Source organism: Pinus tabuliformis, chromosome 9 (genome assembly GCF_031772625.1).
Source record: "Pinus tabuliformis cultivar Carrire ecotype Pingquan chromosome 9, CPIR1, whole genome shotgun sequence".
NCBI lineage: Eukaryota > Viridiplantae > Streptophyta > Pinopsida > Pinales > Pinaceae > Pinus > Pinus tabuliformis.
The window spans coordinates 297,093,573-297,237,751 of NC_142307.1; the positions used below are offsets into that span (position 1 = coordinate 297,093,573).

General features: G+C 39.5%; 1 protein-coding gene across 1 annotated transcript; it reads left to right on the forward strand.

Annotated features, from left to right (window-relative positions):
* The first annotated feature begins 12,174 nt into the window (after window positions 1-12,174).
* LOC149148380 (calmodulin-binding receptor-like cytoplasmic kinase 2) lies at window positions 12,175-80,427 on the forward strand. The gene is made up of 3 exons (XM_089441072.1): window positions 12,175-12,278; window positions 78,754-79,052; window positions 80,117-80,427. The coding sequence occupies exons 2-3, from the start codon at window positions 78,987-78,989 to the stop codon at window positions 80,216-80,218; spliced, it is 168 nt and encodes a 55-aa protein (XP_089297198.1). The 5' UTR covers window positions 12,175-12,278; window positions 78,754-78,986; the 3' UTR covers window positions 80,219-80,427.
* Window positions 80,428-144,179: the final 63,752 nt, after the last annotated feature.

The following is a 144,179-nucleotide window of genomic DNA, read 5'->3' on the forward strand; positions in this document are numbered from 1 at the left end:
ACCTTCTCTTTACACCTACTTTACTGCAACTTGCAGATCGATCAATCATTAAACCTGATGGTGTATTGGAAGACATTCCAGTCTCCCTAGACTCTTGGGAATATCCAGTTGATTTTATGATTTTAACTCCCAAGAACAATCTAGGAGGACATCCTCTTATCTTAGGAAGACCTTGGCTAGCAACAGCTGATGCTTTTATCAGTTGTAGGTCTGGAGACATGTATATATCAGATGGTAATTCCACCAAGAAATTCAACTTGTATCCTCCAGCAAAGGCAATAACAGAAATAGGAGAAGATGAGTGGGTCGATGATGAGGATACTATACAACCTGTTCTAACCATCTCTGAGATCAGTGAAGACAGTCAAATTCTAAATACATTAGAAAATTTTGAAATACCTTTAGAATATGACTCTACACAGTTTCAGTTAGATGCGGACATTGAATATCTCTCCTCTAGATAGATGTCTCTCTTCTCAATGGAAGAGTTTGGTAGTTCTACAGTTGAAATCCTTCCAGGAAAAACACTAAACATTAACAGAAACTTGGAAAGACCACAACAAGAAGAATTAACCAAACTTTTGCAAAAACATTCCACTGCATTTGCATGGGAATACACTGACATGAAAGGAATCGATCCTAAGACTTGTATTCATCACATCTATATTGAAGAAAACAGCAGACCTATTAGGCAACCACAAAGAAGGATGAATCCAAACCTTAGGGAAATCGTGAAAGAAGAACTCCAGAAATTACTCAAGGTAAACTTCATTTACCCCATTTCAGATAGCCAATGGGTTTCTCCCTTGGTTATACTACCCAAAAAGAATGGTAAATGGAGAGTTTGCATTGATTATCGAGAATTGAACAAGGCAACCTTAAAGGATCATTTCCCTCTACCTTTTATTGATCAGGTACTAGACACTTTAGCAGGTAAAAAGTATTTCTCATTCTTGGATGGTTTTAGTGGGTATAATCAAATTCAGGTAGCACCTGAATATCAAGACAAAACCACATTTACTTGTCCATGGGGAACTTTTGCCTACCGAGTACTCCCTTTTGGATTATGCAATGCACCTGCTACTTTTCAAAGGGCTGTATTAGGTATCTTTTCATATCTAATCCATGATTGTGTAGAGGTCTATATGGATGATTTTACAGTTTACGGTAATACATTTGAAGAAGCTTTGGAAAATTTGGAAAAAGTACTGATAAGATGTAAGGAAACAAATCTTTCTTTAAGTCATGAAAAGTGTTTTATGATATTTACTGAAGGGATTGTTTTAGGACATCTTATTTCAGGAGATGGGATTAAGGTTGATAGATCCAAAGTTGAAGGCATCTCTAAGTTACCTGTTCCAAATTGCCAGAAAGATGTTAGAAGTTTTCTTGGGTTTACTGGATATTACAGAAGGTTTATTGAAAACTTCACTAAGATAGCATCTCCTCTTTTCAAATTGCTTACCAAAGACTGTGAGTTCAAATGGGATCCTGAGTGTCAGTCTGCCTTTGAAGCTTTAAAGACTAGAATATCTGAAGCACCCATCTTAAGGGGGCCAAATTGGAAACTCCCTTTCCACATTTCTACTGATGTTTCGGATACAGCTCTAGGAGCTGTTTTGGGACAAAAGGATTTGATCCCTTATGCCATTTATTACACCAGTAAAAATTTGACTCCCACATAGTTAAATTATACTGTTACAGAAAAAGAGTTCTTAGTTGTGGTACATGCGATCAATAATTTTAGACACTACATAACCGGCTATGAAACCTTTGTCCATACTGATCACTCTGCCATAAGATATTTAATGAACAAACCTGTTACTAATGGCAGAGTTACAAGATGGCTTTTACTTTTACAAGAATTCAACATTACTGTGTTAGATAGACCTGGAAAACAAAACACAGTAGCTGATTTCTTGTCTAGAATCCAAAACACTAATGAAGATTCTCCAGTAGAAGATAAGTTTCCAGATGAATACTTGTTTGCAGTAACTACCAAGACTCCTTGGTATGCAGATATTGCTAATTATCTAGTTACAGGGAAGCTACCTCTACACTTATTTCCTAATGAGAAAAGGAAAATTATTCAGGAGAGTTCACATTATTCTTGGATTTCTAATGAATTGTTCAAAACAGGGCCAAATTGTATAATCAGAAGATGTGTTCGGGAAGATGAAATGCCTGACATTCTTAAGGCATGTCATGATGAACCATGCGGCGGGCACTTTGCTGACAAGAGGACAACCTATAAAATCCTTTCCCTAGGATATTATTGGCCTTCTCTCTTTAAAGATGCAAAGCAGTATGTTATAAGGTGTGACAGCTGCCAAAGGGTTGGGAGACCAACTCCTTCAAATGAAATGCCACTACAGCCACAGGTATGCATCGAACCCTTTGAGAAATGGGCTCTAGATTTCATTGGACCTATTAATCCACCATCAAAGCAAAAGAAGTATATATTGGTTTGTACTGACTATGTTACTAAGTGGGTAGAAGCAAAAGCTTTGCCTTCTGCCACTGAAAATTCAGTTGTTCAATTTCTTTTTGAGGATATTTTCACTCGTTTTGGTGTCCCAAGGGAAATTGTGACAGATCAGGGAAGCCAATTTACATCTAAATTGATGGAGAAGCCGATGGAGGAATATAAGATCAAGCACAGAACATCTACTCCATACCATCCGCAATCAAATGGCCAAGTGGAATCTACCAATAAAGTTCTTGAAGGCATTATCACCAAAAGTGTTCATCTTCATAGAAGAGATTGGGCGGAAAGGCTTCCTGAAGCCTTATGGGCCTATAGAACTACATGGAGGAACACAACAGGACATTCTCCCTATGAACTTGTTTATGGGAAGGAAGTCCTGCTCCCCATTGAGTTCCAAATCAAGACCTTCAAGATGGCAGTCCAATTGGGGATGAGCCTCTCGGAAGCCCAAAAACACAGAATGGACCAGCTAAATGAGCTAGATGAAATAAGACAAGATGCAATTCTAAGGACCGATCTAGTTCAGCACCAAAGATCTAAATGGCATGATCGTCATATCAAAGAAAGAAAGTTTCAGAAAGGAGATTGGGCTCTATTGTTTGATTCAAAGTTTAAATACTTCAAAGGAAAATTTCAAACTCATTGGCTTGGGCCATATGAGATTGATGAAGTCTTTAGTAATGGAGCAGTTCGAGTGAAAACTATTGATGAATTTCATACTCCTCTTATTGTGAATGGCCATCGCTTGAAGATCTACCAGAAGCCACTCTCAAAAGAGGAATTTGTCAAGTTGTTTAAAGAAGATTCTGCAATCAGGTTGGTGGAGAAGGATTCTTCTCCTCCATCAGCCTAATCTTTGGTTTTTGAAAAAAAAAAAAAAAAGAATAAAAGTATAGGTATGAAAACCAGTCTCTGATTGGCAGTCCTATGCAGAAAATCTGAGGTGAAAATCAAGGTCACCTGACACCTCACATTTTCCAAAAAAAAAAAAAAATCTCTCTCTCCTCCTTGTTCCATCTTATTTCGCCATTTCATCCACTTCATTCACCATCTCATTCATCCAATCATTCTCACTCCACCTCATTTCTTTCCATCCATCCATCCATTACATTCCATCTCACCAATAAAGTCATTGTTAGATTTATTTCACACAGCTAAAGTTGTTTTGTGCAGACAGAAGGGTATCACTGCAGTTTCCGCAGCTGAGGAGAAAATTCCACAGCCAACATCCCAATTCCGCAGCCGATACACTTTCTGCGCCTGCATAAAAGAACACAGTCTGTTTAAGAAGGAATCTGCAGTCCAAAAGTCATCAGCAAAAATTGAAAAAGGTCATGTAGCAGCAATAAACAATGAAAGGTTAGCACAGATGAGCAAAAGGAATCAAAGTGCGGATACATGAGGTATGAGCTAATTTCTAAACTTACGGTTATAACATTTGCATGGTTTACGGATTGTGTTTTCAGCCATTTAATGTAATGATTACCAGTCCTTTCCATTACCCGACCGAAAATCCACGTATCCCTCAACCTTGACAGTCCCTATTCATCACGATTTTTAAAACTCAAGCACGGCTGCTCTTCCATTTAAATTCCTGTACCTGAGTGACGTAGACAATTGTACTACGGCTCTCTGTGTTATGATTTCGCAGCCAAATGTACACTCATGACCGATGTCTAAGGGACTTAACCGTTTCTTCCCATTATTAATAACCCTCCTACGCATAATCTCATTCACGCTGTTGATTCACTTCCGCATTTCCCTTGTTTTCCCACTGTTCTGCCTTATTCACTACTCTGCCACTGTAACCATACTCTGTTTTCTCCTCTGCTAAACTTCGACCACTGTTGTGAGTGTATTACGGCTATTGTGTTGAAGCCGTAAATCTATTGTGTTGAAGCCGTATAACCCTTTCTCTAAAGTATTAAAACAGAGCCGTAAGACAAGCAGAGAGCTGATGGGTAAACTTTTGAGGGCAGAGCCAGAGGGCTCTAAATTTCTGGAAGGATATCCCCAAGTTAAAGACGCTTTGCAGAAGGCAAATTGGCTCCAGTGCATCCAAAAATTCAAGGGTTATCATAGAGAGGTCACGAAGGCTTTTGCACGTTCTTTCAGAGACAAAGACAACCAAGTGGAGATAGGAGATCTGAAATTTACAGTCACCGAAAGCAGTTTGGCACAGGCCACTTCACTACCACAAACTGGGGAGAGATGGTTCAAAAACCGATCAGTACAAGACCAGCAATGGAAACAAATTCTGAAAAATCCAGGTATGGACACTAGCATTTTTACAAAGGGAATCCCTGTTAGTCTTGTCAAAGAAGAATGTACAACTTTGCTTCTGTTAATACAGAAATTCTTTACATGTGAAGAAAGATTTGGAGTTTTGTATGTATATCATGCCAAAGTTATGATGCATTTCTTAGGAGAGCATGACATTAACCTTCCATACTTTTTACTCTCAAGCCTTAGAAAAATGTGCTCAATAGTCCAAAGAAACCCAAGAAACATTGAGCCACATTTGTACCATCATGGGCTTGTCAAGATACTAGTTGAAGAACAATTGAAAGCAAAAAGAGACACATGGGAAAGATTTCTTGTAAGGAATCATTTCCAAGAGATAGGGGAAGCCTCTGGTGGTTCACCTCAAGTGCCTAAAAAGAGTAGAAGGAAAAGAACAGAAGAAATTACCCCAGAAACTGTTGTCCATGAAGAAACTGTCCAAGACCTTGTTGAAGAAGAAATTGTTGCACATCATTCTGAAGAAGAAAATGACCCTGAGCCTGCTGTAGACATTGACCAAACAACCCAAGAAATCATTACAGAAACCCTGCAAGAAATTGTCCAAGAGGCTGCTCAAAAGAAAAAGGAGACTAGGAAGAGACAAAAGAAAGATAAAGGAAAAGCTATAGCCCAAGAAACCTACCTTACTCCTGAAAATTCCAGTGAAGAGGACACTCAGCCATTAGCACATAGATTGGCCCAACTTCATGAGGCTTCCCTTTCCAAGAAGATGCAAAAACAAAAGCAAAAGCAACAAAAGGAAAAACAGAGCATCACCACCGTGAGAAGGAGCAGCAGGCTACAAGGCAAAATGGGGGCCACAAAGGATAAAAAGTCACTCATTATTGACTTGAGCACACCTGAAAAGGTTGCTACAAGACTTGACTTTGAGAAAAGTCCTCCACATATTGAGCATGATGAGACTAGTCCTCCACGTGAGGAAAGTCCTTTTGAGCATGAACCCGAATTTGAGCATGAGCCTAGTCCAAAGAGGTCACCAGAGATTGACCCAGATCAGCAGAAGGTTTATAATTACCTGGAGACATTAGAACAAGCTGCTGCTGGTCCAAGCACTGTTCTACCTCTTGAGCAGCAAATTCACTCACTCAAACAGGAAAATTTTGAGCTTGAAGTTTTAAATCGCCACATCATACAAGAGAATGAAAAATTGAAGGAACAAGCTAAGGTGGACAAGATGATCCACGAAAATACCATGCTTCATCTGGGCCTTTGGCAAAGGAAAAACAGAAAGCTAAAGAGGAAATGCAGGAAGCTAAGCGGAGCTTTGGTCAATCTAAAATTCAGATGCTTGGTGAGGAAACCAAGAGTCAATGTGGCTACGCAGAGGAAGAGGAGAAGACTAGATGTCCTAGCAGAGGCATCTCAGCAGGGAGATTAAACAATGTTTTCATTGCATGAGGACATGCAACACCCTCGTAGTGGGGGTATGTAGAGCCTCTAACTTGCAGCTAATTATCTATCATTACCTATAGCTTTTCCTCACTTATCCCTCTCTTTTGCCCTATTTTCCTCATAAACCTACCCAGATCATTACATTTGATGTCTTTAAGCATGATTGGTTAACTTTGCTAATGTTTGACTGTTTGTCTAGATTTTTGACATATGCACAGAGATTCCGCAGCTGTCTGGCGATTCCGCAGCCATTCAACAATTCCGCAGCTATCTATTCATTCCGCAGCCTTTTCATTGATCTCTAGGTTCCACGTGTCATTTTGAAAAACGAATCACATGGGCATGTGGGAATGAAGGTGTTAAAGGTTCCTATGCTATTGGTTCGGCCAGCAATGCCACACACACCTCCGGTCAACGTGGAACAAACTTCGGTCAACAAAGCCAGCTCAAATGGTGCTGCGTAAGTTGAAAGGTCACGTCACTCCAGATGGCGATTCCTCCACACTATGCAGGTTATGGGAGACAGGATCCAACCTTGGATTCAACCTCCATGACGACCGTACCCTCCAGAAAAGCACACGGACCTGTTTACGTGTTGCTGAACCATTCAATTAGCATGACTATTAGTTAATTTCTCGTTTCATGTTTTACGCAGTAGGCAGTTGTTCATACGCCTATAAATCCAGCGTCTGCGTACGCTTAAGGATTAGTCTTTAGTTGTTGTGTTTATGTAATTGCTGCAATTTTAGTGTATACAGAAACTCTGTTTTAGAGCTGCTGTTTCAGCACTTTTTACTGTAATTTCTGCATATGAGTTAATAGAAGATTGTGCTGTTTTGACTTCAAGTAGCTGATCTTTCCTTAGGTTTTGTGGATGGAGGGCCCCCATTCATAACAACCTTTGTACAGTAAATTTACCTTTATGTTCTTTCCATTCCCTTCTTTCGAATTCAGCAATTTTCCTTTTCTTTAGCACATGTACAGTTTTGATTTACTTTCATTTTCAGCATTTACTTTAAACTGATCAGGATTGTTTTCTGCAGGTTTTAGCCCGGGATTGTGTGTCTTTGTTGTATTTGCTTTATCTCTGATGGTATTTTCAGTTGTCATATTCATAGTTGCTACCTTTACTATGTTTTTCTAGCTTAATTTCTAGTCTAGTTTCTCAAGTTGTATGCTAACATATTGATGGTCTCCTTATCATAAGTTGTTCATCTTTAAGAGATCAGAATACTAATGAATTACAGCTTGCTTTGAGTAGTTTTTGGCTTATATCACTAACTCTTTCTTCACTTGTTACACATAACAATGTATGTTGGAAGCAGAATGTTGAAGAGAGGCACAGTGGTGTTATAATTTGTCATCTTAGAGCTTGATTACTTTTTAGACTTATCTCTAACTACTTCTTAATCATGTTTCACATAGTACTATATGTTGGAAGCAGAGTGTTAGGAAGAGATGAACATTATAATTGGTCTTTAAAGTGGTTTTTCTTACCTTTTTATTTGCAGCAGCATGAGTAGTGACTAGTGCCATTAGAAAGTGGTTCTTTGCTTTCAGTTTCATTTCAAGTTATTCCTTTCAAGCTCTTTCTTTGCAAATTTAGAAGGTAGTTAGAAACCACCAGTAACACACACTCACTCATTTAGAAATCACCTTACACACACTATCACTCATCTGTTTATAAAACCTCCATTCCATCTTAGGAAGATAAATTGACCACAAACAACACCCCCAAACGACAAAAAGATCTAAGAGGTTGCTTAAGTACATATAGTACACCTTCACTTCATCAGCTTACGAGCCCCGGGTTGACATTTTATGATAGCAATTTAGACAACACTAAATTGACTAAACAGCTACTACACCACATACTCCTGAGTAGAATGGTGTGGTGGAAAGGAAGAACCGTACGACTATGGAAGATGTCTCTATGGGTAGATGATGTAACAATGCATGATGTGGGGGAACCCATGGATCTTATTTATCCACCTAAGCCTTCCTCTTCTAGGAAGAGGCCTTCATGGCTTAGGGGGATACTTGATGATGCTGAAGGACATGCTGCACCTCAAGGAACCTTCCGTGAAAGTAAGAAACTTAACAGGTACCAAGGATACCTGACCATCATAAGCATGATCATACAAAATGAGCCTTCATCATTCTCAGATGTCGTTAAGCATCAAGTATGGAAGGATGCTATGACCAAAGACTATGAGTCTAGTATGGAGAATGATGTCTAGGAAGTAGTTCCTATACCCCAGGACAAGACAACTGTCACTTCTAAATGGCTTTACAAGATAAAGCATGAAGCAGATGGAAGTATGGAAAAGTATAAGGCTCATTTTGTTGCTCGTGGTTTCTCCCAGAAGGAAGGTATAGACTATGATGTGATATTTGCACATGTTGGTAGATATATGACCATCCGCTCAATCATAGCCCTTGCGGCTTCACACGGATGGAACCTACATCAGATGGATGTCAAGACTGCGTTCTTGCATGGTTCAATCAAAGAAGAGGTCTATGTGAGCAACCTGAAGGATTTGAGATTTATGATCGAAAATCTCATGTATGCAGGTTGAAGAAGGCTCTCTATGGGCTGAAGCAAGCACCTCGAGCATGGTATGAGAGGATCAATAGCTCCCTGATAAAGTTGGGATTCACTAGGAGTGAATCTGATCCTAACCTTTACTTTAAGGTTGAACATGACAAGCCTCTCATACCAGTGTTGTATGTGGATGACCTCTTTCTAACAGGTGCATACCTTCTCATTCACAAATGTAAGAGGGAGTTGGCTTCTAAATTTGAAATGAAGGACCAAGGACTTGAAGTGTGGTAGAAGCCAAGGGAAATTTTCCTATCTCAAGGAAAATATGTGGTAAAGATATTGGAAATATTCGGTATGATGGACTGCAAGCCTGTGACTACCTCGAGGATCTTAACTTTTAGAAGTTATATGGTAGTGATGTCGAACCAGATTTGGGAAATGCCGCTAAGTTTCATAAACTCATTCGCATTGATGTTCTTGGTGAACCTCCATCCGAACATATGTTTTGCATTTAGCATTGTGAGCTCATATTTGGTTGAGCCTCGCTGGATTGATGCCAAGAATCTTCTGAGATATCCTCGTGCCACAATTACTAATGGGTTAACATACACTACCGGAGATGTGAGACTACTTGGATATACTGATGTTGATAGGGCAGGCAGTGTGGTGGACCGTAAGAGCACTTCCGGGTGCTGTTTCACCTTGGGATATGCTTCGATATCTTGGATGAGCAGGAAGCAGAAGTCGGTGGCTTTGAGCACCGCTGAAGCAGAATATATTGTTGCTAGCATGGCCTCCTGTGAGACAGTCTGGTTGCGAAAGCCCTTCAGTGAGCTGTTTGGATTTATATTGGATACCACTGTGATTCTCTATAACAAACAGAGGTGGGATTCGATTATTGAGGAATCCCATATTCGTCGATTGCTCCAGTAGATAGACATCATCTAGGATATGGTAAGTCGATGAGCAAGGAGGCTCCATCGCATTAAGATGATGTACAGGTCGATACACCTTGTCAAAGCCTTGAGGAAAGATCTAATCTGTGATTTTCCCAAACGACTTGGAATCATCAAGAAACCCTTGTACAAGGGTCCTGCATGTTGCATACATTGAGCTCTAGGAGCTCTGAGGGCTTGTGGCTCTTACTGGAGAAACATACGACAACAGGGTGACTCACCCTCCCCTGGTGGTGCGCACTGGAATAAGATGATTCACTCTCTTGTGGGACAAGATGATTCGCTCTCTTGTGGAATGGGATGATTCACTCTCCTATGTAGCATGATTGATGTGTTCTCCTGTGAGGCCTGGATTGATGTGTTCTCCATGGCGATTATAGCAGGATTGATGTGTTCTCCTGTGAGGCCTGGATTGATTTGTTCTCCATGGCAATTGTAGCAGGATTGATGTGTTCTCCTGTGAGGCTTGGATTGATGTGTTATCCATGGCAATTATAGCAGGATTGATGTGTTCTCCTGTGAGGCCTGTATTGATGTGTTCTCCATGGCGATTGTAGCAAGATTGATGTGTTCTCCTGTGAGGACAGGATTGATTAGTTCTCCTATTGAGGCATCCTACTCATGCGAAGTACCTCTCATCCGATCAATGAGCAGGGAAATGAAGTTAGGGACTATAGTAGTAACAATGGATGCATCGTTGTATCTACCATACTCCCTACGCTAGGATGACCTCCATTGATCTGGGATCAATGATACTGGTATGGGACCAGTGGTAGGAGTTGTACCATACTATGACACTGACTTCGGGTCGGTTGAGATTGGTCTGGGACGAGTGGTACATACTCTGAGACTGACTTCGTGTCAGTGTAGTACTGGTCTGGGACTAGTGAGAGTGGTACATACTATGACGCTGACTTTGGGTTGGTTGAGACTAGTCTGGGACTAGTGGTACACTCTCTAAGACTGCGATACTGGTCTGGGACCAGTGGTAGGAGTGGTACTCACTATGAAGCTGACTTCGGGTCGGTTGAGACTGGTCTGGGACCAGTGGAGTTGTACTCACTATGACGCTGACTTCAGGTTGGTTGAGACTGGTCTGGGACTAGTGGTACATACTCTGAGATTGACTTTGAGTCAATATGATACATCCTCGATCATTTCTTCTTCTTCATAATTTGGACAAAAGCATATCAGAATAGAACAAAGCAGAGCAGCGCATAATAGAGCAGAGCCATACAGATCAGTACAGGGCAAAACAAGACAAAGCAGAACAGGCAGAATAGAGTAGAGCAGGGCAAGGGTCAGGCTATACAGGGCAGTGCATTTGATGGATGAATAGTAATGACCGATAGACAGATTGCAGATGAAGTTCTCCCTAGTTGAGAGGGAGTGTTAAAATTGGCAACTAGGGAAAAAAATTCATGTGGATCATCTTATTCATGGCTGATAATATCTTTATTAGATTCCTCTCATCGAGAGGTGTAGGATTGATATAAAGATCATCCGATTCCGATAAGTATTCATGGAGATATGAATTTATTTTGATTATGGAATTATTATCAAGCCGACCTACAACTCATGTAGGCTCAGAAGCCCAATAGTCACATCTATTCAAACACCAACATTGTGTATAAATACAGGAGGACTTTTCCTCATTTAGACTCACTCATCTCATCACATATCTCTCTCTACTGCGTAGAAAAGAGCCTCTTCTCTACTACGCAGAAAAGGGTCTCTCCCTCACACATGTGAAGCCGAAAGCTACTGAAACTGAAGCTGCAACTACAGAAGTAAAGATTGACCTGCGTGGACTAGAATATCTCCTCATCTGAATTGTGTTGTAGGTTCATCTGAACCTCCTTTGAAAGCCACAACTTTTGGTGGTGGAATCAAGTCAATCCGACGAATGGTTTTTAAGATATCGACTGCCCTAGTTTGAAGTTGGAAGTTGCCGAAACTAAAGCTGCAACTGCAGAAGTAAAGATTGACCTACGTGGACTAGAAGATCTCCTCATCTGAACTACGTTGTAGGTTCATCTGAACCTCCTCTGGAAACCGCAACTTTTGGTGGTGGAATCAAGCTGATCCGACGGTCGGTTTGTGAGATATCGTCTGCCCTAGTTTTGATGATGAAGCCGCTAATGTTGATGCTGCTGATCTAGGGTTTTCTACTGCGGATATAAATCAAATTTATTGTACTATTTCTCTCTGCTGAATTATTGAAGATAAAAGAATATTTGATCAAAGGGTTTCCCCACACATTGTGGGGTTTGTCCCTGGCTAGCCGCCACATCTTGTGTCTCTTGTCTTGGCTTGTTTTTTGTCGATCGTTTAATGTTCTATCTGCACTTTACTTTATGTACATGTGATTGTTGATCTATGGAATATAATAAGGAAAAGAAGTAAACTGTTATAAGCATAGAACATACCATAACTTAACAAGGTTCCTTTATGTATCTAGTAAAGATAAGACTTGATATTTATTTTGTAGTTAATACTTTGAGCCAACTATGATGGAGCCCATACAAGTTCATTGTGTTACTACAACAAATGTGCTCTAGTACTTGAAGGGCATAATGCATTTTGGTTTGAGGTATGTTGGTGATGGAGAGTTGGTATTAAATGGCTTACAAATTTGGATTGTGTAATTAGTGCTAGTGACAGGAGGAGCACTTCAAGGTGTTGATTTAATATAGGTTCTTGTATACTTTCCTAGTTCAATAGGAAGTAAGCTTCAATGATACTTAGCTTAGTACAAGAAAAATACATGGTAGGCAATGCTACTAGTTGTGAAATAGTCTTACTTCACAAGTTATTAATAAAGTTGATAGATAAGACTTTGGACAAGACCATGATTTTACTATGACAATCAAACTTGTGACAAACTCTTTGAGAATATAGTATTACATGATCAATCCAAGCATATGGAGATCACACACTACTTCATTAGAGATAGGATACAAAAGGGTGTGGTTTTTCTTCAATACTTTCGTACATATCAACAATTTTCATATATCCTAACCAAGCCCTTGGCAAAGGGGGATTTTGAGATGTTTAGGGAGAGGCTTGTTGTGGTGGAGAGCACTTTCCTAACTAAGAGGGAGAGAGTTAGCATTACTTGTATGTAGCTCAAGTTGTGTTCTAGCTATATCACTTTCCTTCTTCGAGCATAGTAGAGAACAACAATGTAATGAGAACGCTCAAGGAATTTATGGAGGAGAAAAAGATAGGGAGCGCATGCATGTCAAAATCATGCATGCACCATCCTCTATTCATTTATAGTTTATATGCTTTTCTTTATTTACTAGTTTAGTCCCCATTCTCAATTTTATTTTATTTAGTTTTTGCATGCACAAATAAAGGGCGTGATTAGACGGCATATCTCCATGGTTAGACTACACGTCCATGCATGCTGACTCCCACCGTTAGTTAAGGGTGTAAATTTGTAGGAGAATGCATCATTTCATCCCGTAGAACATCTCAAGAAGATGTGCACTTTATGTGGCTCAACTATCCATGCAAGGAAGGCACACTAGATTAGTTGAGGTGGTGTTGTGCATGTGTCTAGATTAATCATGACCATATCTTCTTCCTATTCTATGAAGGAGAAGCAGGGTGCACTATTGTGATGGTTTGAAAGTTTGAGTTTTGGGCTATAGCATTTACTTTATTAATTTTAGAATTAATACATAAAAGTGATGTTATTTTTAGGGTTCACATTTGCACGCTTCTTGTTTTAATTATTAACGATACTTTGTAGTAGTAATATTGATTATTGTTTTTAGTTTTAGTTATATAAGTTTTTAGGTTAAATTTTGTAGTGTATAATCTACTTACAATGATTCAATTTTTGACATCCACAAACTATGCATTCCCCTTGTTAGTATGAAGACAAAAACAATGTTTTTTTTAGAAAAAATATTGATTGGGAAATTCATGGGGGCATGGATGAATAAAAAAGTCTTAAAAGCATGGATAAAAAATAAACGCATCCCTTATGTGAGGGTTGGGGTTCAATTCTACCTCAATGACAAGGGTTACATTTCTTTTCATTTTCAATTTAAAGAATACCATGATACCATTTTTTAATGGTCCCTAGTCCCTTAGAGCTAATGCACTATATTTGAAATATGGTCTTCGAAATTTGGTCTAGAGGAGGAGCTACCCTTAATTATTTCATTTTCATTCATAGTACTCCCCCCTCCCCAGACCTCTAAGAGAATGAAACCCTTGGGAAATCAACAATAAATCATGGGTATTTTTGTAAACAACTAAACAAAGATGAGGCACATACTCATGCACTTGAATTTATACTAAATTTAATCTTGAAGAAGTCTTTTCTAATGAGATAAAGCTTCAAATCGAAAACAAGATCCATGTGCAACAATTGGCTTGTCAACAAATTCCATTTAAGTGTAATGGTTGTCCTAAGAATGGGAACTTTGAGAAAATCGCTTCAGAAATATACTCACCCTAATTGAATGAGGGATAATTTTAGTAAGCATCCAAAACTTAGAACAAAAAGAGAAGATAACCTCAAGATACTCCTCACTCCAATAATAATAGAAAAACAAATTTAACCCCAAACAAATTTTGAATGTTGAATCTCCCACGAAACAAAGTATTTCCTAGATTAGAAACATAAATCATCCCCCCTTCCTCCCCTAAGCAAGATAGAGAAATCCTAATATAGGAAAATAAGGGACTTCCTATAGTGACTCTAGAGAGTGAAGGACCTCAACAACATGGGAATCCACCCCCATTTCAAGTCAAGAGGAGGAAGAATATCCTCTAAAAGATCAAAATATCTTGAAAAGAAGTTTGATCCTTTAGAATATCTGGTGCTCCCCCCATCATTCTATTAAAATTCAAATATGGGACCTTCTAGAGGCATCCCAAAACGGATAAGGAGGCTATGAAATGAAAATCCTTGGGATCCCTCCTTTGATTAAGGTGTTTATGGTAACATTGACCTAAGATGGACCTAACAATTGACTTAATTCAAATAATAACAAATTGGGAGCAAAGTTGAAAAGTGGATGCTTGGCACTGGAATGCATTTTCTAACTAATATAGGGGCCCCGCCTAGGTTTGAAATTTGATTTACCTATCTAGCAAGGCTTGTGTGCAATTGTGCTAGGATTAAGAGTATAATGGCAGTCTCATTGACTCTATCCCAGTTCTCCTCGATGATAGGAAACAAGTCTATAGATTCTCTAGATTAAAAAAAAATGGAGAAGGAGCATAGAAAGTGAAAAGTGTTTGAGTTGAAGACTTTGGACAACATCCTAATAAATCTCCATTAGAATTCAAAGAAGTTCTCAATAAATATCCCTTCATTTTGATGATGGCAACCAATAAAAATCTCAACTCTTCCCTAGATTTTACAACTCTCACTTGAGAAAGGAAATCCAAAATGTAGCTTAGAGAACAAGAAGTAAAAATAAATTAGGGGTCCCACTACACTCTACACAGCTCCACATAACCCAATTTTTGATATTGATCTCATAGTGAATGTTCATTTACTATGTTTTCTTATGCAATTAGATTTAAGGTAGCATTCTCTTGCCTTTGGAAAAAAGAAAACTAATTTGTAAAAAAATCTATAGGATTCAAGCCTCTCCCCATATTTTTATGGGTGTGAGCACAAATGAATAAAGAACTCATGAATCTCACTATAAATTGTACTCATACTATAGAATTATATTCATAAGTTCTTAAGAACTAGGCTAGATCCATCTTAAATCCAAATTTATCAAGCACCATGAGGGATCAAATTTCTTCAAATATGTAATTTTTTTATCATTTAATTCTATGTTACATATTAATTCCTTTATACTAAAAAATAATACATGTTTACAAATGTGATCCCTGTGGATACTTCATAAATCCAGGCTTAAGATGTACCTTATCTTATTTAATTAATGTTAAGGTTTTAGGGTGTTAGGGAAGGTCATTCAATTAAAAGAAAAATTCTAGTTTTCAATTGTTGTGGTTAAGGTTACAGAGATCCCAAGCTTTTCAATATTTTTCTTTTCTTTGTGCTCTATCTTTATTCAAAGTGTGTAATATAATATGGAAGTTTACACATAGAGCTATTCAAATTGTGTAAATTGTGTAATATGATATGAAAATTTACATATAGAGCTAACTAAACATCCATGAGAGAGTTCCACAAACAATGTGAGAAAAACTTCCCTAAATTGGTTGTTGTGTTGTTTGTTTTCAAGTTAATATTTGTTGTTAGCTTTCATAATTTCCTCAATCTATATTGTGATCTTCTTCAATTCCATCAATTATATGTCTATATATTGTGTAATGTGTAAGGGTGTGTATAATTTACTTACTTCTTCTTCTTCTTCTTCTTATTTAATATTTTTAATTGAATTGATTTTAATTTTATTATTTTTTTTAACATTATTGAGTTGAGAGGTACATTCTATAGAACAATATGAGAGTGATGTGTAATTTTGTTTGTGCTCAAAGTGGAGTTGACACTTGTCCCTTTTAAAATAAAAATAAAATATTCTTTAAATTAAAAATAATGTTAGCTATAATCAAAATAAAAAACAAATATACATTTTTTGTTGTTATTTTAAAGTAGTCTCGCTCTAACTATGCTCGCTTTATTGGTTGGTGATATTACAACCCAATAAAAATGAGATATGGTAAAAATATTTCACCATCTCTTAGTTATAAATAAAATATTTCCATGTTTTATATCAACTTTTAAAATCCCTTTGAAGTAATTAAAATAAAAAACAAATAAAATTGATATTATTTATATTTTCATATTTCAACTAGATACATAAATAAACCATTTAATATTTATTTTAATATCTAATTTAGAAATGTTGAGAAATCAAGGCTTGTAGCAATTAGGGTTTAATTCCTCTTTCTTGATAATTACTTTTGAATTATGTTGGCTTCTTTTACTTCTTTATTAGTTAATCTTTCATCAAGAAATTACCAAATTATGTATGTATGAAGATCACAAGAACATAAGGCACAATATGTAGGCACTCAGCTAAGGCAAAAACCCTATCTAGGGGAAAACCCAGTCAAACTCTTCCATTAATATCTTCAGATCAAGATGAGACTCCAAGACCTCTTAGAACTAGACAAAGACCTCCTCCAACGACCAAGTCAACCCTTCCTCCTTGTAGACATCCTTTGCTCAACCTTCCAAGTTTCAACTCTTCAAGGTGCAACTTCATATCAAAATTTCACCCCCCAACAACAGATTTTCGGTAGAAACAAAATTTCAGCCCCAACTTTAGCCCAATATCTTCACACGTGTGAGAGAAAGGTAGCCCAAAAACTTGATTTTCTTCTTCCTAGTTTCTCTCCTTATTCTCCAAGAACTTCACACTCTTTTCCAACTACTTCTTCTTAGAGATCAAACTTATTGATGATTCTCTCCAAATGAAGTCAAGTTTCTTGATAAATAACCTTCTTGCGAGGTCGAATTTCCCTAATCTAGGCCGACTTGCTGAAGACAGGGCCGACTTTGTGTGGAGGTGACAAATGACAATTTCAACTCAAAAATAAATCTTTTTACATGGAACGAAATCCCAAGAAGGCTCTAATAAATATGACGATGACTTTACGAATCATGACAAACCCTAGAAGTATTCAATGGAGACTTTCATCTATAAAAACATTGACCAATGCATGAAACCCATGCTTTAATAAGTCAATTACATCAATAATAAAATTTCTTTTGATAAATACAATTATGAAGACCGAAACTAGTTACATTCTTCAACACTCCCTCTTAACTAGGGAGGTATTCATAATTACATACATATGAAGGTAAATGGATGGTATCAAAATGAAATGAACTATGAAGAGCTTAGCACATGCAATTCTATAGACTAGATTCCTAACCAGGGTAACCTATCCAGGTGGGACTAAGATGGACTCAAGCTTACTTGTTAACCATCAACACAGGGATCTAGGTGTGTATCCAAGGTCAGGGCTCCATGACCAACGCCACTGTCCCTCTTTGGGAACTAGACATCAACACATATGCCAACCAAATTTCCTCCCAAGCGTCTTGCCATAAGATGCTTCAACTCTCCCTCCCAACCAGATTTGTAACATCAACCAATCCAAGCATGCTGTTGAAATATTCAAACTTCTTATTCGGGAGAGATTTTGTCAGCACATCCACAACCTTTTCATCTATTAGAATATATTGCAAATTTACGACTCTATCTTGAACCAAACTTCTAATGTAATGGTACTTGTTGTTCATATGCTTCGTCCTTGCATGGAATACGAGGTCTTGAGACATATTGATGCTACTTTGATTATCACAATTTATCACTATAGGATCCAGAGGCTTTCCAAACAAATCTGACAAGAGTTTCCTTAACCGAACAACTTCCTTTCCTACTTCACATGCAACAACATATTCGACTTCAACACTACTTAACGCAACATGATCTTATTTTCTACTCATCCATGAAATCATTGCAGATCCCAAATTGAAACATCCACCAATAGCGCTCCTTCCATTAGTCTCACTGCCACCCAAATCAGAATCTATAAAAATTGTTAACTTGACTTCCTTACTATCATATTTTAGGCAGTGATGTATTGTGCCACATAGATATCTCAAAATATGCTTGACAACTATCCAATGGTCATGACGAGGCTCCAACTAAAATTGACTAAGAACATTCACAACGAAACTTATATCGGGTCGTGTATTCACTAAGTACATTAGAGAGCTCACCAACTTACGATAACTAGTAGTATCAACAAGACTAGATTCATAGATTCTCAACTTCTTGAGGTTAGTGATCATGAGAGTAGTCATAGGCTTGGAATCCATCATACCAAACTTCTGCAACATATTGATTATGTATTTTGCTTGACCAAGATATACCTCACCAGGTTTCTGCAAGACTTCCAAACCTAATTAATACTGCATGAGTCCCATATCTTTCATTTCGGATTCCACTGCCAACGTTTTCTTGCATTCTGGATTTTTTCTCTCCACACCTGTAATAAACAAATTGTCCACATATAGTAGTATAATGACCCGTTCATCCTTCACTATTTTGATGTAGAGATTTGCATCAACAAAACTTTTGATGAACCCAATCCTTAATAGACATGCATCGATTCTTGCATACCATGCCCTTGGAGCTTGCTTCAAGCCATATAGGGCTTTCTTGAGTCCGCAATGTTGAAGAAAGTGTAACTAGGTTCAGTCTTCATAATGACATGTGATTATTACTGATGTAAATGATGTAATAAAGAGAACAAAATTAGTTTTTATATGCCTTGTTGTGTGGGTTTCATGAGCAAGAGAATTGGTGATGAAGATATTGGTGCAAGGAACTCCCAGTCATGCACGCTCCACATTTCTCTCTAGACATAGGTACAATATCGGCATGATTGTGACCTAATTGTTATACACTCTTGGCATATCAATTACAGTCATGATCTCAGTAAAATAGCAATCATGATCTCGATCATAATGAAGACAAGGTCATGATCCATATCTCGGTGCAACTCTCATGTAGTATAGAGACCTCGTTGACATAATGATGATCTCAGTAAGAGTGCAACAATTATCTAAGTGAAGATGGAGCTATGGTGCAACAGTAATGATCTCATCGTTATGATGAATATCTCAATGAAGGTGCAGAATGATGAACTCAGTGAAGCAATGGTAATGATGATGATCTCAGCATTGACGAAGAAGAGGATTAATGTCTTGGTCTTGGAGTGGCCTAATAAGTCAAGGGTCATGGTCTTGGTATTCATCAGTTGGAATCTCTATAAGAAGAATTTTGTGCAGGTTTTCCTCTCAAAGAGTGAGAGGTTTTGGCCCTGGCATAAAGCCAACATCTTGTGTTCTTGTCTCTTTTGTTTTTGGTAGCTATTTTATGAACTAAAATGACACACTCTAATAATATCAAGAGAAGATCATGCTAATAAGAAAAAGATAAAAATGCCTCACAAATAGTTATCATGCAAAAAGAATCTCATTAATCTTGATTACCCTAAATTTTTCAACATGGTATCAAAGCTAAGGTTCTGAAGTCAAAGGAAGGGCAAAAAAAAGACACATTCAAGGATCAACTTCAAGAAGGGCATCAAAGCAAGTTGAAGGTCTTTGTCAAAAATTGAAGGATCAATCTACAAAAACAAGGGTTTTTGTTAAGGAGACAATTTATAACAACAAGACAATTCAAGATAATTTATGTGCCAATATCAAGTAATCTCAGTCAAAGTAGAGTCTCAATGCTAGTGCTCAGAACTCAGATCACAGTCAAAAGAAGAAAAAATAGAACCTCCCTCAGTTTCGGTGCTAGCCACAAATTGGGTGTCATTACAATATCTGTCATACCACAGAGATCTTAATAACTTATAGTCTGGAGTAGTTTCGGTGTTTGGTGCTAGACAGTGCTAGAAGGTCTCAAAGGAGATCTTTGAAAAAGGGATTCCAGTTTCTCATGCTAGTCAACTCAAGCAAGGATCAACAAGATTCTACACCAGCAAGGAGCATCACAAAACAACCCCAAGGATATACAATAAAATCACATCAACTCAAAGATCACATGGAGTAAGCATCAGTGCATACTCAACATGATCAAGGTGAAGATTTTATCTTCACTTGTCAAGTAAGTATTTTCATTAATCAATTTGGTAAAATGAATTCATAATTGCAAGGAGATATATAGGTTGGATGGGTCATCAAAAATCCTTGCATGGAATAAGGAGGATTGTGATTGTCATAATGCTCATAGACAAAAGAAGTCAGTGAACATATCAAGGAAATGGGTCTCCTTTGAATTCATGGGAGGGAACTCTTAAGGTCCTCTCATCCCTTTGTAGCAAGAAAGGAGACATAAAAGAGATATATGAAATTTTAGAAGATATACTCTCTGAAATGCAGTGAAGAAGGTCATATCACTTAAACCTGATTGAAGGTATCAAAGAAAGAAAGAATATCTTCATGAGATCTCAATTGGGAAGATCTAGGAGAGATGATAAGAAGACAATCATCATTTTTCTATATGATGGGCAAGGTAACAGTATCCATGAACAAGAAGGTTACCTCATTCAACAATTTATGGTCTCTATGCTAGATATAGAAATACAAGTTGATGGCAAAAGCATTGAAGGACTCAAACATGTGCAGGAATGAAAGGGAAGTTTGGTCCCCAAACAAGACATAATAGTATAACTAAGATTCAATGCTATGGAAATATTGAGGAAATAAACTCATATCATCAGAAAGATGGAGGAAGCTAAAGAAAAGGGTCAAGGAAAGAGGGAGTAACAAATCTCTACTATGATGGTATCCCTCACAAAAGGGTCCTATCATAAGCTCCTAAATTTTATAGATATGACCATGATAATAAGATGCATGTGGCATCATGGAAGAATTAGAAACAAGAGCTCATGACATCACCATGATAATCATGAAGGACATAATCTATGGCAGTCAAACATGAAGGATATAGCTCTTAGGAACCTCAATGGACATTGCAGGAAAAGAAGAAGTCATCTAGGACAAGGCTCATCATACATCAAGTCAAATAGGAAACATTTTTTAGATGAGGATATGCAAGATCCTCAAAGTTCTCTAATGGAATCCTCATCGAAGGGTTCACTAATCTAGAGAGGAAGTGTTTCATCAAGAACTTCAATTTATGGAATTCATGGGATGATGGTGTTATGACATGAAGTAGATCAAGGGATTGAAGATCTTTTCAGTCGAGGAAGCTGCTGGAAGAAGCCTCGATGACCTAAAGGTAAAATAAGGTATGTATGCTTGTGTTTAATATTATAATGTCATGTCTTATTATTGTAGGTAACATGGATCATTACTTCTATCTTAAGAAGCATGATCAAGAGAAAAAGGATCTCCTCCTCTGAAAAGATGCAGGAAGGCATAGGTCAAACTAGATGAAATCAACATAATATGTCCTCATATGAAGTGTGAGGTGGTTGACTACAACTAAGAAACTTTGATTGAAAACTCCTGGGAATGGAATACATGAGGAAGGAAGAGACCACAAGATATGCAACCCTGATGAATGCAATAAACATCCAAAAGACCAAGAAGACTTGACTAGGATATCTCCCAGAAGGATATGAAGACTATGGTGAAAAAGATGAATACCATTGACAATGGATATCTTTGGGAGATGTGTTAACAAGTATGTAGGATGTTGATACCTATAGGAAGATGTCATGATGAAGGGCCATCTCAAAAGGTACAATTTGATTTAACGTTATGATTTGATTTCTTGAATAATATCTGGATGAGTTCATGCAAGGCTACTGGAACAAGAATTGTAACTACAAGTACAACTATCATTCATGAGGTGAAAGGAAACTCCTAAAAGAAACACGATGAGGAAGAAGTAGCCATATGACGAAGGTTCCAGATATGTATCAAGAAGGCCACTTTCCATGAAGAAAGGAATGACATGAAAAACTAAGAAGGAAAGTGATTGATGGTTGATGCCTTATGTTAGTGTCAGTCTTTCCAGCCATCCTCCAATGATCAAATATGCTCTTACAAAGTGGTTTCAGAGTGTTAAGGTCAAATTTTGTCATTTCAAAGAGTTTTCAAGCAAAATTTGGTCACTAGGCATTAGGTCTAGGGTTTGCTTTAACTCCTTCTAAAGTGGCCCAAATGCCAATCTATGTCACTATTCATCTGAGTCTATCATCATTCATAGGGTTGTCATTATCATGTCAGTGTCTAATGAGTCATTTTACATCTTGTTCATGCTTCAGTTGTGCCTTGGCAAGTTCATTTCCCTCTCCTAGGGTTTTGAAGCCAATTTATCTTGGACGGTCAAATCATTAGCAAAACTTGTATCTAGATGTTCATACACCTTCCCCTATCCTTAAATTACCTTATCAAACACTTCCCATCCCTTAGATCCGCCAAATTCCTCATTTTTCCACAAACCCTAGTTTCTAGCTACAACCTGGCAATTTTCTAGGTTCGGCCTGTGTTTTGCCCTTTTGGACCCTTTCCCCTCACTCAATCTCTAAGATTCCACTTTTCCCTACTCCCTAACATCCCTCCCCACTCCCAAAAATTTCCCCAAGAATTTAGAAGCCCCCTATCCCCTTCATTTCGCTCCATTTCGACAAAATTCCTTGTTTCACACATCGGGACAAGTCGCACTCAAATGATGTTCCAGAGCAATAAAGGATGAATTTGTTAAAAATGAGAGATTTTTTTGTCCAAAACATGCCAAAGAAGAAAAACCTCCTTCACTTTTTTCACAGGTGTCATGGTTTGAGAGAAATGTCAAAGAATATCGTTGCCTCAGGAGAATCAAAGGCACCTCTGAAGTGACCTTGGGAAAATCAAGTTTTCTCCTAGCTTGGTTGGCCAAATGATTTTCTTGATGGGTAAAATGATAACTAAACACAAATATCTTTCCAATGAGCTATCATGAGCTCAATTTGGGGTTGAGGAAGGCATTCAAAAGTTGACTGCAACAGCACTCTTCCTTGAGGCAGCCTCATTTGGCACTTTTTGACCAGTCTTGGGAGATTTGATTTTTTACAGGGCAAATAAACTCCAAATTTAAAAATTCCAGTTGGGTTGGAAAGTAGACTCAAAGAAATTTCCAACGAGCTATTCTGTACCTAATTTTGACACCGGGAAGGCCTCCAAAATCCTCCTGCAAAAGGGCACGACCCGTCAGAGGCGCGCGACCCGTCAGGGCACCTCCAGCAGTGTAAAAATTACACAGGCGCGACCCGTCAGAGGCGCGCGACCCGTTGGGAATTCCTCCACCAAATTTCGCCAGTAAGCTGCCAAACAACCCCGGATTGCTTCAAGGTTGCAAGTAGGCCTCTCCTCATGAAAATACATTGTTTTCCAAAGTGTGAAAAGCATGTGAATGTGGTTTAAAGCCAATCATTTTGAACTAATGAATCCAATGCATATTTGCTCAAAAATGTCAAAGTGTTGGTTGAACTAGGGTTTGTCTTGTTGTTTTCAAGGTTATCCTTTATACCCCCACTTTTTCCCTACATCCTATTTCCACCTCCCTCATCATTTTATTCATTCTCCCTACCAAAAAAATATCAAAAGCCCTAAACCCTACCCCTATCCCTAAAAATCAAGAAACTAAACCTAAACCCTACCTCTCATAAAGCCTTTGCAAATCATATATATGTGATGGGGTATATATCATGATTCCTTCCCTTAACTCCCTATTTCATATGTTTTTCCCAATTTCCCTTCAAAGTCTCCCTTCCCTAACATTTCCCTTGTGCTATTTGTCCCCTTGAAACAGCATTCAAACAGTCAAAACAGCAGGGTATCCCATGGGAGGATTTTATCTCTTGAGAGGCTATGCTTATCCGGCTCAATGCTCATTTAGAGAGGTTGTTGGCTAAGGCCAACCAAGATAAGAAATTGCTAAGAAACATGAAGAATCATTATTGGGCACAGATGCACGTGTGCAAGGCAAAGATGAAGGTGCTCCAAAGGCGGTTGGTCAAAGCACAAAAACGGAGAAAAAGGCCCGATCCTCTCCATATCTTGGCCGAGGCTTCATTGAAGGACCAAGGCACTAAATAGCCCAACCACAGCACAAATTCCAAAAAAGTTTGAGCATTTTGGGTAAATTTTGGTTTTTCAGGCAATTTGCAGGTTTTTCCCATTAACGGGTCTCACCCCCCGCGCGACCCTTCATTTTGGCAACTCCTTTTTGCAAAAACTCAGCATTTCTAGATTTTTCATGCAAAGTTACATATGCTCATCAATGGAATAAGGATTTTATGAAGTTTTGGGCCTCCAGAAAGTCAAAAAACAAGCAAAAAATGACTTTCTGCCACATTTTTGAGACACAGAAAGCAGCCTTGGGATATTGCAATTTTGGAGGGGAAAATGACCACAAAATTCAGAAATTCCAGTTGGGTTGGAAAGTAGACTCACAGACCTTTCCAAAAAGCCTACTCTTGCTCAATTTGGACACATGGAAGTGCCCCAAAAGTGGTCCCAAAAGTGCGCGACCCGTAAGGCAGAGGCGCGCGACCCGTCAGGCAAATTTCTCCAAATTTCAGTGTACAGCTCATAAAAACGCAGTTTGACCCTGTTTGACTTTTTGGGGTGGATTATTATCCTCTTTGATGTAATTAATGTACTTTTATGACACTTTTACACTTATGTACCTCTTCTAGAAGATTCATTCATGAAAAAGGTGAAAATTTAATGAATGAATTGGTTTCCTAGCTTATAGAGGCAAGTTGTTTTCACTGCCTAGATTTTAGTGTTTAGTTTAGAATTGGTTGAAACAGCTCCTAGGATGATGAGCTCGACCCCTAGAGGCAAGGGAAGAGGTTGGCTTGCCTATATCATGTATTTTCTCAATCATTTTCGGAGGTTGGAAGGTTGGACTCTTGAGGGATAAGCTATCATTGTATTATTCACTGTATCTCAGCAATTTTTGGCTAAGGAAGACCAGGGTTTTGCAGTCCTTTTTGGGATTCTTGTGGTTACATGTATTGATGGTGTGTTTCTCTATGTACCTGTAAGTGTGTCATGTGAATCATTTCCTTTCTTTTCCTTCTGCATATTAAACAAATGAAGTGTTAAAGTAGAATTCATGACTGTCATGCTCTGCTTTTAAGTTTGTTTAATTTCAATGTTTTCTACTGTTTAAGGAGGATTCAAAGTTATTGTTTGCCCTCCTTAGCTCCTCACCTATCTTTCTCATCCATTCACCTCAGTTTAAGGCATCAATACTGTCTCCTATCTCGCCCCAAAGAACCCCCTGCAGAAACTGTGTCAAATCCCCGCACCCAAAATTTCCATTTCCTCAATTTGCCACCCAAAACCCTAAAAACCCAAAATCAATCCTTTTGATCAGTTTACTAGCCTAAAATCAGTGTTACCCTATTGTTCATCTCCCCATTGAAGATCTATACCGAGATAGACCGGAGAGAGCCCTCTCCTGCCTCGTAGGGCTAGCTACGAGGCTAAGTGGTTTGATGTAGCCTTGAGGTTTACCTTTCTCAGCCTGAGGTGAAATTTCAAGCGCTAACACCTTACAAGGAATAAGCTCAATTGAATTTCATGACATCAAGGAAAGAAGTTGATCAAGAAAATGAAGGGCCCATGAAGAAGTAGCTGTTGATGAAAAAGGAGAGTCCCTTGTTAAGAGGAAGCTTGGATTGGATCACCCCTAATTAAAAGGGAGTGAAAATTGTGTTTTTCTATTTCATGTGTCATGCACTAGACCAGGACTAATAGCCGTAAGTCTTAGTGAAGGCCATGAAGAGAAATGTAGACACATGATGGATATATCCTCCCTAATTGAGAGGGAGAGATAGAAACAACATTCTTGTCTTCACTTTGGAAGAAATAATGGAGTATTGGGTAATCATCTGGCATCTGATGCTCTTTGAGGATGTGTAGGGCATCCAAGACAAGAGTAGGCAAGAAGACAGATACTCTTTGAGGGTTGGGAACCCAAGATAAGAATATTCCTAGAAGGTCATACTCAGTGAACACTTGGGTGGGTATGTACCTTGAGAGACAATGATGAAAGTGTCTATAGTCATTGGTCTCGCCAGCATTGTAGCTCATGGTCTCGTGGAGAGATGGATATGTTAGTCAAGACCTTGCATTGTGACAACTCTAGTTGATATGATGCTATATATATGGGATTATCAATTTGATTTTTCTTATGAGAAATTATTCAGATTGAGAATGACCAAGTACTATTATGAATACCTCCCTAGTTAAGAGGGAGTGTTGAAGAAAGTGTAACTAGGTTCGGACTTCATAATGACATGTAATTATGGCATATGTAAATGATATAATAAAGAGAAAAAAAAATATTTTTTATATGCCTTGTTGCATGGGTTTCATGAGAAAGAGGTTTATTTATTAGTGGCTCCCATTGAGAGCCTTAGGATTTATTATTAAGTCAAATAATCAAAGTAATGTATGAAGAGCTCTTATTGAGCATATATAAAATGTATATGAGTCAACCTAATGTCTAGATCAACCCTCCAAGACAAGCACAATCCTCTTGGAGAAGTCGGCCAACAAAACGATGTAAAAAGTAGTCATGAAGGCCTTAGAATGTATATAAATATCAAGTCGGCTCACATATGGAGACACATCCTTTCAATGGACATGTTGGCTCAAATATAGGGACAAACAACTATATAAAGGAGCTAGTACCCTCACATTTTCACAGTGACATCTTCGCATACATATCTAAAATCTAGGACAAGAAAAGTGGTACAAGAATCCCATATGAAGACAATAGTTCAGTGTTTCAGATGGAGAAGGATACCTATAATTTTTGGATGGTACAGGAGGTGAAAAATCTTAGATGAAGTACAATGGATCTGTGTTTCTTGGATGGTCATCATGATCACTGTCTTGGTATAAACAATCTCGACATAATTGGTGATGAAGATATTGGTGCAAGGAACTCTTAGTCATAGACACTCGACATTTCTCTCTAGACTTAGGTACAATATCGACATGATTGTGACCCCACTATTATACACTCTCAGCATACCAATTACAACCATAATCTCAGTAAAATAACAGTCATAATGAAGGCAAGGTCATGATCCATATCTGAGTGCAGCTCTCATGCAGTATATAGACCTCGTTGACATAGTGATGATCTTAGTAAGAGTGCAACAACTATCTAAGTGAAGATGGAGCTATGGTGCAATAGTAATGATCTCATCGTTATGATCAATACAATGAAGGTGCAGTAATGATGACCTCAATGAAGTAACAGTAATGATGATGATCTCAGCAGTGACGAAGAAGAGGATTAGTGTCTTGGTCTTGGAGTGGCCTAATAAGTCAAGGGTCATGGTCCTGGTATTTATTAATTGGAATCTCTATAAGAAGAATTTTGTGTTGGTTTTCCTCTCAAAGAGTGAGAGGTTTTGGCCCTAGCAGAAAGCCAACATCTTGTGTTCTTGTCTCTTTTGTTTTTGGTAGCTATTTGATGAACTAAAATGATACACTCTAATAATATCAAGAGAAGATCATGCTAATAAGAAAAAGATAAAAATGCCTCACAAATAGTTATCATGCAAGAAGAATCTCATTAATCTTGATTGCTCTAGATTCTTCAACACCTAAACATGTGTGTCCCTACTATTTATTTCAAAGCCTTCCGATTGTTCAATATAGCTCCTTCATCAATGGTTCCATTCAGAAATGTTGTTTTGACATCCATTTGATGGATTTTCCATCCCATAGTAACAACTAGTGAAACCAAAGATATTATAGTAGTATACCTGGAAGTAGGTGCAAAGGTTTCTTCATTGTTTATTCCTTCCTTTTGAGAGAAACCCCTTGCAACAAATCTTGCTTTGTATTTTTCTATGCTTCCATCAATGACATGTTTGATCTTATAATTCCATTTGGAGGTGAAAACTATTTTTTCACTTAGTCTAGGAACAATTTCCCAAACTCCATTCTTCATGATGGATTGGTGTTCTTCTTGCATTGCCTTCTTCCATACTTCTTGATGAGAAACTTCTTCAAATATAGTAGGTTCAACTTCTATCAATTTTGTCATGTATGCTGCATACCCTAGATATATCTTTGGTCTTTTACTTTCTCTAAAGGTTCCTTTTGTTGATCCATGTCCTTCGACATCTTTGAGTGTAGCTTCTAACCAAATTGGCCTCTTCCTTGTTTCAGGAATGATTATAGGTTGAACAAGCTCGCTTGGTCCTTCATCTTCTTCTTCTATATTTGTAGTGGCCTTCTCATGAAGTTCTTCTTCTTAAAATAATGGCACATCTTCTTCGTCATAAAAAATTAGTATATCCTTAGACCTCAGATCTTTTGTAGGCATGATTTTTATCAAATATAACATCCCTGCTAACTTCAATTTGTCTATTTTCCTTGATGTATATTCTATAAGCTTTTGATGAGAGACTATATCCAACGAAATATTCAAAATATGCTTGTAGAGTCCAACTTCTTTCACTTGTCTTTTGGGACATGGGTATGTTAGCTACCTATACCAATAGGTTTCATTTTTCATGATTGGTAGGGGAAGCGCCAATATGATCTACTTTGGTGATACAAAGATCTCATATTCTTGTGGAAGACACATATTTACATTTGGTTGATGATGCCTTACTTCTGAATGGGTGATGCAACAGCCTAAGCTGGGTCATGCCATGTTTCAATTTTTGTTGTAGATTAGAGAAAGAAGTCTGTCCAAACAATTCAATCTTGGCAGATAAAGTAGTTAGGTAGAGAATGAAGGTTCCCAACTGTTTAATCTGGGGCCTTGGAAGCAATAAGGCTAGCCTTAGATAGAAAATCAAAAGAAAAAGCCAAAGGAAAATAAATTGCACATGAGGGTTTGCAAGTCTAAGTGCACCCTCCTAGAAGTAACAAAAAATGCTAGGCAATAGAGTGGGTAGGTAGATGGGGTTGCAGAAGCATGATCTCCTTTATGTCACTGGCCCAAGCAAAGGCAAAACATGGTGCCAGTGCAGGTCTCCTATTCAGCAGTTTTGCAGCAACTAAATGAAGCATGTCTAACCTCCAGATTATCCCCCATCACATTCATTGCTAACATCCCAATACTACCTATGTTCATGAAAGAAGTCAAAGTCTTTTGTTGGTTCTTGTTTCTTTAAGAGCCACATTTCTTGTGTAAAATTCTTTTCATTTTGATCTACTTCCTAAACTAAGTTGATTTCATATAAAAATTAGTGTTTTACCCCCTCATCCCCTTCCTCCACTCATATTAACTCCTAATTTCTTATTATCTAAATCCCATATGTTCCCCTTTTCCCTACTATTATAAACACTATGGTGTATAAACCCCAAGCAATGTATAAATATTCCCTCCCCCTGGCATTATAGCCATATGTCCAAAGTCAGGGATTAAATTGACCTCTGGTCAGTCTAATAACCTAAGCCCTACCCCTTTTTTTTTTCCTTTCACAAATCTTTGAAATCATTTACCCACTTCAATTGCAAAAGGCCTTGTAAAAACCCACTATTACCCCTAACCTGCGCTATTTGCAAAATACACCAAAAAAACCATTGTTCCGCTTTATCCAAAGTTTTGGTGTGATGCGCATCTTCATAGAAAATACATTGAAAAACCCATAGAATCCACCAAAGTCCAAAGGTCCGCCTGGGCGCGCATTTCCAGAAAAACAATTAAATATTTGCCCCGCCTGACCGTATCGTCCGGCCAACTCTGCCTCCCGCCAGCCGTCGGATCTGGGCTTTCCCATCCGACGGCCCTTATCAATTTTGGAGCGGCCCCGATGTACTGCAGTTAGCTTCCAAAAAATGTCAGAGGGTGACGTCAGGCCTCTGCCACGCGTCGCCCCCAAATCTTATCGGGCCGCCTTCTTACAATCCCGCTTCCATATGAAGAGCGGTGTGATATCAAACCACTTACCACTTCCAGTTTACCGCTGACCGGTCATGCCAACGTCACGCCACCTCACCGCCGCATCAGCACCCCCGCCCGCCATCGCTCCGACATGTCCTCCACCTATGCAGTCCTCGTGGACCACTCACAGGCCGCCACGTCACCCGATGACGTCATACTGACGTCACCCCACCCTGACCCCACCTAATGACGTCATGCTGATGTCATCCAAATTTTCGCGCCAACGCCAAAAAGTCCATATTTGGCCGAATTTTTCCATTTTTGCGCATTTTTCTGTGTTTTTATGCTCTGCCTCTTGCATGCATTTTTACGTCCTTTGCTGCCGCACCTTACCAAGACCATCTGGAGCTGCTGTCGCCCAGAATTCGACTACAATCAAACTCAAATACCGCCATTTAACCAGGTATTTGTCAATTCCCCAACTGCGCCCTCTGTTTCGTCCTGCATTGTTAAAAAACCATTAGAATTGACCATTTTCCCTGAAGAAACAGGCCTACTACACCTTAAAACCAATTCCATCAGTTTTTAACCGGCCAATTGTGCCCAATTACACCCCTGTTGCTCTGAAACAGACTGTAATTCAACAAATCACCTAACCTACCGCGCAGGACGGTATTTCTCCCAGAATAGTCGAAATTCAACCCAAATTCACTTATAAAACATGGATACACCAGTAGCACCTGTTACCCTGAATGTTGCTCCATTAAATGCCCCTCAGAGAGAGTTGGAGTGGAAACCGTTAGCAAATCAAGATTACCAAATATCATAGGAGATGCTAATGCATAGCAAGTATCACATTCACTTGCTAAATGAATTGAAACTCAAGCATGATAGTGGAATGGATATATTGGGCATTTGGGACTCTTTCCTCCCCATCTTCAAGCTCCCTCAGGTCAACCAGTTTCCTGACCTAATCCACCGATGTGCTGACTGCTATGACCCTACTCAGAGGACTGTGCTTGACCCTTCAGGCTCAGTTATTTTTTATGTCACCCCTGAAGCCATTAGAGAAATGCTAAACTTCAATATTGATAAGAAATTTGTTCCTTTATCATTGATGGATCTGATAAAACAAGGAGCTAAGCTGACAGATGCTCAAATCACCAAGATAAATCAATTGTTCATTGACTCAACCTCTGAAACCATGAAGTACCCTCCCATTCATCATGTATACCTGAATCAATTAGGCAGAGACCTTGCAGACATGATTAGTCCCATATTGGGCTATAATTCAATAGAATTTGTTGATGAAACTGTGCTGGTGATGATGGCCATGTTTTCCCCTGGCAAGTCCCCAATCTGTTATGACTATGCCACTTACATCTCCAATAAAATACATGAGCAATTGATAGACTTGGCAAGAGAAAGGGTGTTTAGATACACCTCCTATATCTACCATTTAATCCTATACTATCAGCATGAGAAATTTCCTTTTCCTATGAAAAGAGTGGATGCACAAGGCAATCCAAGGTCAGTGGTCTATTGGTCCTCTGCTTTCCACTGTAGATCTTATTCCCCATACACTTATTGTGAGTTTATAGACCTCTTCATCCACCCAGCCATGTCTCTGCTTCTGAGCTCACCTCCTCCAAGACTAACTGATGAGATGCAGAGGATTCTTCAGTTTTCCAAGGTATACAGCATTGGGGATTGGTATTTTTACCAAAACCACACAGTTATCAGAATATATGGGTGTGAGCTGTCCCCATACAGATTGCCCAGATATGTGCCCATGAGATTGTTTGCCCTCGAGTATTTCAGGCAATTTGGGAATGTTGATGTACTCCATTTTTTTAAGCAAGGGCAAGAAAGCACAGCTTAAAGTTAGGAACCAATTAGGCCACTTCATCTACAATAAAAGGGAGGAAGGTTGGCAAGAGGTAGATAGAATGTTAGAAGGCCTTGGCTTACAGACCAGCTTCCTTTGGAAACCATATGACCCCACTCATTTCATAAGCTTAAGAAGGGTCAGATATAGGCTGGCCAGTTATGGTCACTTAAGGTTGCCTCACATAGAAAAATATGCAAATCAACTAGAATGGAAGGAAGGCACCTTAGAAGAGGCTACTACACAAGAAGAACTAGCTCAACGAGGAATAAGAAATCTCCAAAAGTTGGCTGACTTAGAGCTTTATTCACAGGTATTTTCTCTTCCGGGCACTCAAGTGGGAGCAGTTGCCTCATCATCCACAGCTCCACAAAAGATAGTCCAAGCCCCAATGACAACAGAGACTTCAGCCAAGGATAAGGGCAAGGAAACAGAACAACAAAATGCCCCTGAAGAGCAGAAATCAGCCCAAGAAGAACAGCCTGAAAATCATCCTGAACAGCAGGAAGAATGGCAGAGGCTCCTGGTCTTAATGATGAGCAAACGCAAGAAAAGGAGGCCTCAGTACAGAATGTTACAGTGGAGACTTCGGTGCTCCAAACCCCTATAAATGAAGAGAGGGGTAAGAAGAGAGATAGAGAGGACCAGACTCCCCTTAGCACCACAACATCACAGCAAGGGGAAAAGAGACAAAGGCTCGGTCCTTTTTCAGAGGAGGAGATGCCTTTTGGTCAAACACAGATGGGTCCCCCCAGCACAGAGGTATCAACTAGCTCATTACAGCAAGAGCAGCAAAGAACACTTGGAGGAGAGGTCAACTCCTCAGGGCAACAAAGAAAGGGTGACTCTAGCATAAAGAAACAATTCATAGACATCAAGGCCAGAAATGAGCCAGTGAGGTTGCAGCTGTACAACCACTTGTTAAAAATGGCTCCTACAAACCAGCAGAGGTTGATGTCTGCATATGATGTGCAAGAGGGCAAAATGATAATGAGCCATTTTATGCCCACAGCGCTGCAGCCACAGTCTGCAGCTGATTATATAAGAACAAACTTGGAAATCTTGTCCAAAGACATCCACCCAATGGACCAAATTGAGTTGCATAAACAGACGGGTGAGATGGTGTATGCCACTCTAGCAGAAAAAACATTGATAAATTATAGATTGCAGAATTCTCTAAATAATATTGTTGCACAATTGGAGTTAGAAAAGGCATCATCCCAGGCTAAAGACAACAAGATCAGGTCTCTAGAGGAAATAATTATAGAGCTCGGGCAGGACCCAAAGGATCCCAAAGCTGTGCAGGCACTGCTAAAAGAGAGAGATGCAGATATTGCAGCCTTGAGGAAAATGGTCAGGGTCCCAGCAACCCTTCACCCTCAAACAGAGGAGGTTTCCCAGCAAAGAAAAGACCAGGATGCAACAACCATGCTACTAGCACTAAATAAACAACTGGAGGAAACAGAAGGAAGGCTAGTAGAGACAGAGGTTGCATTGCAGGTAGCCCTATAGCAGAAAGAAGGAGGCCAAACATCTCATCCCCCTCCACAGATCATAAACCTTGAGGATTCCCCTCAAACTACTGCTCCTCCCACAGAGCAGACAGCTCAAACAGCTCCATCAACATCAGCACCAGCAACGGCACCAGAACAGGCTCCAAGCCTGGACATGCAAAAGATGATGAAGGAGATCTAAGTCCTAGAAGCCCAGATGGTAGAGCTGAATGAAGCCAAGGAGAATTTAGCTAAGCTGAATGAAAAATATGACAAATCTAAACAAAGTGTAGCTGAAAATACAAGGGAAGTAAGGACCTTGGAAAGAAAAATCAAAGAGCTGGAGAAAGAGCTCACCCTTGACAAAGTGGTGGCTGAGGTCAAGACAGTTTTATGGGCCAACATTGGCCAATCAATAACAGATCAATGGTAGTATATAGAGACTATCCATGAGCAAATGGAGCTCATGGGCAAAGCACACAAGGAAGTCCAAAGAGAAAGGGCATCTCTAGGCAGTATGCTTGAGATAGCCAACAGAATGATCAACGTTCTCAATAACCGCACAGGTCCTCAGCTGGCAGCAATAGGAATCTCCAATAGAACTGAAACCATCCTGCTGATAAAGAGGGTCCTCACATTGAAAATCCTGGTACAAACATTGGATAGAAGAAGCCAGGACATGCAAACAGAAGTAAACAAGTTCATGGATAAGTTTGCAGCATTACAGAGCAGAGGCCTTCCTGGCTTGTTGAACAGCGCAGGGAGGCTACTATCACATGAGAACTATGCAAAAAGGGTAAATACATTTGCCACCAATCAGATCACTCAAGGATCAAGTACCTCAGAGGTAACAGGGCCAGCATCTGGGCAAAGTCTCTATGACAGAGTAGAGAACTTATTTTTTATTATGAATGAGATCAGACATTTGTTTGAAGTGCCTCCAAACTTCTACAAATATACAGAGGCAGATGAAACCTTAGATGCAATTTTGAGACATCAATTGCCTACACAGGACTGGTGGACCAGAATGATACAGTTGTTACTGTAGACAAGAGGCTTTCATCGATTTTTTTCATCAAAAAACATAAGTCATCATGTTCAGAAAATTTGATGCATTCAGTATGACTGGAGAAGAGTGGACTCAGCCAACTCAGCACAAAGATTCGGCCACTAAAGCAACACTGACAGCTACAGCATGACAAAGCCATAAAGACACATCATTCAGCATTAATGAAGAACGCTCAACCGACTCAGTGGCCTCCAAAGGTCAAAAAGACTTCTGACAGAATTAAAGAGTATTCATTTTGTATTTAGAGCAGCAATAACTTCCTTATCTGCTATTTTGTAAAGTTGGTGAGCGTATTTATTTATCAAGTGACTCAGCGGTTCAGATATTTTGTAAAACCAATTGTATATATTCCCCCTCGCATAAGCTTGCAGGGGTTGTTGTTTCTTGTTAAAAAAGGAGAACTCGGCTGTAATCTCTGGAGGAATAATACAAAGAAAGCTTGGAGTTTACAGAAATCTGGTCTTACTGATGCATGCTGTCTTGGAACCATTGAATGCTACAGGATTCTAGTGTTATGGCTTAATATAATAAGTTTTCTCTATCTCTGTTAACGTTTTATTATCTGTTTAACTCATATCTCTCATATCTGTTTAACTCATATCTCTCATATGTTGTACTAAATTTAGGAAGAAAGAAAAAGAATAGCTCAGGATTTGTCCATGGAGACACCCTGATTTCAATCTTTCTTTACTATAAATGTTTTCTATAAGCTCAGTTGTTTAATTGGAATTCTTAACTGCTCCAATAAACCCTGAATCTTTCACAGTTCCTATTTAGTAATTCATGTATGCTACTAAGTAGAAATTGTTGTTCTAATTGTCATCACACTGTCTGTAATTCCATCTCTCATTGTTTCACTCACTAATCAGAAATTATATTAAGAATAGCCATCTAGCCTTGCAGTAAAACTTTCTCCATCACAGGCACCAGGACTGTATCATATTTCTGACTCCATGTGTCCAATGGATTAACATCTCCCAAACATTTCATGCCCTTCTCACAACAACAGTTCACAACCAAAACTTCAAACAAAAAGCTGAAACTTATAACTAGCCTAAAATCTTCACAAAACAGAGCTAAAAATTTAAAGAGAGAGCCCTCTCTGATTATAGGTAGGCTAGGACCTATAATCCAAAGCTTGGTTAGTGGTTACCCCGGCCGTATTCCATTGGGAGTCATAGGGAACAACCTGGGTGTTAACATAAATGGCGACTCCACTGGGGAGTTTCTTAGGATTTTCTAATTGTTGTATATTTCCTAAAGCTACAGGTGAAGCCTGAATGTCAGCCAGGAAGCCTTCAGAACTGTTTTTGTTTTACATTAACAGGTTTAGATAAAAGCTGCTTCAGTCAATCTTCATGCTAGCTTTGAGATATACACAGTCATTCCCAAATCTTGTCTGGCCCTTGTAGACACAAAGTTATTCCAAAAACATACTCAAAAAAACAATTTCAGAAGCTGGCTCCCAAGAAGAATCCGCGATATACAAGGTCAAACCCTGACCCTAATCCTCCAACTGTTTTTGAAAACCCTAATATAATCCCTAAAATCATTAGGAAGCAGCAAGGGCAGGAAAATCTTGTTGATTTGAGTCCTGAGACAGTTTACCCTAACCCTATTCCAACTCCAGTCAAGGTTCTATTCCGGTCTACCCCTGATTCCCCTAGTTCATCATCTACATCTCAAAGCCCTCCTTTCACACCTTCATCCACTGCACATATTCCCTTTACCAACACTCTAGTTTCTACCATTCCTATTACCCCTGTTGTACCAGTCGTTCCTGTTGTCCCAGTTATCCCTGTCAATCCTATAAACCCTGCAAATATGGCTAATAGATATGCACCCCTGCAGTTGCCTGCTAATGCTGCAGCTTTACCTCAGGACTACCAATCCAAAATCTCATATTTTGACTCCACTGGCCCTTTCACAGCTATTCAGCATGCCAAAAAGATGCAAGACCACTTTGAGAACTATGAAATAGATGATGATAGTGTGAGAATGAGAATTTTTGTTCAGAGCCTGACAGGTGATGTAAGAACTTGGTTCAGATCACTTGCTGTAAATACCATAACCACTCCTGATGAGCTTTATCAAGCCTTTACTAACAGATGGGATAAAAAGAAAGATCCCTTGCACATACTCGGTGAATATGATACAATCAAACGAGGTCCTTAAGAGACCGTTTTGGAGTATTGTGCAAGATTCAACAATGTATATAACGCAATACCACAGAATTTAAGACCTCCTCCCGATTTAGCCTTGTACAAATTTCCCGATGGTTTTAATCCTGATATGGCATATCAGTTAAAAGAAAGAGCCCTTGAAACCCTTAAAGACGCTCAAAAGGTTGTTGTCACAGTAGAGGCTAACCTAATTGCCAAAAGAAACAGAGCAAGAATGGAAAAGAGAACCACCTTTAAAGAAGAACCCTCAACCTTTGATCAGAAACTGGATGCAATACTCACTGGTATGAAGAGATTGGGTGATAGAGTAGAATCAGTTGAGAGGAATTCATCATGGGAAGCACCATAAAATAACCCTATTAGGAATCCAAATTTTAGGAGAAATCAAAATCCTAACGTTGGCAAGGCCAGTTCTGAACCAGAGATAAGACCTTCGTTCTAGGAAAACTATACTGAAGCATCCACTTCAAATGAGCAGATAGATGACACCCACATTAACCTGATGGGCCTGAATGATGAGCAACAAGTTTTTTTGAGTCAAGAAGATCATAAGGATGATGACATTAGGCAGTTCCAGACCAAGTCAGGTGAGTCATTTGACTTTAAACAAGGCTATGACACAGCTGTTCATGAAGTTCATAAGCAATACAAGCTAAGAAGCAGAACTGTAAATGTAACACAGCCTGAAAAGACAAAGGATAGCCTGCAGCCCAAAAGAGCCATTGTCATAGAGCCAATTGACACAACTGATTCAGTTACAAAGGAAGTAACAGTTGAGGAAGTCACTGAACCATTTCCCTCAAATCAACAGCCAATGGCTACATCACCCTTGCAACCTAATCCAAGTAACACTCCTCAAGAGATGAGTAAAAAGGACAAGCCTCAAGATCAAGATAAGAATCAAGAAGAAAACTTAATTAACAAGGAAAAGGTTGTCAACCACAATACCAAGATCCAATCTGAAAAACCCTTTGACTTAGAAGCTGAAATTGGCAAATTGAAGATAGCCATTCCTCTTTCAGAGTTAGCAAAGCATGACATTTATAAACAACAAATCAAGAAGTCCCTTCAGCTTACTCCTAATAAAGATGATGTCAATGTGTTGGATGATACCCCAGAACTACTTTTCGGTCCAGAGGTTGATGGAAAGACAGCAGTTACTGGAATCTTACCTTTTTATGTCAGTTTGCATGTTCATGATAAGATATTACACAATGCAATGTTTGACTCAGGTGCCTCTCACAACCTGATGCCCAAATCAGTCATGGAAAGGTTGAATCTAGATATTACAAGACCATATAAGGACCTATTCTCATTTGACTCCAGCCAAGTTAAGTGTTTAGGCTTAATAAAAGATCTATGTGTGTCACTTGTCCAATACCCAAATAAGACAATCTTGATGGATGTTGTAGTTGCTGATATCCCACCCAAATATGGAATGCTGTTATCAAGATCATGGGGGGCTAAACTCCAAGGCTCCCTGCAATTAGACATGTCATATGCCACCATCTCAGTCTTTGGTCAACCCAAGAGGCTATATAGAGAGTCACTTATGAAATACATGGTCAGCAGTGAAGAAAAACCTCAAAACTTTCCCATATATGCTGTCCATTCTGACATAGACTCCTATATTCTCTTTAATGATAATACAGGTCCCACAAATGATGATGAAACCCAGACACTCAAACAAGATCAGCATATGAATGAACAAATGGCTGCTCTAGAAATAATGATTGAGCAATCAATAAACAAAACTGTTCAAGAAGAAAAACCAAGTGTAAGCCAAGATCTCAAGTTATTGATGCCAAGTCCCATACTAGTTGACAATTCTTCCCTTAACCAAGAAGTCCTCTGGTTTCTTGAATTTGATGGTCAGTCAACAAATTAGGGGCAGGAGCAGGGGTTTGGATACATAACAAACAAAACAGTCATGCAGAGGGCCGAGCCTATAGGTTAAACTTCAGGTGCACCAACAATATGGCAGAATATGAAGCTCTTTTACTAGGCCTCAAGCTAGTAGAATCCTTACAAGCTATGAAAGTTTCAATCCTAGGAGGCTCAGACCTAATTCTCCAACAAGTAAAGGGGAATTTTATCACAAATGACAAAATACTGAGATCTTATAGGTCTGCTGCTGTTGAAATACTAAATTCCTTCACTGAATTTCAAATTACCAAAATTTCTAGAACCCATAACCTGCATGCTCATAGTTTGGCCACATTTGCAAGCACTTGTAAACTACCGTTTGAGCCCAAGCATTGCTTTATAGCTGAGATAAAACACAGACCTTTTGTCCCAAACAATGTCAAGGATTGGCAAGTGTTTGAGGATGATACACAAGTAAATAATTTCTTGAATTTGCAGCAAGAATTTTCAGGACTAAACATTGATACAGAGGCTGCAAGTGATTCACAAACACTAGGTGAACAGCACCAAACAAGTATTTCACCCAAAACAGCAAACCAAATGCTACATCCAACAATTTTTAACAAAGAAAACATACAAGAACTTAAACAAATCAGTTGTGAGGAAATAGCTGATGATGAAGCTGAAGTTATACAATTGAAAGACAATTTTCTTCCAACAGGCCTCACTCCTTTGGAAGACATTTTTGACTCAAATGATATTCTCAGGAAGCCAAAAATGCAGCCCCTCAATGCTGCCATAGAAGAATGTAACATTGGAACTGCTGAACAACCCAAAATAATAAAATTGTATGCTTCCCTACCTCCTGACCAAAAGCCCAAATATGTTGACCTTTTCAAAGAATTCCAAGATGTCTTTGCATGGAGTTATGAGGATTTAAAATCCTATGACACCTCTGTCATTCAACACACTATCCCCCTCAAGCCAAATCAAAAACCTTTTAAACAAAAATTGAGGAGAATTAATCCTATGCTTCTCCCATCAATGGAGCAAGAGGTACAAAAAATGTTTAAAGCCGGCATCATAGCACCAATCAGGTTTTCTGATTGGATTTCAAATTTGGTCCCTACAAGAAAGAAAACTGGTGAAATAAGGCTTTGTGTCGATCTAAGGAACTTGAATCAAGTGTCCCTAAAAGATAATTACCCCTTACCCAAGATGGATCACATCTTGCAAAGAGTAGTGGGGGCCTCAAGAATTTCTTTACTTGATGGATTCTCAGGTTTCAACCAGATCCTAGTTCACCTTGATGATCAGGACAAAACAGCATTCACAACCCCATGGGGAACCTTCAAATATGTCAAAATGCCTTTTGGGTTGAAAAATGCAGGAGCTACCTTTCAAAGAGCAATGGATATTGCTTTTTCCAAAGAGATTCATAATTTCCTTGTGGTTTACCTAGATGACCTTACACCATTTTCAAAATCCGACCCTGAACATTTGAAACATCTAAGGAAAATATTCATAACTTGTAGGAAATATGGAATTTCCTTAAATCACAAGAAATCCCTGTTTGGTTTGGAAGAAGGTAAGCTGTTAGGTCACATCATTTCAAAGGATGGCATTAGAATTGACCCAGACAGAATACAGGCCATCTTGCAAATGCCCCACCCAAGAAACATCAAAGAATTACAAGCCTTCTTGGGAAAGATCAACTTCTTAAGGAGGTTTATCCCAAACTTAGCAGAATTGATCAGATTATTAAACAATATGCTAAAAAAGGATTCAAAAGTAAAATGGACAGTAGAAGCAAATCAAGCTTTTGAAGGAATAAAACTAGCCCTCACCCAAACCCCAGTCCTGACCAACCCTCAATTTGATAGAGACTTCATTATATTTTCCTTTGCTTCCCAACACACAATTGCTGCTGTCTTGTTACAAAAGGATGATCAAGGGAATGAAAAACCTATTGCTTTCTTTAGCAGAGCGCTCAGAGATGCACCTCTCAAATACCAGATCATGGAAAAACAAGCTTATGCTTTAGTAAAAGCCATCAAAGACTTTAGGATTTACATCCTATACTCCCATGTTATAGCTTATGTACCAAGTCACATTGTGAAAGACATACTTACTCAAAAGAACCTAGAGGGCAGAAGAGGAAAATGGATTGCCAACATTTTAGAATTTGACATCGAAATAAAACCTACAAAACCGATAAAAGGGCAAGGTTTGGCCAAATTAATGTCTGAAACAAATTTCCAAGCCTTGGACATCAACCAACTGGACAGTGAACTGGAGCTGGCGACTCCAAAGATCAATGTAGCCTTTGATCAATCCCCGCGGTATTCTGATATCTGTTATGTGTTGCAAAACCTATGTGCTCCCCCAGGATTGTCCAGAACTAAATATAGGTTCTTAAAAATGAAAGCTTCAAGATTTTGTGTCATGGATGGCAATTTTCTTCGGAAAAACCATGAGGGTATATTGCTAAATTTCTTAATTGAGAATCAGACTAACAATGTCATGAAAGAATTTCATGCAGGTGATTGTGGTGGACACTTGTATTGGAAGTCCACTGTGGATAAGATACTAAGGGTTGGTTACTACTGGCCCACTTTGTTCTCTGATGTTAAAAATTTCACTACCTCATGCCATAAGTGTCAAATATTTGAGGGAAAGAGAAAGTTGCTGCCACTCCCTTTGAGGCCTATTGCAACAGAGAGACCTTTTCAACAATGGGGCTTGGATTTCATTGGGGAAATTCATCCCTCATCTTCAGGCCAACATAGATGGATCCTCACAGCCACAGACTACTTCACCAAATGGATTGAGGCCATCCCATGTAGACAGGCAAATGATTCAACAATCATTCAGTTTTTGGAGAATAACATATTGTCTAGATTTGGTTGCCCCAACAAGATAATAACAAACAATGCTGCTGCTTTTAGATCCAAGAAGATGGTGAACTTCTGCCACAAAATTCATATTACTTTGGGTCATTCCACTACATACTACCCTCAAGGAAATGGCCTAGCTGAATCATCAAATAAAAGCCTTATAAACATCATAAAGAAGGTGTTGGAAGAAAATAAGAAGAATTGGCATAAGAAGCTTGTGAATGCCTTATGGGCAGATAGACTAACAACCAAGAGATCCATTGAGGTCAGCCCATATGAGTTAGTCTATGGATTAGAAGCCAAATTTCCTTCATCACTAGGGGTTCCTGTTATGAAACTACTTCAATAAAGTCAAGCTGAGCCCAATGACATGCAAAGAAGGATCAATCAAATAATATGTTTGCAGCAAACTAGAGACCAAGTTTATTGCAGAGTTCAAGTTCTACAAGAAAAGTTAAAGAAAGCTTTTGATAGAAGGACTAAGGCTGAAGATTTCAACATGGGTGACAAAGTCCTCAAGTGGGATTCAAGAAGGGAAGATAAAGGAAAACATGGAAAATTTGATTCTCTTTGGAGAGGACCATTTGTTATCGAAGAAGTGCAAGGAAACAACACTTACTTCCTAGAAAATCTGGATGAAACCGACTTAGATGAAGGCCCTGTGAATGGCCGGATGTTGAAGCACTATTTTGACTACTTTCCATGTACATAGCAGGGTCTCTCCTTCTGTACATAATTAGTTGTATATATTTTCTTTTTTGCATACAAATAGTTCAGTTTAAAGAAGTTGTTGTAAATAAGTAGAAAAAGGCTTTATAGTCCAGAAGTTTCACAGAGGGGACAGCCTCCAGTTTTGAAGTACAAAGAGAAAGTTTTCAATTTTTGAAAAGAATTCAAAAGCCAAGGCAGTCTGACTTGTTGTTCTTGGTCTTTCAAGAAGAAAAACCATCCCCAAGTGGAGCCACTGTTAGCTACCTATACCAATAGGTTTCATTTTTCATGATTGGCAGGGGAAGCACCAATATGATCTACTTTGGTGATACAAAGATCTCATATTCTTGTGGAAGACACATATTTACATTTGGTTGATACTGCCCTACTTCTGAATGGGTGATCCAACAGCCTAAGTTGGGTCATGCCATGTTTCAATTTTTGTTGTAGATTAGAGAAAGAAGTATGTCCAAACAATTCAATCTTGGCAGATAAAGTAGTTAGGTAGAGAATGAAGGTTCCCAACTGTTTAATCTGGGGCCTTGGAAGCAATAAGGCTAGCCTTAGATAGAAAATCAAAAGAAAAAGCCAAAGGAAAAGAAAAGGCACATGAGGGTTTGCAAGTCTAAGTGCACCCTCCTAGAAGTAACAAAAAATGCTAGGCAATAGAGTGGGTAGGTAGATGGGGTTGCGGAAGCATGATCTCCTTTATGTCACTGGCCCAAGCAAAGGCAAAACATGGTGCCAGTGCAGGTCTCTTATTCAGCAGTTTTGCAGCAACTAAATGAAGCATGTCTAACCTCCAGATTATCCCCCATCACATTCATTGCTAACATCCCAATACTAACTATGTTCATGAAAGAAGTCAAAGTCTTTTGTTGGTTCTTGTTTCTTTAAGAGCCACATTTCTTGTGTAAAATTCTTTTCATTTTGATCTACTTCCTAAACTAAGTTGATTTCATATAAAACTTAGTGTTTTACCCCCTCATCCCCTTCTTCCACTCATATTAACTCCTAACTTCTTATTATCTAAATCCCCTATGTTCCCCTTTTCCCTACTATTATAAACACTATGGTGTATAAACCCCAAGCAATGTATAAATATTCCCTCCCCTGGCATTATAGCCATATGTCCAAAGTCAGGGATTAAATTGACCTCTGGTCAGTCTAATAACCTAAGCCCTACCCCTTTTTTTTTCCCTTCACAAATCTTTGAAATCATTTACCCACTTCATTTGCAAAAGGCCTTGTAAAAACCCACGATTACCCCTAACCTGCGCTATTTGCAAAATACACCAAAAAAACCATTGTTCTGCTTTATCCAAAGTTTTGGTGTGATGCGCATTTTCAGAGAAAATACATTGAAAAACCCATAGAATCCACCAAAGTCCAAAGGTCCGCCTGGGCGCGCATTTCCAGAAAAACAATTAAATATTTGCCCTGCCTCACCGTATCGTCCGGCCAACTCTGCCTCCCGCCAGCCGTCGGTTCTGGGCTTTCCCATCTGACGACCCTTATCAATTTCGGAGCGGCCCCGATGTACTGCCGTTAGCTTCTGAAAAATGTCAGAGGGTGACGTCAGGCCTCTGCCATACGTCGTCCCCAAATCTTATCGGGCCGCCTTCTGACAATCCCGCTTCTATATGAAGAGCGGTGCGATATCAAACCACTTACCGCTTCCGGTTTACCGCTGACCGGTCATGCCAACGTCACACCACCTCACCACCACATCAGCGCCTGTTACACTAAAAAATGTCACCATGGCTATTTACAGTTGGTATGGCCCTATCAACAGTCATACTACCCTCTTAAGCAAGTCTTATGCCTTTGCTATTCATGTCAAACTCCGAGAAAGAGAGAAAGTCTTTATAAATATGTTTATCTCTGGGTACGCAGGTTCTCTCAAGCCTTGCCTGCGGGTACGCACCTATTGTTCATAAGGTCTACGTCCAAGGACGCTCTGTATCTAAAGGGGCAGGGGCGTCCCTCTGAAAAGGTTAAAATGCGCAAGTTTTATCTTCAAAAACTTACTTGTGGTCATTTCTAGAGAATTCTAGAAGGTTGTTTGATGTGTATTGAGCGCCTCCAGATGGTTCATGCACTCCTATCAAAGAGGAACTTATCCCATCAATAAGGGAGTGATCCCATCCAAAGAGGGGACTATCCCATTGATGGTGGACCTGATTAACTTCCTCTTGAGCACTATAAAAAGAGGCATTGAGCCAGAAGGAAGAAGGTTGAAAGCTATACATTTCTAAGGGTAAATGCTGCAGGAATTAGGACTCCCATTTAGAAGCTTGTGAGGAGAGATTGCCATCTTTGCTTGTTCTATTTGGAAGTGGGTGAGCTTTGTCAAAGTAGAGGAAGACTCTTGTGGACCCTGGAAGGAACTTGCACAACACCAAGGCTCAGGTTGTAATGGTTCCTTTTGATTACCTTTAATGCAAATTGGTCCATTCTTCTCAATAACTTGTTGTTTATGGGTTATTTCATGTACTCCTTGGTCTATATGTTGAATATGCTTTGTTTTATGTTATAATCAGGTGCTATTTAATTGTTTGACTGTTGGTGATTGCAGGTTTTGGAGAAAAGGAGGAGCTCATCCAGATCAACAAAGCTTGGACTTCTACAACAACGTTTGGACAAAGGTAAGAACGAAACACTTGATTTCTCATATCATAATGCATGTTTAGAGAAGGATAGCTCCAGTTTGTTTTGTTTGTCATTAGAATGTCTTAGACTTCTAGGAAGGTTGGTTGTGTCCGCATTCTTGACTGATTCCGTGTGACAAATTGGCAACTCCGCTGGGGATTCCATTGATGTGAAAAGTCTTTTCCTTTGTGTGAACTTTGCTCTGAGAAAATTGGTTTATTTTTCTGGTTTTGGCTCTGTGACTTTGTCTTTGGGTCGGTTAGCTTAGGATTAGATTCATTTTGGTTTTTCTTGAATTTTCCAGTAGGACACACCCTCTGAGTATTGCACAGTGCATCCCTGGATGCACTGTTGCTGTGTGCACAGTGCGGGCCCGCACCTGTTCTAACGGGTTGCCTGCGTCCCCTGCTAAAATTTGAGAAAATTCCATTTTTTTTGCATTTTTGCTCTTAGTTTTTGTTTTTTCTTAGTTTTTACTGCCCAGATTCATTAGTCTCTTGTCAAAGATCTTCACCTAAGCTTGTTTCATTAGCATTCCTGTTTTAAGCTTTCATCAATTGGGTGTTTTGAGTCTCTTTTTGAGAAATTCTTGATTTGATTTCCTTTGGTCATTACTTGGAGGTTTCTCTTAGTCCTTTCACAATTTTGCATCTTTTTGCTTCTGTTTTTGCAAAAAAATTTCCCCCTCATTCGCCGAGGGGGGCTAAATTGTGTATGAGTGTTAATCGCCTTTGAGTGTTTTTATTTGATCTTTGGAACTCTCACCCAATTTTCTTGACTTGCACTTGATTGGTTCTTGGATTACATTAGAATCATCTTGTGTTTGAGAATTCTCTTGCATAGATCACATTTGCATAATTAGAATTCTCATTTTCAGAATATGAATGAAAAATGTGCATAGATTACATTTGCATACTTTTCAAGTGAATTGTGCTTAGATTACCATTCAATAGTTTACATTCTGAAAAATCAATCGTAGATTTAGATCAGCTTTCTTTGATTTGAATTTACACAAAAATAAAGATAAAAAAAAATGGTTTGGAATTGATTTGCATTAGTTTTTCTTGATGAAATTAGTGCATTAGAGAATTTGTTATATTTTCTCTTAGTGATCAATTTTTTGCATTGTTGGAAGTGAATGGAAAATCTCTCCTTACTTTAGATAGGATTCATCGAATTGAAAGGATTACATTATCATATTCGATTGCATTCAGTTGAGTCGGGTCATAACACCATTGGTTTCGTATCCATTTACCCTTTGAGTAATAACAGCCTTAATAACACAGCGCTTAATTAAAATTCATCTAGTAATTTTTACATTTCTAGGGCTTTGAAGCACCAACATAGCTTAGGCTAGTGTCTTGGAGTAGGTGAGTACTTAACTCTCCAAGACAGTAAAACCAAACAAGTAGCTGATCTTGTGATAGAATCAAATCCAATTGTTACATTTACACTCTGGGAAAGCTCCTCTTAAAGGAGAAGCACGAGCTCGTGTCCGAACCAGTGAGGGGATCCATCCTCCCTCGTTGGGAAAGACGCCAGACACGCACGTATTACAAACGGTAAACCTCGGATTAACCATTGTCGAGGAGCCAGGGGTCACTTATCGATAAACCTTGGATTACTGTCAAGGAGCCAATAAGGGGATTGAGCTTGCTACTCTGCCCTTGCGTGCTGTCGGAGTTTAGACTATTCCCCCAGGTGTACTTGTGGCCGTTGGTAACCTTAGTGACCATAATCATTAGGATTCTACCCAAGGTGACGGTGGAGGGAAGATCCCACTGTACCTGGAGCAGACGTCGGTTATACTCACTTGGATTTTCCGGGGGGTTCGCTTCACTTCGAGACGGTTAAAGTGGAGGAACTTGTGCCGGTCTATTCATTAAGCAGGTTGCCAGGGTAACTGTTCCACCCACCACTTTTGTACTGAATTCGACGATGTTGGGCTTCATCACCAACTAGTGTTTTCGGTCCGGAAGGCTACTGTTTGTGTATGGTTTGACTCCTAGATTTGATAGCACGTGTTAATTTGTTTGTTTTTAGTTTTAGAGACCATAGGTGTGAATTGTGAATTTTAATTGTTAGGTGTGAATTGTGAATTGTTAATTTTAGTTTTAAATTGTTAATAAAATTCACTGAAGTTGAATATAATGGCAAATGTTCTGGAATTTATCAACCTAGGAACCCCTCCAAGCGAGAATCCTAGTACTTTTCCTTACTTTGGAAATGTTGGTCCTCCTTATATGGCTACTTTGTCATTACCTGGATTTACAATAGGTTTACCGATATGGTTATTTTCAACTTCGTTGGCCCAAAATACTCCAATTGTTCCACCTCAACCGGATGCTTCACCTCAACAGAGTTCACCATCTCAACATCACCAACCTTCTGTTGACCCTTTACCTTCTTCGCCTAATTTTTCTTCCTCCATTTCTTCCTCTTCACCTGGTAAAAGCCTTGATGCTAGTAACCAGGAGGCTAAGAAGAAGAAGAAAGGGAAGAAGAAGAAGCAAGATAAGAAAGAAGTCAACCAACCAACCATGGCTGTAAGAGTTAGTTGTGTTGAGGAAAATTCCGACATGCACCGTAAACCCAAATACCCTTGCAGGCTTTGTAAGGGTGACCACTTCCTTGTCAATTGTCCTGGTATTCCAAAGGTCTTGGAAGTACGGTCAAAAAAATCTCATCAACTTTCCGCTGATCCATCAACCAGTGATAGTCAGGTTCCTGGGAAAAAGGGTAAAGTTAGGTTTCCTTGTAAGTTATGCAAAGGGAGTCATCAAACTCACATTTGCCCTCACATGGATGAAGCCTCAACATTGTTGGAAAACCTTATTGTTCCACAGCAAGAACTTCCAACTGGTTACTGTAAACTTTCTCCCAACCTACCGTCAACTGACGGAGTGATTGCTCTTAATTCAAGTACAGTCAATCACACTCTCCCATTGGAGAGTGAAACTCATGTCACTCAGATTGATGATCCATTAGTTGACCAAGTGGTCGATTCGATTTCACATTCGATCGATCCCACTTTCCCTTTGGAGAGTGAACTTCATACCGCTCAGGTTCTTCTTGTTACATCAGATTCTTCTATGCCGGTGGGCATTTCACCTGTTTCTACAGAACCCCCTCCAAGCACTGAGGTATTTTCCTTTGATTGGAACAGACTGACAGAACCTCGTCTTCCTTCCTCCATCCCTTTCCAAATCATTGTCAAGGCTGGTGGTAGGGACATACATCGTACTCAGGTAGATGAAGGTGCTTCTGTTAGTATTTTATCCTCAACTGTTTGGAAAGCTTTGGGTTCCCCTCAGCTTGCGCCTATTACGCAGAATCTGAAAGCTTTTAACAGAACCATTAGTGAACCTTTAGGGATCCTTCCTAAGTTTTCTATTACCTTGGAAGGTAAAACTGTCTGTATTGATCTTATGGTAGTTCGAGGTCCCTTGGATTTCAATTTACTCCTTGGGAGAGACTATGTTTATGCAATGAAAGCTGTCGTATCGACACTCTTTCGCGTGATGTCTTTCCCTCACAATGGCAGTATTGTGACTGTAGACCAGCTTTCGTTCCCTAGTCTTGTTTCAACTACCAATAATATGACACCCCTAAATGTTCCTGATTCTAAAGTGGTATCTACCCTGCCACGGGTTAATTATGTGGCAACTGGTCCCATGTTTTCAGTTACTGATGTAAGTGAGCCTCTCACTGTTGATTTAGATCCGGTAATTGACATGGAAAACTCTATGGGATTATTGGAACATGATGTTCTTATCCCTTTTGAGTCCTTTGACATGTGTTCCTTCCAGAGAAATAATCTTCCTTCTGATGAAGACCTCTTGGAAGCCATGATCAAGGTGTGTCCATTGACATGTCTTTCTTCCATTTAGAAGCCATGATCAGTGGACGAGGATAGTTTATTCCTCTCTCAACCTCGTTAAAAAATGAAATTGGATAGCACGAGGAAAGTTCCTTTTACTGTGTCGACCTCGTTAAAAAATGAATCAGTAAGTACGAGGAAAGTTCCTTTTACTGTGTCAACCTCGTTAAAAAATGAATCAGTGTGTACGAGGATAGTTTTTTCCTGTATCAACCTCGTTAAAAAATGAAATAGGTTGTAGTGAGGAAAGTTCCTTTTACTGTGTCAACCTTGTTAAAAAATGAATCAGTGTGTACGAGGATAGTTTTTTCCTGTATCAACCTCGTTAAAAAATGAAATAGGTTGTAGTGAGGAAAGTTCCTTTTACTGTGTCAACCTCGTTAAAAAATGAATCAGTGTGTACGAGGATAGTTTTTTCCCTGTATCAACCTCGTTAAAAAATGAAACAGGGTAGTATGAGGATAGTTCTTTTACTGAGTCAACCTCATTAAAAAATGAATCAGCTAGATTTTAGGATATGTAGATAGATTTTAGAAAGTAGGGTTTTGAGGATAGTTCCTGTTACTGAGTCAACCTCGTTAAAAAATGAATCAGGTATGAGGATAGTTCCTGTTGCTGAGTCAACCTCGTTAAAAAATAAATCAGGTATGAGGATAGTTCCTGTTGCTGAGTCAACCTCGTTAAAAAATGAATCAGGTATGAGGATAGCTCTTTTCTTGTGTCAACCTCCTTAAAAATGAAACAACTCCCTTTTCAAGTTAACTATTGAAAGTAAACCTTCATTCCATCCATCTGGTTGAATGCAATGAAGCCTGGGGGGCTTAAAAAAAGAAACAAGGAGTCATGAGCATAGTTCCTTGTCTTGTGTCAAGCTCGTTAAAAAATGAATCAAGGTTTTTAGAGTAGAGTTTTTTGTTAGGTAGATTGTAGAGAGTAGTTATGAGCATAGTTCCTTATCTTGTGTCAAGCTCGTTTAAAAAATGAAACAAGGGTTTTGAGGATAGTTCTTTTCCTGTGTCAACCTCACTAAAAAATGAAACAACTCCCTCGAGTCTTTCCACGATCTTGAAAGTAAAGCTTCATTCCATCCTCCTCATTGAATGCAATGAAGCTTGGGGGGCATGTACCTCGTTTTGCGTCATTATGCTGTGGTCATGCGAACTTATAACAAGCATAGTTTTTCATTTCAAGCTTGCGTAAACATGAAACCGAATCCGAGCATAGTTCTTTTCCTGTGTCAAGCTCGTTAAAAAAATGAAACAAATCCTCCTCTACTTGAATCGAGAGTTTGACTCGATCTCATAAATGTTAAGTTGTATATTTAGGTTAGTTATTTCAGTTTTTGCATAATTTTCTTACAGTTTTAGGTTGAGTCTTTCAAACGATCTCGTTCATGAACCTTCATTCCATCCAGTTGAATGAAATGAAGCTGGGGGGCATGCGCTCTAGCAGTTACGCTTAGGGGACATCAAGCATAGTTTTCTCTCTGTTTCAAGCTTGTCTAAAAATGAAACTACTTTGAAGCATAGTTTTTCTCTGTTTCAAGCTTTTGTAAAAATGAAACCTATTTCGAGTCAATTTCAGTTATTTTCAAGACTCATTAAACTCATGAAAATACCGAGATTATTTTGCTATCTTTCATTCTCGTAAAACAAATGAAAATGCCGAGTTCTTTCCGTCTTTTCTTGCTCGTAAATTAAATTGAAAGTCGGTCATATGAGTACATTTTTATCATTTTTTCGAACTCATTAAAACTTACGAAAAAGTGAAAACCATGAGTACATTTTTATCATTTTTTCGAACTCGTTAAAACTTACGAAAAAGTGAAACCTTGGAGTTCTCTTTTAAGCCCTTTTCAGACTCTCAAAATATGAAAAGATTGCCGAGTTTTTCTTTTAAACTCGTTAAAACGGAACTAAAAGATGGTCCCCTTATAGCCCTTTTCTGACCGTAAAAACAGGAAAAGATTGCCGGGTTTTTGTCGTTTCAAACTCGATATTGGAAATAAAACGACGTGTCCTTGATCGCATTTTACTTTTCAGGTCAGTGACACTAATTATGAAAGTACTCCTTGGTCGCAAGATCAAGCGGTTCCCCCAGGTATTATTTTATACTTTTTCGGGCTTGAGGGACACAAATTTACGAAAAAGTTCAACTTGGAGTTTTCTTAAGTTTTCAGACTCTCTAAAATTGAAAAACACCGAGTTTCTCCTATACTGGGCTCGTTAAACATTTCACAGTAAAGGACCTGTTCAATTACAAACAGGAACGAACCACTCCTTCCTAGGGTTCGAATCAAAACTGGGTTGGACTCATCCGAAGGATGAGCTTATAATCAAGCATATGTTATCCTCCTCAAGCTTGTTAAAAATAAAGAGGTACTTGCCAGAAATGGTGGGGGAAAAGAGAGAAGAATGAGCCTATTTGTTACCTTTTGTCTCAGAAGAAACTTTATTACCACTCTTGGACACGACACTTTTCATTCACCTGGGTTGGGAAATCTTTTACCTCACAGTTGATCAAACCACTTTTGAAAGTCTTCAACCGGGTTCCAGGGATTAACTTTGAGTTATTTAGCACCAAACCATCTGTCGTGTCGTTATGTGTTCAAGAGGTCTGCAAACAAAACTTTCATCTGCAAAATACTTATCGTCCATTTGACCATCCCTGAGTCAGTCCTTACAGAAACATTTCTTCAACTTGAACAATGATTTCGTGTTGTGGGCTTGCCTGCAACGGGTCACTTTCTATCGACATGAACACATTATCTAGAGAGATGACTTAGAAATCGTCAGTGCCTTGAAGTCTGCATGCATCAATGGCAGGTTTCTCGCCTTTGACGTCAGTTTACATCATTGACTTTCGATCGAAGGATTCCGTGAAATGTTCGACACCAACTCATTCATTCACATCTCATGGATTGTACTGGGTACTTTGAGAACCATTGACATTACTGGTGGTCTCTCTCACGCTTGTTAACAGTTCACATCATTGACTGGTATTCAAGTGGTTTCTACCATGTTCGACATCGACTCATTTATTCGCATGGCTAGAATCGTACCAATTCGAGAAGTAGGAATGAAGACCCTGGATCGAATCTTTACCATCCAGGCTGCGAGGAGTTTTGTATTCATTATCTAAGTAGACTAACCATAAACAGATGGTTGCGCCCATACTGTGTCTACAAAAGTCTATGATTATGATGTACTGCAAAATCATTCTTGTATCAGAGTAGTTAGTCTGTTAGTTAAAGTTTTAATCTGAGTATGGGAATGCCTACCTCAGTGATGATATAATCTTATACATGTATTTTGTGTTGAAAATTGCAGGTTCTGACCAGGTTCTCCACGAGATAATCCTCGAAATGATAAAGCGCTTCACCCTTCCTAGATAATACAAAACCCTAATCTATTCCAGGCTTCGCACTTTAGGGGGCAATCTGTTACACTAAAAAATGTCACCATGGCTATTTACAGTTGGTATGGCCCTATCAACAGTCATACTACCCTCTTAAGCAAGTCTTATGCCTCTGCTATTCATGTCAAACTCCAAGAAAGAGAGAAAGTCTTTATAAATATGTTTATCTCTGGGTACGCAGGTTCTCTCAAGCCTTGCCTGCGGGTACGCACCTATTGTTCATAAGGTCTGCATCCAAGGACGCTCTGTATCTAAAGGGGCAGGTGCATCCCTCTGAAAAGGTTAAAATGCGCAAGTTTTATCTTCAAAAACTTACTTGTGGTCATTTCTAGAGAATTCTAGAAGGTTGTTTGATGTGTATTGAGCTGCACTCCTATCAAAGAGGAACTTATCCCATCAATAAGGGAGTGATCCCATCCAAAGAGGGGACTATCCCATTGATGGTGGACCTGATTAACTTCCTCTTGAGCACTATAAAAAGAGGCATTGAGCCAGAAGGAAGAAGGTTGAAAGCTGTACATTTCTAAGGGTAAATGCTGCAGGAATTAGGACTCCCATTTAGAAGCTTGTGAGGAGAGATTGCCATCTTTGCTTGTTCTATTTGGAAGTGGGTGAGCTTTGTCAAAGTAGAGGAAGACTCTTGTGGACCCTGGAAGGAACTTGCACAACACCAAGACTCAGGTTGTAATGGTTCCTTTTGATTACCTTTAATGCAAATTGGTCCATTCTTCTCAATAACTTGTTGTTTATGGGTTATTTCATGTACTCCTTGGCCTATATGTTGAATATGCTTTGTTTTATGTTATAATCAGGTGCTATTTAATTGTTTGACTGTTGGTGATTGCAGGTTTTGGAGAAAAGGAGGAGCTCATCCAGATCAACAAAGCTTGGACTTCTACAACAGCGTTTGGACAAAGGTAAGAACGAAACACTTGATTTCTCATATCATAATGCATGTTTAGAGAAGGATAGCTCCAGTTTGTTTTGTTTGTCATTAGAATGTCTTAGACTTCTAGGAAGGTCGGTTGTGTCCGCACTCTTGACTGATTCCGTGTGACAGCACCCCCGCCCGCCATCGCTTCGACATGTCCTCCACCTATGCAGTCCCCGTGGACCACTCACAGGCCGCCACGTCACCCGATGACGTCATGCTGACGTCACCCAACCCTGACCCCACCTGATGACGTCATGCTGACGTCATCCAAATTTTCGCGCCAACGCCAAAAAGTCCATATTTGGCCGAATTTTTCCATTTTTGCACATTTTTCTGTGTTTTTATGCTCTGCCTCTTGCATGCATTTTTACGTCCTTTGCTGCCGCACCTTACCAAGACCATCTGGGGCTGCTGTCGCCCAGAATTCGACTGCAATCAAACTCAAATACCGTCATTTGACCAGGTATTTGTCAATTCCCCAACTGCGCCCTCTGTTTCGTCCTGCATTGTTAAAAAACCATTAGAATTGACCATTTTCCCTGAAGAAACAGGCCTGCTACGCCTTAAAAGCAATTCCATCAGTTTTTAACCGGCCAATTGTGCCCAATTACACCCTTGTTGCTCTGAAACAGACTGTAATTCAACAAATTACCTAACCTACCGCGCAGGACGGTATTTCTCCCAGAATAGTCGAAATTCAACCCAAATTCACTTATAAAACATGGATACACCAGTAGCACCTGTTGCCCTGAATGTTGCTCCATTAAATGCCCCTCAGAGAGAGTTGGAGTGGAAACCGTTCGCAGATCAAGATTACCAAATATCAGAGGAGATGCTAATGCATAGCAAGTATCACATTCACTTGCTAAATGAATTAAAACTCAAGCATGATAGTGGAATGGATATATTGGGCATTTGGGACTCTTTCCTCCCCATCTTCAAGCTCCCTCAGGTCAACCAGTTTCCTGACCTAATCCACCGATGTGCTGACTGCTATGACCCTACTCAGAGGGCTGTGCTTGACCCTTCAGGCTTAGTTGTTTTTTATGTCACCCCTGAAGCCATTAGAGAAATGCTAAACTTCAATACTGAAAGAAATTAGTTCCTTTATCATTGATGGATCTGATAAAACAAGGAGATAAGCTCACAAATGCTCAAATCACCAAGATAAATCAATTGTTCATTGACTCAACCTCTGAAACCATGAAGTACCCTCCCATTCATCATGTATACCTGAATCAATAAGGCAGAGACCTTGCAGACATGATTAGTCCCATATTGAGCTATAATTCAATAGAATTTGTCGATGAAACTGTGCTGGTGATGATGGCCATGTTTTCCCCTGGCAAGACCCCAATCTGTTATGACTATGCCACTTACATCTCCAATAAAATACATGAGAAATTGATAGACTTGGCAAGAGAAAGGGTGTTCAGATACACCTCCTATATCTACCATTTAATCCTATACTATCAGCATGAGAAATTTCCTTTTCCTGTGAAAAGAGTGGATGCACAAGGCAATCCAAGGTCAGTGGTCTATTGGTCCTCTGCTTTCCACTGTAGATCTTATTCCCCATACACTTATTGTGAGTTTATAGACCTCTTCATCCACCCAGCCATGTCTCTGCTTCTGAGCTCACCTCCTCCAAGACTAACTGATGAGATGCAGAGGATTCTTCAGTTGTCCAAGGTATACAGCATTGGGGATTGGTATTTTTACCAAAACCACATAGTTATCAGAATATATGAGTGTGAGCTATCCCCATACAGATTGCCTAGATATGTGCCCATGAGATTGTTTGCCCTCAAGTATTTCAAACAATTTGGGAATGCTGATGTACTCCATTTTTCAAGCAAGGGCAAGAAAGCACAGCTTAAAGTTAGGAACCAATTAGGCCACTTCATCTACAATAAAAGGGAGGAAGGTTGGCAAGAGGCAGATAGAATGTTAGAAGGCCTTGGCTTACAGGCCAGCTTCCTTAGGAAACCATACAACCCCACTCATTTCATAAGCTTAAGAAGGGTCAGATATAGGCTGGCCAGTTATCGTCACTTAAGGTTGCCTCACATAGAAAAATATGCAAATCAACTAGAATGGAAGGAAGACACCTTAGAAGAGGCTACTACACAAGAAGAACTAGCTCAAAGAGGAATAAGAAATCTCCAAAATTTGGCTGACTTAGAGCTTTGTTCACAAGTATTTTCTCTTCCGGGCACTCAAGTGGGAGCAGCTGCCTCATCATCTACAGCTCCACAAATGACAGTCCAAGCCCCAATGACAGCAGAGACTTCAGCCAAGGATAAGGGCAAGGAAACAGAACAGCAAAAGGCCCCTGAAGAGCAGAAATCAGCCCAAGAAGAACAGCCTGAAAATCATCCTGAACAGCAGGAAGAAATGGCAGAGGCTCCTGGTCTTAATGATGAGAAAACGCAAGAAAAGGAAGCCTCAGTACAGAATGTTACAGTGGAAACTTCGGTGCTCCAAACCCCTATAAATGAAGAGAGGGGTAAGAAGAGAGATAGAGAGGACCAGACTCCCCTTAGCACCACAACATCACAGCAAAGGGAAAAGAGACAAAGGCTCGGTCCTTTTTCAGAGGAGGAGATGCCTTTTGGTCAAACACAGATGGGTCCCCCCATCACAGAGGTATCAGCTAGCTCATTACAGCAAGAGCAGCAAAGAATACTTGGAGGAGAGGTCAGCTCCTCAGGGTAACCAAGAAAGGGTGAGTCTAGCATAAAGAAACAATTCATAGACATCAAGGCTAGAAATGAACCAGTGAGGTTGCAGCTGTACAACCACTTGTTGAAAATGGCTCCTACAAACCAGCAGAGGTTGATGTCTGCATATGATGTGCAAGAAGGAAAAATGATAATGAGCCATTTTATGCCCACAGCGCTGCAGCCACAGTCTGCAGCTGATTATATAAGAAAAAACTTGGAAATCTTGTCCAAAGACATCCACCCAATGGACCAAATTGAATTGCATAAACAGACGGGTGAGATGGTGTATGCTACTCTAGCAGAAAAAACATTGATAAATTATAGATTGCAGAATTCTCTAAATAATACTGCTACACAATTGGAGTTAGAAAAGGCATCCTCCCAGGCTAAAGACAACAGGATCAGGTCTCTAGAGGAAATAATTATAGAGCTCGGGCAGGACCCAAAGGATCCCAAAGTTGTGCAGGCACTGCTAAAAGAGAGAGATGCAGATATTGCAGCCTTGAGGAAAATGGTGAGGGTCCTTGCAACCCTTCACCCTCAAACAGAGGAGGTTGCCCAGCAAAGAAAAGACCAGGATGCAGCAACCATGCTACTAGCACTAAATAAACAACTGCTGGAAACAGAAGGAAGGCTGGTAGAGACAGAGGCTGCACTGCAGGCAGCCCTACAGCAGAAAGAAGGAGGTCAAACATCTCAGCCCCCTCCACAGATCATAAACCTTGAGGAGCCCCCTCAAACTACTGCTCCTCCCATAGAGCTGTTGTGGGGGAAAGTATCCAACTCGGAATGACCCTAACCCACTCTAAGGGTGACAGTTCCTTAGCAACAGCTGAAAGCAAAGCTATCTAAAGTTTCTTCTTTATGACATGCAAGAGATAAAAGGGAGAGATCCACTTACCGATGTCTTGCGCAAATGGTCGATCCAATCTCCTTTGTTTGCCGCTTGCTCCCAGCTCCAAGTCTTTTCACGGGCCCAGCTACACGAGATCCTGCAAATAAGACAAGAAAAGGAAACTACAAGAAGCATGCATTCATAATCGATTCGAGGATTAGCATAAATCAAAGACGCAAGTAAGACAATACACCATTGAAATACATGCGAATAGAAGAACCTCAAATGCTTTATTAATATATGGAAGTAAGGTTCAGGCGGTGATACAACCATGAGAGGTCCAATCCAGCATCACCTTCCCGATGGAGAGAAATCTCTTCTTCACCTCCCTCAAGCAATCACCCAATACTCTCAACTGTAAACCAACAACAATTCTTTGCACCGAATTCCGCCCCCCCAGATCCCATGGGATGAGATCCTTATATAGAGTTTTGGAGTGAAGATAAGTCAGCTTGATGTGTGACTTGTTGTCCTCTTCAACTCCAGTTGTTCTTCAGTCCTTCACTCAGAGTTTCTGTCTTCCACTTGGAGTTTTAGAAGCTCTTAACTCATCATTAGGCGAATCTTTTGATCAAGTGTCTTTTTGGAAGCTTCCTGGGCACTGGCACATTGAGAAAAAGATTCCTCCACATGTCAAAGTACGCCCAGCGCAGGTAGCCTTTGTTGCACTTGCAATGCAGCACAGGTACACCATAGAGCTCTTGACATTCAGCGCAGATGCTTAGTGGAGCAACTGCTTTGATCCAAAATTGACCTATTTTTGAGTGTTTTTCAGTGGAGAACTGATTTGCAGTGCTGTGGTTTGCTGACCTTGTTCCTCTAAGGGTAAGAACAACATGTTTAGGGACTTTGGATCCCTTAGATTATTGACATTTCATGCTCTATGCTGTAAGGCACAAAAATGTCTATAACAGTTGCCCCCTAAAGTATGAGGTCGTTTATCGGGTGAAATGCTTTATTAGGAGGATCCGAAGTTCATTCAATCGTCGGGAGGTGACCTGTAACAAAATACAATACAATACATTATCTTTTCATACTTTCTTTTCATGATCTAGCTGATGCGGGCATTTCCCATGCTCAGCTTTATAAATACATTTGTTGTACATAAACAGACAATCGTCTGATAATAGACGGATAATTCTCTGCTTTTAATTATCATCCTTTTAGTAGGATGCTCATCTGCTGCACATGTCTATGTTTTTATCTCCTGAATATATATCGCAGCCCGGATGGATGAAACTAGATCTGGGGTCTTTAAACTTGTCCGATCTTCACTTTAGTACAAGTCGATCCACGTGAGAATTTCCTGAAGTCGAACATGGAAAGACATCGCTTGATTACCAGTCAATAATGTAAACTGTTAACAAGCGCGAGAGGAATCACCGATAATGATGATGACCCTCAAGGTACTGCAGCACAATTCACGTGGTGTGAATATAGGATCTGACGTCGAACACCACGCAAAGTCTCCTGGTCGAAGGTCATTAATGTATACCTATCGCCGGGAGTGAGAAACTTGCCATTGAGGCATGCAAGCTTCAAAGTACTGAGGGGGTGTTCCTAGATCAACTTCTTGGATAATGAGCTGATGTCGACAAGAAGTGATCCGTCAAAGGAGGGCCTTAATGAATCCCACATCAGTGACACGGAACGGAGCTAGTGATGATGGTGAAAACGATCTATGAAATATGATTCAGGGTGGCGGTCATGGAAGGATGAAAGATGATGTACGGTAGTGGATGGGACCCGGTTGACACTTTCTGAATGACATCTCTTGAACATATAACGACACTGATGTCATGGATCGGTAGCATTACCCCATGTATGGATGGTATGGCGAGACCATGGTGAAGGGACCGGTGAATGATAATAACCCAACCTGATATTTACGGAGGCAAAAGTGTCATGTTCAAGAGCGACTTGCTACCATTAAGCTTTGAGGTTCTTCCCAATTTTTCCCCAGTCATTTCTGACCAGTACCTCTTTATTTTTGTCAAGCTTGAGGAGGATAACATATGCTTGATCTATAACCTGCCCTTCGGGCAAGCCCATCGCTATGTTTTAACGAGCCTAGCGATAGGGAAACTCGTTCTTGTCTAAAGACAAGTTTGTCGCTATCTAATATTTTTAACGAGCCCAGCGACAAAGACAACTCGGTCCTTTTCATTTTTAGAGAATCTGAAAAGGGTACATAAAGTGGACTCCAGGGGTCCTTTTTCGTCATCTAATCCCTTAAGTCCGAAAAAGTATAAAACAATACAGAAGGGATGAATATTCGATATCTTTATCGAGCCGAACTAGACAAGCGCTCGATATTTTTGTGCAATAATCCCTCAGGTCCAAAAAGATTAAAATCTAGAGGAGGGATAGCTCTTTCGGTCCTTTTAACGAGCTGGAAGGCCAAAAATCGGCAAACTTTTCATTTTTTACGATTCAGTGAAAAGAGCTCAAAGAAGACTTGTATTTTGAGGAACGAGTGATAAACAGGGGTAGCAGCAGATTCCAGGTACAGGTTGGAATTTTCCAATCACGGCAGTATTACAAGGATGGCTAGGTGGGATCACTCTTCGCAGCTGTTCCTCAAAATAGGTAAACAATCAAGTGGATGTGAATGATCGGCCAAATGAAAAGTGGAGGTGACGGTGCACAAACACGACCAAGGCTTTTATGGCTGATGAATTTATGGTCTCAAATGGTTATTTACCGGTTCATTTTTTCTGAATGAGCTTGAACTCTGGAGGAAGCCTGCTCACATGCTTACGTTTATTTTTTAACGAGCATGAATTTCCGCATTAAAACTGCTCGGATCTTGCGTTTATTTTTTAACGAGCATGAACTTTGCCAAAACTGCTCGTTTGATAAGGTCAAATTCATATTTTACCATGACTAGTTTTTCTTTTCCAGAGATAGTACTGTTTTCATCAATTTGCTGCAACAAACTTGTTAGAAACGGATAACATGAAGTAAAAATACTAATATTTCACTTTGAACTATGTAAAAAGCAATTAAAAGATGTTTTTACCTCTCATTTTACCATTTCATGTGCATTTGGTTTGTTGGAGCTTTGGAGGTGCCTCTTCCTCTTGATTTTTCACCAGCTGATTTCGGGAGATTTCGTGGACGATTTTCAGCGCCGTTTCCACCAGGTAGGAGCTAAACCCTAGCTCTATCTTTTCATGGTCTTATTTCTCAGTTTTATGCTTGTTTTCCTGCCCCCATGAGCCCCTGGGGTTTCTCTAGGGTGCTCTGCCATCAGCGCAGGTGCCCCATATCGAAACCTGCGTTGGGGGTTTCTCTCTTCAAAGGCAGTTTGTCTCCCAACGCAGGTGAGACCCTTCCCTACCTGCGTTGGGCGCAGAAAACATCTTGGTTGCACAATTTTTTATGAGATTTTTGCCATTTTCTTTACTCAGTCAGGGATCTTACTCCTCCTCTTGTTGGTTTTGCAGAGTTTATTGGAGCAGAATGACTCTTACGTGGCGAGAACGAGAGCATGAAGAGGAGGACATGATTGCCCTCCATGATCCTGTTACCGTGAGCGCGTTGCGGAACTGTGGCTTGCTAAAATTCTTACGCATATCTAGCATGAGGGCACAGATACGTTTACTGCAGTACCTGCTTGATGCTTGGGATCCTGTTAACCAAGTGTTCTAGATTAGGGGCAAGTCCATCCCTTTGACCATAGTGGACATTTACTTCTTGACTAGGTTGTCAAGGCGGGGTGCCCCCATTTCCTTGTCTGGTTCGGCCTGAGGGAGTGATTTCGTGAAAGATTATATCCGTCAGTATTGCAGGGAGGGATCCCAGCCGAGCAGAGACGGCAAGATTTCTATATGTGATGTTACTGACAGGTCTCTCAGGTCTATTCTGTACACGATTTGTAGGATGGCCGGTAGTGCATCCCCTCATGTTGCCAACAGGTCATATGTGCAGCACGCCCTGGAGTGTCTTCAGCCGAAAGTTTTTAACTGGTGTGATGCAGTACTGGTTCAGATGAAAAACCAGTTGACCATAGTAAAGGACAGGAGACTGAAGAATTTTGGATTTGGTTCAGTTTTGACTGCCTTCGCTTTGGAGAAGATACCCCTGATGCAACCTCAGTACATTGTCCTCGACTTGCCATCTCCTACTGAGCCACGCATGCAGAGGTGGGTTGACCACATGGCTAGACATGCAGGTCAATCTCGGATTACTTTTACTGATGCCTTCTTTAGGTGGTTCGAGCGGCAGGATATGGCTTTTTCCGAGTATCCATATATTGGCATGGATTTCCGAGGTGATCCGGATTTGGTACTACCGGATGGCGAGCAGTGGGGTGATCTTGGTAAATATTTTGACCTTATCACCGTTTACTGTTTTTTATTTATAATGTCCTTGTGCTTTACTCTATCAAGACTCTAATCGAACTCATGTGTGCATGCAGATGTGGGCCCCGTCCGTCCAGCAGTTCGTCCAGGAGTTCCGGCCGCTGCCCCAGCAGGGGAGGCTCCAAGGAGGGCTATTCTCCGTGACCTTGACTTGGCCGAGACTCTTGCTGCTATGCAGGAACAGGTCGAGGGTCTTACCTTCGGGATTCCGGATGTACGGATTGACGAGTTGCCTCTGCGATTGCAGCGACATACTGCTGGTGTTCCTGGACGATGGTCTCGTCTCCTGCACATGATCGCACAGGCCGTGGCATGTTATCATGAGCATCACTAGGCTAGGGTGACCCCCAGCCATTTTTGAGTTTTGGGGTCGTATGACCGATTTTGTCTTGGTTACAGAACATTATATGTAAACCGTAAACAGCTATATATATTTTTGATTTTCGGGGTTTATCTCGGTTTTTATGTGATCCAGGTATGAAACATCGATGATGCTTCTCTTTTTATCAAATTTGCAAATGTCTATCTAACACATAATTTGCTAATGAGTCAGTTAATGTGTTTAAGTTTCTGGAAATGTGTTGATATTGGATAAAATCAAACTGTCTTTCCAAGATTTTAACTCTTAGGAACTTGCGATAAATAGCTGGATTTCGGACAGAGTAGGTACCTTTGAGCTGTAGTACCACGAGCTGTGAGTCTAGCCTGACAACTAGCCGGCGTATGCCATGGGTAATGGCATCAGAGAGGAGCTCTATCAATGCACTATACTCAGCGATATTATTTGTTGATTGACCAATACATACCCCCCTGAAACTCATTAACTCGCCGCTTGGGTTAAAAATGGCCCATGCTGCTGAGGATAGGTTCCTCGAACTACGACTCGCTCCGTCAGCATATCCAACCCATGGTTCCAATGGATTTGACATCTGCAATAAGTGTAAAAAGCGGATTACTTAAACCGGAACAAACGCTTTAGCGAAAACAAAAATGTAACAAAAGCATACAGGTTACTATTAGGCATAGTAACGCTTAAGGTACAACCCGTTGCGGGGTTGCGCCAGTGGAATTCCGTCATAATCTACCAACTCGTAGGCACCTTTTGCTAACACACTTTTAACAATATAAGGGCCCATCCATAAGGACTTGAATTTCCCAGCTCCCAATTTATCGGATTCTTGGTCATAAAGCAAGACCAAATCACCTTCCGAGAAGACACGGGGTTTGACATTTTTGTCGAACTGCGCTTTGACTCGTTTCTTATGGACTTCATTGGCCAAGGCGGCATCACGACGGGTTTCATCCAACTGGATTAACTCCAAGAAACGAGCTTCTTCTTCTGAGGTGCCGGGGAGGAGATCAATTGCGAGTTTAAGGGACGAAATTTCACACTGGATTGGTAGGATCGCTTCCAGGCCATACACCAGTTGAAACGGTGTGAACCCAGTGGCGTTCCTTACCGATGTTCGGTAGGCCCACAAGGCCGAGTACAGGATCAAATGCCATCTTCTTTTGTGAACCCCCACCATCCTTTGCAGCATGCGCTTCAGGACTTTGTTGATCGCTTCAACTTGTCCGTTAGCTTGTGGATAGTACGGAGTAGAGCTGTCGTGAGACAATCCTAGTTTGGCAGTTAATTCAACCATCATGTGATTGCGGAAATGCGATCCATGATCTGTTACTATGGCCTGTGGCACGCCGAATCTAGCGACCACATGATTAAAAAAGAATAGGGCTGCTGTTTCACCAGTGTTATCCAATGTAGGCATCGCCTCGGCCCATTTGGTAAAATAGTCAACTGCGACTATAATATACCCATGCCCCCCGGTCGAGGTGGGGTTACATTGCATGAAATCGATGCCCCACTTGGCGAAAGGCCCCACAGCTATTATTGGCTGTAAAGGAGCGGGGGTCTTCTGGTTTTGCTATCAAAAATCTGTCATGCATGGCAACTTCTAACTGCGGTTATGCAATCTTTGAACATGGTTGGCCAGAAGTATCCTGCTTGTAAGATTCTTTGTGCTGTAGCATATCCAGATTGATGCCCCCCACAGGTGCCTGAATGACATTCATTCAGGGCTTTTTCGGCTTCCTCATGGGTTAGACACCTTCTCAGGACCGTATCGACACCACGACGGTAAAGTGTATCACCGACGATCATGTAGTCTTTTGCTTGGTATCGAATGCATTTTTGTTCTGAGTGAGAGGTGTCTGGCCGAAACTTTTGGGTTTGGAGATAAACTATTATATCTCCATACCACTCATCACTTGCTGATATCAGAAACAAACTTTCGTCCACGATCGATTCTTTGGACGTTTCATCGTTGGATGATGATGGGAGATCGCATAATAATTCTGCGAAAACTAAAGCTTTCTTTGATTTGGATTTCACAAATTCCAGATCAAACTCTTGAAGGATAGCTATCCACTTTGAATATTTGCCCCCAAGCAACTGTCGCGACAGTATATAAGTCATGGGGTTGCAATCTGACAATACAGTGGTCTTCCTAAAGAGGACATAATGCCGAAATCTTTGAATCGCTTGAACAGCTGCCAATGCCAGCTTTTCAACATGAGAATATCTACTTTCCGTATCATTTAAGTTTTTACTTAAATAATATATAGGGTGTTCAATTCCATCGACTTCTTGAACTAAAACCATCGCAATGGTCGTATCTGCTGCAGCCAGATACAGGTTAAAATCCCTTAGATAGTCTGGGGCGTACATTAATGATGCTTTGACTAGCGCTTCTTTCAAAGCATCAAAGGAAGCTTGTGCAACCTGGTCCCAGACGAAAGGTACATCCTTTTTCAGGAGACGGGTATAACCTTTAGCAAGTTCTGCGTAATTCGGAATGAACCTCCTCAGAAAGTTTGCTTTCCCTTGGAGTTTCTGAATCTGAAGCAAGTTCGAAGGTGGAGGCAAATTAATGATTGCCTGCACCTTGCAAGGGTCGAGACGAATCCCATCCTTGGAGACTATAAAGCCAAGTAAACGACCAGAACCGACGCAAAACACACATTTGTGCGGATTGAGTCTTATCTTGTAGTGTCGGCAACGTAGAAATATTGCTCTTAAATGATGCGGATGATCAGTCCGCTTTTGCGAATGAGCCGGAAGATCGTCGAGATAAGGTTGAACGATGTTCTTGATGTCATTGAAAGCATAATTCATTGCTCTCTGAAACGTCGCCCCTGCGTTCTTTAAACCAAAGGGTAATTTTCGATAAGCGAAGGTGCCCCACGGACAAATAAATGCAGTCTTTGACTGGTCCTGTGGGCAGATATTAATTTGATTATACCCGGAAAATCCGTCCATAAACGAAAAGATTTCACATCCGGCGCATTCATCAATTATCTGGTCGATGAAGGGTGTAGGGTAGTTGTCCTTTGGACAAGCTTGATTTACATCCCTATAATCGACGCACACTCGTATTGTTCCTTGTTTCTTCATAACAGGGACAATATTCGATACCCAATCAGTTAGAGGAACCGGGTAGATGAAACCAGCATGGAGGAGTTTTTCAACTTCTGCCTTAATAGCAGCGGCTTTCTTGGGGTGCACCTGCCGAAGCCATTGTCTCACTGGTTTGACATCAGGATACATCTTAATTTCATGTTCAACGATACTCGAGTCAATGCCTAGCATTTCATCATATGACCAAGCAAAGACATCTCTAAATTCGCGGAAAAGAGCTTTATATATTTCTTGTTCTGAAGGGGAACCACCTTTGCCAACATAAATATTCTCTACAATGTATGTTTTGGTTGAGATATTTATGGCTATAGTCTCTTCTATATTGGATAGGTTTCTCTCAGAATCCACCGTATTTACAGTATTTGTTAGGAATTCAAATACTGAAGGGTGATACAGGTCGCCTTGAGTATCTTCCTGAGGAAGGGAACGATGGTGGTTATCATCCCATGGTGCCCCCTCAATCAACATTGACTGCAGGATTCCTTCGTCACTTGCATGCACTCGTGACCAAGGATCCAGAGGGGTACCACATTCTCCTGACCTATCTACCCAAACGCTTGACGAGCATTGATTTGGGCTCGCCTCCCATGCCTGAAACATTGATTGCTACAATATTTCAATTGGGCTCGGGTGCAACACCATTGCCCGATCCATGACGACTTTTTCTTTTGCGACCTTCGTGGAAGATATCATGTTGCAGGTAGCCACCAATGGTACATTTCCTATGTACATATGATTTGGTAGCGAGAAAGTCCCCATCATCGTGGGGTCTTTCAACAGGCCTATTCCTATATCTTGAATTGAATGGTCACTCTCATGGATCATGGGAATGCTTCCTGTAACTTACGAACCATTAAGGAGGAAGTTCTGTTGGTCGAAGACCGTAATCCCTCCTTCAAACGGGAATGCGATCTTCCTAAAATAAGTCGACACTACAGCTGCCATGGCATAGATCCATGGTCTTCCCAGTAGGATGTTGTAATCCAGATTTCCATCTATGACTTCAACATCAATCTCTACTGTTTTTCCACCTAGTTCAACTTTCAAGTTACTTAGGATACCGTAAGGGGTATATGTCCTACCGTCGAAAGCCTTTAGTGTTGTCGAAGATCTCAACAAGGTTGGTGACCCTAGCGTTTTCCAGCAGCTCATTGACATAATACATGTCGATGCTCCCTCGTCAATAATTGTTCTGTGGACAGTTTTGTTGAGGACCTTCACTTGAATAAGGAAAGCTAGCTGAGCTGGTAACTGAGGGTCATACCCTTTATGATCAAAGGACACAAGATTGGAATCCTTAGGATCAACCCCCCCTATTGCCGATAACAATGCCTGCCTTTGGGATGGACAATTTTGTAGTACTTCTAGAGTCGACATAGCGGATGGCGATTGAGCCAAATCTTCTACTATGTTATAATGTTGTGCCGCTCTGGCATGAGGATTAAACGTCGACTTGTGTACTACACCCTTAGGTGGTTTTATCATTAATTCTGGCATTATGGGTGGGACAACTTCTGTCGAAGTTGTTGTTGAACTACTAGGTTGATCTTTACCTTTTTCGTTTGACAGTTGCGGATTCCCATAATCTTTGTTCCTTGTCGAAATCAAAGCATCATTTTGCTGCTTAGAGATCGACAACATCAGCACTTGCGACGGGGAAGCATTTCCACTATCAACCATATTTTGACCTGGATTGGGAAATGGATCAGTCAGCACAGCTGGGTTCTTTGGAATTTTAAAGAATCTCTTGAGTTCAGCTTATGGACACTCTGATGTCTTGTGATCTTCGTCACATATCATACAGGGCCATTTCTTTTTCCCTTTCTCAGGAGAGTTAGAAGAAGTTTTTTCAGGTGACGGATCATCCTGTTTCTTCTTCTTCCCTTTGTTTTGCTTCTTCTTGCTTCCTGGTTGATTGGTTTCTTTGCCTTTATCTGCTGATATGGCATTTACTTCCGAAGCAAGAATCTCTTCATGGGCATTTCGATCTGAAGTCTTACGGGCTTTCTGAGGTGAAGCCTTTTTTGACTTCGCGCTTGCAGTGCCAATCACGCCATCTCCGGCATGAGAGTCAATATTCGATTTAGGAGGGGGAGGAATTGAAAATTCAGGTCTGGGGGCATCAGGTATTTTGTCATAGAGCGTGCCAGACTGAGTATATACCAAGTCTAAATATTGAGCACGAGCAATGACTTGCTCCTCTGTTACAACTCCCCCCTTGGCCACATCCTCCGTTATAGCTGGAAGTAATGACTTTATAAACCATTCAGCTAGTAGCTGATCAGGAACGTATGTTTTCACCATCCTACGACGGCGACGCCACTCATGTATATGATCAGATATGTGAGTAGCTGTCGTCTGTTTGAAGTTGGTCAGTATCTCGGTTCCTGTTTCATACCTGATAGGTAATTGAAAATGGGTTAAGAAAGTCGTGGCTAAGGAGCTGAAATTGTCGAAAGAGGCTCTTGGCAATTCTATATACCATTTGGCCGCCGGACCTGTCAATGTCCTCTCGAAGAGGCGAAGTCTTATCGAATCATCGTTCAGAGTGTTCGATGAACACCATAGATGAAAGGTCATGACGTGATTCGACGGGTCTTCGCCTGGATTTCCATTGAATTTAGGAATGTCGGAGGGAAGTTTGTGAGGAATCGCTGGCCACCAAGGGGCATAAGCAATCGGATCGTTTGTCAACCGATGTAAATCGGGTAACTCCAAAGTTGCCACGAATGGCAGTTGTTGACTCAGGTTAGGTGAAGCGTACCCAGGATACGATGGAATCGCCTGAGCAGTTGGTCTTTGCATACCAGCATAATGTAATTGATGCTGATATGATTGATACGGTTGATGGACTACTCCACCATAGAGTGGTTGGTTTTGACCGTATTGTAGGTACGGTTGTCCATTGTTCGCAAAAATTTGCTACTCAGTACCTTGGTACACTTGCTGGAACTGTGGTTGTTGATACTGCACCAACCATGGTTGTGATACCATTGGTTGTTGTGCGATGCTTACTACTGGGCCAAGATGAGGGGTAAGGGTACCCGTTTGTGCTTGTGTCGCCCCGCCAGTCGACGATTGTGGTTGGGTTGCAGGGTCAAAGGGTTGTTGCATTACAACCTGAGAAAACTGAGGTTGACATGCAACAGGTATCGTTTGAACTTGCGACACAGTCACAATTGCTGGTGTCGTCGGGATGTTCGTCACAAGCATCTGTTGTTGCATAGAATACACAACTCTTGGTTGCTGGGGTAGCATAGGTATCCAACCACTTGTAGTTATTCCAGTATAACCTGAGTATGGTTGTGAACTCCCGTATGGGTAACCTCCCGGAGGGGGTAATGAAAAAGCATATTGCCCCCCATACGGTGGTGGTCCGGAACCGAGAGGATTTATTACACCTCGAGGACCGGATTGCCCAAACTGATTCCCGAAAGGATCAATTTGTTGAGTTCCAACATAGGAGTTACCGGGTATTATCCCAGGAGAACAAACAGGAACAGACCATACTGTCGTCATGGCCCCCGAAGGGACCCCCTCCAGCTGTTGAGAGTTAGGGACAGATGGTATGTCGGCGAACATTGTCGGAATGACTGCAGGGAGTTCTGCCGTCGCTGTGTCATTTGGCACAGTCCTAGATGTTGACGGTTGTTCAGACATTTTGAGTCTATCCAATAGATTGCCTAGCGATTCTTCAGGAACTTCTCTGGGTGATAGGCTAGCTTCTGATGCAGTAGGAAGTAGAGTGATCCCTGCTCCAAAATGTGTTGGAGTAGTTGCTTGCGGATCTTCTACAATTTCCTCTATTGCGATCAGACCGGGTGGAAGAGGAAGACCGTCAGGTCCGTAGAATATTTCTGGTGCCGAAGAACGGGTTGTTTCGACAACGACAGTTGTTTGAGGAGCAAGACTCTCTGAACCGATCACTGATGGAACTGATTCAGTAACACAAGTATTTACTCTCAGACTAGGATCAGTGTTACTGTCCTTCTGGGGCTGTTGAACTTCTTCAATAGGGGCAGGGTTTCCAGAAATGTTTGGAGTAACCGGAACCTCAGATGTCATCGGAACACTTGTTCTAACTTTGACAGGAGATTTGGAACCAGTTGAACGAGATCGCTTTGCCCGGGTTGTTTTCGATTCCGGAGACAAAGACGGTTGACTCGTACGCCTCCGCGAACGACGGTTCATCGATTGACTTTCTTCCACGGTTGCGGATTACTTGATCAACCAACAATGCACAGGGTAAAATGTGTTTTCGAAATGAATTAATTTTAGACGCTTTTTTAAGACACAACTTGCTTTTTCACTTTTTAAGAGTCGAGAAAAAGCTAAAGATGACTCTAGTCTCCTTCGATGTATTAACGAGCCCGAAGTGACAAATGCTCGGATGGACTTTTTCAGTTATAGAGTTTGAAAAAGGCCAAAAGAAACTACTTTGGAGTTCTAGGCAGAGGGTGTGCCAAACCTTTCGCGAAACCACAGAATACGTTTTACGGTACGAGTGGTCGATCTTCGTGAATGCTGTGTTCACTGCATCGTGATCAGTAGGGCGGCCGACACGGCTTCCTATGGATAAAGGCTTTGTTCCTATAGGGGTCCCCCAATATACGCGACGGTACGCGGGGGCACAAGTCCGTATTAGTGCTATCGTCCCTCAGGAGGAATCACCCACCTTCGTAGAGATCGACAGTCACTATGTTTAACGACGCCGGTTCACGTCTCTACCTAGACCTCTACTGTGTTTCGTTATGTTTCAAAGCGTTGTTAGATAAATTCAGTTCTTTTTAGGTTGATCTTGCTTAGCAGTTTGCCTTTATGGATCACCGCGTGATGTATGATACAACTCCTAAATGCAGTCTAAGAATGATAAGCAAGCGTTTTCAATTCTTTCAACTTATGAAAACCTTAACTACTGAAGGAAAAGAAAGACATCATCTTTTCAAACAGATCATAGAGCACACACTGATGCAATTTTCCTAAATCGACATGCAAGCTGTCAAAATGCACATGCACAATGCAAGTATTTCTTTTCTTCTTCCTTAATGTTGGTGTATTACAAAAAGAAAGCTGTTGTATAATTTCGAATTCAATTTCAAGCGAAAGAAAACAAGTTCTGTCCAATAATCAAAAGAACACCTTAAGATTCACTTGTTTCAACACAAGAAATACTGAAATTCGAACCATATAACGAAAGCAAATGCTCAAGCAGCTATGAACAGCAATAAACTATCTCTTAGAATCACAACGACACTTTCTCATAGGTCTAGATCCAAGAGGTCATAGCAAGACTAGTTCACTTTCGCTATGGGAAACTGTGAATGACAGCAAGAAATACAATAAGAACAATCACGGTTTCTTCATACAACTGAGGCGGAATGAAGGCAAAGAGAAGTGGTTTCAGCTGGGTATATAGGTTGACAACAGGCTGCAAAAACAATACTGAAAACTGGGCAACAGACAGTGGGGAATCCCAGTTGCACAAGGCAAAACTGGATCAGCGCAGGTGCTGCACTGTCAATCTGACATGCAGCACAGGTAGCCCCTTCGGGACCTGCGTTGCAGTGCAGGTAGCCTTTGTTGCAGCTGCACTGAAGAGACAACTCTCGTCTCTCTCAGATTCCGGGTCACAGTTTGCTCAAAAATCAATGGTTTTTGGCCAAATCAGAGGCTATCAGTCAAGTATACACTAGAGGATGATTAAAGGAAGATGAACACTATCACAAAGAGCTAAAAAGAGTCCTTGTGGATCAGCTCTTCAGATCATAAACATGCCCAGCATTGGGCTAGAGTAGCTGCCCTCTACTTTGCATTCGAAGGACTCGAATGCAGTTCGATTCGGTACTCCTTTGTTTAAGGAATGAATAGCAAGAAACACAAGCTACCAACAAGACACGATCCCCAGTGGAGTCGCCAGTCTGTTGTGGGGGAAAGTATCCAACTCGGAATGACCCTAACCCACTCTAAGGGTGACAGTTCCTTAGCAACAGCTGAAAGCAAAGCTATCTAAAGTTTCTTCTTTATGACATGCAAGAGATAAAAGGGAGAGATCCACTTACCGATGTCTTGCGCAAATGGTCGATCCAATCTCCTTTGTTTGCCGCTTGCTCCCAGCTCCAAGTCTTTTCACGGGCCCAGCTACATGAGATCCTGCAAATAAGACAAGAAAAGGAAACTACAAGAAGCATGCATTCATAATCGATTCGAGGATTAGCATAAATCAAAGACGCAAGTAAGACAATACACCATTGAAACACATGCGAATAGAAGAACCTCAAATGCTTTATTAATATATGGAAGTAAGGTTCAGGCGGTGATACAACCATGAGAGGTCCAATCCAGCATCACCTTCCCGATGGAGAGAAATCTCTTCTTCACCTCCCTCAGGCAATCACCCAATACTCTCAACTGTAAACCAACAGCAATTCTTTGCACCGAATTCCGCCCCCCTAGATCCCATGGGATGAGATCCTTATATAGAGTTTTGGAGTGAAGATAAGTCAGCTTGATGTGTGACTTGTTGTCCTCTTCAACTCCAGTTGTTCTTCAGTCCTTCACTCGGAGTTTTTGTCTTCCACTTGGAGTTTTAGAAGCTCTTAACTCATCATTAGGCGAATCTTTTGATCAAGTGTCTTTTTGGAAGCTTCCTGGGCACTGGCACATTGAGAAAAAGATTCCTCCACATGTCAAAGTACGCCCAGCGCAGGTAGCCTTTGTTGCACTTGCAATGCAGCGCAGGTACACCATAGAGCTCTTGAAATTCAGCGCAGATGCTTAGTGGAGCAACTGCTTTGATCCAAAATTGACCTGTTTTTGAGTGTTTTTCAGTGGAGAACTGATTTGCAGTGCTGTGGTTTGCTGACCTTGTTCCTCTAAGGGTAAGAACAACATGTTTAGGGACTTTGGATCCCTTATATTATTGACATTTCATGCTCTATGTTGTAAGGCACAAAAATGTCTATAACAAGAGCAGACAGCTCAAACAGCTCCATCAACATCAGCACCACCAACGGCACCAGAACAGGCTCCAAGCCTGGACATGCAAAAGATGATGAAGGAGATCCAAGTCCTAGAAGCCCAGATGGCAGAGTTGAATGAAGCCAAGGAGAATTTAGCTATGCTGAATGAAAAATAGGACAAATCTAAACAAAGTGTAGTTGAAAAGACAAGGGAAGTAAGGGCCTTGGAAAGAAAAATCAAAGAGCTGGAGAAAGAGCTCACCCTTGACAAAGTGGTGGCTGAGGTCAAGACAGTTTTATGGGCCAACATTGGCCAATCAATAACAGATCAATGGCAGTATATAGAGACTATCCATGAGCAAATGGAGCTCATAGGCAAAGCACACAAGGAAGTCCAAAGAGAAAGGGCATCTCTAGGAAGTATGCCTGAGATAGCCAACAAAATGATCAACGTTCTCAATAACCGCACAGGTCCTCAGCTGGCAGCAATAGGAATCTCCAATGGAACTGAAACCATCCTGCTGATAAAGAGGGTCCTCACATTGAAAAGCCTGGTACAAACATTGGATAGAAGAAGCCAGGACATGCAAACAGAAGTAAACAAGTTCATGGATAAGTTTGCAGCATTACAGAGCAGAGGCCTTCCTGGCTTGCTGAACAGCGCAGGGAGGCTACTATCACATGAGAACTATGCAAAAAGGGTAAATACATTTGCCACCAATCAGATCACTCAAGGATCAAGTACCTCAGAGGTAACAGGGCCAGCATCTGGGCAAAGTCTCTATGACAGAGTAGAGAACTTATTTTTTATTATGAATGAGATCAGACATTTGTTTGAAGTGCCTCCAAACTTCTACAAATATACAGAGGCAGATGAAACCTTAGATGCAATTTTGAGACATCAATTGCCTACACAGGACTGGTGGACCAAAATGATACAGTTGTTACAGTAGACAAGAGGCTTTCATCGAGTTTTTTCATCAAAAAACATAAGTCATCATGTTCAGAAAATTTGATGCATTCAGTATGACTGGAGAAGAGTGGACTGAGCCAACTCAGCACAAAGATTCGGCCACTAAAGCAACACTGACAGCTACAGCATGACAAAGCCATAAAGACACATCATTCAGCATTAATGAAGAACGCTCAACCGACTCAGTGGCCTCCAAAGGTCAAAAAGACTTCTGACATAATTAAAGAGTATTCATTTTGTATTTAGAGCAGCAATAACTTCCTTATCTACTATTTTGTAAAGTTGGTGAGCGTATTTATTTATCAAGTGACTCAGCGGTTTAGGTATTTTGTAAAACCGATTGTATATATTCCCCCTCGCATAAGCTTGCAGGGGTGGTTGTTTCTTGTTAAAAAAAGGAGAACTCGGTTGTAATCTCTGGAGGAATCATACAAAGAAAGCTTGGAGTTTACAGAAGTCTGGTCTTACTGATGCATGTTGTCTTCGAACCATTGAATGCTACAGGATTCTAATGCTATGGCTTAATATAATAAGTTTTCTCTATCTCTGTTACCGTTTTATTATCTGTTTAACTCATATCTCTCATATCTGTTTAACTCATATCTCTCATATGTTGTACTAAATTTAGGAAGAAAGAAAAAGAATAGCTCAGGATTTGTCCATGGAGACACCCTGATTTCAATCTTTCTTTACTATAAATGTTTTCTATAAGCTCAATTGTTTAATTGGAATTCTTAACTGCTCCAATAAACCCTGAATCTTTCACAGTTCCTATTTAGTAATTCATGTATGCTACTAAGTAGAAATTGTTGTTCTAATTGTCATCACACTGTCTGTAATTCCATCTCTCACTGTTTCACTCACTAATCAGAAATTATATTAAGAATAGCCATCTAGCCTTGCAGTAAAACTTTCTCCATCACAGGCACCAGGACTGTATCAGATTTCTGACTCCATATGTCCAATGGATTAACATCTCCCAAACATTTCATGCCCTTCTCACAACAACAGTTCACAACCAAAACTTCAAACAAAAAGCTGAAACTTATAACTAGCCTAAAATCTTCACAAAACAGAGCTAAAAATTTAAAGAGAGAGCCCTCTCTGATTATAGGTAGGCTAGGACCTATAATCCAAAGCTTGGTTAGTGGTTACCCCGGCCGTATTCCCTTGGGAGTCATAGGGAACAACTTGGGTGTTAACAGGGTATATGTTGGACATCCAAAGATTCAGAGGTGATCCACACTTGGATTCTTTCCTGTGAATGCTTCCTATGGTGTCATGTGATCAAAGATTCTATGAGGACTACTATTTTTTATGTATAATGTTGTCATTGCTACTTCTCCTCATAGAAATTTTGGCAGATCTTGATCAAATATCATATTCCTTATGCATTCTTCAATGGTTCTATTCTTTCTTTCTATAGCTCCATTCTGTTCGGGGTTATAGGGAACAATGACCTCTCTCTTAATACATGCTTCTTTACAATATGCAATCAACTCTTTTGAAGTGTATTCCCCTCCATTGTCAGATCTGAATGTTTTTATTGTTCTACCAGTTGATGTCTCCACTTCGGATCTAAATTATTTGAACTTCTCAAATAATTCATCTTTTGTCTTAAGAAGATAGAGCCATGGCTTTCTAGAATGATCATCAATGAAGGTTGCATAATAAAGATGGCCTCCAAGATATTTTTTAGACATTGTACCACACACATCAGAATGAATGAGGTCTAATATTTCCTTAGACCTTGTATCACTACTTGTAAAAGGTTTCCAACTAATATTTCCCAAAGCACATCCCTTACACACTCCTTCATGATCTTCCTTGATGTTGGGGATTCCCTTTACCACTTGACTAAGTGAGGGTATTATCTTATAATGAATATTCCCATATCTTCTATGCCATAGTTCAATAGGATTGACCTCCATGTGAACTAGGGCTTGAGGAGATGGTTTGATGACTCTATATAAACTTCCTTCACGAATTCCAATAACTTTTTCCCTTTCGATACTTGAGTCTTTTCCCCAAACCAAAAGCTTTACATCTACAAATGAAACCCTTTCTCCTTTATCCTCTAAACAAGAAATGGAAAGTGATTTTTTTCAAACCTGGAAAATAGAGTATGTTGTTTAGATGCAACTTTGCTCCACTTTCCAGCTTTAGTGATGTAGATCCAAGGCCCTTGACTGCATAACTGTTGTTGTCTCCTAGCTCCACTGCATGTGATGATGGTTCCCTTGATAGATTTTGTAGTTGTCCACTTTCTTCCATCATGTGTCTTGAGGATCCACTATCAATGATCCATGCATTGTCATTGCTAAGTGTACTTTCAGGTGTAGCCGATAATCCTTCTCTCTTGACCTTCCTAGATAGATTGTAGAAGATCATTTCAATCCAACTTCTTGCAATTTTCATAATATTGAATCCCATCTTCAAGTGGCTTGCTATAGAGGAAGTAACCTTTTCTTCCAAAACTGCTTTTCCTTTCTTCAAGTAATAGTCAACAAAGTGATATCCAACCTTCTTTAACCTTAGCTCTGATACCATGTTGAGAAATCAAGACTTGTAGCAATTAGGGTTTGATTCTTCTTTCTTGATAATTACTTGTGACTTATGTTAGCTTCTTTTACTTCTTTATTAGTTAATCTTTCGTCAAGTAATTACCAAATTATGTGTGTATGAAGATCACAGGAACAAAAGACACAAGATGTAGGCACTCAGCCAAGGCAAAACCCCTATCTAGGGGAAAACCTAGTCAAACTCTTCCACTAATAACTTCAGATCAAGATAAGACTCCAAGACCTAGACAAAGACCTCCTCCAACCACCAAGTCAACCCTTCCTTCTTGTATATGCCCTTTCTTCAACCTTCCAAGTGTCAGCTCTTCAAGGTGCAACTTTATATCATAATTTCGGCCCCCAAATTTAGAACTTCGAGAATTTCGAACCCAACTTCAGCCTAGTATCTTTGCACGTGTGAGAGAAAGCTAGCCCAAAAACTTGATTTTCTTCTTCCCAACTTCTCCCCTTTTCTAGCAACTTCACACTCTTTTCTAGCTACTTCTTCTTAGAGATCAAACTTGTTGATGATGTTCTCCAAATGAAGCGAAGTTGCTAAATAAATAGCCTTCTTGTGAGTTCGAAGTGCCCTAATCTAGGCCGACATGTTGAGGGCAGGGTTGCCTTAGTGTGGAGGTGAGAAATGACTATTTTGACTCAAAAATAAATCCTTTTACATGGAACAAAAACCCAAGAAGGCTCTAATAAATATGACAATGACTTTAATGAATCATGGCAAACCTTAAAAGTTTTCAATGGAGACTTTTTATTGACCCAAGCATGAAACCCATGCCTTAATAAGTCAATTACATCAATAATAAAATTCCTTTTGATAAGCACAATTATGAAGACAAAAACTAGTTACATTCATCAATAGGAAAAAACATAAAGATATGTATATATATGAACCACAACAAAATATTTCTATGTGCAAAGAGAAGAAGTAATTGAAAGTAATATATATATATATATATATATATATATATATATATATATGGACAACTTAATCCATAAATAAAATATTTCAATGCTCATGTTAACTAAATTATGTCAATGTCAACAACTTACCTATTAGATATGGTTTAAAATAACAATAAAAAAATAAAAAATAAAAATTTCTACATAATTGAAAATAAATTCTTATTGTTATAGCATCTCAAGTATCATTATTTTACATAAATTAATTTTTAAATGGGACAAATATTTGTTGGAATTGCATGTTTGAGCTATTTTATTCTATATATTCAAGAGATTTTCAAAGGGTTGAATCTATTTATAAAAACATAAAACTAAAACCTTATTACAAAATTACACTTAAATATTTGTTCTTATCCTTGCAATGTTCATTTTCTTCTTAGTAAGAAAAAAATGAACATTGCAAGGATAAGAACTAATTCTCATGAGTTTTGAAGTGAAACTAAGCATTGGTCTATTCCCAAGACACTATGGGATAGCGCTGAAGATGAAAAACACTTTCTCTTAAATTGACGGGCTCAGTTCTCATTTCCAAAACTTTTGCCACACTTCCAACCTTCTTGACTTTTCTCTTAAATTGACGGGCTCGGTTCTCATTTCCAAAACTTTTGCTACACTTCCAACCTTCTTGACTTATTAAATCAGTAAAACTATAATGATCTTGGAGCGTTTCTCTCTCTCCTTTTTTATCATAAACATAAAATATTAAAAAGTCTTAATTAATCTTTTACTTTAATCATCATCATCATATATATATATATATATATATATATATATATATATATATATATAAGCATTGAGTTGTCGCTAAATTAATTGTCTCCACGATATTTCTAAGATAGTTAAAATATGATATATAAAAGATATATTTTATAAATAATAATAGGTTAATTAAATACAAATATAAATATTTAAATACCCCATACATACGTAAGAAAAAATTGATCTAAACACATACTATTAAAAATATTTGATATAAACACATAGCTTATGTGATCCATAATGAATTAAGCAAAGTCTTTCCGTAGAAATCACATAATTGAAAAGTGTTTCGAACCAACAAATGTGGTTGATCATCAGGGCCTTTTTTAACTTGGAAACCCTTACACGAGAGTTCAAAGTGATGAACTTTAATAGCAGTGACCCTTCCGTATTTGTATTCAAGCTTCTGTGATCCATAATGAATTAAACAAAGTCTTTCAGTAGAAATCACATAAGAAATTTTTGGCCAACGGGTTTCGAACCAACTAGTGTGGAACTGATAATGAAGCACACTTGTTGGTTCGAAAGGCTTTGGCCAAAAATTTCTGAATATGTGATTTCTACTGAAAAACTTTGCTTAATAAATACATACTATTAAAAAACTGTGATATATTGAAATTAGAAAACACTTTTTTTTCCCATGGAAAAAGTCATAATTTTATTCATATGAAAAAATTACATTTTGTAGATGCTTAAAGCATATGCAGATGGTTGTCCCTGTAATGACAGGAAACAAAAGGTTACAAGAAAAAATAAAAAATAAATTCCCATTGGCCTATACTTTTCTGCCCTTCTTCTTCTCCACCCTTCGTCAACCTTCAGAGTTGGGAGTGGGTGCAATTATAGCTAGCTGGTTTTCCATTGTGTTCATTGGATGTTCTTTGTCAGATTCTGATCCTTCAGATCCATGAGTTCGTTTGATGTTGCTTACTTCCAGCTGAGGTTCTTGTTGTTGTTTCGTATTGTCTTGCCTCAAATGAGTATCTGGGGTATTTTCTTCCTGTGTATATTTCTGTTCCATTTGTATATTAGGTTTTGATTGGTTCCCTGTAGCTTCTGTCTGCATGTCCTCTTCTTCCAGCAAGTCGGTATGCTACCACCCTTTGGGCTTTTTTTGTTGTTTCTTATTCCCTTTGGGGTCCTTGGAGATGCCCTGTTTGCATGTAGCTGCGGCATCTGAATGCTATATTCTCATAGTCAAGTGGTTGTGTTCTCAGTGTATTATTGTAGTTCAATGTAATGTGATCAGGTAGCCCCTGACTCAGGTCCACTTCTACAAATATTCTGGCAAATGTGAATATTCCCCTGATAACTCTGTCATCATCTATTTTTAGGAATTTCCCCAAGGAATTCCTAATGGCTATTAAAACTTTGTGATGCCAGAAGTGTAGAGGGAGGTTATGTAGCCTCACCCAAACAGGTATTGTTGAGACTTTCATAGTATTTGCATCAAAATCAGAAAACCAAGGGGTGGTGAAGAGGCCAGCATTGCCCGAAAACCAAGGCCCCTGATTGATAACACTGTCTCGTTCTTGTTCTGTGTTGAATCTAACTATGAAAAAACCTTTTGAGCATAGGTGAATTTCACAGTTAGCTGACCATGTGGAGAAAATCCATTGATGCAGAGCGTCGGATTTTGGCTAGAAACCATTAAATCTATAGATAACAGCGTTTTTGGATAGATCAGTGTGTAGATTAGTTACCTCCAAAATTAAACAACACTATAACTTACTTTAAAAACATTTCTCTTATATGATTCCTACTTAAAAATTTTATTTAGTAAACACATACTATTAAAAATTATAATATATTGAAATTAGACAACAATATGAACTAACGGCACTTTGAAGTTCGTCTGGGTACTCGCTCCCGACACTAATATATTGTCTCATATGCAGATGGGGCTGTATGCAGAGAATTTTATCATGCCTATACCTAATGTTGCATGCTTCAAAATTTCATCAGAAGATTTAAGCAAAAAAAATTGAAAACTGACGTTCAATTTATTCCTTGCAGACCAGCTAATAATCCACAGAGACATTAAATCCTCCAACATTTTACTGACAGAAAATTTCAGGGCCAAAGTAGCGGACTTCGGCTTATCCCACCTTTCTCCAGAAAATAGTGGCACAACTCATGTTTCTACACAAGTGAAAGGAACAGCAGGTTATTTAGATCCGGAGTATCTGAAGACCAACCAACTCACAGCCAAAAGTGATGTTTATTCATTCAGGGTATTGCTGGTTGAGATGATTACTGGAAGGCGGCCATTAGAGCTTGGAAGGGAGCGCAGAGAGCGGATTACTATAAGATGGGTAAGCCAAAATAATTTCCGGAGAACAGTTTACTTAATTTTTGCAGCATTCACAATATGCATCGAAGTGGACAATCTGTTGCAGGTTTTGTAAGGATTCCTTAATTTTTCCTTGCAGAGAAGAGTATGTGTAAAAAGGGAGAATAAAAGGCTTGGTATTAATCTTTAAGTTTTTCTGAAAAAAATTGCGATCCACAGTAACTGACATTGAATTGCATGAATTTTCTTGAACTTGACATTTCATTGAAGAAATCACAGTTCATATCCTCACATAATTTTCCATTTTCTTTATAGAAGAACGACATAATTTGTATAAATTTAACAATGAATTCTAGCATTTGAGTAAATTATTCCAAGATTGGATGAATTGAACAATTTTTTGAATCAGCTCTGGTTTTCGGCTGCAGCATCTGCAGGTGATGAGAAATAGAACATTAGAAGCCATTCTAACATTTTGAATTGCGGATTTTCCTGTCTTGTAAAAAAATCAAAATGAACTGCGGTCCATGCCTTGAATAGTTCAGAACTATTATCGCTGGCTCTGCTGTTTGAAATTAAAAAGCATTGCAGTTTGAAGAAATTGTTTAAATAACATTTTTTATTTATATGTTTTCAGAGTTAGTAGCTTTGTTTGAATGGATAGAATGCAGGCTTTTAAAAGATTCGTGTAAACGCTCTAATTTTCTACTGCAGTGTCTGTAGCCTGTCATTAACTGCCCGTGGCGAAGAACTAAATTTCCTAACAGGCTTCCATAAAATTCCAGATTTTAAAGCCTCATTCTTAAGAAATTTCGCAAATAATCTTGACCTTCCATTTTCAACTGTAAAAAGGAAAAATAAATTCCCGAGTAATCTTAACTTTCCTTTACGGATCTTCGAGTTTTTGGCGATGTTTCCATGGATTTCACGTTTTGGAAGTAATATTTGTGATATCTTATTTCTTAGTGGGGTTTTTCTGGTTTGTAATGATTTTAACCATAAATTTTCAGGTTCGGAACAGAATTCACGATCAGTCCTCTATAACAGATTTTCAAGTTTCACACAATTTTGACTTTGTCTTCGCAGGCTTTGGAGAAATTTCTGGCGGGAGATGCGATTCTGGCGTTGGATCCAAAGGTTACAGGAAAGAGTTCTAGAACTGGCATTTCGATGCACTGCTCCTTCTAGACAAGACAGACCGAGCATGAAGGAAACTGCCAAAATGCTATGGAATATCCGCAAGGATTACCGCGAGCTGGAGCCTTCACCTTCCGTACCTCCTCCTGAGTCAGCGATCGTGGAAGAACCGACTGTTGACCTGGAGGAGGTTCTTCAAAAGATCCAAGCTCTTCGTTTCTGAACAGAAAGCAAAGGCAAGGTAAAGCTAAATGAATGCCTGCGTCGGAAATCTGAAGGGAAGAGAGAGTGCCGTTAGCATGACCTGTGCTGTAAAGTGTTGTGTTGTGGTTGCGTGTGTATTTTCTCTAATAAGAATTAATGAGATTCGAACTTATGTCCCCGGGGTCACAGCCTGTATGTCATTGGAAGATTTCTAATAAGAGTCATAATAACGATGAACAGTTAGATGACTCCTATACGTTGTTGAAGATCAAGGTTTGGTTCCGAAGGAAAGAGCTTTTCCTCATGTGAAGGTGTTTGCTGCAGAGTTAATAGCACTTTCAGAATTTTAATTGCGTTAAGAGGGAGATAGAAGAAATGGAAAGAAATGTATAATTATTTATGTGTTTTTTTAAAATATAAAATTTAAATTATTTAATATGAATTTAAATAAATTATTTGTATATTTAGATTAAGTAATTTATTTCCATATTAATTTAGGTTTCAAATTAAAATTAAAATATTTCAATATTTAATAAAAAATTCAATTACCTCCTAATAAAATTAATAAAAAAGAATATATGGTTATTCAAATTTTAAGATAAAAATAATATAATAATAATAATAATAATCAAGATGGATCATAAATAAAATGATATATATATATATGTTGAGTAAAATATTTTAAAGTAACTATATATATATCATATATGGTAAAAAAAATTTAAATATATAATATAAAGTAATTGAAAAAATGATTTTAAAGTAACTACGTATATATTATATATGGTAAAAAAATTATTTAGATATATAATATAAAATAATTGAAAAAATGAATTGTTATGATTAGAACATTTTAAATATTTTTATTATTCTACATTTAGATCTTTTTTAGGTATATTTTTTAATTAATTTGGTTAGAAATCCAATAAAGATTTGTTTTGATTGAATTGCAAGCTTAAATTGTGTAATTTACACAATCAAAGTTCCCAAAAAAGTTTTCAAGGCTTTGAATCCGTTTATACATTTACATATAGGGTATATCTATATATAGAAAGAAGAAAGAAATAAATAAATTATTTTAACGTTCATGAGGCTGAAGATAGCCTATGGGACATATTGCTTCTTCATGTGCTTGATGTATTGGACCCTTTTCCTGTGAAGCTTCAAAATAAATGCTCCTAGCTTCTCGATAAACCCCTCGCTAAATAGATTATCCCAAGAGCTAGATGCCAACATATCTGCATAGATCCATTTTAACCACAAATCTATCAAGCTTCCAAAGTGATCAAATGTCTTTAGGTGGAAACATTTTTTGCATTCTAAAAAAGGTTCGTAACTCAAGGGATTTGATTTTTTGAGCACTTCCTAGATCCATGTTTAAGATGGTTCTATACTTGTTTAATTATCAATAATTATTAGACACCCTCGAGGTCACATAGTTGAGCTGATAGGAGGGTCACGACATGATAGGAGGGTCAGGACATGAGCTGACAGATGGTTGAGCTGACAGGATCCTTTTGGGTAGCTCATAGGATCCTTTTGGGTAGATCTTCCTAGACAATTATTCCATAGAGGTAGTGGTCACCAGTACGGGAATATGAATCACATAGAAAAAAACATTTATAATAATATACACAAATCAAAGGCTACCATTTATTTTCAAAGTAGTTATGTTTTTTTGGCTCTTTTAATTAGATTCATTAATTAAAAAAATGTCATATGAACAAGTATCATATGAAATGAGTTATGGTTTTTGGAGCATGTGGTATTGATAAGCCATGGTATTGACTCACAGTATTGTAACAAAGCCTATTTACAGAGGATAAAGTGAGGGTGAATCTCCAATGTTAGGAATTTTGTTACATGCTTTTGTAAAATGTATATATCTTTAACTTATATGTTAAATTACCTTTGGGGCATTGGATTGACAATAAAGAGGTGCATTGTTAAGGCACTCCATGTGGAAAGGTCACCCAGTTGGTGTTTAATGTATATATCTTTAACTTATATGTTAAATTACCCTTTGGGCATTGGATTGACAATGAACAGGTGCATTGTTAAGGCACTCCATGTGGAAAGGTCACCCAGTTGGTGTTTACCTCCCCCCGCCCAAAAAAATAATGTATCCCATGGCTCTATGTGGTGTAAAGGTCCTTTGTCTAAAACTCAGTGGGAAAAAAACTAGTCATGCTAAGGGCTAGTGTGCCCCTGGTTGTCTCTACCATAGGTTAGGCTTGTCAGTGATCTCAAGACTCACATTACTTAGCAAATGAAAAAAAAACTTATATCTTAATTCCTTTTTTATCATTAACAATAACAATAATTATTTTAAATAAAGTTATAGTTTAGTTATTCCTTATGATTTTTTAAATTTTACCAATTTGAGATGAATGATGAAGTATTTTGATGTATAATATGGATTGATACAACATTTACTAGCCATTTAATTTGTATGGTTGTGTAAGTAGTATTTAGTTTTTTTATTTGTATAAAAAGGTAATGAGTTTTCTTTAATTTTGTGCCTAGATGCGCTCTACATCTTAATATGAGAGAGATGTCTCATACCATTATACTAAAAGAAATAAAATAATATCTACATTAAAAAAATAAAAAGTGTTTATAACAAAAATATCTTTGAGTAAGGAAAATGAATACTAATAAGAGATAAATATTACAATGTCCACTATAAATAGAATGCTTCAATGTCCATCTTAAATAATATAATTTTACATCAATTTATATATCAAGAGAGATAATGTATAGTAAAACTTTTCTATTTTTCCTTTAAAAGCTTTTTACTTTTTACTATCAGTGAGATGTTTATTTTGGAAAAGCACTTTCAAAATTTTATTTACTAGTGGATGATAGGGATTTAATTTCCAAAAAATATCCTCAAATGTTTTTAATATTGTACACAAATCAAAGGCTAAGATTTATTTCCAAAATAGTTATGCCTTTTTTTCCCATTTAATTAAATTCATTAATTCAAAAAATGTCATATGAACAATTCTCATATGAAATGAGTTCTGGTTTTTGGAGCATGTGGTATTGATAAGCCATGGTATAGGCTTGTAGTATTGTAACAAAGTCTATTTACAAATTAAAAATTTCCATGATAAAGTGGGGGTGAATCTTCATGGTTACTAATCTTGTTACATGTTTTTGTAAAATGTATATATCTTTAACTTATATATTATTTTATTCTTTTCTTATCTTTTATTTTGTGGATTTAAAATTGTCTTACCTTTTGAACATGAGAGAACATGAAAATATAAGAAATTTGGATTATCAGTCACTGGGGAAACCCAACCAAATCCAAAACCAAAATACAAGCAAACTTGAGATTGAAAATACAAAAACATAAACTGAGATTCTGGTCTTTGAGGCCAGGAATAATCATGGGGTTTTCTGAAGGTCTTTTCTTCCTTTTCCTTACTAACAATAATATATTTCAAGAAGTTGCTAGGAGCACAAGGCATGGAGATATTAGTTGCATTTCCTTAAGGAAATTCCATTTCCAAAGGGTTTGCAACCATGTATGCTTCCTTATTATTATTTGAGTAATCTAATTCATCAATATTTGTGCTTTCTCATGGAAGAACCCAATATCATGGATGTGTCTCTTTCTTCTCCAATTGAGGGATGAACCCCAGAGTCCAAGGGAAGAGATGTCGTTGTGTGGGGTTGAACTGAGGTTGAATGACTTGGTTTGGCTACAATGTTTTTTCATTTTTGCATGTTGTCTTGCTTGTGAGCTGAAGAATTCTTAGATCCTTTTGGATCTTTTGGGTCTTGCCATACTCACCTCTTTTTCTTGGCATATGAGGGGTAAGAGTGCCCTTGAGAAGAAGGGCAAGCATTTTGGAGATGACCTGGTTGTTGATAGGTCCTACAACAGAAAGTTGTTTTTTCTTAGTCCATTGACTGTGAAAAAGATAGACCATTCCAATTATTGAGGATTTGATTAGGCAACCCTTTGTTGAGATCTATTGATGCAGACCCAATTTTGACCTGCGTAATTCCCATAGTGCCCAGATCTTCTCCCTTAAGGCGCTTCCTTCAACCCTTGCTCATAGTTCCTTTACGAGATTAATAATCCCTTTTATATTTAATTAACAGTGGGAGGATTAAAAGTGTGTGGCTCAATCCTTTTATAAACAATCAGAGTCAATATCATTTCCAAATAACCCTCGGAGCCAAGGTCTCACTATAAGTAAAAAAACAAATACCCATTGTCTTGTCGTGTTAACCTCCTCTTCATTCTTCTTGTGACCGTTCCTTATTCCTATGCGCTCAATCATTCTTCCCAACCTCAAAGCCCTTTCTTTTTATGTATATTTTGCAATCACTGGGTTGTAGCCTTTCGGGCTGACTCACCTGCATACTCTGCATGGCCCTTCCTCACGCTTTTGTTGTGTCGTTAGCTCCACGTAAGCCCCCTCGTTTAAGCTCGACCCTTGATGGAAGATGTGACTATAAATAACGCCGAATAGAGACCTTCGGGTGGGGTCCACTTCGCCACGTAAGCCCGGTCCTTTATGTCACTGCTCTACTTGTTTATCAACAAATGGGAAGTCCCGTTGACAAGCCTCCAACCCGTTTTCAATAGCCCAGCGCGATAGCACAAGGTCGTTACAAACAACCACCACGATGGAAACCTTTGGTCTGACGCCGTTAAATGACACCTTCCTCCTGACATAACTTTAACTTCTATCTCCCGACACCATTAAATGACAAATCCTCATCATTTCAAAAATATCTAAGTGGTGTGCCACTCCTCTATGTTCGACTCCTATTCTGGCTTGCTCTGTGAACGATCGGTTTTATGAAGGCTCGTTCCCGGCTCGAATAGGCTCCAAATTAAGTCTTGATATTTCTTGGCTATAGGATTTTGTCTAATTTAAGTTCTCCTACAAGGCTCTAGATTTAAATTTTCCTTTAATCTCGTTGCCTTCAAGTTGGCTTGCACTTTTTTGCATGAACTTGGAATTCAAGTTGATGGATTGTTGGTCCTTAGTTGATCAATGCTCAATGCTATCTCTCTTGACCTTCAATTGTTCCAATTCTATCACAGTTCATATTTAGATCTCTCCTGGATCTGAAAGCATGAACCATTCATGAGGTTAATCTTCCTTGCAAAATCCAACCTCACACATACAGTCATAAAATATACAAATACATAGGCTATTGAGGAGAATATAATATTGTTGAATAAATACAAAATTTAGAGAAGGCCCACTCTGGCCTTATTTACATCAATTGGCCCATTCTGGCCCTAAGCCAAATCTTGGCTTTACAAGCCTCTCGCTTGCACACTCACACACTCTAACTTCTCTCTATATTCATTTTACACAATGCAATACAAAAGGATATTGAAGTAATTCAGTTCAGATCCATAATTCCTCACCTAAACCTCTAATCTAGGACTTCTATATCCACTATATCCTCTAAGAGATCCAACTTCCCTCATTTTTCTATAACTCTCTTAATATTCTCGAGATCTATTCATAGGAATAAATCTAATTACAATTTCATTCCTAAATACATATTTTCTAGAATCTTCTCACAAACTTAAGAAAATAAAATAATGAATCCATTACATTTAATTACTTGAATTAGGGAACCAAATCCCTTGGTAAATGAAATAACCCCTACATATAGTCAAAAGGATTTTACTTGGAAGTGGAATGCTCCTGCATCAAACTCCCAAGCTGGAAAATTTTCATGGTCTCCTGACCATGTGCATGTTGATGTATTCCTCTTGGATCAAAACTTTAGTTTGTAACCGATCTCTCTCTAGGTTGTGTTGATGTTGCCTGGTTCCCCGAGCTTCCAAATCTTGTGTTGTTATTGTCCACTTGCTCTTTCGATGCAAAGTTCATCTGCCAGCTATTCCTCTTTGTTATTTCTTCTTTCTGCATTACTTTGCCAATTTATGCATTTGTCTGCATTTTTTTGTTGCTCCCATCTTCTAATTCTTGCACACCTTCCTTTTCCAAAAGAGTAAAAATCGTATCCCTTTGCTGCTTACACTTGGTAAATATTTCTTTTTCTTCTAGTTGTGCTTTTGCAATTTGAATGTGCATTCTTTGGTCTTCTATCCTTTGCTTCAATGAATTTAGCTCCTCATACAATTAAAAAACACTTTGAATTGTATCTTTGTCATTTCTGCATCCTTCATCACTCAAATATTCTGCCAACTATTTCTCCAAAGATTCATTTTCAACTTCACTTGTGTTTTATTCTTCTGGCACAAGGTTTTCTTTGGACATGTCTTCACTTGTTACTTTAGATGATGCTATTTCATCCTCCTTTATAATAGAAATTGAAGTTTGCTTCATTTCAAATTCCTTTGTTATAACAACTCCATCATCTTCCAAATCAGTAAACAAGTGCACATAAAAATATTCTATATCATCTATTTCCTCTATTAGCTTCAATTCTTCTTTTGCCTGCATAAGCACTTCATTAGATTGTTGGTCTTCACCTGTCAAACATGTAAACACAAACCAGAAGTCAGATTTAAAAATATAAGGTTCCTTATTTTTTGATGCCTCAGCTACACCTCTTCCAAACTGATTTGAACTGGCTTCATAGTTCATCAAGTTGTTATTAAACTTTTCTTCAATATCTCTGCTCTCTTCTTCGTTAAAGAACCAACTTTGTTAAAAAATTTCTGCTTCAAGTATGCCTCGGGTTTCTTGACCTTCTTCCACAATTGCACAAGTTTCTATCTTTTCATGTGTTCCTCTTTCATCCTTAAAACTATCTCCTTGTCCCAGTCTTCTTGTAGCCTCCTCTGAGTCGTATTCTTGGGTTGGATTGTTCTAACCAATTCCTTTTATATCATCTGCATTATGCACACCACACCACTTTTTCCTTTCTATCTTCCAAAAAACTCCCATTCCTTAAAAAATAACTAAAAATACAATTATCGAAAGAAAACAAATTAAACCAATAATTCCTCTCATTTTCATCTTACATAATTGAAGAGATTTATCATGAACCCTTCTATAGTTTCTTCCTCCTATGACAATTTCCTGGAACTGTTCATCTCCAACTTCCATTTCCAGTTGTTGTCTTCCACTAGCATGGTTTTGCCTCTGTGGCACTTCTGCTCTTTCTGCAAATAAACCACTACATAAATAATTAAAACCAAAAACATGAGATTGTCTAGTATCTAGCATCACTTCTTCATCCTATTCCTGTCTAAGGATCGGTCATTTCTCAAGTTCACAAATGGATTCTCTGACTTCACACTTAGCTGCTCTGAGTGCCTCCTCTTCCTCCTCTTTCTGTATTATCTTTTCATAAAATAGTTCTCTGATAAGCTACTTTACTCTTTTCCCCACATTAATTCCTTTCTTGAACTCTTTCATCATCCTTCTCGTTCTTTCCTGTAACTTCTTTTTTAGGTTGTTGAGTTCTGCCTTTATCTCAACTAACTCTCTCTCTCTTTCTTTAGCACTCATCTATTGTTTTGTAGTATTTGTTCTGATATCCTTTTCTTTTTTGTTGTGGCTCCTTCCTCTGGACTCTTCATTTCATTTTCTGAAGACATTTCTATCAATCTTTCTTCTATGAGATTCTATATGCCCACTATGAGTTGTAATCAAAATCTGCAGTAGCAATTTTCCCCTCCTTGCCACATGATACCTCACTAAGCTTCTTCTCCTCTTAGTCTTTTGGCACCTTCTTGGTCCTCTCTTCTAGAACCAATTGAGCACTCCTCACTCTAGGCTATTGCAAGTCTTCTCACTGTCCTCTACCTTGTTTCCCTTTAGAACTCTAATTGTTCCATTGTTTCAGTCTCCAGCTAAAGTTTCCTTGCAGTACTCCTGCTGCAATCCCCTTTCTGCTAGAACTTCCTTTGAGAGTTGTATCTACTCTATTCTTCCTCTATCACAACTTCCTTTAAGAACTCTGTTTTTTTCTACCTTTGTTACTATGTTTAATTCCTTCACAACTACCTCACTTGTCATTCACTTCTTCCAACTACCTCTACAATCATCAATCCTCTTTACTGGATCATATCTCTGTATTTTAAATCCTTGGAAATCCAACATTTAATTTATGTTCTTTTGCAATTAATTTATTCTACAATAATCCATCACTCAATTCCTATGTCCAATTACTCTTGCTAAAACAAATTCTTTTTACCAGACCTCTGTAAATCTGCATTTCAACAAACCTACAATCTCATTCAAACTCTTCCAGATTTGATCCTTCTTCTGGAGCTTCTTAGTTGCTGCTTGTGTGGGTTCTTTCTGCTCTCGTATCTCCTTCTTTTGGCTTCTTTATTTTAAGATTTTAAGAGCTTTCCAACTCTGATACCACTTGATGCAGGCCTAATTTTGACTTGCATAATTCCCACAGTGCCTAGATCTTCTCCCTTAAGGAGCTTCCTTCAACCCTCGCTCACAATCATTTTACGATATTAATAGTCCCTTTATATTTAAATAACAGTGGGAGTGTTAAAAGAGTGTGGCTCAATCCTTTTATAAACAATCAAAGTCAAGCTCCTTTCCAAATAGCCCACAGAGCCAAGGTCTTACTATAAGTAAAAAAAAAAACCATTGTCTCGTCGCTTTAACCTCCTCTTCATTCTTCTTGTGACCACGACTTCTACCTATGCACTCCATCATTATGTCTGCCTCAAATCCCGACCTTTATTTTTATATATATTTTGCAATCATCAGGTTGTAGCCTTCTAGGCTGACTCACTTGCATCCTTCGCGTCACCATTCCTCACACTTTCGTTGTGCTGTTAGCTCCACATAAGCCTGCTCACTTAAGCCTGACCCTTGGTGGAAGATGTGACTACAAACACCACTGGGTAGAGACCTTTAGGGTATAATCCTTTGGGCGGGGTCCTCTCTGCCACGTAAGCCTGGTCCTTTATGTCACTCCTTTACTCATCTATCAATGAATGGAAAGTCCCATTGACAAGCCTTCGGTTTGATTTCAATAGCCCAACATGATAACACAAGGTGGTTACAAACAACCACTGGGATGGAAACCTTCAGCTTCACACTATCAAATGATGCCTTCCTCCTGACAAAACTCTAACTTCTGTCTCTTGGCACCATTAAATGATGGATCCTCATCATTTCAAAAATTTCTAAGTGTTGTGTCGCTCCTCTTGTTAATCTAGGTTGTCATTGATGTCAATATGGAACTAGCCGAGATGGAAAATATTGTTGAGATGCCTGGTTCCAAATGATGATGTCATAACTCTTGTTTCATAATAATTTCATCAATTAATATGTCAAGTCACTAATGAAGAAGTCTTAAGAAGTGCCAAGTGCCATGTATTTAGAAGCCCTTGATAACATATGGAGGACTACATTTGATGATGTCATATTCTTGATGAATGACCACTATTGATGATGGAACTTGATGAGGTCTTGATAACATGGTTGGAGATCATTTGATGGTTGGAAGATTATTTTGGAGTTATCCTAATGATGTTGCACTATGACTACACTAGTATATCATGACATTGTTCATGTGTCATGCTACATGGATGTTTCACTCCTACATAATGACTCTATGATCCTATGATGACATTGATAACAATGGAGAAGCCAAAGAATGAAGAAGCCACGTTGTCCCAAACTTTTTATGCATAAAATTTAAGGAAAGTCACAAAGAAAATTTATTCTGGACACCTTGGAGGCATCCTTTGAAAATGGATCCTAAATCATCTTAAAGATGATTTTTTCCTCTTTCTAATGAGCCTTTATTTTCCCCGAAACTACCAATAGTTTGTGAGATATTGAATTTTTAAGTTAAGGAAATTATTCCTAACAGTGAGCCGACCTACACTCAGTTATACAAGTTGACCTCACTTCAAATAGACGTGTCCCTTTAGTTATATGTTATGAAACCAGCTCACAAAAACATACAAAAGATAGATCAACACCTTAGAGTTCAGCCTCTTCGAGGGGGAAACCTCCTTTACATTACACAAATGAACAATTCTTGGATGATACAAATGACTAAACCTCCCTTCTATATATAGGAGTCTAAGGGGTCACAATGTAACCAAGATGACATAACAGTAATAACATAAGGGCACAACAATAACAATAGTGGGTTTCTATGGGGCACACTAATAACAATATGGGGACAATAGGGCACAATAATAACAATAAGGGCTACAATGAAAATAGTAATGGGGGAATCACTAGTATTATAGGGACCTAACATGCCCCTCTCCTTCCGAAAAGCGTTCTCCTCAACGCTTGAGTAGTTTTGGATGCTTCTTTATAAAATTCGCATCCTCCCATGTGGAATCTTTAGCGGATAAGTTCTTCCACTTGATGAGATACTCTGAAATTGATCACTTCCGTAGCTGTCGAGTTATTATTTCTATCATTGCTTCCAGTTCCAATATGATTTTTCCTCCCTCGTCAAGTTCTAGAAATATTGTTTGAATTGGGAGCTTGTCACCTATAACCTTATTTAAACATGAAACATGGAAAACTGGGTGCACTCGGGAAGCTGTAGGAAGCTCCAATTTGTATGCCATAGTACCAATATTTTGCAACACCTTGTACGGACCATAATACTTTGGTGATAATTTATTATCCTTCTTAGCTTGCTTGAGGGACATTTGTTTATATGGTTGTAGTCGTAGGAATACCCAGTCACCTACCTCAACTTCTTTCGCTGCGATGTTGATCTACCTATTGTTTCATTCTATTTTGCGCCAACGTGAGGTTATCCTTTAAGAGTTGGAGAACTTGTTGTTGATGCTCAATGTGATGTTCCACTGCTTGAACCTTAGAATTTTTTCTTAAATACGATGTGATGGATAGTGGATGATATCCATAAAGTGCCATAAATGGGGTCATTTTTTGCTACAGTATGGAAGGAAGTGTTATACCACCATTCAGCCAGAAGCAACCATTTGAACCATTGTGTCTATTTATCAGTTACAAAGCAACGAAGATATCCTTCCAAACATTTTTTTTACTATCTCAGTTTTCCCATCAGATTGAGGATGATAAGATGAGCTATGAGATAATTGAGTATCGAGACAAAAAAATAATTCTGTCCAAAAATTTCCAGTGAAAATGGGATCTTTGTCACTTACAATAATCTTTGGGTTTCCATGTAGCTTTTGAATTGTTTCCATAAATGCAGTAGAAACTGTATTGGCTTTAAATGGATGCGATAATGCACAAAAGTGCGCATACTTGGTAAGTCTTTCAACTACCACCATGATGACACTCTTTCCTTTGGACTTGGGTAAACCTGTGATAAAATCCATTGAAACCTCCTCCCAATGTTGGCTTGGAATGGATAAAGGTTGTAATAGACATAGGGTCTTAATTGTTTCATCTTTATTTTGTTGGAAAACCAAACATTCCACCACAAACTTTTGAATATCCGATTTAAGGCCATCCCAAAAAAATTCATTCTTAACTTTGTGGTAAGTTTTTAAAAATCCTGAGTGCCCTCCTAAGGGAGAAGTGTGCAATTCCATAAGAATCTTTTGTTTGAGTTGGGAATTCTTACATAGGTATAAGTGATCTTTGTACCATAACGAATCATTTTTCCAGCTAAATGTATCAGATGTACTGGGATCTTTTTGTAACTTTTGAATGAGTGCCCACACTTCTTCATCATTCTTCCATTCATCCCTTGCTTCATTTATCCAATCTGGTTGGATAATAGAAATGGCGCACAACAATGCTTCCACATCCTCATCCTTTCTTAAGAGTGCATATGCCACAACATTTTTTTTCCTTTTTTTGTAGATGATTTCAAAGTTATAACCCAACATCTTTGTGACCCATTTTTGTTGCTCTTTAGAGGATAATCTTTGTTCTAAAAAGTATTTAAGACTATCATGATCCGTTTTTACCTTGAAGTGTCTTCCCATTAGGTAGGGTTGCCATTTCTTAAGTGCATGTAGTATTGCCAATATTTCCTTCTCATAAATAGCTTTGTGTAAATACTTTCCTTTGATTGGATGACTTTCGAAAGCAATGGGTCTTTCATCTTGCATTAAAACAACACCAATTCCATTTCCCAAAGCATCACATTCCAAAATAAAGGTTTTTGTGAAGTTCGGCGTAGCTAAGACCGGTGCTTGGCACATTGCCTCTTTAAGATGTTCGAAGGCCTTTGTTGCTTCTAGAGTCAATTAAAATGCATCTTTATTCAATAATGTTGTTAGAGGTGCTGCTATTCTCCCATAATTCTTAACAAACTTGCAATAATACCCTGTCAACCCGAGAAATCCTCGCAGATGCTTTATGGATGTAGGGATTTTCCATTCCTTAATGGCTTTAGTTTTGCTAGGGTCTACCTTAACACTTTCATGAGATACAATATGACCCATATATTCCACCTCTTGTACTTCAAAGAAACATTTGGAGCTTTTTGCATATAATTGTTTCTCCTCCAATAGTTTGAGCACCCTGTCAACATGTTGAACATGATCCTTCCAAGACTTGTTGTAGATTAGTATATCATCAAAAAATACTAACACAAATTTTCTAAGGAAGGGTTTGAAAATGGAATTCATCAAACCTTGAAATGTAAAAGGTGCATTAGTAAGGCCAAAAGGCATGACCAAAAATTCATAATGACCCTCATGAGTTATAAATGTTGCTTTCAGAATGTCTTCAGTCTTCATTCTGATTTGATGATATCCTCAATGAAGATCCAACTTGGTGAAGTAAATTTATCCATGCAATTCATCCAATAATTCATCAATGACAGGAATGTGAAATTTAGATTTAATAGTAAGCTTGTTGAGCTCCCTATAATCCGGACACATGCAACATGATCCATCGTTCTTGTGCACCAATACTACTGGAGTAGAGAAAGAACTTTGACTAGGTTGAATTCTACTAGCCTCTAGCATTTTTGCAACCATACGTTCAATTTCACTCTTTTGGGCATAGGGGTATCTGTACGGCCTGATGTTTGGAGGAACACTTCCTGGAATAAGATGAATGGCACGATCATGATCACGAATAGGTGGGAGGCCTTTGGGAGTCTCAAATACCTTGGAATGATTGTCCAAGAATTTTTGGAGAGCTAGAGAAATAGATGATTTCGATGTGGGAACCTCTAGCGAACATAATTGTGAAATTACGCCTCATTGTTCCTTGTTTAGAAGCTTTGTCATACTGCTAGAGCTGATTATCTTTCTTGGTTTCCCTGCAATACCCATTAATTCAACTTCCTTTCCTTCTGCACAAAATTTCATGAAAGTTCTTGAAAATTAAAAGCTATTGTACCCAACGATTGTAGCCATTAGACTCCTAGTACAACATCAACACCACCCATTGGAATAGAAAGCATTGGGCTATTCCATACATATTCTCCCATGGATAGCTGGATATTATGGCACTTTCCAGAGAAATTTATGGTTCCTCCACTTGCAACCATCACTTGAAACTCTGGTGCTAGCTATAGGAAGCAATTCAATTCCTTGGCTATCTTACAATGAATAAAATTATGGGTACTTCCCGAATCAGTCAACACTATTACCTTTTTCTTCTTTATATTCCCTTCTATCTTGATAGTTTGAGGAGTGGTAATTCTAGCCAATGCATTACAAGATATGGTCGGATTCATTTCTTCTTTATCTAGGGTTTTTTCCTGGAGTATATCCTCTTCTTTTGACATTTATTGTTCCTTTTCTTCCTCCTCTTCACAATCTATGTAGAATAATTTCTTCTTGGCACACTTATGACCTTTAGTGTATTTTCTATCACAATTATAAAAAAGCCCTTTTTCTCTTTTTTCTTCCAATTATTGTGGTGTCAACCTTGTAGGTTGTGGAAGGCTATGGGAAAACACACTTCCATATTTATAGTTGTGAGTGGCAGGCTTCCTGGTTGCCATAATTTTGCTTTCCATTTTTCTTGCTAACCTTAATGCCTTCTCCAATGAATCATGCTCCCAAAGGCGAACCTCTTGTTGGATATTATCTTTTAAAGTCCATATGAACACATCAATCATATGCTCCTATGGAATATATTTTACCCTTATGTTCAAGTTTTGGAAGTCCTCAATGTGCTCCATCATTGAACCCTTGTGTTTGAGATTTATCAATTGGCTAAAAAAAGAATTGCTTTTTGTATCCTCATAATGTGCTATCATTTCTTCCATAAAAATTTCCCAAGTGACAATTTATTTACGAGAGCAAAGCCATCGATACCATACAAACTGATTTGGCTCCAAATATAAAGTTGCAATACGTACCTTTTGTGTGTTTTGCACATTATGGAGATCGAAACATTGCTCCATTTGTAGTATCCATGTTCCGAGATCCTTGCCTTCAAACTTCCTCATATCAATTTTTCATTTCTTTTGTTCTCATCATGAATTTCCTTTACTACCCTTTCACCATTAGTAACCATTTCTTGTAGCAACTTATTCAAATTTATCTTCAATTCTTCCATCTTAGCATCCATGCCATTCATCTTAGCACCCATGCCATCCATCTTAGCTTCCACGCCATTCATCTTGGCTTTAGTTACCTTTTGTGAGAGTGAAATTTGTTGTACTTGGTCTTGTAATTTTGATATATCATGTTGCATTTCCTCTTCTTCTTCACGAGTCATGCTAGAGCTTTCAAGTTTCTTACTAGGTGTTTCCATTTTCTTTCTTCAGGGCATCAATTAATGCTTTTTCTCACTATGTAAGAGATCGATATTGAAACCATTGTATCTTTGTAACTACAGATCTCAAATATCTGAAATCGCATCCTATACTAGCCCTTTGAGTCCTGTTTCTAACCCCACAAGTCTGATCAAGATTGGATTCTCCAAGGAAGAGTTATGCCAAATCTCCCACTATGACCTGATTATGGACTAGTTCAGTAGAGAGAACTTGTATGAAGTGCCGCGTGTCATTTTTTCTACCTTAGTATCTGAAACTAATATACAGAAAACTACAAGCCATCCTCTTTCTAAAACTTCTTATGAAATTTCAATCTGATGCTCAGAACAAAAGTTATGATGATTTTCCCCAGGTCACCTGCTTGGAACGTAATTCGGGAGTCTACAAACACCCTAACTTCCTCAGATCATATCTCAGAAAATATAGCGAGACAAGCTCTAAAATTCGGACCCGAAGTTCAAAACGATTTCAGATCAAATGTGTTTTTGTTTGAGCTTCTGAAACATCATAGAAAAAAAAGTTATAGTGAAAATTCCACGATGACCTATTTAGAGCAGCAAAACCCTAGAATCCAAAACTCTGATACCAAATGTTATGAAACCAGCTCACAAAAAGATAGAAAATATAGATCAATGCCTTAGAATTCAACCTCTTTGAGGGGGAAACCTCCTTTACATTACACAGATGAACAACTCTTGGATGATACAAATGAATAAACCTCCCTTCCATATATAGGAGTCTAAGGGGTCATAATATAATTAAGCCGACATAACAGTAATAACATAAGGGCACAACAATAACAATAGTGGGTTTCTATGGGGCACACTAATAACAATATGGGGACAATAGGGCACAATAATAACAATAAGGGCTACAATGACAATAGTAATGGGGGAATCACTAGTATTATAGGGACCTAACATTATAAATGAAATCTCTATAAATAGAGGTCTAAACACTTCATTTTGATCACCAATTTGGGCAAGAATTCAGAGATGCGAAGTACAGAAGAAGACAGAAGGCCAAGGAGAACAAGGAGACTATTGTTTAGGACGATAAAAGGATAATTTTGTTTGGGCATAAAATCTTGGTCAAAGCTGCCATAATTTTCGTGGTCGAAGCTGCCATAGTTGCCATGGTAGAAGCTGTCGTAGTTGTCGTGGTCGAAGCTGTCGTAGTTGTCGTGGTCGAAGCTGCCGTAGTTGTCGTGGTCGAAGAGCTTCCATAGTTGCCATGGTAGAAGCTTCCGTAGTTGCCATGGTTGAATCTGCTGTAGTTTCCGTGGTCAAAGTTGTCGTAGTTGCCATGGTCGAAGCTACCATAGTTGCCATGGTTGAAGCTGCCATAGTTGTCATGGTTGAAGTTATCATGGTCGAAGTTATCATAGTTGTTGTGGTCGAAGTGTTGACTTATTAGGATTGGACAAATATAGGTTGTTGAAGTCTTCTCTTGAGAACATAATAGGGAAGAGTTGGAGAACTTTGTGAAGCATCATATTGAAGATTTGTGGAGATCATTGAAAACCATGATCCATTGAAGTCATTATGAGGTGACCTTGAAGAAGTTTTGTTTGGGTAACATGAAGAGAAATGGTGACACCTTCATGTGAATAACAAGGTTGTCATTGATGATGTGAGGTGGGGACTAAGTGAAGGCATAGTTGAAGATTGATAGGGCTTGTTGAAGAAAACATTAGGAGTCGTGAAGTATAAGCAAACATACATTGACAATGTGAAGCTATAGGGTTGGAGCCCTTGGGGTTGGTGCCTCAAAATTAACAAGGTTGGTGCCTTGGAAAGTCCAAGTTGGTGCTTGGAAAATATAGGATTGGTGTCCTTAGAGTTGGTGCTCCTAAACTCAAGGTTGGTGCCTTGGATAAGATAGGGTTGGAGCGCTAGAGGATCAGAGTCCTTAAGAAACCAGGTCGGAGCCTGAAACAAATATAGGGTTGGATCCCTTGAGCTTGGTGCCTCAAAATTGACAAGGTTGGATCCTTGGAAGTCCAAGTCAGTGCTTGGAAAATATAGGTTGGAGCCTGGGAGATTGAAGATCGGTGCCTTCACCTAGGGTTGGAGCCCTACATATATTGTAATTGATTTATTGAAGAAATTATTAAAAGAATTTATTCTTATTGTTCATTTTGTGTTCTAAATATAAGTTATCTAACTGGTAAAAGTAACAATTGAAAATAAATACTGATTCACCCCCCTCTCAGTATTTCCAACAATTGGTATCAGAGCCAATACCTTCACTCAAGGCCTAACAGCTTGAAAGTTGATCATTAGAACACAAATGGCGAAGCCAAGGAAGAAAGTCTCCAATCCTCCTAAAGATGTGAGTCCCTCAACCAACGAAATTGAAGTCAATCAATTTATGAAGGCTCCATTGCTCAATGGAAACTTTGATATATGGGAGGCAAGAATGAGGAATTTCTTAAAGACTCAAGGCATTGAAGTATGGAAATCAATGATTGTTGATAGCATGATGGATGGAGAATCCAAGGAACATAATACGAGAGCAATGAAAGCAATCTTGAATGGGCTAACTGATTCTATGAAGGCTAATTTTGAAAAATGTTTGTCAGCAAAATGCATATGGGATAAAATTCATGATCTTCACTTAAAATGAGATTTGAAAATGATCTCAAGTCAAGAAAATGATGGAAAAAAAGAAGGAAATCCAAAGCCCATCAAGGAAGGTGAAGATAAGAGTGATAACATCAAGGTTAAAGAAGACCTAGAAGATGAAGAGAATGAAAAAGATTTTGAAGAAGATATCCTCACTAAACTTATGGCTACCATGGAAGAGATTAACAATTTGAAAAAGGAAAATGAGGAACTTAAGAAGAAAGTGCAAGTTGGTGACTAGGACAAGACAAGGAATGAAGTTGACCTTGTCAAGCTTCAAGTACAAGAAAGAGATGCGGAGCTCACCAAGATTAAGGAAGAATTTCATCAAAACAAGAGAAAGCATCATGAAGAATTCATATCCATGACAAACCAATTGGATAAGGCAAATAAATGGGAAGATACCTTGTCAAGCCACCTTGAACAAAGGCATAAAAGCTTGAACAAATTTGAAGCAGAGATTGGTCAATACAAGGAAGATGTCTCCTCCCTTAGATCTCAACTAGAAGAAGCAAGGAAACAAGCACAAGGAGCTGAGAAGGTTATGGAAGATTTGAAATTCATATAAGGACAAGTTGATGAAGCAGAAAAGGAGAGAAATGCCATGATATGCCAACTACAAGAAAAGGGTGATGACATCACCAAGTTAAAATCATAAATCACTTCTCTTAAGGCCCAATCGTGTGAAGCAACCAAGATGATGGAAGAAATGAAGAAGAAACTAGTTATGAAAGATGAAGATTGTGAAAATTTGAAAGGAGAAATTGTATTTCTTAAAAAGGAAGTTGACTTGCTGAATAAGAACTTGAAAAGCTCTCAAACCCTAGATGACATCTTAAATCATCAAAGGCCTCCCCTTGATAAATCAGGTCTTGGTTATGCAGGTGAATCCTCAAGCAAGAATGATGCAAACCCTAATGCTTCAAACAACAAGGATGTGAGGAAGCCTGGAAGAAATGTTGATGCTCCCAGTTCCAGCAAAGGAAAGGAGAAGAGTCAAGACAACTATGGAAGAAACCTTCCTCCAAGAAGAAATGTAGATGGTGTCAAGGATGCAAGAAGAAATGGTTATCATCAAAGGATCCCAAGGAAAAAAGACTTCAAAAGTACATCAAGGAAACCTTCTTCTCCCAAGTACCAAAGTATATTTCTTGGTTATTGCTATTGTTGTACAAACTTTGGGCACATGGAAAAATATTGCAGGGCATATCACAAAGATAATTATAATGTTCCTCGTCAATATCCGAGAAGCAATTTTGCAAGAAGTCATCAATTCTTATTCATGAACAACATAGAGTGATTCAAGTGTCATAACATTGGACATATGGCACATAATTGTAACTTGACTTGGGCACCTACTCAAGATAGAACTATGCCAGAAAATAAATTTACACAAGTATGGAGAAGGAAGAAAATACAATCCAAAAATCTCTTGAACTCTCTAGCCAACAACACATGTTGTTGACCTGATCTTCGACAATCTAAGAATTTGATGGGGAAACTCTGCCAAAAGGAAGACCATGCACACAGTTAGGGGGAGCTTATGATGATTAGGAATTCTTATAGAAGCCATTCGTGAATGAGTCTTATGAAATCCTTGATGAGCTATATGGACAATCATTCTTTGATAGATCATCTCTCAGGAACACTTGAAGAATATAATCCTTATTCATCTGATGGATTATTATTGAAGATCTCTTCTACTTGATCATTAGCAGGTAATCTGTCATGATGGGGAGTTGGTTCATCACATGAAGGAATTTAAGCACATATACCATGGACCACATTTCCGGAAAGAAGAGCACCATGACAGGGGGAGTAACATACCTATGAAGAACTACTATTCATAAAGAAAAGAAGCATCTTGACAGGGCGAGTACTTGGGCACCCCCTTTGCCATTGATGTCAAAGGGGGAGAGAATGTTGAAAGGGAAAGAATATTTCCATCAATGAAAAAGGGGAAGATTATTAATCTAGGTTGTGATTGATGTCAATATGGCACTAGCCGAGATAGAAAAATATTGCTGAGATGCCTGGTTCCAAATGATGATGTCATGATTCTTGTTTCATAAGAATGTCATCAATTAATATGTCAAGTCACTAATGACGAAGTCTTAAGAAGTGCCAAGTGCCAAGTATTTAGAAGTCATTGATGACATATGGAGAACTACATTTGAAGATGTCATATTCTTTATGAATGACCACAATTTATGATGGCACTTGATGAGGTCTTGATAACATGGTTGGAAGATTATTTTGGATTTATCCTAATGATTTTGCACTATGACTGCACTAGTATATCATGACGTTGTTCGTGCGTCATGCTACATGGATGTTGCACTTCTACATAATGACTCTATGATCCTATGATGACATTGATAACAATGGAGAAGCCAAAGAATGAAGAAGCCACACTATCCCAAACATTCCTCATGTTGTCCCAAACTTTTTATGCATAAAATTTAAGGATAGTCACAAAGAAAAATTATTTTGGACATCTTGGAGGAATCCTTTGAAAATGGTTCCTAGACCATCTTAAAGAGGATTTTTTTCTCTTTCTAACGAGCCTTTATTTGCCCCGAAACTCCCAATAGTTTGTGAGATATTAAATTTTTAAGTTAAGTAAATTATTCCTAACAGTGAGCTGACCTACACTTAGTCATACAAGTCAGCCTCACTTCAAATAGACGTGTCCCTTAAGTTATAAACAAAATCTCTATAAATAGAGTTCTAAACACTTCATTTTGATCACCAATTTGGGCAAGAATTCAGAGATACAAAGTACAAAAGAAGAAAGAAGGCCAAGGAGAACAAGGAGAATATTGTTTAGGACGAAAAAGGGATAATTTTGTTTGGGCATAAAATCTTGGTCGAAGCTGCCATAATTGTCATGGTCAAAGCTACCGTAGTTGCCATAGTTGCCATGGTCGAAGCTACTGTAGTTTTCATGGACGAAGAGCTGCCGTAGTTTTCATGGTAGAAGCTGTCATAGTTGTCGTGGTCAAAGCTGCCATAGTTGCCGTGGTCGAAGCTTCCATAGTTGCCATGGTTGAAGCTGCCGTAGTTTCTGTGGTTGAAGTTGTCATGGTCGAAGTTGTCATAGTTGTTGTGGTCGAAGTGTTGATTTATTGGGATTGGAAAAATAGGGCTTGTTGAATTTTTCTCTTGAGAACATAATAGGGTAGAGTTGGAGAACTTTGTGAAGAAGCATATTGAAGATTTATGGAGATCATTGAAAACCATGATGCATTGAAGTCATTATGAGGTGACCTTGAAGAAGTTTTGTTTGGGTAACATGAAGAGAAATGGTGACACTTTCATGTGAAGAACAAGGTTGTCATTGATGATGTGACGTGGAGACTAAGTGAAGGCGTAGATAAAGATTGATAAGGCTTGTTGAAGAAAACATTGGGAGCCATGAAGTATAAGAAAACATACCTTGACAAAGTGAAGCGAGCCCTTGGGGTTGGTGCCTTGTAAAGTCCAAGTTGGTGCTTGGAAAATATAGGATTGGTGTCCTTGGATTTGGTGCTCCTAAACTCAAGGTTGGTGCTTTGGATAAGATAGGATTGGAGCCCTAGAGGATTGAAATCCTCAAGAAACTAGGTCGGAGCCTGAACCAGATATAGGGTCGGAGCCCTTGAGGTTGGTGCCTCAAAATTGACAAGGTTGGAGCCTTGGAAGTCCAATTTAGTGCTTGGAAAACATAGGTTGGAGCCTGGGAGATTGAAGATCGGTGTCTTCACCTAGGGTTGGAGCCCTACATATATTGTACTTGATTTATTGAAGAAATTACTAAAAGCATTTATGCTTATTGTTCATTTTGTGTTCTAAATATAAGTGATCTAACTGGTAAAAGTAACAATTGAAAAGAAATATTGATTCACCCCCCTCTCAGTATTTCCAACTCCTCTGTGTTCAACTCCTATTCTTGATCTCTCCGTGAACGATCGGTTTTATGAAGGCTCGTTCCTAGCTCGACTAGGCTCCAAATTAAGTCATGATCTTTCTCGGCTATATGATTTTGTCTCCTCTCAGTTTTCCTGTAAGACTCTAGATTTAAATTTTCCTTTAATCTTGTTGCCTTCAAGTTGTCTTGCACTATTATGCATGAAATTGGAATTCAGGTTGATTGATCGTTGGTCCTTTGTTGACCAACACTCAATGCTATCTCTCTTGAGCTTCAATTGTTCCAATTCTTACACAGTTCAGATTCAGATCTCTCGTGGATGTGAAAGCATGAATCCTTCATGAGGTTATTCTTCCTTGTAAAATCCAACCTCACACATACAATCATAAAATATACAAATACACATGCTATTGACAAGAATACAATATTGTTGAATAAATACAAAATTTGCAGAAGGCCCACTCTGACCTGATTTACATCAATTGGCCCATTCTTGTCCTAATCTAGATATTGGCTTTACAAGCCTCTCACTTGCACACTCTCTACATTCACACACTCTAAATCCTCTCTATATTCATTTTATATAATGCAATACAAAAGGATCTTGAACTAATTCAGTTCAGATCCATAAATTCCTCACCTAAACCTCTAATCTAGGACTTCTAGATCCACTATATCCTCTAAGAGATCTAACTTCCCTCATTTTTCTTTAACTCTCTCAATATTCTTGAGATATATTCATAGGAATAGATCTTATTACAATTTCATCCTAAATACATATTTTCTAGAATCTCCTCACAAACTTAGGCAAATAAATAATGAATCAATTACATTTAATTACTTGAATTAGGGAACCAACTCCCTTGGTAAATGAAACAACCCCTAGGTTTAGTCAAAAGGATTTGACTTGGAAGTGGAATGCTCCTACATCATCTATTTTGAAAAAGATGCGTGCAAAGTTTATAATACCCCTCCCAAGCTTGTTTGTATATATCTTATTAAAACAACTGAGTGAGTTTCCTGTAGAAGCTAAGATATCTAGATTTAACAAATGAATAGCCATATTAGGGAGTCTTACCCAAAATCGGGTGGAAAGAGTTGTCATGGATAGAGGGTTGAATTCAAGAAACCATGGTTGAATGGAGAGCCCAAAGTGGTCCCAAAACCAAGGTCCTTGATAAAAAAACCCTTTGATCATCCTCTTAATTTCTAAAATAAACCTCAAAGAAATCCTTCGAACAAAAAATAAATTCCATATTTGACGAAAAGGTTTGATTCACTCAATATAGAGCATAGATTCCAATGACCAAAGCCCATTAAATAAAAAAATAATGAGATTATGCTCATATGCCATGCAAGAAATATTGAATTGGGTGTTATCCACCTCTAGAGTTAGAATATCTTCTGCTTGTTCGACAATGAAGGCTGGCCCTCATAGATATTTTGGAGTTGGTTGTGAGAGCCTTGGATTTGGAGCATCCTTAAAGGATTGTGATTGAGAGGAAGAGGGTGCACCCCAACCTTTAGCTCCTCCATTCAATCTTGATATGAGGAGGATTAAAGTGTCCTTGGCTATACTATAGTCTTTGAGTAAATGCCCTTCCTGAAGCTACCTACCCATGTGTATTCTCATATATTTATGAGCAAGAGAAGGAACCAAAACAAAGCTTGACATAGGTTTCATTTTTACACAAGCTCAAATCAGAGAAAAAACTATGATTGAGATAGGTTTCATTTTTACACAAGCTTGAAATAGAGAAAAAACTATGCTTGAGATAGGTTTCATTTTTACACAAGCTCAAAACAGAGAAAAACTTATGCTTGAGATAGGTTTCATTTTTACACAAGCTTGAAATAGAGAAAAACTTATGCTTGAGATAGATTTCATTTTTACACAAGCTTGAAACAAAAAGAAACTATGCTTGAGATAGGTTTTATTTTTACACAAGCTTGAAACAGAGAAAAAACTATGCTTGAGATAGGTTTCATTTTTACACAAGATTGAAATAGAGAAAAAACTATGCTTGAGATAGGTTACCTTGCCTCCAACTTGACTTGCAAAATCTCTTGGCTTAATTTCAGCATGATGACCAGAGGCACATGCCCCCTAGACTTTATGGAGGGAGATCTATTTCATTTTTTAATGAGCTTGACATAGGAAAGGAACTATGCTCATGGTGACCTATTTTATTTTATAATGAGCTTGACATAGAAAGGGAACTATGCTCATAACAATTTGTTTCATTTTTTAATGAGCTTGACACATAAAAGGAATTATGCTCATATGTCTTGTTTTATTTTTTAACGAGCTTGACACAAAAAAAGAATTATGCTTGTGACACTTACTTTTATCGTGGATTCCAAGAGGTCTTCATTGGATGGAAAAAAATTCTATGGAAGGAATACATGTCAAGGGACTCAATAGGGGTAGGAAGGTCAAGCCCCAGTGTCCCCATTGAAGGGTTCACCATATCCATTACCATATCTAGGTGAAAATAAGTTGAGCATACAATAAGAGGTTATTTTTCATTGGCAAGTGAAGACATGGGATAGGTTTCCACATAATTAACTTGTTGCAGGGGGATACCACTTGCATATAGGGAACATTTAGGGAGGTTATATGTTTGGAAATCAATCAAGACCAATAAACAAAAGTTGTTCAATAGTCACAACGTTTCCATTATGAGGGAAATACATCACTCAAAAAAGTGTGGAAACGAGAGCTTTCATGGCATAGATGTAGTCTCTCCCAAGGAGAAAATTGAAATCCAAGGGGCCTTGGACTACCATAAAATCAATACAAACAATTTTTCCTTCCAAGGTAATGGGCAGCTGAGGAAGGATCCATAAGGCTTCACCAACTCTTCTGTTAAAAGCTAATAGATTCTAAGTAATGGATAGAAGCTGATGGGAACCTCTAGATTATTAAGCAATCGAGGATGTAATGCTAACAAAATCACCTTCATCTATAATAGTGAGACTATGTCCTTATCACAAGCACGCACAATCATTTGGAAAGGCATGCAAGAAGGGAGACAAGGGTCCACTAGACTACTCCAATCAAAGAAAGTGACTAGAGTACTTAGAGGGGGTTTTGTTGAAATGGGTGAGATTCCCCCTAGACGAGAAATACATGAATTGATCAGAAGAAATTGAGTGGTATGGGATTCACTCTCCAAGGGTAGAATACGATCGACTGAAGATGGAATCGAGTTGACCACTTCATCAACCAATGGTTCATTAACCTGAGTGGTATGGGCTTCACTCTCCAAGGGGAGAGTGGGAACGACTGAAGATGGAATTGAGTTGACTAATTCATCAAACGATGGTGGGTTGGGAGAGAACTTATTGTAACCAACTGGAAGTTGTTGTTGAGAAATAACAAGGTTTTCCAACAATTTTGAGGCTTCATCCAGACAATGGAAAAGGTGAGTTCGATGAATCCCTTCACATAACCTATAAGGAAACCTAAATTTACTCTTTTTCTCTAGAACATTATAATCAATGGTTGATGGACCAATAGGAAGTTGATGATAATCCTTAGACCACACTTCTAAGACTGTGGGAATACCAGGGAAATCATTAAGAAGGTGGTCACCCTTACAAATCTTGCAAGGGAATTTGGGCTTGCGGTGTATGTTGTAATGTTTCTCAACATTATCAACACTCACAAAAATGGTTGGTTGGTTTCCCCCTTTCTTATTTCGCTTCTTCTTATTCTTCCTTTTCTTCTTCTTCTTAGCTTCCTCGTTACTAGCATCAAGACTTTCACTAGGTGACGAAGAAAAAAGGGAGATGACACAATGGGTGAAGAAGGAAAATGGTAAACATGAGGTTGGTGTTGTTGAGGTGGAGAAATCGGTGGAGGAGTAGCATGGGTGTTTGGGACCAAAAAAGTTGAGATCAACCATACTAGTAAACCTATCGTGAATTTGGGAGGGGACAACATAGCCATATAAGGAGAACCAATATTTCCAATACAAGGAAAAATAATAGGATCCCTGTTAAAATGGGTTCCTTGATTAGTAAAATATGAAACGTTTTCCATCAAACTCAACCTAAGGTCTAATAAACGTGGGGAAAAAATAACACACGCTAGCAAATTTAAGGAAGCAAACATACAATCCAATATAATCATGAATGAGAGAGCGGGTGGATCAATTACAATGGTGACCTACTTAACAGTCCACGCCTAGTGCAAGTACCCTCATATATAGTTGAGCACCCTCCAAGAAGGCCCAAGTGAGTTTGACCAATGTTTGTTCTAGGTACATCGAGGATCTATAACAACCCTGGTGAAAATTCCATGTAACAAAAGTTAAAAACAATAACCATGGATGATGGGACACTTATTCCAAGCTGAATGTTGGGAAAAATGCTAGTGATGGAGATCACTTGTGATTGTTTATGGCTAAGGAAATTGGAAAAGGAAATGGATAAGGCTTTGAAAAGGCAAAATGGTATTTTTGGCACATTTATTTATGAAAATAATGGAAATTAGGAGAAAAGGGAGGAAAAAGGCCATGGGTTGCATGTGAGGAGGAAAATGAAGGAAAATAATGGAAAATGAAGAAAATAGAGGACTCATTCATAAAAAGGCTTCACAGGATCAGTTGTTAACCTTTTGTCAGTTCAGTGTTGGAGTTCTCTTCTATTTTCTCTCTCTCTCTCTCATACTCTTGGAGACTTAGAGTTTTCTTGGAGCACTCTTGGAGGGTATGGCATACTTGGATTTTGGAGCTAAAAGGCAAAGGAAGAGCATGAAAGTGCAAGAGGGCATCGAGATCAACAACTACATCAAATTTACTTGCAGCTACCAAGTTGCATGAATGTTTCCTTCACTAGTTTTGGCATGCATGTGGTTTCTTGGCTATGATCTGTCATTGGCATGGAGGATTTCCTGGATTGAAAGTGGATTGCCTAGCCTTTCCATTTCCTGGATAGCCATGGTGATTGTGGGTTTACTTTCATTGTTTTTTTTTGGTTGGTTCTCATGTTTCCTTAGCTTGGGTTGAGTTACTAGTTTCTAGATCCTTGGTTGGACAAACACTCTGGAGCCCTGTAACATCTTGGGTTGAGTTACTAGTCCCGTAGACTTGGTTGGACAAACGTTCTTGAGCCCTTGGTGGTTTGAGTTACTAGTCCTGGAGCCTTGGTTGGACAAATGATCTGGAGCCCGACTGCAACTGTGGGTTGTGTTACTAGTCTTGGAGCCTTGGTTGGAACAAACTCTCTGGAGCCCTGGATGGCTAGGGTAGAGACCGATCAAATGATGGTTTTGTGATGTTCGACCATGAGGTGGAATAACTATATGATGGGTTGAGGTGGATGGCCTTTGGAAGCCCTAGATGAGTTTTGATTGATGTGTTCTATGAGATCCCACATTCATGCTTGGAATATGGCACGAGGCTGAATTGGTGAAGAGAGATTTGGCTCAACCTTTCTACGGTTGGGTGGAATGTGGAATTCCCATCCCGGGTTTGGATTTTGTATCATTAATGAAAGGTTATTTCTCCTTGTATTTCTATGAGAATTTTGATGGATTGTATGTGGTCTATATGGATGTACTTTTATGAGTATTTTCGTCCCTATTATGTTGGTTCTATATGTGTTTTATGACAGTAGCCATGTATGGATTTCCTCATGTTTTTACTTGTAATTGAATGATCAATGCATCTGTGACCTAATGGATGGAATGGAATTTGATGTGTTGAGGAATCAATGGTTCTTAGCGATTCTCAGCTAAGTATGAGACCCTTATGCTCAGAACTAATAATTACACTTGTAGATTACACATTTGTGTCACACGGAATAAGTCGATCTTGCGGACAAGATAGACCTTCTTAGAATCTAAAGAAGACCTAATGACAAGCAAACCAACCAGACACTATCTTTCTCTAAATATGCTTTAATAAACAAAGGCAAACAAGTGTTTTTAGGGCCTACCTTAGGTCCAATGCAAGTTTGTGGATGCCCTCGCTCCTTCGATCCAAATGAGCTCCTTTGTCGTGAATCTGCAAACACAAACAAGCAAACAAATTAAATAGCACCTGAAAAGCCAATACCATAAAACATATTTAACATGAAAGTCAAGGAGTTCATGAAACAAATAACATGAGATACTTGTTGAGAAAAATGAGTTTGATTGTATTAATTCAAAAGAAGAAGAACTTTACAACCTGTGCCTTGACGCTGTACAAGCTCCTCCCAGGGTCCAGCAAGAAGTCTCCTCTACTTTGACAAGTTTCACTCACTTCCCAATGAAGCCAGAAAGGTATGTGATCTCTCCTCTTAAGCTCAACTAGGAAGTCTTAATTTCACCAGCATTTACCCTAAAAAATGTTCAGCTTCTAACCTCTCTAGCAACCAGCCCAATGCCTGAATTTATAGTGCAATGGAGGGAGGTTACTAGGTCCTCCTTCAAAGGGATAAAGCCCTCCTTCAAAGGGATAGCTCCTCTCATCAAGGGATTAGCTCTTTCTCTTTTGGGATGCATGAACCACCTAAGAGCGGCAAATCCACGTCAAAATTCCTTCTAGAATCATCTATAATTAACCCAAAGTGAGTTTTTTAGAATAAACTTACGCCTTTTTGACTTTCACAGGGGTCCGCACCCACACCTTTAGGGACAGAGCGGGCAGGTCCGTAGATTTTGTAAACAGAAGGTGCGGGACCACAAGTGACAGTGAGAGAAAGTGCGGAACCAGAGTTTCATTGATTTTTAATCTCTTTCTCTTATTTTCAAAGCTTGACTTGAAGAACCGAGGTCTGAGACTTGCCTAGGAGGGTAGTACAAGTGATGATAGACCCATACCGACTGCAAATAATCATGGTGACGATATTTTTGTGTAACAGATTTCCCCCTAAAGTGTGAAGTCTGTAGTAGATGAGGATTTCATTTATCATTTAAGAAGAGTGAAGTACTTTATCATTTCGAGGATCATCTTGTGGAGAGCCCGGTTGGAACCTGTAGAAACATTCAATGCAAGATATATATATGAGATCATATCATCGCTGAGGTAGGCATTCCCAGACTCAGATCAAAACTAACTTAGAAAACTAACTACTGCTCTGATACAGAAATGATCTTGTAAAACATCACAAGTATAGACTCATGTGGACACAGTATGGACGCAGCCATCTGTTTATGAATAATCCATTATATAATGAATACAAAATTCCTCGCAGCCTGGATTGTGGAAACTAGATCCAGGGTCTTCATTTCTACTTCCCGAAACAGTACGATTCTATCCATGCGAATGAATGTCTTGATGTCGAACATGGTAGAAACCACTTGATTACCAGTCAATGATGTAAACTATTAACAAGTGTGAGAGAAACCACCAGTGATGTCAATGGCTCTCAAAGTACCCAGTATAATCCATGAGATGCGAATAAATGTGTTGATGTCGAACATGTCACGGAATCCTTTGATCGAAGGTCAATGATGCAACCTATCGTCAAAGGCGAGAAACCTGCCATTGAGGCATGCAGATCTCAAGGTACTGATGATTTCTAGAGCATCTTTCTAGATAATGAGCTGAAGTCGATAGAAAGCGATCCGTCGCAGGCAAGCCCACAACACGAAATCATAGATCAAGTTGAAGAAATTTAGTTGCAAGGACTGACTCAGGGATGGTCAAGATGGATGACAAATATTTTGCAGATGAATGGCTTATTGGCAGTGACCTCTTGAACACATAACGACATGACAGATGGCTTGGTGACAATTGACCCAAAGTTAATACCCAGAAACCAGCTGAAGACTTTCAATGTGGTTTGATCAGCTATTAGGCAAAGAATTTCCCAGCCCAGGTGAATAAAAGTGTCGTGTTCAAGAGTGGTTACAAAGTATGAAAAACAGGCTCATTTTTCTCTCTTTTCCCCCACCATTTCTGGCAAGTACCTCTTTATTTTTGACAAGCTTGAGGAGGATAACATTTGCTTGATTATAAGCTCATCCTTCGGATGAGTCCAACTTAGTTTAAATTCGAACCCTAAGAAGGAGTGGTTCGTTCCTGTTTGTAATTGAACAGGTCCTTTACTGCGAAATTTTAACGAGTCCAGTATAGGAGAAACTCGACGTTTTTCAATTTTAGAGAGTCTGAAAAAACTTAAGAAAACTCCAGGGTTGACCTTTTTCGTAAATTTGTGTCTCCCAAGCCCGAAAAAGTATAAAATAATACTTGAGAGAACCGCTTGATCTTTTACGACCAAGGAGTACTTTTCGTCATTAGTGCCTTTGACTCGAAAAAGTAAAAAAGCAATCAACGACACATCGTTTTATAACCAATATTGAATTTGAAACGACAAAAATCCAGCAATCTTTTCATGTTTTTACGGTCAGAAAAGATCTGTAAGTGGACCGTCTTTTAATTCCATTTTAACGAGTTTAAAAGAAAAACTCGGTAATCTTTTCATGTTTCAGGAGTTAGAAAAGAGCTTAAAGGTGACTCTAAATGTTTTTTCGTCAAAAATGATAGATTTCACCTGAATAATCCATTATCCTGAACAAAACGCAAACATTACTCATACCTGTTTGAAATGGATAAAAATGTCGCAAAAATACCTTTTCAAAGTGAAACATAAACAAATTCGCAATTTATTTACTCAAAAAACTTATAAAAAGGGCCCTCGTCAATTCATTTTTACCGTTTGAGTTTTGGGTGAGAAAATAGTGCTTTTGTTCAGAAAACTTCCCGTGAAGATTGCGGAAAATCCAACCGTCGGAATCGAACGTCGTCTTCTCCAGGTAATCCACATCATCCTACTCTTCATTTTTAACCGTTTCATTTTTTGTTTTATTCATTCATTTCATTTTTTGGGAGGGTTTTTAGGCTTAAAACCTGCGCGCGAGGGCCCACAGGTTTTCCACTGCTGGCTTGCGGACCCGGACTTTTTCTCCATTGGGAAAAAGCCAGGGGTCCGCACCTTCCATGTAGACAAAGTGCGGTCCCACGCACTGTGTCTAACCCGGAGGGTGCGATCCCCATCGCAAGGGTTTTTAACCCAAAAATTCTCAAAATTGGACCAAACAAAATAATTTCTAGCATTTTAACTTATCTTTATACTTGATGTAGAGAGTACATCATGCTAGATTGGCGTGAACGAGAGCATGAGGACGTGGATGCTGCCGCATGGAACCATCAACCTTCACTTGATGCTTTGAGGGCGTGCGGCTTGTACAAATTCTGGGCCATTCCTGGCATGAGGGCTCAGGTGGATTTCTTATAGTGGCTGGTTGACAGATGGAGCATATAGGACCAGTGCTTCTTCATTGGTGGCCACCAGCTTGAAATCGAGCCGGCGGACATATATTTCTTGACTGGTTTGCCTAAGAGAGGCGAAGACTTGACTCTGTTTGGGGCTAGGCCAGGTGGCCAGTCTGTCGATAGCCTCCGGCTAGAGTTCTGCAATAGCCAGGGTAGAGACAAAGGGATAGACATAAAAACCATATCCCATCCTGAACTCATGGTGATTGCGTTTACTGTCACCAGACTTTGCGGGGTTGTCGCATTACATATTGCCACCGGATCCCAGATGCGTATGGCAGTTGATTGCTTTCGAGGCACCATCTTCAACTGGTGCGATGCTGTGTTGGCCAATCTGAAAGGCCAACTGACCAGGGCCAAAAACGGACAACTAAAGACCTTTGGTTATGGGGCTTTAGTTGTGAGTTTTGGCCTGGAGAGGGTTCCCATGTTGATTCTGCAGCACCTTACTGTTGGAGTTGGGCTTCCTCGAGAGCCCAAACTGATGCGATGGGTCGCATTTATGGCTCGTCACCCAGACGAGAGGATAGAGGTTGCTCGATTCAAACCTGAATATTTTCAATGGTTGGAAAACTAGGTCTTTTCTATTCAGGACTTCCCTTACGCTGGGGTAGATTTTCGTGGCGACCCAGACATGGCTCTTCCACCAGGAGAGCAGTGGGATGACTCAGGTAAAATAATTTTCAACATTTTTCCTATTTTAATTTTTTTTTTATTATTTTTCCATCGTCTCAAAACTGATAGCAAAATTTTCAAATGCAGATGTGGGTCCACAACGACCAGCCGCTCTCCGGCCTTACGAGAGGAAACAACCAGTTGCAGCCGCGCCAGCCCCACAGGACGAATCAGTAGAGGTTTTGGCCGAGTTGGAGGGTCATCTCGAGCACTTGACAGGAGATATTCTGGAGACCACTATAGATGACATTCCTCGTTGACTTCAGCGCTATGTGATTGGGGTCCTGGGACCTTTTAGGAGGTTCCTTTGCAAGGTGGCCCATGCAGTGGTTTCTTATCGAGATCATCACCAGTGATAGGATGATCACCTATTGTGGGCACATATGACATTTTTGTTTTTTGTACTTATCATTTTTGCCGGTCATAAGGTGTTTTTCAATTTATGATCGAGGACGATGTATTTTTTGACAAACTCCTATATATATATATATATCACTATTACCGACTTATCTTGTAAATCATGTTATGGAATGGTTTTAAATTTACATGTGTGATTATTGAAAATGTCTATTTAACATTCGAGAAGAAATTGCATCTGCTAATGTATTTAAAGATCTTGGAATATGCTGATATTCAATATAATCAAATTCACGTTCCAAGAGATGCACTCTCAAAAATAATCTTAATAACACTATATTTCTAATGGCATACACTCTATTAAGGTGTAATACAACGAGTTCAGAATCTAACCTCACTATCAAACTCTGAATCCAAAATGAAATAGATTCAGATAATAACTCAATCACTGCACTATACTCGGCAATGTTGTTCGTTGTTTGACCGAGGCTTACCCCATGCATAGATACTAACTCGTCAGAGGGCGAATATATAACCCAAGCTGCGGAAGAAATGTTACGTGTATTACGACAAGCACCATCAGCGAAACCAATGTATGTTTGGAGAGGCATCGACATCTGCAATATCAAGAGTAAAACCAAGATAAGCAGGAATAATGACGAAAAAACACTCTCTAAGCTAAGCACACTGTTTAAACTAAAACACACCAGCTAGAAAGAAAAACTATCCTAACTAAAAATATCGATACCCATTCTTTAAGCATAATACCTCTTCAAGTAAAGACCATTTCTGGGTTTACCCAAAGAGTTCCCGTCAAAGTCTACCAATTCATAGGCCCCTTTTGCTAGCTTTTGCTTGACAACATAGGGACCATGCCACATAGGAACGAATTTTCCAGCGCCTAATTTATCATTAGCTTGATCGTAAACTAAGACTAGATCTCCTTCTGAAAAATTTCGAGGGGTCACATTTCGATCATACTGAGCTTTCATGCGTTTTGCGTGAGTCTTGATTGCCAATGCAGCATCACGTCGATTCTCATCTAATTGAGCCAAGTATAACAAACGCTTTTCCTATTCGGAAGTGGCTGGAAGTAACTCGATGGCCATTTGCAGTGATGAGAGTTTCCGCATTCAATGGGTAACACAGCTTCCAAACCATAGACTAGTTGGAAAGGAGTGAGCCCTGTTGATGTTTTTACTGAAGTTCGGTATGCCCAAAGCACCGAAAATAGCATGTTATGCCAATTTGACCAATGAATCCCAATGATTCGTCGGATCATGATGACTAAAACTTTGTTGATGGATTCAACCAGACCATTAGCTTGTGGATAATAAGGGGTTGAACTATCGTGACGCAAACCAAGCTGGCCTGTAAGTTTGGTCATCATAACGTTTCGAAAATGATGCCCATGATCAGTGATTATCGCTTGCGGGACACCAAACCTAGCAATTATATGATTGAACACAAAAATTGCAGTTGTCTTTCCCTCTGCCTCAAATGTAGGCATCGCCTCGGCCCACTTGGTAAAATAATCTACCGCAAGGATGATATACGCATGCCCCCCAACCGAGTGAGGGTTACATGTAATAAAATCGATACCCCATTTGGCAAAAGGAACAACAGCAATTATAGGGTGGAGAGGAGCAGGTGAAGCGCACACCTTTCGATCAAAAATTTGGCAGTTGTGGCATTTTCGGACCGCCGTAATACAATCTTTAAATAAAGACGGCCAGAAGTAGCTAGCGCACAATATCTTTTGGGTTGTGGCATACCCAGACATATGACCGCCACACGCTCCAGAGTGACAGTCATTTAGAACCCTTTTAGCTTCTTCGTGAGTTAAGCAACGTCGAAAAACAGAGTCCTCCCCACGGCGATAAAGTGTATCTCCAATAATTCTGTATTGTTGGGACTGGAATCGTATTTTCCAACGTTTTGACCTTGAAATTTCTGGCTGAAAGGATTGGGTCTAGAGATAAACGATGATATCCCCATACCACGGATCTAAATTACTGATTAGAAACATGGATTCGTCCGCAATGGGCTCCTCCGCCACAGTTTCCGTGTCAGTACGCGGGAAATCACACATTAACTCCGCAAAGACTAAAGATTTCTTAGACTTAGATTTCTCAAATTCCAAGTCGAACTCCTGCAGGATAACAATCCATTTAGAGTACTTGCCCCCTGGCAATTTCTTGGTCAAAATGTAGATCATAGGGTTGCAATCCGAAATTACTGTAGTTTTACGTAGTAAAATGTAGTGACGAAAACGTTGGACAACTTGAACAGCTGCCAATGCCAATTTCTCCACACGTGAGTATTTTAGCTCAGTTGGATTTAAAGTTCGACTAAGGTAATATATCACATGCTCATTTCTGAATTCATCTTCCTGAACTAAGACCATTCCAATGGTGGAATGAGAGGCGACGAGATACAAGAAGTAATCCTGGTTGTAGTTGGGAGGATGCAATAATGGTGCATGGGTCAACGCGTGTTTGAGTGCATCAAAAGATTTCTGAGCTATCTCGTCCCAATAGAATGGAGTATTCTGTTTCAACAATCGGGTAAAACCCTTTGTAACCTCGGCGTAGTTAGGAATGAATCGTCGTAAAAAATTTGCTTTCCCTTGCAAACTTTGGAGTTGGCAAAGACTCGAAGGAGGAGGCAATTTGACGATAGATTCGACCTTCGAGGGATCGACGCGAATGCCGGCTTTCGAAACTACAAATCCCAGCAATCGACCCGTTTCTATACAAAAGACACATTTGTGTGGGTTCAACTGAATCCGATAATGTCTACACCTCATAAAGATTGCTCGTAAATGGACGAGGTGATCAGCTCAATGTAATGAATGAGCAGGCAAGTCATCGAGATAAGGTTGCACAATGTGCTTGATGTCATGAAACGCATAAGCCCTTTGAAAAGTTGCTCTGGCATTCTTGAGCCCAAAAGGTAACTTGCAATAAGCAAATGTCCCCCATGGACAAATGAAAGCTGTTTTTGGTTGATCGGTAGGTAGAATATTGATTTGATTGTATCCGGAAAAACCATCCATGAAGGAGAATATTTCACTACCGGCACAATCATCAATGATTTGATCGATATAGGGAGTTGGGTAATTGTCCTTTGGACAGGCTCGATTAATGTCCCTATAATCGATGCATATTCTTATTATTCCCTGCTTTTTGTTAACCGGAACAATATTCGATACCCAATCCGTTAATGGGATCGGATAAATGAAACCTGCTTTGAGTAATTTTTCAACTTCTGCTTTAATTGCAGCAGCTTTTCTTGGGTGAATCTGACGCAAACGTTGCCGGATGGGTTTAGCATCTGGGTAAGTCTTGATCTCATGAACAACAATCACGGGATCAATTCCTGGCATTTCCTCATAGGACCAGGCAAACACGTCGCGAAATTCTTGAAATAGGGCCTTATATATTTGAATTTCGTCATCTGTACACGAGGCACCTATATGAATGTTCTCAACAATTCCGGGCTTAACCGAAATGTCAATAGGAATAGTTCGAGAGATGTTTCCCAAATTTAACTCTGAATCAGGATGTTTCATTGGATTCTGAGGTTCCTTGACATATTCAGTCGTAAAAATTGATGAGAAATCATTTTCAAAACGATCATTCTCGGTAAAAACGAAGGTCTGTGATGGAGATCTTCCCATGGTAAATCATCTACACATAGGATTTCACGAATTTTCTCATCAGAGTGAACAAGTTCAGAAAACGTGATTAAATCCGAGCTTGATGTGAAAAGTGATTCCTCACGGACCACATTCATGAAGTCATTTTCGGTTGAAAATGGGTCGGTAAACGATTTCACAGCCTCATACACAATTTCATATGGACTCAAAGGCATGACATTACCAAATGAGTCTATCTCAGATTCAGAAGGAATGATCCAAGGATCATCATAAACAATGGTGTCTGATGTAATCATATGAATGGTTGCAAATGAAGACGATGCGTTGATCGAAGGAAAAGGAAAAGTTCCTAGTAAACCGGCATCTTTAACTAGTCCTACTCCAAAATCCTTATACGGGATAGTCATTTTACCGACATGCTGAATACTTTCTGAAGAGGCTGGGTCGGATGAAAAGTAAGCCAACTAGTCTATTGTTACGATCTTTCCATTATGAGGAAACTTTATAACCCGAAAGACCGATGAAACGACCGCTGTGATAGCGTAAGACCAACTTCGACCCAAGAGAAGGTTGTAATCTAGAGGGGCATCAACCACCTCCACATCTAGATTAACAGTTTTTCCTTCAACCCCTATAGGAAAATCCTATAGAATGCCAAAAGGATGAAACCCACGGCCATCAAAGGCCTTTAGAATCGTCAGGGATTGATTTAGCGAAGGAGAACCAAGTGATCTCCAACACTATATCGACATAATACACGTTGAGGCTCCCTCATCAATCACAGTCCGATGAATAGGCCTGTTTTTTACTATCACTGGGATCTGGAAAGCCATTTGATGAGGCAAACGCGGTGTACTATTTTCTAGATTGAAAATTATTAGGTTCGAGTCCTGAACATCAACGGCTCCTATAGCCGACAAAAGTAATTTACGTTGTGTTGGACATGATTGCAGCGCTTCCAAAGTCGACATTGCTGAGGGTGAAACAGCTAAATCCTCAACAATGTTATAGTTCTGAGCCGCTCTCGCATGTGGATTGAAAGCTGACTTTCAAAGTATACCCTTGGCGGGCGGTTTGATTACCATGTCTAGATTAGGTTTCTTGATCTGTAGTGGATCGGAACCGGGAGCTGAGGTTGATGGGTTAGAATGAGAAGATTCTGCTTCTTTACCATCAACAAGACTTTTACTACCATAATCTTGAGATCGAGTCACAATCCGAACATGGGACATCATCAGTATGGGTTTTTCATTGGCACTCGAGGACGAACCTATCATCTTACTGTCTTGAGCTGGAAAAGGATCCTTCAAAACAGCAGGAGTTTGGGATCCTTTGACAATCTTCGCAACCTCTGCACGATGAGGGCTGTTGGAGAGGTAAATCCCCTCTGCGGACAGAGGTGATCCCACTAGCCCAAAATAGGTCTAGCAACAATCAAACAATGCTATCATGCAAGTTCCTAATTGCAAATTAAAAGTGGATTATGAGAACCTACTTGGATTCCAACGCTAGTGTTGTAGAAGAGTTGACACTACCATTCCTTTGCTCCGGCCGGTCACGATCCTCACGATCTCCGTGAATGGACACCTGCACATGCAAAGAACGATATGAATACAAGCATAAAATCCAATAGATGCAATTATATATCGGTCAGAAAAGATATAATTCAAACATCATCATAATGAACAGCTAGAATGGAACCATAATGATAATCATCTATTATTGATAATCAACAAAGGAGTATACAACCATAGTTCTGACATCAAATCCTCCTTTGGTTGGGTGATCAGCTACATATGTCTTGCAAAGCTTGTTGGGATCGGGAACAAGCCTCTCTCTCTTTGATTATGAATGAAAAGAAGACTCTTACAGCAATCTCTCAGACTTCTGATAGTATCATTCTCCCTATGCTCCAAAACTAGCTTGTCAAATGCACCAAAACAAGCTTTTATAGATGGAGGAGGAGGAAGAGATACAATGAACCTAGACATTCATGGGATAAGCATTATCCTCGAAAAGCTATTGTGGATGATGATTCTCGGCATCCATGAGATTGACATTATCCCTGAAAAGCCACATGAGTCAAAAGGAAAAAACTCTCGGGCATGCGTTTGTGAACAAACTTTTCCAAACTTGGTTGGCGCGGGTAAGACTCTGAGACAGAGCACCAATGAGCGCGCCCTCTTTGGAGCATTTCCTTCATTGGTGCGGGTGATACACTGTGGATCCGCGCTAATGGAAAAAGGGGACTTTTTAAGGATATTTTGCAGGAGATGTCTTCAAGGCATATGAAGTCCATACTTAGGGGAACATAATGCAAGTGTTTTCAAGTTATGTCACTGCTCACAAGTCCCGGAATGAGTCCTCCAAATTGTGGGAAAGGGGTAACAGGAAAGGTGACCAATGGTGACAAATTACTGTGTAACAGATGCCCCCTAAAGCATGAGGCCCGAAAGAGAGAGAGGGGTGAAATGCTTTACAAGAACACATGCAGCTGCCGCCAGAGAATCTGCATAGAGAGATACAACTGATAGCTCAAGTACATGATATATGTGGTATGGTCACAGCCGTCCATAACAGAGTACATAATAATCTAGATCCATGGTATGGGCGCAGCCATCCGGTTAGGATCGATGAATAGACTCAGGTATGGTCGCAGCCATCCAGTGAATGAGTCATGTAACAAGAATCCACAAAATGACAGCCTGGATTCCAACAGACAAAATCAAGGGTCTTGCGCTCCATCTCGACCCGAACAAAAGTACAAGTTCAAGCATGCAAATACATGAGCTGAAGTCGAACATGCATGAACATTGTCTGATTACCAGTCAATAATGAAAACTGTTAACAGACGCGAGAGGTATCACCAATAATAACAATGGCCCTCAAGGTACTATAGGTACAATCTACGGCGTGCGAATCAGTGAGCTAGCGTCGAACACCCGTAGAATCATTCGATCGGAGGCCAATGATGAAAACCTCACGTCGAACACGAAGAACCTGCCATTGAGGCATGCAGGCTCCAAGGCACTGAAAGGGAGTCTTTAGATCAGCTTCCTGGATAATGAGCTGAAGTCGACAGGAAGTGACCTTGATCGAAGGTGGGCCATAGTGTTTCCCACATCATCGACACGAGACAGAGAAAGAATGTTGTGGTGGATCAAAATTGTGTGAGCTATCAGAAGGAGGTTGTTATTCTGTAGAGGTCAACTTCTCTTGAACATATCGGCGGCACGACAGTGGAATTGGCAGTATTTGACATCAATGGATCAGAGGTCATGGTGACGAGGCAATGAGAAGATGAGAGGTCAAACAGGATTACCCAAATCCACGGAGGCAAGTGAAAAATGAGATGAGATATCCCCACCTAGACACGAAAGCAGACAAGTGCCATGTTCAAGAGCGACATACTGCCGACACGACAATAATTATGGTTCCATTTTCCTCCACCATTTCTGGCGAGTACCCCAATTATTTTTATTTACAAGCTTGATGGGGATAGCATATGCTTGTAACGTCATCTTGACGGACTCTAATGTCATCAAGTTTTAACGAGTCTGACAAAGGAAAAACTCGGCGTCTTTTCATGTTTAGAGAGTTTGAAAAGACTGCGGAAAAGAAAACTCCAAGGGTGTCCTTTTTCGTAAAGTTGTGTCTCTCGAGCCCGAAAAAGTATAAAACAATGCTCGAAAGAACCGCCCGACCATTACGATCGAGGAGTACTTTTCATAATTAGTGATTTCGACCTGAAAAAGTAAAAAAGCGATTGAAACCACGTCGTTTCGAAACCGTTAACGAACCTGAAACGACAAAGGTCTGACGATCTTTTCATTTTTACACAGTCGGAAAAGAGTTTAAAGACGACCGCCTCTTATTTACGTTTAACGAGTCAAGAGGGATAACTCGGCGATCTTTTCACATTTAAACGGTTGGAAAAGAGCTGAAAGTAGACCTCCATTTTATTCTCTTTAACGAGTCAAAAAGGGAAAAGTACTCGGCAATCTTTTCATCTTTTATGAGTCTGAAAAGAGCTTAAAGGAGACTCGTCCTAGAGGAACGAGTGGTATAAAGGGTAGCAACTAGTTCCGACAATGGTGGAACTGCTCAAAAAATGTAATGGTCAGGAGGCTGGCTAATAAAACCACTCATCGCTGCGGTTCCTCAGGGAAGGAAAAACAACCAAGTGAAAGCATATGATCGGCCAAAGAGATGGTGGCGATGGAATGAAACAACCAAGGCTCATCTAACAGAATTTAGCAGATAAAAGGCAATCACGAGATGTAAATCAGGTATGGGTTCATTTTTACACAAGCTTGAACCATGGAGAACTCTGCTTGGATTCGGTTTCATGTTTACACAAGCTTGAAATGAAAAACTATGCTTGTTATCAGTTCGCACGCCCCCAGCATAATAATGCAAAATGAGGTACATACCCCCCAAGCTTCATTGCATTCAACAAAGTGGATGGAATGAAGGTTCACTCTCGAGATCTATGAAAGACTCGACTTGTATTTTACGAGATCTTAATCAAAGACTCGATTTGGAAAGGAGGAGATGTTTCATTTTTTAATGAGGTTGACCTAGGAAAAGAACTATCCTCATACCCCTTGTTTCATTTTTTAACGAGCTTGACACAAGACAAGGAACTGTGCTCCACCAGACCCAGTTTCATTTTTTAAGGAGCTTGACATAGGACAACGAACTATGCTCCGCCCGAACTTCACCATAATGAACAGGAAGTCGGGGCTTCTAAGAGTGCCACTCCTGGTGGAAGGACAACATCTCGGAAGTCAGGACCCAATGCCCCCAGGACACTGTGCACGACGGCGGCATCGCTGGATACAGGCACGGGATAGGTGGCCACGTAGTTGATCTGCGGTGGGGCAGATGCAACTGGTGGATGAAAACCAGGAGGGAATGAGAACTGCGCAGGATGCACCCAGGGACGAACGAATGATAATTGATCTATAGTCACGATTCTTAAATCATGTGGAAAGCAAACCACACGGAAAAGTGAAGAGACCAGGGCCCCCATGGCATATACATAGTCACGGCCAAGGAGAAGACTGAAATCTAAAGCACCTTGGGTAACCGATACGTCTATATAGACAGCTTTGCCTCCCAAAGTAATAGGAAACTTTGGAAGGATCCCTAATGGTTGACTAGTTCCTCCGTTAAAAGCCGTCAGATTCGGCGCGACTCGCACAAGCTGTGGGGAACCCAAAGATTGCCAAGTAGTGGCAGGCATAAGACTGACAGATGCACCCTCATCCAAAATAGTGCTAGGTATTGCCCTATTATAGGTGTGTATCGTGACCCAGAAAGGCACATGGGATGGAAGGCGGGGGGTAGCCAAACGACTCCAGTCGAAGGAAACGACTGAACTACTTGGTGGGGGAATCGTATGATTGCCCCCTTTCTCTAAAGGGATCGAAGCAGGACTCTTGGGAGCAGCTAGGATAGGAGAGTCATTTCCGGACGTAGGAGAATCTGAGGAGACGATAAGAACATGGGAATGATGCTCTTCCGAAACAGAGTGGTCGACTGGTGGTGAACTCAAGTTGACACTCTTTCCAACCAATGGTTGGTCTGGAACAGGCTTGGTAGCGCCAGGTTCAGGAAGAGGAGGCTGGACAAGAGAGGAATCTTGGTCGATCTCTTTGTCAACAGGGGAACGATATGCGGCTGCAGAGAGACGTTGATAGCCAATGGGTAGTTTGGGGGAAGGAGTTGTGAGACTTTCCAAGACAATAGAGGCTTTATCCATGAGTGGACAAAGGTGAAGGGGATGATTGCCTCCACAAAGTCTATAAGGGATTCAAATCTTCCCTTTTCCCTTACCATTTCTAGCTGATAGAGTAGCATCACCGTGAGCTTCAGAGGACGATGAGGGGCAGGCCGGATCGCGAGACCATACTTCTAAGACCTTGGGAAGGCCAAGACAATCGCGAAGAAGATGGTCCTCCTTGTATAATCTACAAGGAAATTTGACCTTCCGCGGAGGAGCAGAAGGTGGCTCGACTTGAGTTGTACTTTTAACCTCTCGCTTAGGAGTCTTCTTCTTCTTCGTCTTCTTCTTCTTCTTCTTAGCCACCTGGTTACTTGAATCCAAACTTTCGCCAGGCGAAGTAGAAGATGAGGATGCAGAAACAGGCGAAGAAGGGGAGAGGTCCACCTTGGAATCAACATGATGTTTTTCGGGTGGAGGAGACGGTGGAACAGGAGTCATCACACTCGGGACCACCGAGGTTGAAAACAACCATACGGGCAAACCGATGGTTAACCCAGGCAAAGACAAAGTTGCCATATACGGAGCACCGACATTTCCAAAATAAGGAAATGGACTAGGGTTTCCATCCGGGGGAACACCTTGGCCGGTAGACTCGGGGAAGGTTGCCATTGAAAACGAGAAAGAACCCTACTCAAGCTAATGCAAACAAGATCTAACCGGGTCGTGGTCGAATATATTTTAAGACGCGAGGACATAACTTGACCTTTTCATTTTTTAAGAGTCGAGAAAATGACAAAAAGATGACTCTAGTCTCCTTCAAATATTTAGTGAGCCCGAAGTGACAAATGCTCAGGTGAACCTTTTCTTTTAGGGAGTCCGAAAACAGTCAAAAGTGACTACTCTGGAGAACTAGGCAAAAGGTTTACCAAACAATCCGTAAAACTGCTTATACACCTTGGCAATCAGATGAAAACCAAGGACTTCCCGTACGGTAGTCAATCTTGCTGAATGTTGTGTTCAGTGCATTACGGCTTGTAAGGCGGCAGACACGGCTTCCTGTGGATAAAGGATGATAACCTAGTGGGGTCTCCACATATACTCGACGGTACGTGGGAGCACAAATCTGTGCTAGACCACTATCGAGTCACAAAAGGAGGAATCACCCAACCATAATGTGAAACAACAGTGACTAGGTTTAATGACGCCGGAACACGTCTCTAGCCTAGACCTCTAGAATGTATGCGTTAAGTTCCAATGCGTTTTTAGATTCATTCAGTTCATTTTACAGTTGATCTTTGATTAGGTTTCAGTTTTCAGGTCCTATCGTATGTGATCTCTCACAATTTCCTAAATGCAAGCTATATGCCAAAATGTATCATTCCATTCGATGAATGCTAACTACAGAAGAGTTGAGATCTTTCAAACAAACAAAATGATCATCAAACAATCAACAAAGATTCTAATGCAGCTAATGGCAATAAACGAAACTTTTTCTTTTCTTTTTTTTAAAAGTGACTAATTGCTAATAACAGTGAAGAATGCTAACTTCCATTAACTAATGCAATGCAAAAAGATCGTTTGTTTTTTTTTTAATGGCATAATGCACTTAAACAAATTTTGAGAGATGATAACAAAGAGTAAACAAACAAATTTCACTCAATGAAAATAGAATCAAGTCTGAAACACCAAGACAATTTTTCAAACCAATAAAAATCACAAAAACCTCAATGAGCTATGTGATCTAAGCCCAAACGAAGCCAAGCGAAATCCAAACGAAAAAGAGTTAGATTGCTCGAATAACGTGATAACAAGCTTAACAATCACTGAACAAGTGCAGGAGAGTAATCAAAAAGTCGACTGGACTGATAGAAGACCAAAAACTCAACACGCAAAGCCACTAGATGTCCTAGGGCTAAAATGTGAAATTGATAGAAAATGGCAAACACCCAAAGTATGCAAATGTAATCTATGCACACTTTTCATTCATATCCTGAAAATGAGAATTCTAATTATGCAAGTGTGATCTATGCAAGAGAATTCTCAAACACACGATGATTCTAATGTAATCTAAGAACCAATCAAGTGCAAATCAAGAAAAACGGGTGAGAGTTCCAAAGATCATAAACTAAAAACACTCAAAGGCGATTAACACTCATACACAATTTAGCCCCCCCCCCGGCGAATGAGGGGGAAATTTTTTTGCAAAAACAAAAGCAAAAAGATGCAAAATTGCGAAAAGACCGAGACAAACCTCCAAGTAATGATCAAAGGAAATCAAATTAATAATTTGCCAAAAAAAAACTCAAAACCAGTCAAACAAGACTCTGACACACTCCAGTGATTGAAAAAGGTGTAGCTAGACACAAAACCCAAGCTTGGAAGGCTGCAAACAAGCAAACTGGAAAAGTTCACAGGCCTGGCGCGACTGTCAGGCGGAAAATTGCGCTAATTAAGGATTGGCGCGGGCTGTACACTGGCAAATCGCGCCAATTGGCGCGACTGTCATGAAAAAAAGGGCGCCAATCAAGTTTGCTAGCTTAAAAATAAAAACAAGCAGTCCAGGGTCTGATCGACAGTATCCAGACAGACCAGGCAGCAAGAAACAACTTAAAAATCCAACCCAGAAAGCTTATCTAAGCAAGTAAACAAGACAAAGCCAAAGTGCAAGACAAACTACAAGCTGTTCGGTTCGTAAACCAAATTGGAGATTGACTGAAGTGGTGTTGATCTACTTCGCTAATGCAGAGCAATAGCGTTTCGGAGGCCACCTGGCCGTACTTCAGGCTCCGTCCAAAGTTTACGAATCAAACAACAAATAGCTTCCCTAGTGGAGTCGCCAAATTGTTGGAGAGGTAAATCCCCTCTGCGGACAGAGGTGATCCCACTAGCCCAAAATGGGTCTAGCAACAATCAAACAATGCTATCACGCAAGTTCCTAATTGCAAATTAAAAGTGGATTATGAGAACCTACTTGGATTCCAATGCTAGTGTTGTAGAAGAGTTGACACTCCCATTCCTTTGCTCCGGCCGGTCACGATCCTCACGATCTCCGTGAATGGACACCTGCACATGCAAAGAACGATACGAATACAAGCATAAAATCCAATAGATGCAATTATATATCGGTCAGAAAAGATATAATTCAAACATCATCATAATGAACAGCTAGAATGGAACCATAATGATAGTCATCTATTATTGATAATCAACAAAGGAGTATACAACCATAGTTCTGACGTCAAATCCTCCTTTGGCTGGGTGATCAGCTACATATGTCTTGCAAAGCTTGTCGGGATCGGGAACAAGCCTCTCTCTCTTTGATTATGAATGCAAAGAAGACTCTTACAGCAATCTCTCAGACTTCTGACAGTATCATTCTCCCTATGCTCCAAAACTAGCTTGTCAAATGCACCAGAACAAGCTTTTATAGATGGAGGAGGAGGAAGAGATACAATGAATCCAGACATTCATGGGATAAGAATTATCCTCGAAAAGCTATTGTGGATGATGATTCTCGACATCCATGAGATTGGCATTATCCCTGAAAAGCCACATGAGTCGAAAGGAAAAAACTCTCGGGCGTGCGTTTGTGAACAAACTTTTCCAAACTTGGTTGGCGCGGGTAAGAATCTGAGACAGAGCGCCAATGAGCGTGCCCTCTTTGGAATATTTCCTTCATTGGCGCGGGTGATACACTGTGGATCCGCGCTAATGGAAAAAGGGGACTTTTTAAGGATATTTTGCAGGAGATGTCTTCAAGGCATATGAAGTCCATACTTAGGGGAACATAATGCAAGTGTTTTCAAGTTATGTCACTTCTCACAAGTCCCGGAATGAGTCCTCCAAAGTGCGGGAAAGGGGTAACAGGGACGGTGACCAATGGTGACAAATTACTGTGTAACAAGGGCAGTCTCTTGTAAAATTTTCATCGTCACAAATGAGACAAGGATAACGAGGTTTGCGCTTTTCATCATTGGATTCCGATTTTTAAAGTTTCTCCTTTGAATTTTTGTCCGTTTTATTCTTCTTCTTTCCTTTCTTCTTCCCACCGAATTTTGATTTGGCTGTAGATGACTCTACAATGTGAATATTGGCAGAAATCACTGCAGAAGAATCTCCTGTTGGGGAATCAGGCAAGGTTATGATAGAAGAAGAATTCTTGGAAGATTTCTTCTTACTTTTAGTGTTAACCGTACCAATCATACCATCGGTGGCATGAGATCCCGAAGGAGCTGCAGCGATTTGATTTTTCTTGGGAAGATCAGGGATTTTCTCGTGTAACGTACCTAACTGAGTATAGACCAAGTCAAGGCACTGTGCTTGAGCAATTACTTGCTCCTCAGTAACAACTCCGGCTTTAGCTACATCTTCAGTGATCTTTGGCAACAAAGATTTTACAAACCACCCAGCCAAGATCTGATCCGGAATAAAAACCTTCACTAAACACCGTCGACATCTCCACTCATGAATATGATCTGAAATGTAAGTGGATGTCGATTGTTTTAACGAAGTTAACAATTTCGTGCCATTGTCATATCGGACTGGCAACTGAAAATGAGTTAAAAACGAGGTAGCTAACTGACTAAAATTATAAAAAGTGCCTCGCGGTAACTCAATGTACCACTTGGCCGCGAGACCAATTAGAGTGCGCTGGAAAAGTCTAAGATGGATTGAATCATCTGAAATGGAGTTAGACGCACACCAGAGGTGGTAAGTCATCACATGGTTCGACGGGTCCTCTCCTGATTTACCTTCGAACTTAGGAATGTCATTGGGCAACTTATTCGGCATTGGCGGCCAAAACAGAAGATAATTAATGGGATCGTTCGTTAGGCGCGACAAGTCAGGTAAGTACAAAGTTGCGATAAATGGTAACTGATGATTAGGGTCCCTAAAACTCTGGATCATGAGACCAGCCCCAGGAGGAGGATATCCAGGATAACTTGGAATAGGAATTGCATTTGGGATATTTTATCCTCCCGGAAAACCAGGATTAACTGGACCGTACTGGGGTTGTTGAGGTTGTTGATAAGTGTACCCAGGGTACGGTTGATAATGATAGACTGGCTGCTGCACAACAGGACCGAATTGGTACTGTCCCTGGTACGGTTGATAAGTAAATTGTGTTTGACTTGTGACAAACGTACTCGAACCAGGTTTTCCTACAGGCATCTGAACCAAAGTTTGAATCGTAGATCCAGACGGTGGTAAAGATGTCTGAGGAGTAGATATAGGAACAGTAGAAACCGGAGCTGTCGATACTCCAGAAGTAGGTGGGGTAGATTGAACAGATGTTGCGGCAGTTGTAGCAGTCGTTTGAGGCGGAGTACGAGGTGTACTAGGCCCAGGCTGAGAAACTACCGAAGGTACAAAAGTTTGAATGTTAGACTGGACTGGTTGCTGGGGTGTACCAGAAACTAAGGGTTGTCCAGTTTGAGATGACAACTGTACATTTGGCTGCAACACCTATTGATTTTGCGATGGATCCCACACTATATTCATTCCGGGGTACTGACCCATAACAGGTTGAGAATATTGAGGACCATAACCGGGTTGAGGGTAGGATTGATAATTTAAAGGTACATTTCTCGTTCCTTGAACATACGTTTGACCGGAGGGTGGTTGGAAACCTTGGTTCGAGTACTGACCTTGGGGTTGATACCCTTGAGGCACGTACTGATACTAGGGTTGACCTTGAGGTATAAATTGATACTGGGGTTGACCTTGGGGTACATATTGAGTCTGGGGTTGACCTTGAGGAACGTACTGTCCCGTAGGTATGTATTGTCCTTCAGGTTGCCCCCCAGATGCAAATTGAGTACCTTGAGGTTGCCCCCCAAGCGATAATTGAGGCTGCCCCCCAGGCGGTAACTGGCCGCCTTGAGGTTGAGGATTGGGAATAGAACCTGACATCATGAGAATGTCTTCTACGCTCAACAGCTTAGTGCCATTGCTTCCAGTTAATAACCCTTGCTCAATGGGTTGAGGAGATGCTCCCGAAAAAGTACCAGAAAGTGACTGATACCCAGAGGGAACAGAAGGACCGCCGTACAATAAGGATTCGAGCGATTGAGTAAACATGGACGACTGCCTTGACATATTTAACGGAGGATAATAACCTCTAGGTGTTGGGTGATAAGGAACGCGAGGTGGTGAAAATTGTAACCTTGGGTTTTCTAAGAAATTAGTCAAAGAAAGATACCAAGTACTGCTCCTAGGTGGACTGTAAAAAATTGATTCACGCTCCCTTAGTTCAATAACAGGTTGATTTTCAGGGATAGGGATGCCTACTTCTTCTTCCAGAGTAGCAAGTTCTTCAATAGCTATAAGTCCAGAAGGAAGATCTTGGGTGATTACTCTTTCTACCCTAGGTGAACCAGGACCACTAGAAGCTGGAGAAGCAAACCCCGATGTTGGAGTAGTAGCAAATTCACTTTCAGGCTCGGATATTTCAGGTTCCTCACCTATATCACTAGTAGATGAAAAGCTACCAGTAACTTCGGAAACAGACACTGACTGTGGATTATAATCTGCTACTAATGCTTGAAAATTAGGATGTACTATCAAAGAATATTCTCCTTCTTCAGGTGACCCAACTCTATTGTCTCTAGGAGTTACGAGGACTTTCAAGCCTTCAAGCTGGCTCGATGAAAACTCAGGAGGTTGGCCCCTAAGTCTACGAGACTTCCTCGGTAATTCAGCCACGGTTAAAAACTTTTAACTACTTCACATGCAAACAAAGTAAAATCTCAATGAAAACCACCTAAAGCCTCTAAAGAACCAAACAAATTTGAATCACATGCCTAAAGAATCTAGGAGATCAAACACACACAAACAGTAACTTTCCGTACTGAAAACATTAGTTGGTGATGAAATCCAACATCGCAGAGTTCAATAAAGAAATGGCGGTTGGAACAGTTACCCCTGCAACCTGCTTAATGAATAGACTGGCACAAGTTCCTCTACTTAACTGTCTCGAGTGAAGAGAACCCCCCAGAAAATCCAAGTGAGTCTAGCCGACGTCTGCTCCAGGTACAGTGGGATCTTCCCACCACTGTCACCTCAGGAAGAATCCTAAAGAATATGGCCACTAAGGTTACCAACTGAAACAAATATACCTGGGGGAACAGTTTACGATCCGATTCGCACGCAAGGGCAGAGTAGCAAGCTCAATCCCCTTGAAGGCTCCTTGACATAATCCAAGGTTTACCAACAAGTGACCCCAGGCTCCTCGACAATGGTTAATCCGAAGTTTTTCAGTTTTTAATACGTGAATATCTGGCGTCGTTCCCAATGAGGAAGGATTGATTCCCACACTGGTTCGGACACGATCTCGTGCTTCTCCTTTAAGAGGAGCTTTCCCAGAGCATAAATGCAACAATTGGATTTCTTCCCTACCACAAGATACAGCTACTTGTTTGTTTTTACTGTCTTGGAGAGTTAATTACTCTCCTACTCCAAGACACTAGCCTAAGCTAAGTTGGTGTATCAGAGCCCTAGAAATAAAAATGTTGCTAGATGAATTTTACTTTAAGCGTTATTTTTTATTGGTTTTTGTTTAAGTCAAAAGGTGCGGAGATGAAACTCGTGGTATGAAGACTCGACTCAAAATCACTAAAAATGCACCTAAGATGATTTAAACAATCTTTTTCTCTTCGATGAACTTCTAAAATGAGAAAGAGTTTGAGAATGCTGTGAGGACCTTATCCAAACTATTTTATTTTTTTTTAAACAGCAATGACAACCAGAAAGAAACGCATTGAAATTCAAATTTATTTAGCACACACATTCCTGCCACTCATTTCAGGAAACATACCATAACATTTTCATACCTTTAACTAAGATCAATAGTAATGAAATACATATGTACCGTTCACCAGAAGGCGAGACTCCGCTTGCTCTGCTGTTGCTGGTATTCCCTTGTAGCTGGTCACCTCCGCGAGTGAATGATGACGCACTTGATCCGAATGCGAAGACTCACCGGTTAACCTCCCAGCCTACTCCTTGGGTACTCTTCTTCCCCGCGGACCCCCGAGCTGCAATGGGGTTGTACAATGGAGACAAGCACTAGCTAGTAGAGGAGAGCACACCTTGGCTCAAGAGTCCCCTCTCTAAATCCTCTACCTCACCAAACTCACTATAGCTTCATAATCACTGCTCTCACAACATCTCATCCATCCAACAATAGGGTTCCCAAAAGTCCCTTCTTCCATGGCTTGTCCCTTTTTTTATAGGAGTCCTCATAGGTGAAACTTGTCATGTCATGCATAATTAATTATTTTTTTTATAATTCAATAGCTTGATTATTCACCCACCCATGTGTCATTCTCACATCAAGGGTCTCCCAAAATTATTTACTAAAATTTTATTTAAAACTAATATTTTCCTCACCTCAACAAGATTCCTATTTCTTCTCCTAGTTGTCTCTTTATTCCCCCCTTTTATTCCTTAATTTGTGTTCATTACTTGAAGTCAATTAATGAGTCAAGATTCTATACCCAATCTACTCCCTAATTTAACTCAGGTTATCTCCTAGATGGATATTCTTATGTTGGTTGTTGACACATGGAGCTTCTCTACATTTCTCTAAATTTAATTTATTATTCTCATTTTAATTCACCTTCCCCTTTTCTTAATTAGGTTTAAATTAGTTTAGGATTAATCTTTATCCTTACCATTATGTTTGTCTTTCCCCTTTTTCGTAATTAAACCACATAATCTTCCTAGTATTTTCCAAAATGGGAAGGGTAGAGTTTTTAAGGTACTCTATTTTAATTCTTCCTATGATCCTCCTTATTCCAAGTTTTATTTTTGATTTAATTACATTGGTTTCTACTCATCATTTACCCTTGATGTAAATTTACCTGGTTTTCATTCCTTGCTTATATTTATTTATTATTATTTATTTTTAATGATTCCAAGGATGTCAAGTTTGGTTGTGCCCTTCAAGAACTTCCCTAGAAGTTCCAAGGGTGCCACACCTAATAGCTTATTTGTGATGTCAAGGGTGTCAGTTTGGTTGTGCCCTTCAAGAACTTCCCTAGAAGTTCCAAGGGTGCCACACCTAATAGTTTATTTGTGATGTCAAGGGTGCCAGTTTGGTTGTGCCCTTCAAGAACTTCCCTAGAAGTTCCAAGGGTGCCACACCTAATAGTTTATTTGTGATGCCAAGGGTGCCAAGTTGGTCGTGCCCTTCAAGAAATTCCCCTGAAGTTCCAAGGGTGCCACACCTCTTGCCCTTCAAGCATCCAGTGATTACGAGGGGAAAATATAGTGCAACGTCATAGACCACTATCATCTCTTATGTTGCCTGCTATAGTGAGACTAATGGTGTCGGGGATCAAGGAATCCGCCTTGATGCGCGCCCCCCGGTAAAGTCCTCATGAGCGACCCAACTTTGGAACCTGCCCTCATGGCATCGTGATCTTCAAGGCGAAGGTGCTTCAACCCTTCCAGCCCAAGTCACGGCGGGAGTGCTAGTGGGTGGGATCAGGGACTCTGTCCCACCCCTCCCATGTAGTTCCATCCACTTGTACAACCCCATCACCCATATGTGAGTCATTCGGTCAAGCAACTAATCTGTGTCTGCAACCATTAATATATCATCAGAATATAGTTAAACATATATGGCAGATTCTAAGATCGAATTAGACTTTCAAAGATAAAATAATATGAATTTTCGTCAAACCAGGTGTCATCAACTCGTCATATGCGAGTGCCTCTGATGGTTCCCTGCCATACTCAATAATCATCAGTAACACGGTTTCTCAATGTTAGTCAATTATCATAATAGCATCATTAACAATTCCTGGTCATTCACATCATTGTCCATTGTAAGTCTGAACTAAAGGAAGTAGGTAACATAGGGGACACATCCCTCATGGCTATCATCACTAATCATCAATGGTGACATACATATTCATTAAGCTATCAACATCGTAGAAATATACCTATCCATAAAAATTATCCTCATTATGCTTTTAGTAGAGTGCATACATATTCTTTACTACCGTCGTCATAATTTCAAATAGAGACCAACTTAACTATTTAATATTGCAATCATCAGAATATTGATAGATAAGATACATAACCATTCATGCTACCATAATATCAATGGAAAGTATTCATAACATCAAAACCATGAATATCTCAATCGCTAATAATAGTGTCATGGGTCCAGATCCTCAATCTGAGGTCCTCCTAGAATAAAGTATCTAAGATATGTCATATTAGGGTCAGAAAACTAGAGTGGGCACTACAAATGCAAATACTTTGTAAACACAAATCCTTCTTAAGAAACAAATTAAAAGAAGAGTTTTTGTCCTTTCCAATGCACTCAAAACGAGAAAACTAGTTATTTCACAAAAATTTCCCTTTTTCATTTTAAAGCACTCAACCATTACATAAATAAACTTTTCCCAAAAGAGATTTTTTATTTTTTATAAAACACTCAAAACTATGGAAATGACTAACTTTGAGATCTATAAACTGTAAAAACCTATTTGAAGTCAAAGCCTAGAAGATGTCTTTTTTAAGGATGTTTTACTTAGCTAGATGTAAGCTAAGGACTAATTTATGCAGAATCACAAATCAGTCAAGAACAACCAATTTCGTTTTCTTTTTGAAAATGAAAATCCAAACTTTTAAACACAAGCTTTTCGAAGTTTTGTAAAGAGAAAACTCAAAGCGGATTCCTCAACAAGGGGAGATTTCATAAATGGTCAGACTCATAAGAAGGCTGGTAGACACCAAAGTGATTTGAAATCCCTACAGCTTCTAAGCTCAGAGCCACTACACAACCAAAATGAAAAACAAGCCCAACAAGCAAAACTCCTAGGAATTTCGCCTAAAACCCTAACACTAATGAAATAAACCTAAGGAAAGATTTTGACAAGTTATATGCAAGTCTGGGCAGTGGATAACAATTTCTAAACAAAAACTAAGCTGACCAACAGAGGAAATCTTAGGTTTTTCAAAATTTTGACAGGGTCCGCAGGCCCACAGTTAACACAGGTGCGGTCCTGCTCTGTGCTAAAAGCAAAGGTGCGGATAGGTACGCACTGTGTCAAAAGGCTAGGGTGCGGTCCTATCCCAAAGCTATGAAAAACGAAAAATAACCCTGGATCTACAAACTCTACCCAATTTTACACACAACAAGCCAAAAACAGAAACAAAAAGACAGTTTCTCAGGTCAAAGTAAAAACAAGGAAAACAATCAAGTCCCCAGCGGAGTCGCCATTTTGTCACACGGAATAAGTCGATCTTGCGGACAAGATAGACCTTCCTAGAATCTAAAGAATACCTAATGACAAGCAAACCAACCAGACACTATCTTTCTCTAAATATGCTTTAATAAAGAAAGGCAAACAAGTGTTTTTAGGGCCTACCTTAGGTCCAACGCAAGTTTGTGGATGCCCTCGCTCCTTCGATCCAAATGAGCTCCTTTGTCACGAATTTGCAAACACAAACAAGCAAACAAATTAAATAGCACCTGAAAAGCCAATATCATAAAACATATTTAACATGAAAGTCAAGGAGTTCATGAAATAAATAACATGAGATACTTGTTGAGAAAAATGAGTTTGATTGTATTAATTCAAAAGAAGAAGAACTTTACAACCTGCGCCTTGACGTTGTACAAGCTCCTCCCAGGGTCCAGCAAGAAGTCTCCTCTACTTTGACAAGTTTCACTCACTTCCCAATGAAACCAAAAAGGTATGTGATCTCTCCTCTTAAGCTCAACTAGGAAGTCTTAATTTCACCAGCATTTACCCTCAAAAATGTTCAGCTTCTAACCTCTCTAGCAACCAGCCCAATGCCTGAATTTATAGTGAAATGGAGGGAGGTTACTAGGTCCTCCTTCAAATGGATAAAGCCCTCCTTCAAAGGGATAGCTCCTCTCATCAAGGGATTAGCTCCTTCTCTTTTGTGATGCATGAACCACCTAAGAGCGGCAAATCCACATCAAAATTCCTTCTAGAATCATCTAGAATTAACCAAAAGTGAGTTTTTTAGAATAAACTTGCGCCTTTTTGACTTTCACAGGGGTCCGCACCCACACCTTTAGGGACAAAGCGGGCAAGTCCGCAGATTTTGTAAACAGAAGGTGCGGGACCGCAGGTGACAGTGAGAGAAAGTGTGGAACCAGAGTTTCATTGATTTTAATGTCTTTCTCTTATTTTCAAAGCTTGACTTGAAGAGCTGAGGTCTGAGACTTGCCTAGGAGGGTAGTACAAGTGATGATAGACCCATACCGACTGCAAATAATCATGGTGATGATATTTTTGTGTAACAATTTGCAATATGTTTGACGAAATGCCTATCATGGCTAGTAGGGGTCCAGTCAAGGTCTTAAACAAGTATTTGCTTTAGTACTGTCATTTCCATGTTATTTTACTGATCTGAAGAGATGGTTCAATTTTGGGTAATGGCCTAGGCTATGGGCTTGAAAAAGTGGCTCAAATCTCGGAGTTGCTAGCATAGCACTAACAATTTTGGTCTCTGGTCACTGGCAGGCAAGCCTGTAAGAGCGACTTTGGGTTGCGGGTCGCACTCATGCCTATAGAATGGGAGTGACTGAGCCTTAAATTGTCCAAAAGCTCAGTGGGACCCCAAGGCAAGCTGTCTAAAGTATTGGATTGGTTCCTGAGGGTCCTGTAGCTGATAATTAATGTATGTATGGTGTGTTTTCATCTGTTCGACTTCCTTAATGTGACTTAGGAGGTCAAATCATATCAAAGTGGCCTATCATCGCATTTTTACCCAAGCTGGTCGGTTGCTTAGGTAGATGTGGGAGGAGGGTGTTACAAAGTGGTATTAGAGCATGGTTCACCCCTCGGACTGGATGAGTTATGTGTTGGTCATGTATGCATGTCAGTTTCACGTGTGTCTCTCACCCTTGCATTCCATGTGCTTGTTGCATTTGCATGATGTTGTTCATGGTTGTAGTGATGTCATCATGTGAAATTTGAGGCGTGATTGTGGAATGCATCATTGTGAGTGTATAACTGGTTACATGTTGATTTATTTCGCTTACATGTATCGTTGCAGTATGTTTGGTTACATTCTTGTATGCTTGGTTGAATGTATCATTCTTGCAGGTTTGATTTCAAGTATTGTTCATTCATGCTTGGTAATATGTGATTATGCATATGTGTGGATGGTTATGCATCACTTATGCATGTTCATGTTTGCATGTGGTCAAGTGTATAGTGACGTAACGATGGTGGTTGTCATGCATGAGGTCGTGGTGTGTGTTGTTGTTGAGGTCATGCATTGATGACTGGACCCTAGCTAGAATGGTGGTTGCATGGTCATATGCTTATGTTTTATGTTTCTATATGATGTCATGATTATGTTATACATGTATCACGCTGATTTTTTGATCTTGCAGACAAGGTATCCTCCCTGAGCTATACTAAGGTACATTGGTTTATTGTGATTTGGTTTAGATAACATGATACACCTTGCAAGAAGAAATATCAAATGGCTAGCAAGATGGTTGAATACAAAGACTCTCCCTATGAATCTAAAGAGCAGTATGGTGTTGGGAATCCTTCTAATTTGGCAATTGCACTAAGAATATTAAAGGAAGAAATAATCAGTTGTAAGGAAAATAATGACAAAATCATACAAACATAGGAGAAACAAGCAAAGGTAAATGCAGTGATACTTCAGATTTTGTCAGATTTGCAGCGATGGGGACCACGTCGGATCAACTATGAGAAGGAGGATAGAACTAATGGGGCATATGGTAGTGGGTCGAATGGTGGTCACGAATCAGATAGAGATGACACAATTAGAGACAAGAAATTGTTGGATACTCCAGATAGGAGATAAACATAGGTATGATTCTAGTTCTGATTCAGATAAGCACTATGATCATCATCGATATCATCCTTACAAGAGGAGTGATAGGGGATATTTTCCAGATGAATTTAAGAAAGAAAAGCCACCAACATTTGATGAAGAGATGAATAAACCATAGGATGTAGAGGCATGGGTGCTTGGCATGAGGAAATTATTCAGGTTGCATGACTATTCAGAGAACATGAAAGCTAGAGTGGCTACATTCAGTCTCAAAGGTAAATCAAAAATTTGGTGGGAAGATGTGAAGAATGTCATATGTATTCATGAGGAAGATTTGACTTGGAGTGAGTTTGAGCGATTATTCAAGAATAAGTATTTTTCAGAAAGATATTTGATGATAGGGCGAAGGAATTTTATGAGCTAAAGATGGGATCTATGACATATGATGAGTACACTAGTAGGTTCTTGGAGTTACTGAGGTATGTGCCTTATCTCACAGAGGAAAAGGCCAAGATTCAGAGGGTCATTAGTGGGTTACTGATTTCATTTAAAGATAGAATTGAGTTTGATGAACCTATATCATTGGAGGAGGCCATTCGGAAGCTAAGGCATTGCTATGAACAATCGAACAAAGAACAAAGGAAAATGGGACAGAAAGAGAGAAAGGCCTCAGGATATAGGTAACAAGGAGAATGTTGCACCACCTAAGAGGTTCAATGCATCAAAGAGAGGACAAGGACACCGATCTGAGGAACAAAATAAGGAGCCCGTGCGGTGTTGGACTTGTGGAGAATATCATCACAGGAGAGATTGTCCAAAGTACCCGAGTGGTAGGACTAAGATATACAGTGGGAAGGAGGCAAGAAATATTGGAGATGTTGGTCAGAGTATTCCATGTATCTATGCAACATTCGATTAAAAAACAGGCAGAGCATCAGACATCTATCATTGAAATGGATGGTAAGCCTTGTGATCAAGTTGTTTCTATTTTGATTGACCCTGGATCTAATTATAGCTATGTTAGTCCTGACTTGGTAGATAAGTGTAGTTTGAGTAAGGAATTGCATGCAGAGTCTTGGTTAGTGTAGTCGACTACAAGTACGAAGAAACGAGTTCATCATTGGGTAAGAGCTTTTACATTTGACTTGAATGGTATGCCTACCGCAAAACATTTGAATGTATTACTGTTGGGTTCATACAATATGTTGTTGGGCATGGACTTGTTGTATCTTCATAGAACTAATGTGGATTTTTATGATAAATCCATTGAGTGTGTTGATGACAATGGGGAACCAAGATTCTTACAGGGTAAGAAGAAAGATACATCAATTAGGATGGTGACATCTATGCAAGAAAAGCTTAGCCACAGGAAAGGGTGTAAGTTATTTGCAGTACACATTTTTAGTGATATGGGTAAGGAAGTTGAGGATATGGATGTGTTGAGAAGGTACCCAGTTTTATAGCAGTTCAAGGATGTATTTCTTGAGGACATTGCAGAGTTTCCACCTCACAGGGAGGTAGAATTTTCTATTGACTTAGTGCTAGGGTCAGCTCCAACATCAAAAGAACCTTACAGGATGAACACACATGAGTTGGTTGAGTTAAAGTTGCAGTTGAAGGAAATGTTGGACAAGGGATACATTAGACCAAGTGTCTCACCATGGAGTGCACCGATATTGTTTGTAAAGAAGAAACATGGAACACTTAGATTATGCATTGAATATGTTGTCACTCACTGCTTTATAAGGTTATCAGTTGCCTAGAGTGCAAAAAAGTAGTGAAGGTTGAAGCCATTTACCAAGCCACATGAGCTATCAGAGCTTAATTAGACCCCCTCCATTGCACAGTGCTCGGAAAGAGCTTTCCAACGGTATATGGAAGTCCCAAAATGGACTCCTGGAGCAGAAGTTAGATCAGGTTGAAGTTACCCTTGGGAAAGCTGGAAAACAAAGAGAAAACACTAAAGGAGAAAGGCAAATCACAATCGAAGATCCGGGGGAAAATCGCAATCGCAATCAGCCATCGATGAGGCCCCGGGGCATAGACTTAAGGTTATCGGTGGTTCACGGTGCCGAATGCCAATATCGCAATCTGGCAATCCCGCATCCTGCAACATCACAACAAATCCTGCATTCCTGTAATCCCGCATATCGGCCATTACCGCGATCCTGTAGTCCTACAGGTCCCCCAATCCTGCAAGTCCCGCAGTACCGCGATCCTGCAGTCTCGTAGTCCTACAGTCCCATAGTCCCATAGTCCTATAGCTCTGCAGTCCTGTAGTCCCACAGTCCCGCAGTCTTGTAGTCCCATAGTCCCATAGTCCCATTGTCCCGTAGTATCACAATAAATCCTGCATATCAGCGATCGACGTGGCGGTGATGTTCTAACTTTAAGATCCTTGAGATATCTGTTAGGATCCCATATTGTCCCTTTTTGACCATATATTTTGCTATTATTTCATCCTTTTCCAACCTATATTTTAAGTTCATATTATTACTTTAACCCATTTGTTCCAAAGGCACACAATATTTCTTCTCATTACTATACGTTTAATTATTTTACATATAATTATGTTATCTTCATAGTTAATCATTGAATCGAATAGTTACTGAAACAATTAAATAACAATGTGCAGTCCACGTTGCTGAAACAACCTGGAGACTACAAGATTACTTCTATAGTTGCTGAAACAGTAAGAACGACATGCAAATCTCGTTGTTGAAACAGTCGTGATTTGCATTCTAGATTTGACAGCAACAGAAGAAGATCATCGAAGGATACACTGGATGTAATGACCATGATCCAAAGTCAACATTAATATAATCATTGTAACAGCATTTTGTTGATGGGAAAACTGATTTCCCTATTTTGGTATATTGGGTTAAAAATAGGACTTACAATGTAATCTATTGTAATAGATGTCTCCTCTTTAAAAAGAGGAGACATCTACATTAGAGGGGGACGGACAGACTGTGGGAAGATCTAGCTAAAGGAACAGAACTGGAATCTTTTTGTAACATGACATATTGATGGATGAATAAAATATTGTTCTGAACATTTCTTTCTAGTTCTCGTTTCCTGGGGAATCTTGTGAGGAGGACAGGGCTCACCTTCATCACAAGATTCACCCATTATATTTCTACAGTGTGTTAAGTGTGTTTCTTATTCATACCTTGTTAAAAGTTCTGTTTACTTAATACTGCTATGCATTATTGCTAAACTCTATTTTCCAATTGATTGTTGCATTACTTAGTTCATCCATAGTTAGTTCATGGGTGTTGTTATAGACATTTTTGGGCACTACAACCCCAAGCATGAAATGTCCATAAACCAAGGGCTCCTAAGTCCCTAAAAGTGTTGTTCTAACACCTAAAGGAACAAGGTCAACTGATTACAGCTTCTCCCAGAAGTTCTCCATGAAAAACTGCTCAGAATTGGTCAAAACAGGATCATTTCAGTTGCTCCACATGCCAAGTGCATTGCATCTCACCTAAATACACTGTGTAGGTGCGTTGCATTTCAAAAATACCTTCTATGGGGTGCGATGGGTGAGAAATGACAAATGGCAGTGTCATTCCGCGAGGTGGAGAGGCAATGGAAGCTTCCAGAAACTTCTCCTGTGACACTTGCCTCTCTGAATTCGACCAAGGATGAGTAAGAGATCATCAATCTCCAAGTGGAAGCAAGAACTATCAGAGGGAAGACACTAATCAAATCACAAGCTGACTCATCTCCCTTACAGATATCTATATATGGATCCCTCATCCCAGAGATCCAGAGGCTGGAATTTTGCATATTGTAAGGAATTGTTGTTGGTTTCCTGAGATAAACATCAGATTGTTGGGTGATCTAAGCTTTGTATGAGGTGAAGAGGGGCTTCCTTGCTAAGAGGATGATGCTGGGTCAGAACAACTGGTTGTAACTCCCCTTGGCTCTTTCTTGTTTATCAATAAAAGCTATTCAAGTTTTCCTCCATACCCTTGTGTCGTTTATGTTTTATGCATTTGTATGGTCAATTTACATCTGATCCTAGATTGTTTATGATTATAGATCCATGTTCTTGTATAGTGCTATGGTACTGTGATCTTACAGGTACTCTGTGAAGCTGGGCGTGCAAGGGAACAAGTAGCGAAATACTATCAAGAAGGAGAGGAATCGAACCAGGAGATTAGCGCAAGACATAGGTTGGTCTTCTTTGTTCTTCTCTATCTATACTTCATAAAGGAAAAATGAAAGTAGCTTTACTTTGTTTGTTTCTAAGGTAGCTATCACACCTTAGTGGGATAAGCAGTTCTGAGTAGACACTTTTCCCTATAACAGGTGCTTCATTGGCAATTGAGTTTACAGAGTGACTTGGAAAGCATGGTAATCAGAAACAGGTGCTGAAGATTCCTGCTTTGGGAATAGGGTCATGTTCTCTATTACAGCATAGATAGTGTTTTCCTTTGCAGATTGATTCTTTTTCATTAGATTACTTTTCTAGTGAAATTAAGCATTCTTTGGTGACTGTCTACAATAGATTTTTTTGTTGTAACTCAAAGTGAAGCTTCAGTTTGCTTGGAGCGAGGTGTGACTAGTTTATTTATTACTACAACTTTATTGCTTTTGAGATTGAGCACATACAGTGCGTAGTTGTCTTTGAAATAAACAGACTTCCCTGGGTTGAAAATTTATGTAGCACTTAGTTGTTTGAATTAATAAACAATTAAAGTGACCAACATTTTGGCGCCGTTGCCGGGGAAGGCAATCATAGATTTTAAAAGCATTAATGTTTTTCTTTTAGATGTGCAGAATGCATGAGAGGACGTAAGAAAACTAATCCTACAGGTCGCAAGGGCAAAGGAAGAGGAGGAAGGAGAACTTTTATTGATGAGATTATATCAAAAGCTGAAACTTCTCAGAGACTAAGCTCTCGGAAGCCAAAGACTCAACATTCTCTCCAGACAAACTACGAAATGGAGGAATTTGTGGGCCCTGAAAGGGTTGAAGAAATAGTAGAAGACATTGAAGAACCAATAGAAGATATTGAGGGGCCAGTAGAAGACATTGAGGAACCAGTTCAAGACATTGAGGGTCCAACGGAAAACGCTGAAGACCGAGCAAGTGCAACAAGGAACAACCAATGGATGGAAACAATGAAGGACTCTTTGGTGGGGGCAAGGAGGAGGAGAGGGAAGAGGCGAGAATTCTCTCTCCACTCTGGGATTTCCTATCGGGGATCTTCACAGAGGAGCAACTCCCATGAAGAATATCCCACTCTCAGCCTTACCTAACTTTGATGGTTTATCTTCTGAAGACCCTGATGAGTTTCTTTTCGAGTTTGATATATTGTGTAGAAGTTATGATTATGTTACTAATGCTCAAAAGTTGAAGCTATTTCCAGCGACACTAAAAGGAAATGCACTAAGATGGTTTATGAGCCTGGGAGGTCATGTTTTAGGCCCCTATACTACTAGTATAACCCGTTATTGTTATTAGTACAACCCACTTATTATATTGATGTACCCATGTAGTGCCCATATTGTTACTATTGTGCCCCATAGAAGCCCACTATTGTTATTATTGTGCCCTTACATTATTATTTTTATGTCGGCTCTGATTATGTTATGACCCCTTAGACTCCTATATATAGAAAGGAGGTCTTTTCATTTGAATCATCCAAGAATTGTTCATTTATGTAATGTAAAGGAGGTTGCCCCCTCGAAGAGGCTGAATTCTAAGGCGTTGATCTATCTTCTATCTTTTTCTTGAGCTAGTTTCATAACATTTGGTATCAGAGCTTTGGATTCTAGGGTTTTGCTGCTCCAAACAGGTCATCGTGGCATTTTCGCTAGAAATTTTTTTCTACGACGTTTCAGAAGCTAAAAATAAAACCCATTTGAGAGGACATCGCTCTGAATCTCAGGTCCAAATTTCAGAGCTTTTTGCGCTATATTTGTGGAGATATTATCTGAGGAAGTTGGTAATTTTGCAGACTCCTGAATTACATTCCAAACAAGTGACCTGGGGAAAATTGTCATAACTTTCTCTCTGAGCATCAGATTGAAATTTTGTTAGAAGGTATAGAAAGAGGAAGGACTTTGGTTTCTTTTATATATTTTTCAGTGCCAAAGGTCGAAACAGTGACACGTGGAAGTTCATACAAGTTCGCTCTTCTGGAAAGGTCTATAATCAGGTCATCTTGGGAGATTGTGCATAACTCTTTCTTGGAGAATCCAATTTGGATTAGATTGGTGGCATTGGAAAGAGGACGCAGAGGGCTACTACAGGTCGCAATTTCAGAACTTAAAGATCCGAACGTACAGAGTTACAGTCGTTTCAATATCGAGCTCCTAAAATCAAGAAAAAGCAAGATGAGGAAGTTTGATGGCAAGGATCCGGTAAATTGGATACTTCAGATGGAGCAATATTTTGATCTACATGGTGTACCACTGTTACAAAATGTATGTATTTCATCTTCATATTTAGAACTAGATCTATTTTTATGGTAAGAAGGGCTTTGTTCTCGTAAACAACTTGTTACGTGGTCAATTTTCACGGAGGAAATGGTAGCACATTATGAGAATACAAAGAGAAACACCTTCTTTAGAGCAACACCACAACAATTGGAAAGAGTAAAAGGGCTTTGTGACATAGTGGAAAGCAAAATTATGGAAACCAGGAAGCATACGCCTCACAACTATAAAGATGGAAGTGTTGTTTCTCCTAGCCTTCCACAACCTACAAGGGTTACACCACAACAATTGGAAGAAAAAAGAGAAAAAGGACTTTGTTACAATTGTGATAGCAAATGCACTAAAGGTTATAAGTGTGCTGAGAAGAAATTATTTTACATAGAATATGAAGAGGAGGAAGAAAAGGATCAAGAAACATCAAAAGAAGAGGATCTATGCCAGGACCCCACCCCAGGGAAAGAAGAAATGAATCAGACCATATCTTGTAAAACATTGGCAAGAATTACCACTCCTAAAACTCTAAAGATAGAAGGACATATCAAGAAGAAAAATGTGCAAGAAGTGAAAGATCACATCGATAAAGAAGAAATGAATCCAACCATATCTTGTAATTCATTGGTCGAAATTACCACTCCTCAAACTATCAAGATAGTAGGACATATCAACAAGAAAAATGTTCAAGAAGTGAAAGATCACATCGAGCATCAAGGAATGAATCCGACCATATCTTGTAAAGGATTGGAAGAAATTGCCACTCCTCAAACTCTAGAGATAGAAGGACATATCAAGAAGAAAAAGGTTCAAGCAGTGAAAGATCACATCGAGCATCAACAACAATTTCTCCAACTTTTAAAGGATAACGCCACTTTGGTGCAAAATCAAACGAAGCAACAGGTAGATCAAAATCGTAGTGAAAAATGTTTTGATGTAGGTGATTAGGTATTTTTACTGCTACATCTCGAGCAAGCTATTTATGAGAAGGAAATATTGGCAATACTACATGCACTTAAAAAATGGCGACCTTAGCGAATGGGAAGACTCTTCAAGGATGAGGATGTGGAAGCATTGTTTTGTGCTATTTCTATTATCCAACCAGATTGGATAAACGAAGCAAGGGATGAATGGAAGAAGGACGAAGAAGTATGGCCACTTATTCAAAAGTTGCAAAAGATCCCAATTCAAACAATATTGCCAGAAATTGAAGAGGAAGGAAAAATCATATTGGAACCTGGAGCAGTCACAGAAACAAGAACCCGACAGCTACGAAATCGATCAATTTCAGAGTATCTCATCAAGTGGAAGAACTTACCCGCTGAATATTCCACATGGGAGGACAAGAATTTTATACAGAAGCATCAAGAACTACTCAAGCGTTGAGGACAATGCTTTTTGAAGGAGAGGGGCATGTTAGGCCCCTATACTACTAGTGTAACCCCTTATTGTTATTAGTACAACCCACTTATTATATTGATGTACCCATGTAGTGCCCATATTGTTACTATTATGCCCCATAGAAGCCCACTATTTTATTATTGTGCCCTTACATTATTATTGTTATGTCGACTCTGATTATGTTATGACCCCTTAGACTCCTATATATATAAAGGAGGTCTTTTCATTTGAATCATCCAAGAATTGTTCATTTATGTAATGTAAAGGAGGTTGCCCCCTCAAAGAGGCTGAATTCTAAGGCGTTGATCTATCTTTTCTATCTTTTCCTTGAGCTGGTTTCATAACATCATGTGATCACAACATGGGAACAGATGAAGGAGAAGTTTCTGGCCAAATATCAAGACTATTGCCGGACAAGAGAAAAAAGGGAGGAACTATTCAAGATGGTTCAAAAGGAGGACGAAAATTTGGAGGACTTTGTGGAAAGATTACAATACAATCTGCAGAGATCCGATCACCCCAATGTAAGTAAAGATATTCTTAAGAGAATATTATTGAAAGGGGTAAGGGATGATTGTTTAGACATGTTAAATATGCTTGGTAAAGGGGACATATCTAAGGAATTGTATGATGAAATTGTCAACCTCTGCAGGAGATGTTCAAGAGGAGCTGAAAATAGATCAAAAAGCAGGGATAATACATATTCAAGAGTCCAAAAATCAGCTAGTGGGGGAGCAACAAGAGCTGAAATAGGTAATCTACTTGAGGAATTTAAAATTGAAATGTTAAGCTCTTTTGCTTCACAGATTGATACCTTGCAGGTTAAGATGAAACAAGAAGAGGCAGAAGCTGCTTTGGCTATCTTCTGTCCTAAATGCAGAGAAAAACATCCACTAAGGGAATGCCCATTAGACAAGGTACCAATTTGCACCATTTGTGAGAAGGATCATGAAACTCAACAATGTCCCTCTTTACCAGGAATAAAAGCAGCCATGCAACCAACCGAGGAGGAAGCTGAAGTAGTTTATTTGCTGACACAGAGGAGGCAATGGCAACCACGAGGACAAGGTACGAACTCTAATATGCCATTTAATAGTTGGAATAATTATCCTTCTTTTAATCAAGCAAATTACCCACCCTTCAACCAACTGCAATACCCACCCTTTAACCAAATGAGCTTCCCACCCATGCAACAAACAAACCCTCCCTTTGTAGACCCTGCAATGTGGACTCCTTGGCCTCCACAACAATTTTATTTTAATTAATG

Coding starts and splice junctions, on each gene's coding strand:
- LOC149148380 (XM_089441072.1), top strand. CDS start 78,987: ATGATTACTGGAAGGCGGCCATTAGAGCTTGGAAGGGAGCGCAGAGAG. Junction 79,053..80,116: donor AGCGGATTACTATAAGATGG/GTAAGCCAAAAT, acceptor TTGTCTTCGCAG/GCTTTGGAGAAATTTCTGGC.